At 44.1% G+C, this 144179-nt stretch overlaps 1 protein-coding gene and 1 long non-coding RNA gene across 2 annotated transcripts; both read left to right on the plus strand.

Moving 5' to 3' along the window:
* Positions 1-411: 411 nt before the first annotated feature.
* Positions 412-32356, plus strand: kcnk5a (potassium channel, subfamily K, member 5a). Its single transcript, XM_052024177.1, has 5 exons — positions 412-1205; positions 27184-27295; positions 27431-27597; positions 29127-29295; positions 30481-32356. The coding sequence occupies exons 1-5, from the start codon at positions 1020-1022 to the stop codon at positions 31314-31316; spliced, it is 1470 nt and encodes a 489-aa protein (XP_051880137.1). The 5' UTR covers positions 412-1019; the 3' UTR covers positions 31317-32356.
* Positions 32357-40672: 8316 nt separating this feature from the next.
* On the plus strand, positions 40673-75522 carry LOC127575347 (uncharacterized). Its single transcript, XR_007957036.1, has 3 exons — positions 40673-40762; positions 73692-73844; positions 75406-75522. It is a non-coding gene; the product is annotated as an uncharacterized LOC127575347 (long non-coding RNA).
* Positions 75523-144179: the final 68657 nt, after the last annotated feature.

Genomic DNA, 144179 nt, shown 5'->3' on the forward strand with positions numbered 1-144179 from the left:
CGCTCACACCCGCCCACACCCCCCTCCACACCCCCCTTCACCCCAACACGCCCCTCCCCACACTCCCCTCCCATCACACCCCACACACGCCCCTCCCCTTACACCCCCCCCCCCAACCCTCCCCCGGGCGCTGTGTTGGGACCTGTGGTGTTGAAGGTGACTCTCCCCTCCCTGCCTGCCGCACAGAGAAAGTTTAAATCTAAGCCCAACTTGACCCGGTCACCCTCTGACACCGACCCTCCCCACTGCCCAGGGCAAAGCTCCCACGCCGCATCCCACCTACTCATCCCGACTCTAAACGCAGAGAAATATAGTGGTAGAAAAAATGAACTTCAGTCTTGTGTATGTGTGTGTGCTAACCCTGTTGGTCCTCTGCCATTCAAGTAGGCAATGTTAACACCTAAAGTTTGAAAAAAAATCCCCCGGGGTGATCTTACTGAGCCAGTTGATGTACATATCTGCAAACTACTGTGGCTCCGCCCTCAGAAATTCCTCACAGCCACTTCAAATATGAACTTTCCTACCGGCTCGCCACACTTGAGCCGCTCTTTTAGTTCGACACGTGTCGCAGGGGAGAGAGGGAGGAAAAATCCGTTCCAAGAACAATTCAACTTTCTTTTTTTCGCATAAAGAAAGTACATAAGTGACTTGAAATCCTTTAAAAGGTTAAATTTTTTTGAAAAAGAACCCAGTTGAATTGTTAATTTTTATTCCTTACAAGTGTCGACTTTTGTTTGATCAGAGTACGGGGTGAATCTTTAAGATTTGTTTAAATTTGTACCTTTTTTGTAAACAAAATAAACTTTTTGCCTTCTTTTAGAAAGTTTGGTGGTTAGGACGCAGGCGCAAGGCAGTAGCGCCCTAAATTCGAGCACCAATTTCGCAGAAAGTTTTTTTTCTTGTACGTGTGAGGTTTTTGTTTTGGTCGGGATAAAGGTGTTTTTCTTTGGGTGTTATTTTGCCCCCTTTCCCTCCCCGTTTGGCGGCGGTGTATATGTGTGTGAGCTCCAGCAAGAAGGATGGTAGACAGGGGCCCTTTATTGACCTCGGTTATCATCTTCTATCTGTCAATCGGCGCTGCTATCTTCCAAGTGTTGGAAGAGCCGAATTGGACCGCAGCCGTTGACCAGTACAAGATGAAGAAGTCTCAGATCCTTGAGGAACATCCTTGTCTCACCCAGGCAGCTCTGGAGAAGATCTTAGCGGTAAGAACCTCCCTACTCGAGTAAACCCGCTCTCCCTCTTTGCTGTACCCTCGTTCATTCTCTCTCGCCCTCTCTCAGAATCCTCATTTTAATCTATTTTTCTCCTTTGAACATTTGTCCACTCATTCCTTCATGCGCTTGCCCCATCCAAGCCATGGTTCCAATCCCTCAAATCTTAAGAAATATTTTTGATGTTAAAACCTGCAAATTAAGACTTTTAAACCCCCCTTTAACATTATAAATCCTATATGTCTTTAATACATCCAATACGACTAAAATTATTCATAGTTACGATATGTATATGACTTTTAAATATCATAATATAATTGAAATTACTCAAGTTATACTTTTCGTCTTTAATATACCCAGTATGACTAAAATTACTCATAGTTACGACGTGCATAGCAATGTGATTTGGAATTACAAAGTTACAATTTGTATATGACTTTAACATATCACAGTTATGATTAATAGCTTTGAAGTGTTTCCTGCTATTTGTTCATAAGGATTAAAATCCTCCTGTTACAACTTAAGTATTTCCTAGTTGCGAATGCATACGGTTTGAAAGCGCGCCTGGGTTTGTATTCATATTACAGTCTTGCTCTTTTCCCCACGCCCAACAAAAAAAAGTTTATCTGGCGTCTTGCTTTCAGAGGAGCTCTTGGTGAAGGGCGTTAAGTCGTCATGGAAATGAAAATATAACTTTTTTTTCCTTAAGGAATCAGATGCCGTTTTGTTGAGTCTGGACTGCCAGAAATTTGTTCTCTAGAACTCGTGACTTGTTTCATTTGGAGTGTTTCCCAAGTCCTGCCTCAACAGAAGTTGTGTCTGTGAGGTTTTCATTTTTTTTTGAGGAGTGAGGGGGTGGGTGGGGGGCGTGGGTGGAGAATGTGCTGGCGATGAGTTTACTCGAAACGCCAAGGAAACAACAAAAATGCTGGTGAAACCCGATTCTGAGTAGGGGGTGGTGCTCTGTGGAGTGGGGTCATCGCTTCGCCGACCTTTTAGTTGGGGGCATTGATCCCGGGTGCGCGCTCTCAGCACACAAAGGGTTTGTGTGTGTGTGGTGATCCTGAATTTTACAAGTGATTAAAAGAATCCGAAAGTGCGCCAACCTTGCATTAATGCCTTAAAAGTGAAACTTCAGGATCTATGGGCTTTCAAATCGTCTTGAGGATCACGTTCAGTGTCTTCATAACCACCTCCCTGGCACATACTGACGACTTTCTGTACGTGACTGTATAGATATTTGGTGTGTACACGTTTCCATGGGTGGACAGCGTTATTCAAACGGCGAACTGCCATTAGAATAGAGCAACAGGCAGTTCCTTCACATGCGGATCCAGCGTTTGCAAGCGTTTGTCTCCTCCGCATATAGGGGGAGGGGGGGGGGGTGGATTTGTAAACCACCGGGTTAAATTGCAAGCGACTGACCCCCCCCCCCCCACCACCGCAGCCACCCTTTGAAAGAAAGTTGTTCCGCACCTCTTCCACACACCCCTCCCCCGAGCATTTCTCTCCCTACCCTCAAGGCCTGAAGAAAGATCCAAAGTACCAAACAAACAAGGGAATTAGTATGTGTTGTTTGTTTATTGATAATTCATTGACTCTCTCTTTCTGCGCAGCGGACAGAATTGCACTTGTGCACACAGACCAACCAAGCAGAGGAGACAAAAGAATATAAAACAGACAGCAGAAGCAAAGCCCGAGAGGGTATGGGGTCACAATGTGTGTGCCGCTGGGCGGGCGGGCTGTGGGTTGCTTGTGTCAGTAATGTACAGCTCTTTAAAAAGGCAGGGTGGCTGAGAGATTGAATGCTAAGGGATGTCGGTTTGGGACTGAACTTAATCTTTTCATGACAACACCACAACTTTTTGGACGTTTGACTAGACACACTGAGGGGTTCTGCAATGCAAGTATCTGTCAATAGTTTTATCAGTAGCAGTAAAAAGGGCGGGTGGCGGAGAGAGATTCAGTGCTGGTGTCTGTAATACTGAAATAAATTGCCGGCACAGTAGTTCCTTACTTATCCATTTGAAGTGTCTGACCCAAGTCCAGCTTAATGGAACAGTTGGACTTCTGATTTCCCTCCTGTGTCACCTTGCATTCATTTGGTTTAATGTGAACCTGTTTGCTTTGCAACTTGTCCAGAATGGTTGAGAGGTGGTGGTGGCGGGGGGGGGGGGGGGGGGGGGGGAAGCGGGGTATGTGGAAAACGGCGGGTGGGTGTTTGCACAGTCAAGTTGCACATGTTTTGTTTTTTCAGAGACGCCACTGGCAGTTCTCGGCAGCAGTGAGACTTGGTGAGTGAGAAATAGACTGTGGTTCTTGGTGTCCGTGGGTGGGGACTTTTGCATTGTGGTTACAGACAGCAGCACTTGATAAGTGGAAGGAAGCTGTGTTGAAATACGGTGAGGCTGCTGAAATGGCTGATGGTCTCCAGGACTGGCCAATGTTTGAGGGGAGGGTGATTGGGTAAAAATCAAATGGCTTCTGCTACAGAGGTGGGTTCATTTCTTGTCATTAAAGAATAACTCGTATAGGTCCTCTCAGTATGGGAACTAATTAATCCAATTTAAGAGAAATTTCATTATCCAGACAGCAGCCAAAGTTTGGAAGTTGGAAAAGGAGTATTTAAGATCCAAGTAACCAGATAAACATGAGGGGAGAAAGCTGAAGGTTCTGCTGAAACTGTGGGAGGTTTGTGGGGAAGGTTGCTTCTCTTCTGTAAAATTCTGTGGACGTGGAAAGATTACGCAGAATCGCTACACTCAATACAACATTTACAGGAATCACTGTCACAGAAGGCACAGAAGTGGGTGGGGGGTTTTAAAAACAAAATTAAACCAAAGATTTAAAAACTTATTTTAATGAGGTTTACAAATCAAAAAGTTTTTTGGAGACCCAAGAGATTCTGAAGACGCTGGAGCAACACAAACAAAATGCTAGAGAAGCTCAGCAAGTCAGGCAGCAACTATGAAGGGAAATGAACAATCGATGTTATGGGTCGAGACCCTTCATCAGGACTTTTTTTTGGGCAACTTATTCACACTGGATTGTCTGGCCCAAGAGTGTGCAAGGTGGAGACAGGATTACCTCGGGATAAAAGGCTATTTTTTGCTTCATCATTTTATTTTGCTTGAACTGGTTTTTGAATTGTATTGTGGCGTGCATGTGCTGGGGTCACATGGCATGTCTACTCGATTTGCAGATTGGCCCATGTATCTAGGTTTTACAACAGGTCATCACTGGCGATTAAGAGAAGAGCTTCCTTCGTCTTTTTAATGGACCGGCATTGCAGATGACTTTCTCTTGACTTCTTGAGGATGGTGATAAATTGACTCTCTTTAATCGGACACATTTTTGTGTCTTTCACCGAAGGCCTATCAGCCGTGAGTTTCCAAAATGTTTAGCGTCGTTGCAGAAACGAGATGTGGCACTAACATATGAATTTTAAGAGAATGAGTACTGCCAGGTTTTTGAGTCGGCCATCTTGGTTTCGGCATCGAGGTATTTTAGCTGTGATTAGACTGGAGTTGTTCTCCTTGGAGCAAAGTAAGTTGAGGGGAGATTTGATTGAAGCAAGCAAGGTTGCAATAAGGTAGACAACAAAAAACTGTTCCTATTGGCTGATGAGACGAGGATTAGGGGGGCAGAGATTTGGATTTCAAACAGGAGACATAGTAGGTGTGTGATGAACTCTTTTGAACCCTGAGTGGTAATGATCTGGAACTTGCTGTGCACGGGCTGGTGGAAGTCGAGATAATCAGATTCAGATTAGTTTGTCATATACACCAGTGTGCAATGAAATTTCTTGCTCACGTGAAGCTCACAGAGTAAATAGTATACATGTAACAATAAACACAGTGAATGCAAAACAACAGAAGGATGCAAAGTATAGTAGTACAAACTGAGGCAATGCAATAAGAAATGCTGAAGTGACAATAATGGAAGTGGTAGGATTAAGGGTTTGAGAATGTGAAGTGTGGCAGCATTGACTTCAAAAGGGATTGGATAGGCAATGGAGGGAAATTATCTTGCAGGGCCTTGAGGAAGAAAGGAGAAGTGGGACTAACTAGCACCAGCGTAGACTCAATGGGCAGGATGGCTTTCTTTGCCATAATGAGTCTGCACTTTTCCTATTGTGGGCTACAAGACCAAGCTCAGTGGTGATTTTGATTAGTTCATGCAAGGTTGGTTTGGGAGCCTGCATGCCTCTAAGTCAAAAGTTCATGTGTTGAAGTTGCAGTCCAGGTGCTTGAGCACATGATGTGGTAGGTGCGACATCCTGCATGGCTGGAGCTGTTGTCATTCAGATAAGATGTTCAACCTGGTCTTTTTAGATTGTGGGAGTTGGGGAGGAGATTCCAAAGTGCAGGGGCTTTATCCTGGTTTCCCGAACAATATTTATTCCTTGATCAGGGTCACTGAAACAGATCATTTGGTTGATTATATCAACGTCCTTTATGGGAGCTTGCTAAGTGTAAATTAGCAGTTATAACAGTGAGCGCTATGGTTTTGGAACACTGGGTATATATTGCACAGGGATGTTCTTGGGTCACAGTGTGAAAACAAATGTTATGGAGGATGTCAAAGCATGTTAGAATTAGGATCTCACAACCAACACTGGTCAAAACTGCATTATCCGATCTTCTTCATGGAATCCAGCAATTTAGTGTTGTTGAGGCAGGGGCCCCATCAATCTGGTTTCTGATCCTGGTGGAAGTGTGTGCAGAGACCCTCTGAGATGTTTGATCAGTTTTGACCGTGATACATCCCACAGTCACGCAGCCAGTCAACACTCGCAGACGAAGGGTGGCTGCCTGTCCGAGGGAGCAGATGTTTCCTGATGCCTGTGGATTTCTTCTGAAGTAAACTCCGGTGCCTTCAGGAAAGGAGGTCATTTGAGAGAACTTCTGTTAGGGTAGGAGGAGAGGAGATGAGGTGATCTTGGACTGTCAGTATTTCTGCTTGTTCTGAAGAACATTTCAAACGTATACATAGCTCCAGGAATTTTCCTGATTTTTTTTTGTTGTTGTGTGGGGCAAGTAGTGCTGAAACCCTGCCTACCCTCCCCCACAGAGGGCATAGTGAAGCAAGTCAGCCATTCGTGCTGGTGTCAGCTAAGTTCATTCGGGTTTTGCCTCACACTCCCTGCTTGTGGAACTGTTCTGGAAGAAATTCTTGTGAAGCCAAGGTGTTATTTCTGCCGATGCAATGGGCTGGGGAGAAGGGAGGGAAGGAGTTCAAGGTGTATCCACCTTGTGACATCTGCCAGACGGACAGTTGCCTCGTGGGATCTGATTGGGCATTTTAAAGTCTTTATTTTTAGTGCACTCTAAACTGTATTTTCTCATGCAGCTGTGGTCGGCGACATAACTGCACCGTGACTGAACTGAGTAACGTCGCCCCGTGTGTGTGAGCTCTGTGGAAAAGTCCGCCCGGCAGTTCGCAGTGTTGGCGACCCCACCCCCCCTTTCAGTAAGCTGAAATGACTGAACTCTTACTTTTCCTCTCTCTTGACTGTTGTGAAGGGGTTTTAACTCCCTCTGTGCAACAAGCTGGTTGAATGGCCACCTTAAAGGTTCAGCACTGGGCACGATCTTAACACACCCATTGACCAGCACCTTTTGCCCACAAAGGTTTAGAAAGAAACCCTTTTGTTTTGACTCTGAGCCTGCTTGAGTTCAGTTGTAGCTATGGTGATGACCCCTCACCCATTTTAATGCCAGCTTCCTGTGGTAATAATTGTCTAAGAGACCACTGTTCTGTTGATTACTGTGTTCCAACATGCATTTAATGGGCTGCCCTTTGACTTTCACAATGGATTTGCTGGTTCAATTAATAGCTCGGTCACCTGATTGTGAACTGCAAGCTTGCGTAGAGCTTCTCATGGTCTCTATCCAAATTGCTCTTAAATGCTTGCCACCTGATGTGTACCTTTGGTAATTTTGAAAACAAAGCTCTCCCCTATCTTCTTTTGTTGACGCCTTGATGGTGTGCAGTTCCCTGAGGCACTGAGAGCCCTCTGGACCTTTGTCTAAATTGTTCTTCTCGTGTACAAGTTTTGACAGTCAGCATTGGCTGGTTGTTGGACTGCTGAGAGAGTCATAGCCTGGGCTAATCCTGTTCTACCCTGGCAAGTCCAGTAGGAGCCACTGAAAGTGGACAAGAATCTAATTACCTTCTCCAAGCTGGGCAAAGATTTTGTTTCATTCTTGAGGTTTTCTCCCGTAACCCCACCTTTCCCCATTAATCTTGTCTATTTACTTTCTCGAACAACGATGCCCCTTCCTGTGATGAACAGAGCCCTTGGAAAAACCTTATTTCTTTTAGGTGGGTTAGACTTTGACAGTCATTTCTCAGGTTAGGGTTTGAACACAACCCACACTCATGGAGGGTACCTCCTCCATCTTCGAACGGGTTCCTCAAGCCCATGCCACAAAGCTGCCCCATGCTACCTGCTGACTAACATGGTGAGCAGTCTGTCTTGAAGACCTTTGCAGGACCACTGTCTGTAGCAGGGAAGGGGGACGGGATGAATCAAAAGTTGCACTGACCTGAAAGTGTGGCTGACACTCATTGTTGGGCCAGAGTAGAGGGAGCTTTTACTCTTCAGCTGACACCGCTTCACCTGATCTGGGACCACTCAATGCTGTTGACCATGTGGTTATGGGGGAGGGGAGGCTTGAAATTCAGCTTTGACAGGATTGCAAAATAATTGTGGTGAGTTGACCACCCAGTGTGCAATCTGCCCATTTATCGCTTCCGTTGAGTTGTACATTGGACCAGAGGTGAACTTCAGTCCCTGGATGGACAGCTACACTATTCCTAGAGTCAACAGCCCCTCAAAAGTTTCACCCCGAGATGGGGTTAGTGGAGGAAAGTCTTTTTCTCCCTACACTTTTTTCTCTCTCTCTCCCCATCTATTCTAACCATTAGGCTACACTGGAATATGTTTTGCCTCTTGTAGCCTATAAAAACCAGTCGCACCCACAGCTGGGGGCTGCTGGTCACTGTTTTCACCCCTAACTCTATTCTTTTCTCTTTTTGTTTTGTGCGTTAAGTGGTGTAACAGGGTGCTGCTGGAGGCAATGCAACGAGCGCCGATGTCTTTCGATTTTTGACCCTGGTGCCTGCTGGGAGCACAGAAGGACTCGGGCGAAATTGTACCGGAATATCAACGGGCAAGTCACAGATTTTCCCCCAGATTTAGTTAGCAGTGCAAAGCTGTGCTTAAAATGCATCACATCAGTGTCTGAGGAAAAGTAGCAGGCAGCAAGTCGGTGTTTGCAAACATTCATTCACCTTAAGGTGTGCTCTTAAGTTTGAGTGACCCTATTTGCCTTTCCTTGAGCCAATCTTTCTCTTTAAAAGTTGAGCAATTTAATTGGATGGCTCTCGTCCCTCTTTATTTATACATGTGTGGGGGATATTTGTCATACTTGGAGGCATTGTACACGTAAATTATTGTTGTCACTTAAATATATTTTACAAAAATAGAGAAATCAAAAACCAATAAGTTCTTTTTTAATTTCTACTGATGTTAAATACGAGTCTGGCTGTCACTTTGTGCAGCAACAAATCATTTGTCAACTTGTGCACACACACAGAGGATTTAATGGTTAACTTGAAGGCACATGCCTAACTGCATGGAGCTCCAGACTCTCATCTGGACAAATTATTGTGCTTTGTATGGTTACAATACTTGTTGCCTTCTCAACGGATCTCCTTTGGCTTAACCCACATTGCAGAAATTCTACTGCAGCAGCTGTTGGATGTTACGTGTATTGGGTTAAACTTCTGAGGGCAGCGGTGAACTTTGCAGGCAGGTACTGTAGCCACCACCGGGGGCTCTCTTAGAGTGAAGTTATGTGCCCAATCTTGGAACGTTGTGGCAGGCCTGACTGCTATGGAGGCTTCTTTTGTAGGTGGCCACCTTTGAAGTGTTCTGGCCATCAGAACTGGTTCATTGCCATCGCTGCAGAAGAAGACAAAATAGAATTGGCAGACACAAGTTTTGAAGACATTCTGGGGGAGAACTTAGTAATATTCTACACATTTTTCCGATATAAAACTCACTTGTGTTCTTAAGGAAAATTGAGGCATCTGCCATATTCCAGCTATCTTTTTCCGGTTCGAGCCACTTAACCTTGAAGATTAAACAAAAAGTGCTGATGCTGGCATAATATAGGCTGTGGAACTGTAGATTTGGCCTTGTGTTGATGTGGAGAGAGCAGGAAAGCAACTTGGCACTTTCTTTCACTACAAAACTATGGTCTTGATGCTTTGAGACTGGAGAACAATTTTGTGTGACCTCCACCTTATTCCCAATGGACGTTTGCCTTCGGAGGACCACCTGAGCCAATTTCTTAGCCTTTTTTATTCATGGTGTTTCAAGTTGATCGCCAAGGGCAGCTCTCAGTAGCAGAAGTGCAAAGGGATGGACTGAAGAGGAAGAATTTATCTCCATTATACCTTGTCAAAACCCAACCCTGCTCTCAATGCCTCCGTTGCAGAAACACTTCAAGAAAATATACTGCAGATTGTAGAGCCACCAGCCGTGGGTTGTGTTTAGCAACGCTGCTTATGAGTGAAATTTCCCAAGACTGTGGCAGGGTTTTGTGGAACTGATTATAAGGTAAACAGAGGGAGGGGGGAATCATCTTGAGTTTGTGCTGGTTTCCTTCCAGTGTGAAGGTGGAATGGTGTGGGATTTGGAAGGAGAGGGGAGGTGGCTTACTGGTCTGTGTCAGTTGGTGCAGGGCTGGAAATGATTTTGGAAATGATTTTGGAAATGCTCAGCAGGTCAGCACTGTGGTATTTTGACTTTTGGAGGATATAATTCAGTCCTCTGTGTGCTATTTATTCAGGCCCTGCCGTTCTCCCTCCTTGTGTTTATTGGAGCACCTGGAGCCCAATCCCACCCTGAATTTTCTTTTTTGCAGGTCTGGCAGCATCTGCGGAGTGAGGAGCAGAGTTTGTCTTGGGCTGATCACTGTTAACTGGAACTGAGACAAAAGCTTTTGTCTTCGCACTTGTGAACCTGAGACAAACTCTGCTCCTCTCTCCACAGATGCTGCCAGCCTTGCTGAGTATTTCCAGCATTTTTCATTTTTATTTCTGCACAATTCTTATTCACTACTTGTTTTTTTTTGTTTCAGACCTATTGTACAAGCATACTTTTTTTTAAGAAAAGTTAAGGTTTGTAGGGAAAATATTGCTCATATTTTTGGGCAATGTAGTTATGGATTCCAAGCTCTCCCACCTGATGACTACCCATTGCTGCTTAGAAACAAAATTCATTTCAATAACTTATCACAAATGTTTCTATTTCCTGTGCTGTTTCTTGGTCAAGGTTATTGATTTAGCACTGAGTTTTATCTACCAAGAATACTTTGTTCTTCTCCCGTGCTCGGAAAGTTCTGGAAGCTTTCATTCTCTTTAGGGTGTCAGTGACCTTCTCCCCTCTCTGCCACTTCGTCTATTGAAGTAACGCTTGAGATGGATTGGTAGAATATTTAACGGCAGTTCTCTCCACTTAGGAATAATGATGGAAGAAAAATGCTTTTGTTTTAATTAGCCCCCCCCCCCCCCCCCCCATCTTGTAGGCTTCCAAGCAACAACAAAACATGTAGAAGAAGTTAGAACCTAGTTTGGCTTGGCCTGACTCTTCCGTTCTGCAGACTATGCTGTTTTATACGTGTTTTTTTTTGCAGCAATAGCAAACAGTGTTGCAGACTTCTCACGCAGTTCTGCACAAGCGTGCGTACACACACACACACACACACACACACACACACACACACACACACACACACACACACACACACACACACACACACACACACACACACACACACACACCCCTACCTTTGCATCTGAACCCAGGCTGTAGGCCTGTTAGAAGGCTCTCAGACATCCTTGCATCTCCCTTGCTGTGCCACCCATCTCCGAAAGGAGTGAATCAGATTCTTTCTCAAACTATCCCACTAGAGCATGAACAGCATTCAGCCCTTGCACAGTGGGGGTATTCATTGCCTAAGGTTTTTCTCATTCTGTCTTGAGTTTGTTGGCAGAAAACAACATTCTCCCAGATATAAAATGCCAGACCATTTGTAAATGCAGGAAAAATTTCATTACGCTGGTTATTTTCTTCGCATGCTGTTGGATCTCTTGCTGAGAAAATATTATTCAGTGTGGTTTTTAAAAGTTTGACTGAATGCAGGCTAATGTTTGATCTTTGTCAGTGCCACTAATGTCAATGCAACAGAAACTCATAGGACCTGTGGTTTCCTCTCCCCTTGCTTGTCGTGTAAAAGGGAAGTTTAATTGAATTGAGCAAGACGTGTATGAAGCAGTAAAACCACATTTTGTTTATGGTTTCGCCACTTTGCAGAACCTTGCACCCATTTTAGAATGTGTTTGTGGAAATTGCCAGCAAACTCTGAGGAAACTGTTGGGGAGCTTTGTGGGATGGGAGCAAAACTTTGAGTTAATTGCAACAAACAGACCTGCTGGGTTATTCAAAAGAATGATGAAATTTCAATTATTGTGCTGTTCTCATTTATCTTTTAATATCGATCATAATGCATAGCTGCCAATGGACGGATGATTGATGGTTTTTATTTAAAGTCGACATGCAGCTGTTTCTTAGTGTAATATTGCGATTGGTTTCATGAAGTTAACATTTGTTGGGGCTTTGGTGAAAAACATGAAATGCAATTATACCTGTTGTAAAAATGCGCAAGCACAGTTATCTATTAATAACTGACTTATTTGGGAACATAACAATCGGGGGCAGGAGTGGAGCATAAAATCCCTTTAGCCTGCTCTGCCATTGACCAAATCACAGGTGATCCTTGCCAATCCCCTTCACTCATGATTCCTTTTCAAAAAGTCAAGATTTCAGCCTCAAGTGTGCTCCGCAAATGGGCAACTACAGCCTTGTTGATAAGAGAATTCCAAATGATGGCCCTTATGACACTTAAGCCACCAAGCTCTGGACTCCAGCCTGACTGTGTCAAGGTCTCTCACAATCTTGTACACTTCAACGAATTATTCTTCCAAACATTTATAGCCTAATATTCTTCTCTCTGTATCCCAGGAATTAATGTAGTCGTATCCTTCACGGGCACAGGGACTAAACTCCACACAGTCACCAGAGCCCATGTGCAGTTTAATTGATTGCTTCCAGCCACAGTGTTCTGACTTACATTTTCAGTTTTTGATTTTATGGTGTTTTGCACCTAGTGGTATTAAATATTTGATGTTCCTTTTACATGAATTACCAAGCAAACACCACTGCAAAATAGCAATAATCTGTAGGGTAGAATCTGGAATGGAGTACCAGCCACAGCTTATAATACCAAGAAGTGTAGTCGTGTAATGCTTAAATTCCTGGATTGACAATCCAATATTTAGTCCATTGACGTGAAGACATAGGTGTGATTCCCACCATACCGGCTGGAGATTTTATATCAAAATAATTAAATTAAATAGGGAGTTTGAAAAGAGAGTCTCAATAAGAGGAACAGTGGAAACAGCTAGATTGTTGTAAAAACCCATCTGGTTCACGAGTGCTCTGATGGGGAGGAAATCTACTGTCCTTGCACAATCTGACCTATAGACTTGCCAATGTTGCTGACTCTTAATGCCATCTTGGTTTGGGGCAATTAGGGAAAGGCAATAAATGCTGTCCTTGCCTGTGATAGCATCCCAGTAGCAAATAGACTTTTTACCGCCACCCCCCCAAAAAAAAGGTGGCATCGGCAGCAAATTGTATTCCTGTAGCCCCATTAATGTAGCAAAGTATCCCAAGATATTTAATGGTCTGTTTACAGCTCAGGATGAATAACATGCTCAGTTCAAATTGGAAACTGTTTGCTCTTCAATTTTGAGCCTTAATGTTGTGGATAGAGATTATCCCTTGCACTTCAGCCCAGTGGTCCGAAAGCCAACTTGGTAATAAACTTGCACACGTATCGTTTTATGGAGATGACTTGAGCAGTTTTGCTTTGCGTTGCAAGACTACTTTTAATGAGCTTTTGTTTTAACTGTTGTGATTATCCACAAAAATCACAGTGTGATGCAAGTACCCTTGGTTTATCAAGCAGAAAACTAAAGTTCAATGCCTGGAAATAATTGTTGGAACATTGAATGCTTTATTGCAGGGAGTAGTTTATAGTTCAACCCATGCCTCTGTAACCTGCTAAATGAAGGAAATTGTATAGAGCTTTGAGAGATGGCTTGGGGGTGGTGGGGGGAATACAAAGTGATTAATTTTGGGTAACCCAAGTTGGGAGGCAGCACAGATGCAAGGAACTTTTCCGATATATGTAGTTCTTCTTGCTGAATATTGTGTCATGGATGTTGTGAATAACCTTTAGTGCTGTTAGTGCAAACATTTTGGCTTGGAGACCACAGCTTTGTGACAGTGGTGAGAAGTTATGATGGAATAAACTTGGAACTGAGTTTGAAATCTTAATCTGTTTGATTTGCCCTGAACAAATCATAGTGTTAATCAATTTGATAAGTTTTGTTTTGATGAGGTTGGTAGGTTAATTGGCCACTGTAAAATTTCCCCTAGTGTGATGGTGAGTGGTAGGTTCTGGGGGTGGGGGGGGGGGGGGTTTGGTGGGGAGCAGTTGATAGCAGTATGGGGAAGATATAATAGAATTGGTATAGCATTAGTATAAATGGATGCCTAATGGCCAGAGTGGGCTGAAGGGCCTGTTTCCTTGTTTGACCCTATACCTCTACGACTTCTCCGTTATTTTGTGCGAGAGAATTGTAAATCCCCAAGAAGTTTACAATCTAAGTGGGAATCCCGACTGAGAGGACTGTCACCGCAAGGAAATCTTCCTGTTTTGTTTTTAAACCTAACTTGTGTCTCTCTTCTGACATTCTTTGACTTGGGATCTTGTCTGCTCTTCATCCAGGGGAATGCAGGGGTTATTCTGCAATGGGCGAGTACATTGGCTGCACCCGGACAAGTGCTCAGACTATTAATCTTGTCTGTGTGTCTCAGCAGTGCAATGTCTTCATCCACCCAGTTGGCAGAAGGATGGAGCTGAAGGGCCTTATTTCTATTTTGATCTTAAGTGAATTCTGCGGCTATCATTAGGGTTACGGAAATGCGAGAATTACCTGGGACCTGAGAATTTAAGAACCCCTGTGTTGCTCCTTAATCACCTTATCTGCTGCAGAAACCCTCATTCATGACCATTTCAAGCCAGCCTCTCCCCACGCCATGCTCGGTAACCTTGCGATCATTTTAAAAAAAAGCTGCCCTTTAACCCCCGTGTTTGCCGAATTGCATTGGCAGCCCATTGATTTTTAAATTCTCATTGTCGTATTCTGATTCTTTGATGGTCCATGCTCGCTCTTGCCTCTGTAATCCACCTCCAGCCCTCTATCGTCCTCCTGAGATGCATGGACTCCCCAATTCTGCCATCTTGCTCTTCTAAATTTAGTTGCTGTTCAGTTGCCAAGGTCCTAAGCTGTGGACTTTATTGACCAAACCATGCTTTTCCTCGATGCACTTATTAAAGCCTTTTCCTTTGACTAGTCTTAGAGTAAATATTTTTATTTGATATCTCCTCTGTGTCCTACCTTGGGAATTTTTTTAAACTGTGCCTAAGATGCTTTAGAAGTGGAAAGTTCTTTCCTTGTGACTGTTGAGTAATCAGCCTTCTGTTGATTTTATCAGCATTGACTTGTCTAAAGAAAACAGTGCTGATCCCATAGCACCATGATAGTGGGGTTGTGTCTAAACAAATGTTCTTGGCGGGGCCAGAGTCAACACTGAATATGAAACCATCTATGTTGTTTATAATGGCAGAAGGGCAAGGCTTGGTTCCTAGCTTTCAGCTGATCCATCCTCAATTGTTTTAACTTTTTTTTGTATTTGTTCAGTCAAGTCTGCTTCATTTATCATCCTGTGGTGACGGTTAGGTGCGCCTACTCCTGCTTCAGTTATTGGTTCTTTGGTGCAATTCTCTTTTTTTTAAAAGAACACAGTTAAGGTAGATTAGAGTCAACGGAACACCAAGGGCTGCAAGGTGTTCCATCTACAAGAAGCGCTATAGCAACTTTTTCTGATGGCACTTCAATCTCTACTCTTGAAGCACAGGGATAGCACATAACCATCTTTGTTCCCCTCTATGCCACATAGCAAATTGTTCTAGAAGGATATCACCCTTCCTCGAATAGAAGTCACAACAGTGGTCCTAGAACATTACTGAGTGAACACCTTCTTACTGATTGCAGAAGATGTCTCACTGCCAACTACGCTAAAGACAATTAGGCATGGCTAGTTCATGCTGGCCCTTGCAGTACCTGTGAATACACAAGATCCCCATCAATCTAATCCCTAAATAAGTAGTTTGCATGTGAAACGATTATTCAAACCATCCATGTGTTGTTACTGGCAAGAGGTGAGCCCAAGAGTCCCAGGATTAGTTGAAACTGGATCTACCGTGACACACGTGATGTGTGAGTGTTTTTAAACAACCGGCGCCAATGAGATCTGAAGAGACCAGGGACTTTCACATAACTGGCAGTGTGGAAGAGGAGGAGGAGGAATGTACAGTTGGTTATCCCTGAACCACATTTGGATGACTTAGAGGAACTGGTGCAGAAAGAATTTGGCAGAGGCCTGACTCCGATTGAGCTCCGAATTGAAATGATTAGTTTTTGGACCTTCGGCCAGTATGTGACCTGGATGAGAGTGATGCAACAGGTAGACGTTCTGCCTCGAGCTTTCAGTGACCTGGGTTCAGTCCTGCCCTCCAGTATTGTCTGTGTGGAGTCTGCACATCCTTCTTGTGCCCTGTTGGTTTCCTCTGAGTCCTCCAGTTTCTGCCCATGTCCCCATGATGTTAATTGGCCACTAAATTGTCCCTAGTGCGTAGGTGAGTGGTAGTATCTGGGGGCAGTTAATGGGAATGTGAGGGGAATAAAATGGGAATAGTGTAGGATTGGTGTAAATGGATACTTGATGGTCATGTGGACTCCATGGACCATGGGTCTGTTTCTGTGCTGTATGACTTGATGGCTATAGAAGCGTAAAGAGGGGGTGAAATTGGGTAGAATGACCAAGCCAAAGCCTCTATGGGAAGTAGAAGTCTTGATTCATGTTGACTGGCATTTTAAAGGATATAATTTAACGCACTGTTTTGGCTTTTCAAAAACAAGTCGCTCTCAGTCTTATCAACGTTCTAAAGTCGCCCTGTCATTAATGGCTGATGTAATCATTGCTTATTCAACTGTTTGGCTGAGTTGTTGAACTGCAGTGGTATGTAACAAATATTAACTTGATCCTTGGAGGAGAGCCAGCCTTCTCTCAAAGGTGCTTTTGCATCTCTATGATTCTCTGGTAGCCAGCTTTGTTTTCTTAGCGACAAACATTGGTTGTGATGAAGCTTTCCAAGGCATATCAGGCCCATTGCTGCTATTCCTTACAGCAGATCTCCTTTGGCAATGACTGTGATAGCCTAAAAGATCTGACACTGAACTTGTTGCTTCACCAAGATGGCATCAGGTGCAGGGTTTTCCTTTAGGTTTATGCCAGATCACTTGTGGTGTTGCTCACTGTTAGGTGGAGGTGAAGCTGTTCCATAAAAGGCACCATCAACAACATTTTGCAAGAAGTGAGTTTGATACCTGACAGAATAAGTGTGCTTGTATATGCAAAAGTTTAAGAGATGCATATGATTTTTACCACTTGAGTCTGCCACCATCAGGTTACAATGTAGGACCCAGAACCAGAAATAGCTGATACAACTTCTCAAGTGTTGTTGATACCTCATTCGCTTTACTCCATTGCATTTCTTGCTTCTCTTGTTCAAAAATCGATATACAGAATGACCCAGGGAAAAGAATTCTAAACATGTCCAGTAAAGAAATTTCAACACCCAAGTCCTAAATGCTCAGCTTTATTCCCTGCGCCCAGTTTGAACCAGAGGACCACCTTGTTTGATCTTCCAAAGCCATATTTTTGAAAGAGGGAATTTTGTTTTATAATTTAGCAGGCATTGTGGCCAACCTAAGCAACTGAGCTGTGGAAACTGGTCTTTAACTCATTTCCACCATAAGCTGGAGATTTCACCTGGTAGAGGACGATAGGGGAGATGAAATGGGGAGAATTTTTGATGTTCTTCATAATACCAAAGGTGCTGCTAATTGGTAGGCACCTGCTTTTCCTGCAGTATCACCTGGATCTTTTTCAGAAGTTATGTGGAGGTGCTTGTGAGTCTTTGCAATGTGACTTTATGTTGGTGAGATCTGAGATGGATCATCAAAATGGGAATGGAAAAAGCCCAAAAGTTATCTTGATTCCTTTGGAAGAATGACTCTATTGTGTTTGCTTAATTTTTCGAACCAAGGAAAAGATGTCAAACTCTCTTCCCTAGCTAGGCAATTAAATGGGTGGAGGAATCCATTCTCGACAGGCAGATGAGGTGGGCTATAAAGGTAACTTTCATTCAATTCGCTCAGAGTAATTAGAACAACTGCTCAGGCTTTTTCAGCCTCTTTGGGCTAGGGAATGAAGATGCCCTTGCATCTTAGTCCATTGCACTGCGGAAGGGAGAATGGATTGAATTGGGGCAGGGGAAACAGCTACCCAATTATTGCCCAATGGTTTAAGTTTGCCTGGAAGTGGCTCCAATGGCTCCAGTCAACTAATGAGCTTCATGAGTAATGGTGACTTTATTGTGGGTATTTCCACAAGTTTCTAAGCCTCCTTGTTAGTGTTGAGTATATACTATAGACCTCTGCATATGCCTGTGGGGATTGGTCATATGAAGAGCAATGCTTGAGAGTGTTTAGATTTGACTGTGATAAGTTGAACAGCTTTATTCACACATTACTAACTTGTAAAATTTTTTTAGTGATCAAGATGACTAATCAGATTTGTTTTTGATGCTCATGTTGTTTGATACAGTTTTTAAAGAAAATGCCCTAGTCATAAGAGGAATGACATTAATGAGAATATTGATCGATGGAAGTGTTGTTCAGTCTTGTTTGAATTATTCTTCTGTTTTAAGCTTTGAATGCTTGTGGATATCAAGGCTGGCTGCTATTCCTTGGTAGAAATAAAATCTAGAATCCTGGGGTAGATGACTCATTTCAGCAGTATCACTTCTGCTATTGGACTCCTAACCAAACCACTACCTCTTGTGTTGTTTGCAACTCGTGTGGTGGATTTGTTGGGAATTATTTAAAATATTGGCTAAAATACGCAGGAACAAAAATAAACATCAGTCATATGTAAAAATGAGAGACGTAGGTAAACACAGTCTCAGTAAAGATAATGTAGACCTTTGAACAGAACTTTTAGAAAAATACAAATAAGGACTGATGAATTGTTGCCTCTAGATTTGGCAGGTTCACTAATTACCTGGCAGTCTCATTCTCCTTCCTTGCGTCTTCTGCAAATTCATTTGTAGAACTTAACTCACTTCTAAATTTCACCCTATTTGCAATCCTCTATTTAACCTAAAGAAACATTGCCTTGCTTTTAAAATTATCTTTCAATTTTTAAAATTGCCTTTCTTCTACCCATCTCTGTAATCTATCAACATCTGCCATTTTTTTTTTGTTTGGCACCTTGCTCATCACTGATTTTTGTCACTCCATTGTTGATGAGTATATAATCAGATATTTAGGAGCAATCTCTATAATTCCCTTTCTAAAGTATTTTGCTTTTCTACTGTTTATCTCTTTTAACTTGCTGTTTTGGATCTACATCCTTGTTTTGCTCTACTTCTTGTACAGTCTCTTGGATTGAGGGTGACTTGCTTCCACACTTGATGTTAAGTTGTGGCTCATTGGATGGGTGGTAGTTTATGAGGTGGTCCACTGTGGTACAAGGCCTATGTGTGCTCCTAATGCATGACCTTGATGTTCTCAGTACCCTCCTGAATGGTCCTTCTCCACATGGTGGTTATGGGGCAGAGGTTATCAGGAGTCAGGGAGGATGTTGCATTTTGTCAAGAAGGCTTTGCAGCATACCCTTGCACCTTTTCCTCTGCTCACCTTGTGGTTTCTTCCCATGACAGAGCTCAGAGTAGAGTGTCTGATTTGGGAGTCTGGTGGACCATCGATGACCAAGTTTATGGCTGCTTGCACTAGCATCTTGTTGCATACAATTTTTAAAATATTTTCAAATAGTTATTTCCCTTCAAGGTCAATAGAAAAGAGGAAAAGAATTGATCTCTATTGCACTGTTCACAACCTTGATGTCCCAAAGTATCCCAGAGCCATTGAAATACTTTTGAAGTGTGATCAGTTTGTAATGTAGGAATGTAACTCCTTTAAAAAAAACAGATAATATGTGAAGGGATACATATGGTCTCAAATATCATGGGGGGGTGGGGGGGGGGAAGCCACCTGCTCTTCAACAAGCACCATAGATCTTTTGCATACTGTTGAAATAGTCTTTTTTTTGTCTTATTTGCAAGATACTATGGCTCTCATGAAGTACTACACTAGTTGCTTTTCAGATTGGAGACCTGTAACCAGTGTTGTTCTGCAAGGATCAGTGCTAGGTCCTGTTGTTCATCATGAGTATTAATGATTGGAAAGAGAACGTTGGTGGCACAATTAGTAAGTCTGCAGATGATGCCAAAATAGGTGGTGTAGTGGATAGTAAAGAATGTTTTTCAAAGGTTACAACAGGATTTGGATCAACTAGGAAAGTGGGCAAGGGAATGGCTGATGGAATTTAACTTGGACAAGTCCAAAGTGATACATTTTGGGAAGTTAAAGCAGGGCAGGACATACACTGTGAATGGCAGGGCCCTAGAGAATTTTGTTGAACAGTGAGACCTTGGGGGAACAAGTACATAGTTCCCTGGAAGTGGCAACACAGTGAAGAAGGCACGTGGCATACTTGCCTTCGGCCAAGGCACTGAGTGCAGGAATTGGGATGTCATGTTACAGTTGTACTAATTGTTGGTTAGGCCGCGTCCTGATTAACTTGTGCAGTTCTGGCCCTCGCACTGTAGGAAGGATGTGATTAAGCTAAAGAGGGTGCAGAAAAGATTCACAGGAATATTTACTGGACTGAAGGAGTTTAAGTTATAAGGAGAGATCGGATACGCTGGGACTGTTTCTCCTGGAGCAGAGGAGGCTGAGAGGTGATGTTATTAGAGGTTTGTATAAAAAAAAAATCATGAGGAGCACAAATAGGGTAGGTTGTCAGTTTTGTTTTCCCGATTTTTGAATCAGATGCCCTTCATTTTAGCTGGAAAACCAAGAGACTGTCAGTTGAGTATGAAGGGCAGGCCATTGGCGGAAATGCTGTGGTAGAGGGATAACTGGCAAAGAGAAAGAAATGCATCAAAATAAAGAGCAACCCACTAATTGGAGCAAGCAGACTGGGTGTGTCCTTCTAGAAGTAGCCAGGGGATCTGCTCACCATTTAGAGTTTTGAGCTGTTTCTGATTTTAATGCTTTGCTTGCTCATTGAGTTAACGTGAGGGCATTGGATCGTACTGCAGCTCCAGTCAGCACTAGTCACCAACAGAGACTTGCACTGGAGGAGCAGAGGCAAGGATGAACCTTTTGGTGTTTCAAAGCCTTTCTGTTGACAGCTGGCACAGAAAGATCTCAGGGTCGCGAGGAGAATATGAGCTGGCCTCTCATTGCTTTAAATTTAGAAGAGTAATCTGAATGAAAACTCACAAAATGACTTAATATGGAAGCAGAGATTATTTCTTGCCTGGGGAATTTTGAAATATAATGCCAAGCCATTAAGGTATTAATGGGAAAATAGCAGAAAGCAAAGATCCACCTTGCCCAATTGGCAGGCCTTCATTTTGGATATGAAACCACAAGTGAGCCTCCAATTCCCTCCCCGACAGTTTTTGGATGCTAAAGAGTCAAGTTACATTGTTAAAACTCTTTTTTTCTTGTTGGTTAAGAGCTCGGAGCCAAGGCAGGTAAAAAAGGTTGATAAAAGCACTGATCTAATTGAATGATAGGTCTGGCTCATAGACAGGAATAACCTACTCCCGCTCCTGTGTCTGAGATGTTACCATTGGTTTAGAAATAGCAACAGGGCAAAAGGGATGGGGTACACGTTTAGATTCCATTTACTGTACATCATTTGCTTAATGTGGTTGGATTTTGGGAGTGTTTTTTCTGGTGGAACATTGAAGTTAAGCAGTTGGATACTGTATTGAACTGAGGAGGAGTCTGAATGTCCTGGAAAAACAAAATAAAATGGCAATTTTCACCCTTTTATTATCTGCAGTCTTCTGTAGGGGAATCCTTAGCCCTGGTTGGTTTTTCCCATCACTCACGTTCTCTTAATTTATTATCTGCATGTCCAGGCGCTCCCAGAGCAGATGGGGGAGTGAGGAGGGGAGAAGCAATTAAGTTATTTTTATGGGAACAAAAACAGTAACATTTTCTTCCCTCAATAATCTAAAGAAATCTAAAGTTAGATTACAGCCAAGGCCATGGATTTGTGTGTTTCTCACCCTCCCCCTCTTCCCACCGGCAAAACAAACTTGAACGGCTGACTGCAGTCTCCCGGCAGATTCTCTGAATCCTAGAGTTAAAAATGGGGCTCCACTTATTAGTAAATAAATGGTACCGTTTTTACCTCTGAGCCAGGGTGGAACACAGAAAGAAGCTTTCAAAATGCTTCTTGACCTGCGGGACTGGATGCCAAGGTTGGCTAGATATTTCTGGATATTGTAATGAATAAAATTAGCTGCTAAAGTGCCTAAAATCTATCTGCACCACATAATAATAGCATGCATTTAGTAAGGCACTGTTAAAGCCATGGCTTCTGCCCTCCCTCTTCCCCAATTTCCCCACCCCACCCCACCCCAACCTTCCTGTGGTAAGAAGTTAGTTGACATCAGTATTTCTTCCAGGTTGTGCAGTTAGAAGCTTGTAACCATGTTGTTGTTGTTGTTAATAACCAATGGTAGTGGAAGAAATGGATGAGTTAATTATATAGAAATGTTTTTATTTGACACGCGTGCTCTTGCACATATTTTCACCTTTGCAAGCAAGAAAATAGAATCTGTTGAAAAAGCAGGAACTTCACTGGAAGTATCCATGCAGAGAGGCTGGCTGGCATTTCAGCAGAACTTTGCTTGTTTGGGTGTATATTTTGTACCTTAAGCAGTAACCTACAAGAATCTACAGGACAGGAGGATCCATTCAGTCCCACTTGAACAGTCTCCAATAACACTTCTTGTTTTATTTTTAAGTAGGAGTCCACATTACTTCAGCTACTCTCCACATTATCTGTGTGTTCACTGTCAACACTTCCACATGCAATTATTTTTCCCCTCTCTGTGAGACACGAGTCCAGGTGCTTTATTTCTTGTATGTGACTTGGATCTCTCTTCATGCATCAGGTTTGGCCTGGGGCACAGGAGGCCAGGTCAAGTCTTCCAAGGCATTGGCCGTGCAGCGTTCTGGGGTGGAGGTAGTTGGTGCAGGGAGGGAAGGGGGGAAGGGAAAATAGTTGGGGTAGCTGCTCAGAAGAGCTTGAAATCTGATGGTGGGAGTGATTGAGGGCCCTTCTTTATTCCTGGCCAGTTGAACCAATGTGACCATTGCAGTTCGGTGCTGTGACTCGTTGCAGCTGCAAGAAAGCAGAAGAATGGTGTCATTGTGTGATCATTTGAAACTGCTTCCCCAGTGCTGTGCTCCAGAACCTGACTGGAGCAACTGCGTCACTACATCTGTATTGCTCTGTGTTGATTGTCATGAGATCAGAATGACACGGTGACTATAATTCAACCAGAAAACCCCACAAACCTCCGTCTCTTCCTCTGTTCTCCTCTCGCTTGCTTCCACACCGTGGTAGTTTTACACCTCTACTTTGGGACCTCTCTATCACTGGTCAGTGGTTCCAGAAAGCATTAATGGGTGTACGAGATTTGCCCACTTGCTTTCCTTGCAAATAACAGCTTCGTCTGAGCTCCTCTCTCAAGAGACCTGCTCTCAATTTCAGGCAATTCCTGCTAAAAGTTTTCACCAAACAGGATGGTTTATGCTTTTTGTCATCCATCACTGACCATTGCAGTGTGGATAAGTAGATTAGCAGGCAAAGAGGAACAAAGGAGCCTTTTGAAATGCTTTTGTCACTGTCAATTACTCTAACTTACAAACAGTGTAATTGGTTTATTTTTGTCTCATGTACTGAGATACAGTGGACACACTTCATCTTGCCTGCCATCCAGACAGATCATTCCAAACATAAGTACATTGAGGTAGTACAAAGGAAAAAACAATAAGAGAATGCAGAATATAGTGTTACATTTACAGGGAAGCTGCACTGCAGGTAGATGATGAAGTGCATGGGCCATGAGGTAGATTGAGAGATCAAGAGGTCTGTTCGAGGGTCTCGTAACAGTGGGATAGAAGCTGTCTTTGAGCCTGATGGATCATGTTCTCAAAGTTTTATCTTCTCTCTTATGGAAGGGGGAAGAAGAAAGAATGACAGGGGTGAGAGGGATCTTTGATTATGTTGGCTGCTTTCCCAATTGTTACAATTGTCAGACACAAAAACCTTGCAATTCCCTGTGGATGTTTAAACTCCACTAACTCCATATTTTATCATATTTCTCTCATGAGATAGGAGGAAGACATTTGACCTATTGAGTCTCTGCTGACTCTCTGAGCATTCCCATTGATTCCAATCTCGCATTCATTTCCCTGTAACCTATTCTCTCCCTTCAGCCCCCTGAGTCCGTACTGACCACCTGACACCCATGTTTACACTAATCCTACCCTTATCTATTTTATTTTCCCCCACTTTCCCCCAGAACCTGAACCCCAGTTTCTACCACTCACCTACCCACTTGGGGCAATTTACAGTGACGAATTAACTGACCAACCCTCACATTTTTGGGACATGGGAGGAAACTGGAGCACCCAGGAGAAACACGCACAGTCACAGAGAGAATGTACGAATTCCACGCAGACAACACCCGAGGTCAGGATTGAACCCGGGTTTCTAGAGCTGTGAGGCAGCAGCTCAACCAAGTGCACCACTGTGCTGTCCCAACTGGTGAGATAGCCTTTCCTGTAGAAACTATAAAGATGCCTTTCCTTTAATGTTTTTGGTGAGGGGGCAGGCTTTATTACAAAACTGTATAACCCCCTAGTTCTAACACCCACCTACCACGGGCATTTTACACTCACCAGTTAACCTACCAGCACATTGGATGGGAACTTGGATAAAGAAGCTCTAGGGCTAAATTCCTTCCTGTACTTTGTCTTATTCTGATTTGGTCAACGTTGCCATATCTTACCTGCTGCTTCTGATTTGATTGTATTAGGAAGGATCCTGTGTGCTTGTATTCTGCTGGAGGTTTATTTTGGAAAGTTGACCTAGAACACATTCTGTTTTTCCGTAGAGAAAACAAAACCTGATAGTTGTACCAGAGTTCTTGCACTGATTGGGGAAATAAACCTGCAGCTGATGTTAGCCTTGGTCTGCAAACACTTTCGGGTTATTTAAAAGACATTTGGACGGGCACATGGATAGAAGAGGTTTAAGGGGTATATGGGCCAAATGCAGGCAAATGGGACTAGCTTGGATAGACGTCTTGGTTGGCATGGATGAGTTGGGTTGAAGGGCTGCTTCTGTGCTGTGTAACTCTATGACTCTATGAAGTAATAGCTAGTTTCTAAAACAAAACACACCAAAGTAAATAGTTCTTCACAAAGTTCTTTAACCCAAAGCAACTTTCGATTGCACCACCAGCTAGCTATGTCTGCAAGTCATGCAGGCGCTGGTTAATGCACTGGCCATTATAGCATGGAGCCAGTCGAAAAGCAGCCTGAAGAGAATACACTGGGGAATGTGGACAGATTCACTGGATGAGATCTCCTGCTGCTCTTATCAGTTTGCCCACATCTGGATTATCAGTGAAACGCAGTAGCAATCTAACAAACCATTGACTTGAACAAGATTATACCACCTTGTTTCAACATTGTTTCCTGGCTGGGTTATTTTATGAGGTTGCCGTGTTGGTGACTATCTTTTGGTGGGTGAGGGAAGGGGATGCTACGGCAGAGGAGGGAAAGACCAGTACAATTCCCAATCACAGAATTGGGATCATTCCTGCAACACAGAAGCCCTTGTGCGTAAGAGGCAGACAGAACTGTTAATAAAGTCAGGCCATGCTTTGTGCTCCAACAATAGAATTAAAGAGTGAGTTTTCTCAGTCCAGGATCTGTGGTTGGCAAAGGCTGTGGGTGGAGGACACAGCCTTTGGATTTGACGTTATCCTTATTTTATATATACGGAAAATAAATTGTTTGTTTCTGTTCTTGTTTTGCAATAACAAAGAGGCCAATCAGATCAATGGCGCCACCAGGGTACTGGTTCACTAAATATTTCCAACAAGTCCGCATATTGTTTTGCTGAGTTTGTAATGATCACCTGCTGAATTAGCACCAGGAGCCAATCCCAAATTAGTGTTTCAAAGTTGCCCATTTTCTTCAGGGCACAACACTGCCAATGGCAGATCCAGCTTTCTGTTTCCTGAGCTTTGCTCTTAACCCTCTCTGTAATTAAATCTCACCAGGTCTGCGGTCCTGCTCTTTAAAATGCTGTACCATCTTTACTCTCTAATTCCATGGTAGTGACTTGTTATTAACCCTTTGCAACCATATTAAAAGAAAGCCAACATTGAATACTGTTTGTCTCTCTGTGTCTTTCTTGCACCTTCCCCTCCCTTTGTGTGTGTGTGTGTGTGTGTGTGTGTGTGTTAGTTATTCTGTTCCTACCCCAGTCATGCTCTCAGTCTAACTACGTGAAGCATAACTTTCTGTCCATGTTACTGCAGCGTACTTTTAACATAATTAACTGTGAAATCCCCGGGGGCATCTAGCAAACGTGAATGGTGCAACCTCAATGCTCGATTTTTTTAAATGGTTGCAGGTGGTACACTGTCTAAGGGTGGTGTATTGGGTGCACTATTGTTCACTCACTGGGGCACGGTACGTTAATCATCCAGATCCACTCAGCAACTGCCCTGTCCACAGCCCTTGCGACTTTGGACATGGAATTGTGTGGGAAATCATTCTGCATGGATTGAATGTACATTCCACCAGTTTCCCATCACCCACACTGTTCCTAACCCTGTCTATTGATGGCTCTGGTATGTTTTTATTTCCCTTATCTTCTTACCACATTGGAAGGAGGAAATTCAGCCCATAGAGTGTATGCTGGCTCTCAGCAATCCTATCAATCCCATTCTCCCACAAATTTCCCTGTAACCTATTCTCCCACACACCCATTAACTCCCTCCCACATCCTCAATTTTCCTGCCACCTACCTTCAATGGAGCCAGTTAACCTCCCAACCCGCCTTGACCCCCTTTGCGTTTACCTCTTTGACCGTTCAGCTTCCCCTTTTAGAACCTTTCTTGTTGGGTCCTGCCTGCTTAACAGTGAAAGTCCACCTCATGATCTGCAATAGTTCCAGGATGGTTGCCACTTGCCTGTCTTCAGCTCATTCTCTGACCCTCTGCACATCTTCCCCCACACTAACTCCCCCAGTTAGGTCCTTGCATTCCCCTCTCCCCTCAATGTAGAAATCACGGGCCCAAACTTGACCTCATCCTCATTATCCAGGAGCATGGCCATGCTCACCTTCTTGTGGGCCTTCTGGTTTTTTTTTGTTACTGTACACTTTTGAGATGAGATATTGGTTGAGGAAACTGGATTGGTTCCTTCGTTTATCCATTTGAGGATGCCGTTGGTGACTTATCTTTAAGAATTTGTACGACACCAGGGCAAAAGCATGTAAAATGGAACCTGGGGAGAGTGTAGAGTGGGCCCTAATTTTTACCATAAACCACTACGTTCTTACAGTGGAGGAGAGGATTAATTTTTTTTTCAGGAAGAGGGTTTGGTTTGTGTTGACATTAGTCCTTCTGCATCTCTGTGGGTAACATAATTGTTAAATATTGCCCAATTGTGCTTACAGACTGTTGAAGAAGCGGCTGGTCAAGGGGTCACCATCACTGGCAACAAGACCTTCAACAACTGGAATTGGCCCAACGCGGTTATTTTTGCTGCCACAGTCATCACCACCATCGGTAAGCAAATCTCTCTGATGGTTGATTTCCACATCTTGAAGTGACCTAGTTGCCTAGTCGGAGCACTGGATAATTTAATCACGATTTTTTTTTTCTCTTTATCTTCTTCTTCTTCCTCCTTTACCTGTCGCACAGGGTATGGAAACATTTCACCCAAGACTTCACCAGGCCGCCTCTTCTGCATCTTCTATGGGCTGTTTGGTGCACCGCTCTGCCTCTCCTGGATCAGTGCCCTGGGCAAGTTCTTTGGGGGACGGGCGAAGAAGCTGGGTGAAGCCTTAACCAGGAGAGGTGTGAGTCCGGTAAGAGTCACTCTCTTTCCTTTTCCTATTGGTTGTTTGAAATTCCTATTAATTACTACATGAAATATAGTTAGAGCATAGAACAGTGCAGCACTATACAGGCCCTTCAGCCCACAATGTTGTGCCTACCTTTAAACCTCACCTAAGACTATCTAACCCCTTCCTCCCACATATCCCTCTATTTTTAAATTCCTCCATATGCTTATCTAGTAATCTCTTGAATTTGACCAATGTACCTGCCTCCACCACCACCCCAGGCAGTGCATTCCATGCCCCAACCACTCTCTGGGTAACAAAAAACCTTCCTCTGATATGTCCCTTGAACTTCCCACCCATTACTTTAAAGCCATGCCCTCTTGTATTGAGCATTGGTGCCCTGGGAAAGAGGTGCTGGCTGTCCACTCTATCTATTCCTCTTAATATTTTGTACGCCTCTATCATGTCTCCTCTCATCCTCCTTCTCTCCAAAGAGTAAAGCCCTAGCTCCCTTAGTCTCTCCTAGTTTTCTATATATAACTTGGGAAATGCAGCTGCCAAATTGTTTGATTGCAAGTTCCGACTATGAAGGCAGTCACCACCCAAGGGACGTGCCTGACTGTGCTTGCATCAGAGTGCTGGGCTGCATCATGTGTGAACAGCTCCGCAGTGGGATTTGAACTCTTGATGCCCTGGCTTGAGAATGCTATCAACAAATCCATATCTGAAGAGGCTAGACTGTCCATTACTGAATAGTCTGTGGAAACAGAAAAGATAGTTTTAGGATTTTGGCTCCCCTCTGTAAGGTTGGCGGGTATCAGTTTAAACCATTTAAGAGTTGCAACATGTATAGTAGTATGTCTTGGAGTCACAAAGCAATACAGCACGGAAACAGGCCCTTTGGCCCAACTCATCCATACCAACCAAAGTGTCTACCTAAGTTAGTTCCCATTTGCCTACATTTGGTCCATATCCCACTAAACCTTTTCCTGCCCGTGTACTTATCCAAATGTCTCTTAACTGTTGTTATCGTGCCTGCTTCAACCACTTCCTCTGGCAGCTCGTTCCATATATCCACCACCCTCTGTGGGAAGAAGTTGCTCCTCAGCTCCCTTTTAAATCTTTCTTTCCCCTCTCACCTTAAACCTATGCCCTTTAGTTTATGGTTCCCCTTCCCTGGGGAAAAAGACTGTGTGCATTCACCCTATCTATGCCCCTCATGATTTCATACACCTCTATAAGGTCATCCCTCCGTCTCTTATGCTCAAATGAATAAATTACTAGCATGCCCAACTGCTCCCTATAACTCAGGCCCTCGAGTCCTGGCAACATTCTCGTAGATCTTCTTTGCACTCTTTCCAGCTTAATGTTGTGAAATATTTGGAGACTAAAAGTTGGGAAGGTCAATATTTTTGGAATGGGAGTAAAAATTTGTTACTCCAGACAATGAAGCGATAGTAATGTAATCATGAGAGAAGCTTTTACTGTTGCAGAGATTTGTCTGTGCTGAACACTGTTCTTCTAATATTTTGTTTCATCCTTTGATTTAATAGCGGAAGGCCCAGATAACCTGCACAGCCATTTTCATTGTGTGGGGTGTCCTGGTACATCTGGTGATGCCACCCTTCGTCTTCAAGGTGACTGAGGGCTGGTCGTACATTGAAGGCTTGTACTATTCCTTCATCACGATCTCCACCATTGGATTTGGAGACTTTGTGGCAGGTAAGGAACGTGCTGTAATTAAATTAAAAACGTTAAGTTTGCTTCTTACTTCATTGTGCTTCGGGACAAATAAATTGAAATGGAAGGGGAGTGGGCAATGAGAAGTTTTTGTTTTAAAAAATGTTGGCTTTACGTTGCTTCTTGGTTTATTATTGTCACATGTGTGGAGGTACAGTGAAAAAACTTTGTTTTGCATGTTGTCCATACAGATCATTTTATCACAACAGTACATTGAGGTAGTACAAGGGAAAAGCAATAACAGAATGCAGAATAGAGTGTTACAGTTACAGAGAAAGTGCAGTGCAGGCAGATAATAAGGTGCAAGGCCATGACAAGGTTGTGAGGTCAAGAGTCAATCTGATCGTACTAGGGGACTGTTCAATAGTCTTATAACAGTGGGACAGAAGCTGTGCTTGTTTTTGCCCCCCAACCCCTTACCTGTCACATGAAGTTCTGTGAAAGGCAGGCTTTTTTTTTCTGACTTACACTCTTGCCTTTCTAATTCCACCGTCCTCCACTCCCTCTTCTCATGACTTCTGAGCTACCTCCCTGTGGAGTAAAAGGGGAGAAGATGGAGGGCTGCTATTGGAATTCCCCTGTCTGTCTCAGTGGCTCATTATTCTGTAGTACTGGTATGACCCTCTTAACAAGTTGTTGTGGGGGTAACTCAACAAAACTGGAATCGGTTTGTCATTGTTACATGTACCGAGGTCTTGCATACAGTTCATACAGATCAATTCATTACAACAGTGCATTGAGGTAGTACAAGGGAAAACAATAACAGAATGCAGAATAAAGTGTAACAGCTACAGAGAAAGTGCAGTGCAGGCAGACAATAAGGTGCAAGGCCATAACGAGGTAGATTGTGAGGTCAAGAGTCCATCTTATCGTACTAGGGGACCGTTCAATAGTCTTATAACAGTGGGATAGAAGTTGTCCTTGAGCCTGGTGGTACGTGCTTTCAGGCTTTTGTATCTTCTGCCTGATGGGAGAGGGGGAGAAGAGAATGTCTGTGGTGGGAATGGCAAAATAAAGGGAAAATTGAAGGATCTGGTGCTTGTGTAAATGAAATAAATTCAAAGAAACTAGCACCGTGGAATCCAGCTTATTTTGAAATGATTTTTTTTTCACATTTTCGCCCCATTCGCTGCATGCTAATCTGTAACTTTGTACTTTTTCCTGTAGGTGTTGACCCAAATGCAGACTATCATGTCCTCTACAGGTACTTTGTGGAGCTGTGGATATACCTGGGCCTGGCATGGCTTTCCCTGTTCTTCAACTGGAAAGTGAGCATGTTTGTCCAGGCACACAAAGCCATCAAGAAGAGGCGGAAGCGAATGAGAGGATCCTCGGAAAATATGCGCCCTGGGCCTCTCAACTCAAAGCTCACAGACTCCAAGATAACAGACTCGACGGAGGTGAATATCTTTCGCTTCCTTTCCAAGAAGCAAGAAAGCTACAACGATCTCATCAAGCAGATTGGCTCAAAGACTTTGAAGAATAACAACAATAAACTACTGAGAGTTGAGGTTCCAGTGAAAACGGTGACCAAGGATGAAGGTAACAGTAAACTGAGTGCAACTGAGTTCAGAAAAATAGGCCTGAAGAGGTTTCGGTACGAGCCATCTAACCTGCCTGTCATCGAAGACACTGAGATCACAGTTCCCCTAAATGAAGAGAAAGATCTCAACACTCAGCCGGATCGTATGCCACAAGAGAATCAGCTGGATAAAACTGTCCGAGAAGATTGCTCAGCATGGGACACACGCACCCATCCGCCATTATTCTTTGAGAATGCCAATATCCGATTCATAGACGAACAAAACCTTCTCAGCAACGACGAGAAGGTGGACCTGTCGGTGGACGAGAACCTGATGGAGGAGGGGGAGTCAGACATACTTGTGGAATCGCCAGATTCTAACCACTTAGACTTCCATATCTACAAGCTGGGGGGTCCACTTGACTATGAGCTGCTGATGAATGGTTACAACAAGGTGCACAATATTGAAGTGGTGATATAACCAAACGCATCTGGGCTTTGTTCTCCAAACCCCCTCCTCTGTGATCCTCTTGTCTATTCAACAAGATGACCTGGGCAAAAGAGGGTAGATAACACCACATTGGTTTAGAAGAGCTGTTAATGACATTTGGCTGTACACCAAGAATACCTCCTGAGGTAGAAGCACAATCTTTTTATCAGCCTAAGGGGAGGGGAATTTAAAAACCCTCTTCCAGTTGGGAGGATTGGAGAGCAGAATTTCCAGAACAAACATAGACTGAGGTAGAAAATGTTTCCAAGTGTAAAGATACTCAAAGAACTTTTCTTGAAAAATACTGTGAGTTTTTTTTCTTCCAAATGACCAGTTTTGTCTTAAAGTAAATATTTGAAGTTTTTTTTGAGCCAGGAACTGTAGATCCTAACCAAGGCCGTTGCTTTTAGTTCGAAGTGTTTTTGAGGCTTTATTGAAATAGAGGCTTTTCTGTGACTTAGATTTGACAACAACCAAAAATTAATGCAGAAGTCCCACACGCATGTTTTCGACATGAGAAATTTGGGGTGGGGGCAGATATTGGGTGGGTCTCAACAACTGGATTTATTTTGCTAACAAATTGCTATTTTCACTGCCTGCAGAACTACTCCAATGCAAAATCTGTGTAGTGCAGTTAACACAGAACCTCCTGACCTAAGACATTGCCTGGGTCACTGGCACACCCCACACCATGACCCCCATATGTTTAAACGTTTGGATCTCCTACTCGGTGAATCTTGCATAGATTCTGTGTTTTTTTTTGCCTCTATTTCTGACTTTTCAGCAATAATTTGGAGGTAGTTTTTTTTCTCTCATCTGGCCCCAGGCTATTTGTAAAGAGTGGAAAAAGCAACCTGAAAAATTGAAGGGCTCCAAAACAAGCCAAGTGGCTTCCTCCTTGCACATGTCGATTGATGTGAAGAAGCTCTGACCCAAACCTGGTTATAAGCAGGGCAAATATCTGGTGATGGAGGCTGAAGGATAGGTCTCCTTCCATTGCTTATCCTTCCCACCCCCAATTCCCCACCCACTTCACATTTTAGTCCGTAACTAATAGTGTGACTGAGCCAGTGTACATTATTTTCTTTATGTCGTTGCACTCCGACTATGGGACGAAGATATCCAGTGCAAACCAAATAATTTTTTTAAAATTTTTTTAAAATGTTTACATTTAACACCAGACTGGTACTCATTCCAGAGATGGGCAGGCAGCTATCTGATTTTTGCAGGTAAGGTGATGATAAATGGATCCAGCCTGCTGCATCTTGTTGGGCCTGAGCGTGCCAAAAGAAACAAATGCCACAAGCACGTTTTCACTGATCTAATTTGTTAGTTAACGTGGTTGTATCTTTTAAAGATATATACACATATATCGGTTACAGAAAGGAGCTGCTGCAGGAATTCATTTCCATCGTACTTTTCTGCTTTTAATGTGAACTTCCAAGATAGCTTTGAGAACAAAGGTCCTATTAATTGGAGGATCTCCCACTATCCTGGGTTAGTGGGAACATTTCCCAAAGTGGTACGGTGTCCATAAGGTACTAAAAGCATAAAACAGGCAAGGTTGCTAATGAAAATGAAGCCCATCTTCAACTAGCTTGGTGAACCTGGTGCAGGAATTCTGTGCTTCAACTTATTTCATTCCTGATCCTGTGGGTCATTTTCAACCTCATCTACTGGAACCTTGCCTGTCCAGATTTTCCTTATTTACGTCCGAGCAGTTGACTTTTTAAAACTTTCCATCTTTAATTAATTGACATTCTTGAGTTGAAGACCAAAATGGTGAAGGCATTGATGGATCTTTAAACCTTCATTGTGAGATGAAGGAGTGTGATTATGTATTATAAATATTTTTAAACAAGTTTTAATTAACTTTCATTGTTTTTTGGCTCTCAACAAATGGAAATTGAGCAAATATTCCATAGAACACACTCCTTACTTGGTTTTAAGTTGCAGAGATCATTTTTGCAAGTCTCCTGTGTAGCAACATTTTATAAACCATTTCCACATGAAGTGTACCCAACTCTTGTGTCAAGGACTATCTTTAGAACGTTGTGGTGAGAGAAAAGGCTGCACAGCAAGCCTGCCATGACCAAACCTCTGCTTCACTTTGTGGATCTATCCAATCTCTAGAAACACATGGTTGGTGGAGTGTTTGTCTGCATCACTATTAAACATACAACTGAAACCTGACTTCACTTTGGATGTTGGGAACCAAACAGCAAAGAGTCAGTTACAAAGCAAGGACTGAATGACCTCCTTTTAAAGGAAAAGCTAAGATGTCCTTGCAAACTATTGAGAAGATAAGCAGAATGTAAAATGTTTATTACTGCCTTGACATTTGTTGCCAAGCATTGTTATGTGCTCAGTTGCTTAGACTTGCCAGTCACTTTAGTTAAAGCAGCACATGGGAATAAAGGGACAGTGGTGGCGAGATGAACTGATAGCAGTGGATGTCAAAACTGTAGAAGTGTATGACTGAAGAGTAATACCAGTTTATTCTCTTGCCCCGCATACCCAAGAAATTCTGCCTTATACACTACATTTTCTGAAGGGCTCGTTACCATTTGTCTTTTCAAGAGTGGCCCTAGTGGCATGGTTTTAAGAAAACCCTTACAGGAAAAGAGTCTGTGAAAGTCTTCTCTATCACTGCATCACTCCATTATTCTGTGAATCAAGTAACTGTTGTTCTTCCAACACCCATTGTTGTATTTATTCCTGGAATGTCTGGTACTAAGTGCTGTCATTTATGGTCTTTGGAAATTATGGACCTAATTTATTTCTATGTTCATTTGAGAATGTAAATAAAACTTTTTATATGTGTATATATGTATAAATGTACACCAAGTGACTCATTTGTGTTTTTTTTAATATGTCTTTAAGATTCACTGAACCTTGAGATGATGCTACTTAAGCAATTTTGAATAATCTGCAAATCTAGACTTTGTGTTTCGCACCGTATAATTTCCTTCTCTTTTCTATGTAAACCTGCATGTCGTTTATGCAATGCTACCCAGCTCCATCATCCTTTTTGTCGATTACTCTCTCTTGCCTTTCACCCTATCACAGACTTTGTCTTGTTCTCTTTCCTTCCCCACCATAACATGTCCATTCTGATGAAGACCGGCAGCCTGATTTGTGAACTCTTTCCCTCTTCACAAATGCTGCCTGAACTGGCGAGTGCTTCCAGCATTGTTTGTTTTCCAGCATCTGCAATATTTTGCTTTTGATTATACTTTTACTTGCTTCAGACCCTCCTATGTTCCATAATCACTGCCATTCACCTGGTAGTTTTTAAACACAACAGTTGGCTTGTTCAGTTAGCCATAAACTTATTGGATGGAGAGGTCAAATGCCTACAGCTCCTATAATGGTGAAAACGTAATGGAAAACAAATAAAACTGCAGATGCTGGATTTCTGAGAGAAAAAAAAACATACTGGAAGAACTCAGCCAGTCAAGCAGCATCTATGGAAAGAAACCAGTCAATGTTTCATCACAACTGTGACAGAGTAGGTACACCATTTACCTACACATTCATGGTATTTATGGTGGCCAATTAATCTATCAACTCGCGTGGCTTTGCGATGTGGGAGGAAACCCACACAGTCATAGAGAGACCATACAAACTCCACGTAAAGTTATATATATACAGCACAGAAGCAGGAGCTATGTCCCAACTCGTTCATGCCAGCTAAGGTTGTCTACCTGAGCTAGTTGTGTTTGCCCCATATCCTGTTAAACCATGACAGTCCTCTGACAGCTCGTTCCACATACCCACCACCCACTTTATGGGAAAAAGTTGCCCATCACACCCCCTTTAAATTTTTCCCCTCTCATCTTAAATCTATGCCCTCTAGTTTTATACTCCCCTACCCTGGGGAAAAAAGACTGTGATCATCCACTTTATCTATGCCCCTCATGATTTTATGATCCTTTTTAAGGTCACCCTTCAGCCTCCTTCACTCCAGGGAAAACAGTCCCAGCCTATCCAGTATCTCCTTGTAACTCAAGCCCTCCAGTCCTGGTAACATCCTTGTGAATCTTTTCCGTGCCCTCTCTACATTAATCACATCCTTCTTAAAGGATGGCATTCACAACTGCACACAATACTCCAAGTTTGATCCCACCAACATCTTGTTCAGTTGTAACATGACGTCCCCATTCTCATGCTCAAGTCAAGTTACACTTTATTGTCAGTCACCCATATGCTATAAAAGCACATGGAGGAACGAAATGTCGTTTCCCCCAGACTCACACAACAGAGGACATACAATAAACGCAGACAAAAAAAAAATTTGCAAGTACAAATAGTGCAAACAATGGTATATACAGAATACAAAATTAGTTCAGAGTTAGTGAAAAACCGAGTTGGACGAAGAAAATACAGAACTCAGTGTATTGTACTAAATGTATAAACATGTTCAGCAGCAGCCTAGATTCTTATATGCCATTGTGCAAACCAAGGCTTTTGACGTGGTATTTGTCTGAAACTGCCTCCAGGATATTCAGGAGCCTGACAGCCTGGGGGAGAAAACTGTTGTACAGTTTAGTAGTAGTAGTACTCAATACCCCTGCCAATGAAGGTGAGTGTGTCGAATGCTTCCTTCACCCACTCTACCTGTGTCATCACTTTCAGGGAACTATGTACTTGTACCCCTAGGTCTCTCTGTTCTAAATTGGTTAATTGATTTATTATTGTTTCATGTACTGAGGTACAGTGAAAAACATTGTTTTGCATGCCATTCCAACAGATCATTTTATTACAACAGTGCATTGAGGGAAAACAATTACAGAATGCAGAATAAAGTGTTATAGCTACAGAGAAAGTGCAGTGGAGGCAGACAATAAGGTGCAAGGTCATAACAAGGTTGATTGCGAGGTCAAGAGTCCATCTTATCGTACTAGGAGACCATTCAATAGTCTTATAACAGCGGGATAGAAGCTGTCCTTGAGCCTGGTGGTACGTGCTTTCAGGCTTTGGAATCTTCTGCCCTATGGGATAGGGGAGAAGAAAGAACGTTCGGGGTGGGTAGGGTCATTGATTATGTTGGCTGCTTTACCGAGGAAGTGAGAAATGTCTACAATACTCTCCAGAGCCCTACCATAAACGGCACCAGGAGTCAGGATTGAACCTGTGTCACCAGCACTGTGAGGCAAATGCTCTACCAGCTTCACCACTGTGCTGTCTGCATATCTCTCCCCTCCCAGTAAGTAACTTGGCTGATTTGAGTCGAGTGAGTCCGGGCTGACTGGTTTTGGTATTTACAGCCAACATCCAGTAGGCCTGTCCAAACACTTCTCATACTTTGGGACTTGGATTCTACTGACTGTAATGGTTAGCAGTCATGAGCAGTCATGTCCTGACATGAGACTTGTACGTCTGCCAATTTCCATTTTGGGCCTACAGAAACGTATACCATCACTTAACTGAATGAGTGATATTTGAATAGGTTCTAATTTCACCAAGACCACCCAGTATACGTCTTGAGTTAATAGGTACTGTGTACAAAATTATATATGTTTATATATTATTGCAGAGTTGCATAATATTCCACATTGATTCGTCTTTGTTTATCCACTCATGGGATTTTGTTAACAGTCGCAATGCCAGCATTTACAGTCCTTCCTTAATGGCTCCTGAGAGGACAGTTGGCAGCAGAATGACACAGTTTGTGGAGCTGCTGCCACAAGACTCCAGCGACCCGAGTTTGAGCCTGACTTTGGCTGGTGTCCAAGTGGAGTTTGCACATTTCCCACGGGCGTTTCCTCTGGGTGGTCCATCTTTCACCAACATCCTCAAGGTGTGCACGTCAGCTGGTTAATTGGGCACAGTAAATTGACCCCACTGTAAGAGAATCAAGGGTGAATTGATGGGTGTGTGGGAGGGAATACATTACAAAGGAGAATAGGATTGATGGATTTGCTCTGAGGACCAGCATAGACTTGATGGAATAAATGGCCTCTTTCTATGTGGTATGGAAATATGGAACTAAATTGGATCAGAGTGGGTCAGAGCTGGCAAATTTCCTTCGTTAATCTGGCTGCTCTACTTTGTAATTTTTAATCAAGATCTATGCCACGTATCCACCATCAGATTTCTGAATGGTCCATGAACCCATGAACACTACCTCATCATTCCTTTATTTTGCACAATTTATTTATTTTATAATTTATAGTAATTTTTATGTCTTTGCACTGTACTGCTGCTGCAAAATGACGTTGTGCAAGTCAGTGATAATAAACCTGATTCTGATTCCGATACTTTGGTAGTATCTCCATAATCTGTTATTTTTGCACAGTTTATTTTTGTAATTTGTACTCATTTTTATATCTGCCACAAAACAACAGATTTCACATCATCTAAGTCGGTGATAATAAATCTGTTTCTGGAGGTCATGACCCTGGATCAGTAGTCCAGTCCATAACTTAACCTTGACTGTATCCTTCAGAATTCAATGGAAGGAGTGTACGCCGCCCATTTCCTCCGATGTGCTCAGATGTACGTTCAGTCAAGGACAAATTGGACCCTACTATTGAATCAGTTCCCCTATATTTGTGCTTTTGAAATCCATCATCATATTACAGAACACTATGATATCAGCCCTCAGACAGAAGAGATAAAGGAGCTTGACCTTCAGTCTTTCCTAATTGCTTTCTGCCCTTCTTCATTGCCATTTCCTCATAATGTAGGAGGCCTTAACCCTTCTAGTCTATGCCAGCTCACAGAACAATCCCATTCCCTCAGTAAATTTCCTTGTAAACTATTCTCTCCCACTTTCCCAGTTCCTACCACTTATCTAAACATGGGGACAACTTACAGTGGCCAACTAACTAATCTCCATTTTAATCCAATCACACAGTGGCACAGTTTGTTGAGCTGCTACATCACAGCAACCCTGACCTCTGCTGCTAGGTGGAGTCTGCATGTTCTCTCTTTGACTGCATGGGCTTCCCCCGGGTGCTCCGGATTCCTCCCTCATCCCAAAGACGGCTGGTAGGTTAATTGGCCGCTGTAAATTGAAGCTCGCACAACCACCAATAGCAAACGTTATAATCAACAGGACTGAACCTCTCCAGACACAACAAGTTAGGTGGGTGTAAGTCTGTAATTGTGCTGCTGAATGAGTATTGCAGCGGTTCATTAATGTTGTGTTAAAAAGCAGTTCTCGGCATCAAATGTGACACAAGAGACCACAGACGCTGGAACCTGGAGCAACAAACAATCTGCAGGAGGAACTCAGTAGGTCGAGCAGCACCTGTGGGGGGAAAGGAATTGTTGATGTTTCGGGTTGAAACCCTGCATCAGGACACAGTCGTCAACCAAGTCCTAGGCATGAGGCTTATATCCTCCCTCTGGTTCAAAAGCCTTTGAGAGCATGAGTTGAGAGGTCTGGGGTTGTTGCCTTACAATCCACCACCTGGGCCTTAGACATCACTTATGGTCTGCTCTGCTTCACAGGACGGTCGGATAGAACATTGAACAGTACAGCACAGGAATAGGTTCTTTTGCCCATGATGTCTGTGATGAACTAATTAAAATAGTAAACTAATCTCTTCTGCCTACACTCTGTTCATATCCCTCCATTCTCTGCACATTCAGGTGCCTATCTAAGAGCCTCTTAAATGTTTCTATTGTATCTGCCTCCACCACCACCCCTGGCACCGCATTCCAGGCACCCTGTGTAAAATGTCCCCCACACATTCCCTTTGAACTTACCCTCTCTCACCTTTAATGCATGTCCTCTAGACATTTTGACCCTGGGAAAAAGATACCAGCTGTATACTCTATCTATGCCCCTCATAATCTTATAGACTTCTATCAGGTCTCCCCTCAGCCTCCACCACTCCTGAGGAAACAACCCAAGTTTGTCCAACCTCTCCTTATAGCACATGCCCTCTAATCCAGGCAGCATCCTGGTGAACCTCTTAAAGTGCCGGAGCTTTATTTGACCCACAGGGCCACAAAGGATTGAGAGAGAGTGAGAACAGGCAATTACAAGGAGCAAATGGGATCAAACGCGATCTGGAATAACCCAGCTCCTTCCGTTTCCATGTTCATATGCCATCTGTGGCAATGTATTAGAAAATACCTTTATAGCCATGGCAAGATGGCCTTGGATACTTGAGCAATGACGTGTAAAAGAAACAGTTAAGAAAACAGCCCACAGATAAAACAACAATAAATGAATAAGCAAACAATTATAGGTGCTTGGAATCTGATATAAAAACATAAAATGTTGGAAACACTCAGCAGGTCAGGCAGCATCTGTGGAAAGAGAAACAGTTAACAATTTAGGTCTGGGATCCTTCATCAGAACTGGGAAAGGGAACAAAACGGGTTACTTATCAGTAGCAGGGATGGCAGGGATGAGGTAGGCAGAACAGAGGTGAGACCACATGGGTTATTGGGGGCTCTATGCTTTTATATCCGTGTAATACATTGAGATTAGTAAGGCTGTGAGACATGCCCAGTGGACCAGACTATACGACTAGAACGGGAATAAGATAACTGAGCCAAAATAATGAAAGGCAGAAGTGGCAGATTCTGAAGGAGAGAAAGAAAGTTGGACAATTCAATATTTAATCCTGCAAGATGCATCACCCCAAAGGATGAGGTGTTGTTCCTCAAGCTTGTATCGTGCCTTGTCGATAGGTTGAGTGAGCTCGAGGTTTTCTCTTTGGAGAGAAGGAGGATGAGAGGTGACTTGATAGAGGTGTACAAGATGATAAGAGGCATAGATCGAACGGACAGTCAGAGACTTTTTCCCAGGGCGACAATGGCTAACACGAGGGGACATAATTTTAAGGTGATTGGAGGAAGATATAAGGGGGATGTGAGGGGGTAAGTTTTTTACACAGAGAGTGGTGGGTACGTGGAACGCACTGCCTGCAGAGGTTGTGGGGTCAGATACATTAGGAGACTCTTAGATAGACACATGAATGATATTCTATGTTATAACAGCGCAGGAGGCCCCAGAAAGACGTGAGTGGGATGGGAGTGACAGACGATCAGGAAACTCAGGGTCATTCCTGCGGACAAAGTACAAGTGCTCTGCAAAGCAATGACACAATCTGTGTTTTGTTTCTCCAACATGGAGGAGACCACGTTGTGAATACCGAATGCAGTACACCAGGTTGGAAGAAGTGCAAGGGAATTGCGGATTCACTTGGAAGGATTGCTTGGATCCCTGGAGAGTGGGAAGAGAAGAGGTGAAAGGACACATGTTGCATGGGAAAGTCCTATAGATGGGGAGCGGTTAGTGGGGATAAAAGGACTGTCTAACAGTCAGGAAGTTATGTTGCAACAGTACAAAAGTTTGGTCAGGCCTCACTTGGAGTACAGTGTGCAGTTCTGGTCGCCCCGTTACAGGAAGGATGTGAAGGCTTTGGAGAGGGCGGAGAAGAGGTTCACCGGGTTGCTGCCTGGATTAAAGGGTATGAGCTATAAGGAGAGGTTGGACAAACATGGGTTGTTTTCTCAGGGGTGTCGGACGCTGAGGGGAGACGATAAAAATTTATAACATGTTTGAGAGCATAGATAGTGTAGACAGTCAGTATCTTTTTCCCAGGGTAGAATTGTCAAATACCAGAGGACATGCATTAAAGGTGAGAGAGGGAAAGTTTAAAGGAGATGTGCTGAGCAAGTTTTTTACACAGGGAGTGGTGGGTGCCTGGAATGCGACTGCCAAAGGAAGTGGTGGAGGCAGATACGATGGTGGTGTTTAAGAGGCACATGAATGGAGGGATATGTGTGCAGGCAGAAGGCATTTAGTTTAATTCGGCATCGTGTTCGGCACAGACATAGTGGGCCGAAGGCACTGTTCCTGTGCTGCACTCTTCTATGTTTAACAGACTAGGGAGTGAAATGTGTGTCTGGTGGTGGAATCTTAATGGAGCTGGCAGAAACGGCAAAGGATAATCAATTGAATGCAGACGGTGGTGGAGTGGAAGATAAGGACTAGGGCTGTTCAGGAAGAGTTGGGGGAGGGGAGGTGAGAGCAGAGGTGCAAGAACTGATAACTTTTAATGCTGCTTTTAATCGTACAAGCCACCACATTGATAAGCCGGATCGAAAACATACATCACATTATTCTTCTGTCCTTATCACCAGGAGACATAAAAACTGAGTGATAGGCAGAGAGCAAGTTCGGAAAGGACCATGACCTGCAAGTGATCTTTTCAAACCAGTGATGAAGGAGACTTGCAGAGACACAAGGCCAAAGCCACTCTGAGTAAAGAGACAAAGTATAATGAAGGCAAGATGCATAATTGCAGCTGCGTCTCAAACCACAGTGAATTATTTGTGACAACTGACTCTCCTGTAACAAAATGAGCAGCCATTTCGCTCTATTGGTTAAGTGGCCAATCAATTTACCGTTTTTCTGAGTGGATTTTTCTCGGTACTGAAAATATGCAAATGTGACAACAAAATGTAGGATTTACAGGATAGTAAACCTAGGGCAGATCTAATTCCAGAACCAAAGGTGAATGTTCTTGGAAGTGTTACCCAGAAAAGAACATTGAACTCAAAGATAAGATAAAGCTCAAAACTGCAAAGCTTTACATCTATCTTAGCTTTATCTGCGAGCTGATTACATGCAGTGTGATGTCAGGCAGATAGGCTTATCGATTATCTCCACAGCATTGCGATGACGCCTAGGTGAGTGTTTTCTGTGATACCTGATGCGGACCTTTGCTCATGGGTAATGTGACAGGATGCATGACAGGTTGGATTGAGGTTCATCATTCTCCACAGGAATGCAAGATGTGTATTCTGGTTACGTAATTTCTTTGTGCATATTTAGAGGGTGAGACTTCCTCTCCCTGATGCAGCGATCCCTTTCGACGTTGCCTGTGTCTGTCCGTGCCTGGTGACAGTCACTGCTTGGATTCCACGTCAGTTTCAAGGTCTGTCAGAAGATTAAAAGCGGGGATGTTTGGTGATAATTGCACAATGTTCGATTCCATTGACAGCTCTTCAGCTAATGCACTTGTGCTGCCAACTTCCCTTCACATTCAGTGGCATTGCCACTGTTGCATCCCCCACCATCAACTCCTTGGGGTCACCACTGAGTAGAAACTTAATTAGACCATTTACACTGGCGGAGGGAGTCAGCAACATTAAATTCCCAGGCTTTATCATATCGGTTGGCCTCTCCTGGGCCCAGCACATCGATGCAATCACAAGGAAGGCGCACCAGCATCTTTACCTTCTTACGAGGTTTAGGAGGTTCGGATTGTCACCGAACACTCTAACAAACTTCTGCAGATGAACTGTTGAAAGTATCCTGACTGGTTGCATCATGGCCTGGTACGGCAATTCCAATGGACAGGAATGTGAGAGGCTGCAGAGAGTAGTGAACACAGCCCGGTCCATCGTGGGCAAAGCCCTCCCCACCACTGACAGCATCTACAGGAGGCGCTGCCTCAAGAAGGCGGCACCTACCATCAAGGATCCCCACCAGCTGGGTCATGCCCTCTTCTCGCAGCTACCATCGGGCAGGAGGTACAGAAGCCTGAAGTCCCACACCACCAGGTTCAAGAACAGCTACTTTCCTTCAGTCATTGATTTCTTGAACCAACCTGCACAACCTTAATCATTCCAGTTTAGCAACACCATGACCATTTTGATTACTTTAATCACTGTGGAACATAGTACAGCACAGTATGGGCCTTTCAGCCCACAATGTTCTGCCAATCTATATAACCCTTCCCTCCTACACAGCCCACAACCCTCCATTTTTCTTACATCCATGTGCTGATCTAAGAATCTTTTAAATGTCCCTATTGTATCAGCCTCTACCACCACCCCCGGCAGTGTGTTCCAGGCACCCACCACTCTCTGTGTAAAAAGCCTAACTCTGATATCTCCCCTAAACTTTCCTCCTCTGACCCTAAACTGATGTCCTCTGGTATTGGCCATTGATGCCCTGGGGAATGGGCGCCGGCTGTTCACTTGATCTCATACACCTCTATCAAGTCGCCTCTCATCCTGTGTCACTCGAGAGAAAAGCCCTAGCTCGCTCAACCATTCCTCATAAGACATGTCCTCTAATCCAGGCAGCATCCTGGTAAATCTCCTCTGCACCCTCCCTAAAGCTTCCACATCCTTCCTATTATGAGGTGACCAGAACTGAACACAACACTCCAAGTGTGGTCTAACCAGGGTTCTATAGAGCTGCAACATTAGCTCATGGCTTATCAATGGGAGGAGCACAGGCTGGCAAGCGATAGGTGAATCCAGGTGAGGGGGGAAGGTAGGTGGTTGGGGAGGGGGTATGAAAGGATTCGAGAGATGATAGACAGAAGAGGTAAAGTGCTAAAGAAGAAGGAATCCATCAGGAGAGGAGAGCAGTATAATTTACATTCATGTTTTTCTTGTGAATGCTGCTTATCTGATGCTATGTGCCCGTGATGCTGCTGCAAGTAAGTTTTTCATTGCACCTGTGTGTACATGTACTTGTGCCTATGGCAATAAACTCGACTTTGGCTTTGACTCTGTTATGAAAAGAGTAAGTCAGAGGCTGGGAATTCTGTGGTGGGTGTGATTCACCTCCTGACAGCCCATCTACAAGTCAGGAGAATGATGGAATACTTTCTACTTGCCTGGATGAGTGCAGGTGCAATAACACTCAGGAAATTTGACACCATCCCGGAACAGGACCCTATTGACTGACACCTCAACCACCAACCTCAATCATCACCCTCTCTCCAATTTCCGGAGTGGAACATACAGTATACCATCACCAAATACAGTGCAGCAACTTCTCAAGGCTTCTTCACTTACACTTCCTCAAGTATCTAGAAGGATAAAGTCAGTAGGTACATGGGAACACAACCTCCAAGTACTGGTTCAAGTCTTACATTATTTTGACTTGAAAATACATCAGCACAGTGTGAACACTCTCAGCTAATAGCACAGTGTAGCTTTGCCTTAGACTGCGTTGGTCAAGTAGGGTCTTCTCCAGGACAGCTGAAAAATAAATGTAGCCCTGCCACTGACACTTATATCCTATAAATGAATAAAAGAATAAAGGTAGAATAGAACAGTACAGCACAGGAACAGGACCTTTGGCCCACAATTTTGTGCTGAACTAGTAATTAAATGCCTAAATAAACTAATCCCTTCTGCCTGCACAATGTCCGTATCCCCCCATTCTCTGCACATTCATGTGCCTATCTAAGATCTCCTTAAACACCTCTGTCGTATCTACCTCCACCACCAGCCCTGGCAGTGCATTCCAGGCACCAACTGCTCTCTGTGTAAAAAAACACACATCTCCTTCGAACTTATCCCTTTTCAGCTTAAATGCAAGCACTCTAGTATTAGACATTTCGACCATGGGGAAAAGATACTGGCTGTCTGCTCTATCTATGCCTCTCATAATCTTATAAACATCTATCAGGTCTCCGCTCAGCCTCTGCCGCTCCAGAGAAAACAACCTAAGTTTGTCCAACTTATATATTCAAATGTGAGACATTGGGAGACATTAAAATGGCTCCCATTATAACATGATCCCTCATGCTCCTCTGTGAATTCTGGCTTTGAATTCCTCCTAAGTCTTCCAGTACTAACCTCCTGTTTACCTAGCTGCTGCTCTGACTCCTATACTGAAACCTCTGTGGAAAACACATTGCATCCTATGTTTACTAATTCAGAAAACCAAATTCCAATGACACAGTGCCCACCCTTCACAGCTAGCTCTTCAGAAGTAGGAAACCAAGAAACTCTTATAAAATCCAAAGGTATGACCAACAACATTCCACTAATCATGACGACAAATCATGAAGTTGCCTTGTAGGAACATGTGGGTCTTGAAACAGCAATTAAATTAGTGGGCAAGGAATCCAGTGGCCTGGACTAAATCTATAGAGTCATAAAGTTATACAGCATGGAAACAGGCCCTTCGGCCCAACTGGTCCATGCTGACCGAGGTTCCCATCTAGGCTAGTCCCATTTGCCTGTGTTTGGCCCATATCCCTCTAAACCTTTCCTATCCATGTACCTGCGTAAGTACCTTTTAAATGTTGTTAATGTAGGAAACCAAGAAACCCTTATAAAAGCCAAAGCCTCTGGCAGACCATTCCACATACTGACCACTCTCTGGGTGAAAAAGTTGCCCTCAGGTTCCTATTAAATCTCTCCCCTCTCACCTTAAACCTATGCCCTCTAGTTCTTGATTCCATAACACTGGGAAAAAGACTGTGCGCATTCACCCTATCTATGCCCCTCATAATTTTATACACTATCTGGAATAAAAAAAGTGACCATAAAACTATTAACTATTGTAAAAGATCTCTTGGTTCACTTTAAGGGAAGTAAGTCCAGGCCATCTGTGAGTCCAAAACCACAGCAATGTGCTTGGCTCTTAACTAGCCATAAATGGACATTCAATTCAAGGTCACTTAAGGATGAGTAGTAAATGCTGGCTTCACCAACAATGCCTAAATCCAGGGAATGACCAGACATGGTCACAGCTGAACCTGTGATCACAGTGGAGGATGTAAGATCAGTCTTCCGGAGAGTGAACACGAGGAAAGCAGCTGGCCCAGATGGTGTCCCGGGCTGCGTGCTCTGATCTTGTGCTGATCAGCTGGCAGAAGTACTTGCGGACATATTCAACCTCTCCCTGCTTCAATCTCAGGTTCCCTCCTGTTTTAAAAAGACCACTATCATCCCAGTACCAAAGAAAATCAAGGTAACATGCCTCAATGACTACTGACCAGTGGATCTGACATCCACCATCATGAAGTGCTTTGTGAGGTTGGTCATGGCACGCATCAACTCCAGCCTACCAGACAACCTGGACCCATTGCAATTCGCCTATCGGCAAAACAGGTCTACAGTGGATGCCATCTGCCTGGCCCTACACTCAGCTCTGGAGTATCTGGACAGTAAAGACATATACGTTAGACTATTGTTTATTGACTACAGCTCTGCCTTCAATACAATAATTCCAAGCAAGCTTGTCACCAGACTCCGAGACCTAGGACTCAACACCTCCCTCTCTAACTGGACCCTTGACTTTCTAACAAACAGACTGCAATCAGTGAGGATAGGCAGCAATACCTCCGGCACGATTATTCTCAACACTGGTGCCCCACAAGGCTGCATCCTCAGCCCTCTACTCTACTCCCTATACACTCACGATTGTGTGGCCAGATTCTCCTCTAACTCCATCTACAAGTTTGCAGATGACACCACCGTTGTAGGCCGTATCTCAAACAGCAATGAGTCGGAGCACAGGAAGGAGAATAGAGAGCTTAGTGGCATGGTGTCATGACAACAACCTTTCTCTCAATGTCAACAAGATCACAAGATCACAAGACAAGGGAGCAAAAGCAGGCCATTCGGCCCATCGAGTCTGCTCCAAAGAAAGGGGAAAAAAGAAATGAGAAATGGGGAATGGGGGGGGGGGGAAACAAAAAAAAATATTCTAACCCCAATTTCCGGCCTTATCCCCATATCCCTTGATACCCTGACTATTTAGATATCTATCTATCTCCTCCTTGAACGCCCCCAACAAAACTAAAGAGCTGGTCATTGACTTCAGGAAAGGGGGCGGTGTACATGCACCTGTCTACATCAATGGTGCTGAGGTCGAGAGGGTTGAGAGCTTCAAGTTCCTGGGAGTGAACATCACCAACAGCCTGTCCTGGTCAAATCACGTAGATGCCACGGCCAAGAAAGCTCACCAGCGCCTCTACTTCCTCAGGAGGCTAAAGAAATTTGGTTTGTCCCCTTTGACTCCCATCAACTTTTACCGATGCACCATAGAAAGCATCCTATCTGGATGTATCACGGCTTGGTATGACAACTGCTCTGCCCAGGACCGCAAGAAGCTGCAGAGAGTTGTGGACACCGCCCAGTGCATCACAGACACCAGCCTCCCCTCCTTGGACTCTGTCTTTACCTCTCGTTGTCTGGTGTAGCAGCCAGCATAATCAAAGACCCCACCCACCCAGGTCATTCTCTCTTCTCTTTTCTTCCATCAGGTAGGAGATACAGGAGCCTCAGGGCACGTACCACCAGACTTAAGGACATCTTCTACCCCACTGTGATAGGACTATTGAACGGTTCCCTTATACAATGAGGTGGACTATGACCTCACGATTTACCTTGTTGTGACCTTGCACATTATTGCACTGCACTTTCTCTGTAGCTGTGACAATTTTACTGTACTGTTATTATTTTTACCTGTACTGCATCAATGCACTCTGTACTAACTCAATGTAACTGCACTGTGTAATGAATTGACCTGTATGATCGATTTGTAAGATAAGCTTTTCACTGCACCTCAGTACAAGTGACAATAATAAACCAAAACCAATACAATACCGTAAAGGCCTCGGGAAACCTGCTGGATGAAACAAAGTAGATGAGCTTATAGAGCAGTTAGAAATTGGCAGGTATGACGTTGTGGGCATCACAGAGTCATGGTTGAAAGAAGATCACAACTGGAAGTTAAACGTCCAAGGATACACGTTCTATCAAAAACACAGGCAGGTGGGCAGAGAGAGGGTGGGGTTGCTCTGTTGGTAAAAAATGAAATCAAATCCTTAGCAAGAAGTGACATAGGATCAGAGGATGTAGGATCCTTGTGGGTAAAGAAACTGCAAGGGTAAAAAGACTCTGATGGGAGTTATATACAGGCCTCAGAATAGTAGCCAGGACTTGGGGTAAAAATTCCAACAGGAGATAGAAAAGGCATGTAAGAAAGGCAATGTTACAGTCGTCATGGGGGACTTCAATATGCAGGTAGATTGGGAAAATCAGGTTGGCAATGGACCCCAAGGGAAGGAATTTGTAGAATGCCTACGAGATGGCTTTTTAGAGCAGCTTGTGGTCAAGCCCACTAGGGAAAAGGCAATTCTGGATTTGGTGTTGTGCAATGAACCAGATTTGATTAGGGAGCTTAAGGTAAAGGAACCCGAAGGAGGCAGTGATCATAATATGATAGAATTCACCCTGCAGTTTGAGACGGAGAAACTAAAATCAGATGTATCAGTATTACAGTTGAGTAAAGGTAACTACAGAGGCATGAGAGAGGAGCTGGCCAAAATTGATTGGAAGGGGACCTGAGCAGGGATGACTATAGAGCAGCAATGACAGGGGTTTCTGGGAGTAATTCAAAAGATGGAGGATCATTTTATCCCAAAGAGAAGCAGCATTCTGAAGGGAGGATGAGGCAACCATGGCTGACAAGGGAAGTATGGCTTCCCTGCATGGCTGACATGGCTGACAAAGACAGCATAAAAGCAAAAGAGAGGGCATAAATATTGGAAACATTAGCAGAAAACCAGAGGATTGGGAAGCTTTTAAAAACCAACAGAAGGTAATAAAAAAGCAGTAAGGGGAGAAAAGATGAAATATGAATGTAAACCAGCCAATAATATAAAAGAGGATACTAAAAGTTTTTTCAGATATATGAAAAGAGAGGCAAGAGTGGACATCGGACCGTCGGAATATGATGTTGGAGAAGTAGGCACGGTAGCGTAGCAGTTAGCATAATGCTTTACAGCGCCAGCGACCTGGGTTCAAATCCAGCCACTGTCTGTAAGGAGTTTGTACGTTCTACCCGTGTCTGTGTGGGTTTCCTCCGGGTGCTTCGGTTTCCTCCCACATTCCAAAAGACATACGGGTTAGGAAGTTATGGGTATGCTATGTTGGCGCCGGAAGCGTGGCGACACTTGCGGGCTGCCCCCCCAAAAAAAATCACTACGCAAAAGATGTATTTCACTGTGTGTTTTGATGTACATGTGACTAATAAAGATCTTGTCTTATCTTAGTGATGGGGAGCAAAGAAATGGCGGATGAACTGAATAAGTATTTTGCGTTAGTCTTCACTGTGGAAGACACCGGCAACATGCCAGAAATTCAAGAGAGTCAGGGGGCAGAAGTGAGTGTAGTCGCTATTGCTGAGGAGAAGGTGCTTGGGAAGCTGAAAGGTCTGAAGTTGGATATGTAACCTGGACCTGATGGACTACACCCCAGGGTTCTGAAAGAGGCAGCTGAAGAGATTGTGAAGACATTAATAGTGATCTCTCAAGAATCATTAGAGATGGGAGTGGTTCCAGAGGACTGGAAAATAGCAAATGTCACTTCACTCTTTAAGAAGGGAGGGAGGCAAAAGATAGGAAATTATAGGCCATTTAGCCTGACTTCAGTGGTTGGTAAGATTTTAGAGTCCACTATTAAGGATGAGGTTTTGGGGTACTTGGAAGCACATGATAAAATAGGCTGAAGTCAGCATGGTTTCCTTAAGAGGAGATCTTGCCTGACAAATCTGTTGTAATTCTTTGAGGAAGTAACAGGCAGGATAGACAAAGGAGAGTCAGTGGATGTTGTTTACTTGGATTTTCAGAATGTCTTTGACAAGGTGCCACACATGAGGCTGCTAAACAAGATAAGAGCCCATGATATTAGAAGAAAGGTACTAGCATGGGTAGAAGATTGGCTGACTAGCAGAAGGCAAAGAGTGGGAATAAAAGGGGCCTTTTCTGGTTGGCTGCCGGTATTCCACAGGGGTCGGTGTCGGGTCAGCTACTTTTCACGTCATATGTTAATGATCTTGATGACAGAATTGATGGCTTTGTGGCCAAGTTTGCAGATGACACAAAGATAGATGGAGGGACAGGTCATGTTGAGGATGCAGGGAGTCTGCAGAAGGACTTGGACAGGTTGGGAGAATGGGCAAAGAAGTGGCAGATGGAATACAGCGTAGGGAAGTGTACGGTCATGCACTTTGGTACAAGAAATAAAGGTCTAGACTACTTTCTAAATGGGGAGTGAATTCAGAAATTGGAGGTGCTAAGGGACTTGGGGGTCTTAGTGCAGGATTCTTTAAAGGTTAACTTGCAGGTTGAGTCAGTAGTAAGGAAGGCCAATGCAAATGATAGCATTCTCTTCAAGAGGATTAGAATATAAAAGCAAGGGTATAATGCTGAGGCTTTATAAGGTGTTGGTCAGACCACATTTGGAGTATTGCGAGCAATTTTGGGACCTATATCTAAGGAAGGATGTGCTGGCATTGGAGAGGGTCCAGAGGAGGTTTACAAAAAAGAACCCGGGGTGAACGAGTTAATGTATGAAGAGCATTTGATGCCTCTGGGCCTGTACTCACTGGAGTTTGAAAGGATGAGGGGGGATCTCATTGAAACCTACCAAATATTGAAAGGCCTGGATAGAGTGGACATGGAGAGGACGATTCCCGTAGTGGGAGAGTCTCGGACCAGAGGGCACAACATCAGAATAGAAGGACGTTCCTTTAGAACAGAGATGAGGAGGAATTTCTTTAGCCAGGGGGCAGTGAATCTGTGGAATACATTGCCACAGACGGCTGTGGAGGCCAAGTCATTGGGTATATTTAAAGTGGAGGTTTATAGGTTCTTGATTAGTAAGGGCGTCAATGGTTACGGGGAGAATGCAGGAGAATGGGGTTGAGAGGGAAAACTAAATTAGCCATGATCGAGTGGCAGAGCAAAATTGATGGGCCAAATGGCCTAATTCTGCTCCTATGTCCTGTGGTATGGTCTTATGATTGTACCCGTCATGGGTTCCTGAGCAGGTTAAGGAAGTGAGACACTTGTAGGCATTGTTTACTGCAAGGAACTTCTTGTCAACTGGATGCCAGCTGCCTGACCCAACCATGGGACAACCTGACATAACCATGGCAACTAACCATATAGAACATAGAACAGTGCAGCACAGGAACAGACCCTTCGGCCCACCTGTCTGTACCAAGCACGATGTCAATTTAATCTAATCCTTTCCAAATGCACGTGGTCTATATCTCTTTAATTCCTGCCTGTTCATGTGCCTGTCTAAATGCCTCTTAAACATTGCTATCGTACCTGCTTCCACCATCTCCCCTGGCAGCACGTTCCAGGCACCCACTGCTCTCTGTGTAAAAAACTTGCCTCGCAAATTTCCTTTAAACTTACCCCCACTCAACAAAAATCTATGCCCTTTAGTATTTGACATTTCAACCCTGGGAGAAAAGTTCTGACAATCTACCCTTTCTTTGCCTCACATAATTTTATATCCTTCTATCAGGCCACCCCTCAGCCTCCAATCCTCCAGAGAAAAACGTACAAGTTTGTCTAGCTTTTCCTTATAGTTAATGCATCTAATCCAAGTAACATTCTGGTGAACCTCTTCTATATCCTCCACATCCTTCTTGTAATGCAGTGACCAGAACTGCATACATGTGGCCTAAGCAAAGTTTGGTACAGTTGCAACATGACTTCAATGCCTGAACTGATAAAGAGAAGTATACTGTACGCCTTCTTTACCACCCTATCTACTTGTGTTACCACTTTCAGAGAGCTATGGACTTGCATCCCAAGATCCCTCTGTACACAAATGCTCTTAAGGGTCCTGCCATTTACTGTATACTTTCCTCTTACATTTGACCTCCCAAAGTGCAACACCTCGCACTTGTCTGAACTAATCTCCACCTGCCATTTCTCTGCCCATATTTCCAGCTGATCTATAACCTACTGTATCCTCAGACAACCTTCCTTACCATACACAACTCTGCCAATTTTTGTGTTGTCTGCAAACTTACCAATCAACCCATCTACATTTCTGTCCAAATCATTTATATAGATCACAATCAACAGAGGTCCCAGCACTGATCTCTGTAGAACACCAGTGGTCACAGGCCTCTTGGCAGAATAACACCCCTCCACCTCTAATCTCCATCTTCTATGGACAAGCCAATTTTGATTCCAATTTACCAAGTTACCATGGATCCCATGTGTTTTAACCTTATGGATCACCTTACCATGAGGGACCTTGTTGAATGGTTGATGAAAGTCCATGTAGACAACATCCACTCCCTTCTTCCCATTAACTATCTTCATTATCTCCTCAAAGAACTCAATCAAGTTTGTAAGGCATGACCTATCCCACACACAAAACCATGCTGACTATCCCCAATAAGTCTATGCTTTTCCAAATGTGAGTAAATCTCCAATAGCTTCCCTACCACTGATGTGAGGATCACTGGCCTATCATTTCCTGGATTATCCCTGTTGCCTTCTTAGGACATCTTCAGGAGGTGGTGCCTCAAGAAGGCAGCATCCATCATTAAGGACCCTCACCATCCAGGACATGCCCTCATCTCATTACTACCATCGGGGAGGAGGTACAGGAGCCTGAAGACCCACATTCAATGATTCGGGAAAAACTTCTTCCCCTACACCATCAGATTTCTGAACCATCCATGAACCCATGAACACTACCTCATTATTCCTTTTTTTTTTGCACTATTTATTTATTTTTGTAACTTTTAGATTTTTATGTCTTTGCACTGTACTGCTGCTGCAGAACTACAAATTTCATGTCATATGCCAATGATAATAAATCTGATTTTGATTCTGATTCTGATTCTGATTAAACAAAGGAATAATGTTGACTATTCTCCAGTCTTCTGGGACCTTGCCTGCAGCTGAAGAGGATACGAAGATCTCTGTCAAGGCCCTGGCAATCTCCTGTCTTGCCTCTCTCAACAACATGGTATAGATCCCATTCCTTTGTTGTTGTGTGGTCCTACCCTCTCTCCAGTTACCCTCTTGTTTTTAATGTATGTGTAAAATGCTTTGGGATTCTCCTTAATCTTACTCACCAAGGACATTTCATGGCCCCTTTTAACCCTCCTAATTCCCTGTTTAAGTTCTTTCCCGCCTCCTTTATATTTCTCAAGGGCCCTGCCTAATTTCAGCTTCCTAAACCTCACATCTGCTTCCTTTATCTTTTTGACTAAATTTTACAGCATCTGTTCTCATCCAAGGTTTCCGAACCTTGCCATCGTTCCAAACTCAGAGGAACATGTTGATCCTAAATTCTGACCAGTTGACTTTGAACAACTCCTATATGTCAGATGTGGACTTACCCAATAACAGTTGCTCCCAATCTACTCTCCACAACTCCTGCAAAATACTGTTGTAATTAGCCTTCCTCCAATTTAGCACTTATCTTGCAGGAGCATGTGGACCTTGTAAGGAAGAACAGTGGTTAAATCAGTGAATGAGCAATCTGCTGGCCTGGACTAATCCAATCTCAGAAATCAATAAATCCGTCTTGAATTAAAAAGGTGACCATCGGGTGACACTGTGGGGTATCTAGTAGAGCTATTGCCTCATAGCTTCAGTGACCCAAGTTCAATGCTGACCTCAGGTACTGTCTGTGTAGAGTTTGCATGTTCTCCCTGTGACTGCGTGGGTTTTTCATATGTTCCACGTTCCTCCTACATCCCAAAGGTGTGCGGGTTGGAAGATTAATTGGCCACTTTAAGTTGCATGTAACGTAGGCAAGTGATAGGAGTGTAGGGAGAAAAGTCAAGTTGAGTCTATTGTCAGATGCACAAGTACATGTGTGCACAGGTGCAATGAAAAACTTACTTGCAGCAGCATCACAGATAGATTATAGAATCACAGATATTAAATTGGTTTCTTATTGTCACATGTACCGAGGTTTAAACAAACAAAACTTTGTTTTGCATGCCATCCATATAGATCATTTCATTACATCAGTACATTGAGGTAGTACAAAGGAAAACAATAACAGAATGCAAAATAAAGTGTTATAGTTACAGAGAAAGTGCAGTGCAGGCAGACAATAAGGTGCAAGGCCATAACAAGGTATATTGTGATGTCAAGAGTCCATCTTATCGCAAGAGGGAACCATTCAATAGTCTTATAACAGCGGGATAGAAGCTGTCTTTGAGCCTGGTGGTACGTGCTTTCAGGTTTTTGTATCTTTTCCCCAATGGGAGGGGGGAGAAGAAAAAATGTCCGGGGTGGGTGGGGTCTTTGATTATGTTGGCTGCTTTACCGAGGCAGGAAGAAGTGTAGACAGAGTCCATGGAGGGGAGGCTGGTTTCCATGACGTGCTGAGCTATGTCCACAACTCAGTGTTTCTTGCGGTCTGGGGCAGAGCAGTTGCCATACTTAACAGTGATGCATCCGGATAGGATGCTTTCTATGGTGCATCAATAAAAATTGGTGAGGGTCAATAGGGACATGCCAAATTTCTTTAGCCTCTTGAAGAAGTAGAGGCGCTGGTGAGCTTTCTTGGTCGTGGCGTCTATGTGGTTGGACCAAGGCAGGCTATTGGTGATGTTCACTCCCAGGAACTGAAGCTCTCAACCCTCTCGACCTCAGCACCGTTGATGTAAACAGGAGCGTGGGCACCGACTTCCCCCTTCCTGAAGTCAATGACCAGCTCTTTTGTTACACATGATGTACATCATAGATTACAGAGAAAGTAGTGAGGGAAAGGAATTGTTCCGTGAGCCAGCAAAGACTCGATGAGCTGAACAGTTTCCTTCCAGTCACAATAAAATATGGAAATATGTGGAAACTAATGATTATTGTCTTCTCTCATAATTCTGCTTGTCTTTCATCACAGAACCTAACTTGGCTGTGACTCTTTTAAACTCCAGAAATGTGCCAGATGCTGCTCAGTTCCCATCCCATAATATTTTTTTAACAGTGAGGGTCACTATTTTGCTTTACACACCTGCTGGTGTGGGGATATGTTGACCATGTTGGAAGTATTGCAAGGAGTGTGTTTTCAAAACATTATGGAAAGTAAAAGAAGCAAATTCTGCTCTTAGTTCTGCCCTTGGTAATAGGTCCAAGCTGTCCCGCTGGTGTTTATGAAGGTCCTAACTCAGCTTTATATTAAGGGCGGTAATTCCTGCTGTGAAAATTCACTACGGTAACATGAAAGTGATTGTGAACATGTGTCAATTATGCCATTTTGGAGGATTCCATCCTGGCTCCCTAATTCAAACAATTTGGTTAGCATTGAATTGCCAGTGATCTAATTAAACCCAGAGGCTCTGACAAGATTTATAATTGAAGTTAAAACAAGATGCAGTGGACAGTGGACATGAGGAGGCTTCTGTTATCTGCATTGCAGTGGTAGAGGTTCCATGGTTTGGTTGCTTCAATTTTCATTTAATGATTTTCCACTTCACCTCTGGTGAATGATAGTGTGGAGTTTGTTCAAGGTAATGGGAATCCTGGTTGAGTGGGATTGATGGGAATTCTGGTTCAGTGGGGATGATGAGGAATCCTGGTTCAGTGGGATTGATGAGGAACCCTTGTTCAGTGGGAATGATGTGGAATCCTGGTTCAATAGGCAGAAACCTATAGTGTGACCACGTTCAGTTGGCAGACCACAACCTGCTCACATTCTATGCAGTCATTCTGATCAATGCAGTCTCTGAATAAATCAATCTCACACTCTGATCAATGCAGCCTCTGAATAAGGAAATGAATTTGCAGACACAGATAACTGGGTAGACCTTCTACAAAAATTCTCTAAGTGCACACTCTGTTGTGCCAGATGCTTTCTTATGTACCCTGTGAAGCATATCCACCTCAGGGAAGTAAATGTCTAACAATCAACAGCTCAGAAACTTTACATAGGATTGAGAATTTGAATTCTGTTTAAACAAGTCTGAAACTAAAAAGCTGGTAGGAATAAAACTGACCATCAAAAACTATAAAGCCATTGGATTGTTGGGAGAAAGTCAACTGGCTCACTATTGTCCTTCAGAGGAGGAGACCTGCTGTCTTGAGTTGGTCCGAAGGATACTTGTTTCCAGCCTCATACCCACATGCAAACAAATAGAAGAATTAGGATGAGAAGTAGGCCATTCAGCCCCTCAAGGCCTGCTCCATCATTCAATATCATGGTTATGGCTGACAACTGTACCAAAGTGCTAAAAGGTTCAGTGTTACAAAGCATCTAGAATCACAGAATTGTGCAGCAAAGAAACAGGCCCTCAGTGCCCACCTTGCCCATGCCAACCATGATGCCTGTCTATGCTAATCCCATTTGCCTGTGTTAGATCTGTATCCCTCAACACCTTTCCTATCTTGTCCAAATGCCTTTTAAATGCTGTAATTGTATCTGCCTCTACCATCTCTTCTGGCAGCTCATTCCAGATATTCACCATCCCTCTGTGTGAAAAACTCCTCAGATCTCCTTTAAATTTCTCCCCTCTCACCTGAAGCCTGTGCCCTCTAGTTCCAGACTGCCCCATCCTGGGATAAAGACTCTGCCTATCTATTTTATCCATGCCCCTCATAATTTTATAAACCCCTTTAAGGTCATCCCTCACCCTCCTACTTTCCAGCAAGAATAGGCCCAGCCTATCCAATCTCTCCTTATAACTACAGACCTCCATTCCAGGCAAGATCCTAGGGATGGTTTATGGACACCAATCTTTGCCAGCAGCACCCACAGTCTGTAGCCTGAGGACATTTTGAAAGGAAGATTTGTTCCAGTTTTGTTCTTTCAATATGTCTTTGTGGGTGTTAGCAGTATAATGTGAGCTGGGAATCTAGGTCACCTGACTGCAGCCCCAACAGGGAAGTGGGGAAGGGCATGAGGAATGATTGGTTAATGAGATATGGGAGAAAGATTAACTGAAAATCCATTCACACTGATCGTAGCTCAGGGACTCTCCAGGAAACTTGCTGGTATTTAGAAGGATAAAAGAAGGAAAAATTTATATGCTTTCTGCGTAACCTGTTTCACAGGATCTCCCAAAGTTTTTTACAGCTTAACATAGGCTCAATGGGCCAAATGGCCTCCCTCTGACCTTAAGGAAGTGTAATCGATGTCATATAACAAATACTGTATAGCAGCTAATTTATTTACAACAAGCTCAGAGAACACTAATGAAATAAGTGATTGGAAAGCATTAGTTGAAAGTTGAAGCAATGAACAATCTGCTGGAGGAACTCAGTGGGTCGAGCAGCATCTGTGGGGGGAACAGAATTGTTGACGTTTTGGGTCGAAACCCTGCATCAGGATTCATGCAGGGTTTTGACCAGAAACGTCGACAATTTCTTTCTCCACATAATATGCTGAATTCCTTCAGCAGATTGTTTGTTGCTCGAAATTCCAGCATCTGTAGTCTCTCGTGTTTCCAGCTGAAAGTTAAATCTTAGCCAAAACACATCTCTGCCCTTCTTAGAGTAAAAGACCTCAGACATTGCAAAGTGAACTCAGTTTAATATCTCATCTTATAGCCAGTGTGGTAAGAATGCATAGAAAGACCAGACTGAAATATGTGCTCAAGACTTTGGAGTGGGGCTCGAACTCACAACTTTCTGTCTCAGATTCCCCTTTCAACTGTTTGAAGCAAAGTTCCTGCCACAGTGCAGACAGGGGCAGGCACGGTAGTGTAGCGGTTAGTGTAACACTATTACAGCGCCAGTGACCTGGGTTCAATTCCCGCCGCTGTCTGTAAGGAGTTTGTACATTCTCCCCGTGTCTGCATGGGTTTCCTCCGGGTGCTCCGGTTTCCTCCCACATTCCAAAGATGTGTGGGTTAGGAAGCAGTGAGCATGCTATGTTGGCATCAGAAGCGTGGCGACACTTGCGGGCCTCCCCGCAGAACACTCTACGCAAAAGGTGCATTTCATTGTGTGTTTCGATGTATATGTGACTAATAAAGATATCTTATATTAGCTTCACGTAGTTTTATGAAAGAACGAACCCTTCAGACAAAATAGGCTAAGACAAAGATTCTCCTTTTATAAGCTAAATCCTAGTGAGCCAAGGGCACTCTCATGCTAGTCAAAGCAATTGTTTTCTCTCAGTCAGCTGGAGACTTTTGAAGTTTTAATGAGTAGATTGTGTTTGGATACAAGCAGGGAGCATCAGGATTGATGGATGTGTTAGGAGGTGCTGTAAAATCATGTGGTTGGGCAAAATGTCCTCCCTATAATTCTACAAGTTTATGATTATGCACGTGTAAGCTATGTATAATTTATGTTAATTTAAATTTATGTTAACTTATGTTTGTCCTTGTCTTGTGTGTGCTGCTGCTGCCAAAAGCTAATTTTTACGGTATTTATACCCCGTGTATGTATCCCTATGAGAACAATAAACAATAAGCTTGAACACCAAGCTTGAAGTTGATAAATTTCCCATCCTTGCTTTCAAATCTCTCCATAGCTTTTCCTTCTTTCTCCACCACTGCCCTGACAACCCTTGGAGATCAAGCATCTTGAGCATTTTCAATTTTAATCACCTCACCATCAGAGGCCGTGAGTTTAGTTGCCTGTGTCCTGAGCTCTACCAAATGTATGAAATAGGAGCAGGAGTAGGCCACTTGTCCCCTCAAGATAAGATTATGGCTGGTGTGATTGTAACTTCAGATCCGAATTCCTGACTATCTTTCACCCCCTTACTTATTCAATATCTATTTACCTCTATCTTAAAAATATTCAAAGACTCTTCTTCCAACGTTCTTTGAGGAGGAGAGTTCCAAAGCCTCGAGGCCCTCTGAGAGGAAATAAATTGCCTTATCCCTGTCTTAAATGGGCTTCTCCTTACTTTTAAACAGTCACCTCTATTTTTAAACGGTAATCTTTCTACTCTTCAGAATCAGAATCAGGTTTTTTATCACTGACTTGTATGACATGAAATTTGTTGTTTTTGTGGCAGCAGTACAATGCAAAGACATAAAAATTACTGTAAATTTCAAAAATAAATAAATAGTGCAAAGAAAAGGAATAACGAGGTAGTGTTCACGTGTTTGTGGACTGTTCAGAAATCTGATGGCGGAGGAGAGAAACTGTTCCTGAATTGTTGAGTGTGGGTCTTCAGGCTCCTGGTAGTATTGAGAAGAGGGCATGTCTCGGATGGTGAGGGTCCTTAGTGATGGATGCTGCCTTCTTGAGGCAGCATCCATCACTTTTAACGATATTCCGTTTTTAGATACTCCCTATGGTCTACCTCTGTGACCTCCATCACCCTATACAGCTCAGTGTTAAATTATAGACCCATGGAGTTATACAGCACAAAAATAGACCCTTCAGCCCACTGAATTGGCACTGACTGTGAAGCACCCATTTACACTATTCCTGCACTAATCCCATTTTATTCTCGCATTGTCATCAACTACCCCCAGAGTTTGCCACTCACCTACACACCAGGGGCAAGTTGCAGCGGCCAATTAACTTACCAATCCACACATCTTTGGGATGTGGGAGGAAATTGGATCACTGGGGGGGGGGGGGGGTGGTGGTGGGGAGGTAACCCACTTAGTTACAGGGAGAATGTACAAACTCCAGAGGTCAGAACCGAACCCGTGTCGCTGGAGCTGTAAGGCAGCAGCTTTACTGGCTGTGCCACCGTGCCATTAGCTCTACGGGTCATTATGCTATGTCGAAGGCGAGCTGGTGAAGTCGATGCTTAGTCCAAGAGCCATCCCATCAGTCCCATTCCCCCTTTAGTCCCTGCATTTTATTCCTCTCCGCATGACTATTAGTTCTGTTTGCCGCTTGCCTGCACTAATCTAAGACGTCAAGTCATTGAGTTTATTGTCACGTGCATAAATACGGTAAGGTTGAAGTACAATGAAAAATTTGCTTGCAACAACATCACAGGCATGTAGGTAGGGACAACACACGGAATATAAATTATACATACATTGTATAGACAGTGAAGAGAAGGAGAAAAAATGATTGCAAAAAAAAAGAGACACAATCAGAGACAAGTCCACGGTAGTGCAAGAGGTGTTCCGTAGTGTTCCGTTACTGAGGTAGGGCTAGGGTTGTGCAGGTCAGTTCAAGGACCTGATGGTTGTAGGAAAGTAGCTGTTCCTGAACCTGGTGGTGTGGGATTTCAGGCTTCTGTACCTCCTGCCTGACAGTAGCAGTGAGAAGAGGGCATGACCCGGATGGTGGGGATCCTTGATGGTAGGTGCTGCCTTCTTGAGGCAGCGCTTCCTGTAGGTGCTGTCAGTGGTGGGGAGGGCTGTGCCCGCGACCGACCGGGCTGTGTCCACTACTCCCTGCAGCCTCTCATGTTCCTGTGTGTTGGAATTTCCGTACCAGCCCGTGATGCAACCAGTCAGGATACTTTCAACAGTATATCTGTAGAAGTTTGTTAGAGGATTTGGTGACGTGCCAAATCTCCTTTAAGCTTCTAAGAAAGTCGAGGAATTTGTGCGTCTTTTTCACAGTAACCAATTAGCCTATCCCATGACATCTTTGGAAGGAAACCGGAACATCTGGCAGAGATCCATATAGTTAGAAGAGTATACGCAAACTCCACACAGACAGTGCCTGAGGTCAAGATCAAACCCAGGTCCCTGAGGCACTGACCGCTGCAACACCATGCCACAGTTTATCGAGCACAGCTGCTGAATAATGTTGACCCCTTTGGCATGACGGATGTGTGATCTTTTGTTTAACAGTTGAGGGTTTCATGCATTTTAGCCTTGGGTTAAATTTTAGAAACTGTGTCTCAATTTGTTGGCCAAAATAAAAGCTGTGAATTCCTGAGAAGGGTGCAAAACCCTCCAGATCAGTAACACTTCAACAGAGAAAGATCTTCATTTATATAGCATCACTTCAGCTCTTAGTTCTTCTCAAAGAGTTTTACAGCTAACGAAACACTTCCTGAAGAGCCGTCACTGGTGTAGTACAGGAGATGTGGCAGCCAATTTATGTATGGCAAGCTCTGCCTAATCACAATGCAACATTGACCTTAAGTACAGTAGGCCATTTGGCCCTTGTTCCTGCTCAACCAGTCTAACCTTTTACCTCAGCTCCATTTCCTGTCCTAACACCATATCTGTTCACTCCCTTTTTACCTGAAAATCTATCGATCTCTGAAATGAATATTCTCAGCGACTTACATGTCCCCTTTGGGCAGTTGAATTCCAAACATTCACCATGCTTTGGGTGAAGAATTTTCTCCTCATCTCCGTCCTGAGTGGCTGACCCCTTATTTGGAGTCTGTGACTCCCTGGTTCTGGACACGCCAGGCAAGATAGCCGGTTTTAGTGACGTTGAGTGAATTAGGGGTAAGTATTGGGCAGCACTAAGGGCATAATTCCCCTACTCTTTTTCAAAAGAGTGCAGTATGATTTTGTTTGTGAAGAGTAGAGAGGATCCTGGTGAAACGTCACACCCAAAATTTGTCCAGATTCTCTGCAGAAGTAGCCTAGACCTCTGGTGTGGGACTTCATATTCTCTTCAATGGAGCTGAATCAGAATCAGGTTTATTATCACTGACATATGCCGTGAAATTTGTTGTTTTGCAGCAGCAGTACAGTGCAAGACATAAAGACGTAAAATTACTATAAGCTACAAAAATAAGTAAAGAATGCAAAGGAGGACTCACAAGGTAGTGTTCATGGGTTCATGAACCGTTCAAAAATCTGATGGCAGAGGAGAAGAAGCCGTTTCTGAAACATTGAGTGTGGGTCTTCAGGCTCCTGTACCTCCTCCCTGATGGTAGTAACGAGAAGAGGGCATGTCTCAGATGGTGAGAGTCATTAATGATGGATGCCACCTTCTTGAGGCACCACCTCTTGAAGATATCCTCGATGGTGGGGAGGGTTGTGCCCGTGATGGAGCTGGCTGAGTCTACAACCCTCTGCAGCCCCTTTCGATCCTGCACATTGGAGCCTCCATACCAGACGGAGATGCAACCAGTCAGAATGCTCCGTAGAAATTTGCAAGAGTCCTTGGTGGCATACCAAGCTCCTAATGAAGTAGAATCAGTTCCCACTGCACCTTCACTCAGTTTTAACCTCTGTCTTTCTTAAGGCTCCCTGCATAAAGGAAGAAGTAATAGAAGCAGTAGTAGACATTTGACCCTGCTCCACCATTCAATAACCCCACATCTGATGATTCACTTAATGTTAAAAATCTGCTGATTCCTTTCTTGAACATATTCAGCCAAAGAGCCTCTACTGAGAAAACACACAAGATGCTGAGGGGAACAGAGTGGATCAGGAACCACCCATGGAGGAAAATGGACAGTTGATGACTTGGGACGAGATCCTTCATCTGGAGCAGTCTAGATGAAAGGCTTCGACCCAAATCGTCGACTGTCCATTCCCTTCCACAGATGCTGCCTGATCCCCTGAGTTCCTCCAGCATCTTGCGTATTGCTCCAGGTTCCACTATCTGCGGTCTCTTGTGTCAGCTTCTGCTGAGGTGCTGGTACAGAATTCCAAAGATTCGCTACCCTCTGAGTGAAGACATTTTTTGTTATCTTTATGAAAAACACTATGACGCTGGAGGAACTCAGCATCCGTGGAGAAAAGCATGCGGTCAACGTTCCAGGTCAGGACCTTTCTTCAGGACCATGAGATAAGATTTCTTCTTATCCTTATCTTGAAAGGTGGACACCTTCTTTTGAGACCATGACCCCTAGCTCTAGACACCAGGCCAAGGGGGAGCAAGATAGGGAGGACGTTTCCTCTCCTGGGAGTGTCCTGGACTAGAGGCCATGGTCTAAGAATAAAGGGGCGCCCACTTAAAACTGAGATGAGGAAGAATTTCTTCTCTCAGAGGATTGTGAGTCTTTGGAACTCTTTGCTGCAGAGAGCTGTGGGAACAGAGGTCCTTAAGGCTGAGATACAAAGATTTCCAATAAGGGCAGGCACGGTAGTGTAGCGGTTAGCGTAACGCTATTACAGCGCCAACGACCCCGGTTCAATTCCAGCCACTGTCTGTAAGGAGTTTGTACGTTCTCCCCGTGTCTGTGTGGGTTTCCTCCGGGTGCTCCGGTTTCCTCCCACATTCCAAAGATGTACGGGTTAGGAAGTTGTGGATATGCTATGTTGGCGCCGGAAGCGTGGCGACACTTGCCGGCTGCCCCCAGAACACTCTACGCAAAGATACATTTCACCGTGTGTTTCGATGTACATGTGACTAATAATGATCTTAATCTTAATCTTAATCAAAAGTTGTAGGGAAAGTGCAGGAAAGTGGACTGAGGAATGTCGTACCACCATGATCCTACTGCATGATGGTGCAGGGTAAAGGGGCTGAATGGCCTACTTCTGTTCCTACATCTTATGGACAGGTGACCCAGTTTTATGAAATGCCACCTCCAATAACCAGAATCATTGTTTTCCTCTACAGAAAAAGAGAAAAAAAGAAACTTGCCTTTATATAGTGCCAGTCACAACCTCAGGTTGCCTGATTCGTAGCTAATGAAGTACTTCTGAGGTGCAGCCAGTGTTGTGGTGTAGGATATGGGTTGGCTGGTTTACACACAGCAAGCTCCTATCAATGAGAACATAAGACATGGGAGCAGAATTAGACCATTCGGCCCATCGAGTCTGCTCTGCCATTCGATCATGGCTGATTTATTTTTCCCTCTAAACCCCATTCTCCTGCCTTCTCCCTGTAACCTTTGACGCCCTTACTAATCAAGAACCTATCAACCTCCACTTTAAATACACCCAACTACTTGGCCTCCACAGCCATCTGTGGCAACGAATTCCACAGATTCACCACACTCTGGCTAAAAAAATTCCTCCTCATCTCTGTTCTAAAGGGCCATCCTTCTATTCTGATGCTGTGCCCTCTGGTCCTAGACTCTCCCGCTACTGGAAACATCCTCTCCACGTCCACTCTATCCAGACCTTTCAATATTTGGTAGGTTTCAATGAGATCCACCCTCATCCTTCTAAACTCCAGTGAGTACAGGCCCAGAGTTATCAAACACTCCTCATATGTTAATCCTTTAATTCCCAGGATCATTCTTGTAAACCTCCTCTGGAAGCTCTCCAATACCAGCACATCATTCCTTGGATATGGGGCGCAAAACTACTCACAATGCTCCAAATGTGGTCTGACCAACGCCTTATAAAGCCTCAGCATTATATCCTTGCTTTGTATTCTCTAACGTTGTATTTGCCTTCCTTATTGCCAACTCAACCTGCAAGTTAACCTTTAGAGAATTCTGCACTAGGACTCCCAGGTCCCTTTGCACTTTAGTCCCTGTTTAAAAAATAGTCTACGCCTTTATTCCTTCTACCAAAGTGCATGACCGTACACTTCCCTACGTTGTATTCCATCTGCCACTTCTTTGCCCATTCTCCCATCCTGAACAAGTCCTTCTGCAGACTCCCTGCTTCCTCAACACCACCTGCCCCTCCACCTGCCTTTGTATCATCTGCAAACTTGGCCACAAAGCCATCAATTCCATCATCCAGATGGTTAGACATCCTCTCAGTAGTGAACTTCATTGATTGATCAATATTGGCCTGGATGCCTCTAGCTGTGCAGCTGATGTCATTTTGGCAGCGAAGTATGGGAGCCGATGTGTGCACAGCAAGCTCCCACACACAACAATGTTTTATTTGTTCTAGTGAGGTTGATTGAGGATTACGTGTTTGTCAAGATATTGTGAATAACTTACTTACCTTTCTTCAAAACAATGCATGGGATCCATTTGAGAAAGAAACTGGGGCAGTGGGTTCAATGTCTAAATCAAAAAAGAACCCCTACTGGTAAAGCATACCTTCTACACTGTACTGTACTTGTTGTCTAGGATGGGACTTGGAACTCATCACCTTGACTCAGAGGCAAGGGTGTTACGGAGCTTCATATTCACAGAACACAGAAACAGGTCCTTTCAGCCCATCTTGTCAATGCTGACTGTCGAGTACCCATCTACCTTCATACATTGGTGATTCAAGTGCTCATCAAAATAATTTGTAAATGCTGTGAGAGTTTCTGTCTCCACCACCCCCTCAGGCAGTGTGTTCCAGATTCCAAGCACTGTCTAGGTGAAACAAACTCTTCCTCAGATCTCCTCTGAACCCTTTATCCCTTACCCTAAACCTTTGCCCTCTGGTTCTAGATAACTCCTCTGTGGAGAAACGTTTCCTACTCTCCACCCTGTCTATGTCCCTCATCATTTTGCATATCTCAATCAGGCCCCTCCTCAGCCTCCTCCACTTCAAGAAAAACAAACGCAGCCTATCCGTTCTCTCCTCGTAACTGAAGTGAGCCATCTGCAAGTGCATAGAGGGCCAGTGAATAGCTGAATCACTTGGTTGCTGTCTCTCCTGGAGCCTTTCTAAGCTCAAGGCAAAAGAAATTATCTGGAGCAAATTCTTCTAACCTGGCAGCTAAAGTAAATAACAACCTTAAGTGCACCTCAAAGTACTTCACTTGCTGCACGCCATTATCAGGCAACCTGAGGTAGTGATAGACACTATATAAAGGCAAGTATCTTTTTTTTCTCTTTCTGTCGAGGAAAGCTCACCTTAAATGCATGCCCTCTGGTATGGCGTGCATTCAAGGTGAGAGGGGGTAAGTTCAAAGGAGATGTGCAGGGCAAGTTTTTTTACACAGAGAGTGATGGGTGCTGGAATGTGCTGCCGGGGTGGGTGGTGGAGGCAGATACCACAGAGGCATTTAAAAGACTTTTAGATAGGCACATGAATGTGCAGAGAATGGAGCGATATGGACAATGAGGAGACAGAAGGGATTAGTTTAGTTTGGTGTTTAACTACCAGTTTAATTAGTTTTGCTCAACATCGTGGGCTGAAGGCCCTGTTCCTGTCGTGTACTGTTCTATGTTCTTAATCTTTGAACAGAAGAACATAGAACATTACAGCACAGTACAGGCCCTTCGGCCCACAATGTTGTGCCGACATTTTATCCTGCTCGAATATCTATCTAACCCTTCCCTCCACATAGCCCTCCATTTTTATGTCATTCATGTGCCAGGAGGTCTTGTTTCTTGACCTGTGAAAGGCATTTCATTCGTTCAAAGATTTCCTTACACGATCAACGGAGAGTTGAAACACTCGCTCCTTCTCATTCCCCCAGAACCTTCAGCAAACTCCACCTGGAACTCTGTACCCTGGAGGGTTGTGAAAACTAGATCTTTGGAGGTACTTAAAGAGGAAGGAGAAAATTTTTTTGAAAGGTCGGTGAATTGAGGGCTGTGGGGAACTGGGAAGAGATGAGGCCTGGGGCAGATCAGCCATAGCCATATTGAACGGTAGGGTAGGTTTGAAGGGCTCAGCAGTCTACTGAAGCTCTTGTATTCTTTTGTGTTCTTGTGTAGTTTTGTGCCTTTCTCCTTACAGTCAAGATTGAGCAGAAGTCAGGCAGAAGATGCTACAAAGCCTGAAAGCACGTACCACCAGGCTCAAGGACAGCTTCTATCCCGCTGTTATAAGACTCTTGTACTGACTTTTTGTATATTAAAGTTGAACTCCAATGCCAGAGGGCATGCATTTAAGGTGAGAGGGGGTAGGTTCAGAACAGACATGAGGGGTAAGTTTTTTACTGAGAGAGAGGTGGATGCCTGGAATGCGTTGCCTGATAGGGTGGTGGAGGCAAACTCATCGGGGGCTTTCAAGAAGGGATTGGATGGGCACATGAATGAGAGGAAAATAGAGGGATATGGGCATTCTGTAGGCAGGAGGGAATAGCTATGTCGGCACAACACTGTGGGCCGAAGGGCCTGTTCTGTGCTGTACTGTTCTATGTTCTATGTTCTTGATCTCACAATCTACCTTCTTGTGGCCCTTGCATCTTATTGTTTGCCTGCACTGCACTTTCTCTGTAACAGCAACACTATATTCTGCATTCTGTTATTGGTTTGCCTTGTGTGACCTCAATGCACCGTTGTAATGAAGTGAACTGTCTGGATGGCATGCAGAACAAGGTTTTTCACTGTACCTCAGTAAATGTGACAACAATAAACCAATTTACCGATATACCAAGAAGCTGATAATGGCTCCTTTTCGAGATTAGGAGCGAGTCCACTTGTGGTGTCAAAGTTAACAGTCACCCCGAGATCTAATGGTTCTCGCCTCATGACTCTGTGGTAAAAGGCTTGAGTTCCAGCAGTGGTCAACACTCAAAGTTTTGTGAGAGGCTATTGCCGGCACTTACTGACAAGAAATGAAAGGAAATAACCAAATATCTTATTATGTTTCAAACAACCCTCTCAGACCCTTTCTAAAACCAAGTAAAGAATGGAGCAAATCTTCTAGCCCAGTAGCTAAAAGAAACGATGATCTTTTGAACAAAAGGCTGTAGAAACTATGGACCTTCTTATTTGAGAATTCCTGACAGAATCCTCAACAGGAATGGTGATAATTAGTTAAAAGAATCCTTTATTTGCACTAACTGAAAATCAATACACTACAGATCCTGGAACTCTGAAGTAAAAACATAAAATACTGCTCGACCTGCTGAATTCCCCCAGAAGTTTGTTTTTTTGCTTAAAGCAGAAAATACTGGCAAGATTCAGCAGGTCGGGCAGCATCTGTAGTGAGAGGAAAGAAAATTGATGGAGTTTATGGAGTTTAATCCAAACAAGCATGAGGTGTTGCACTTTGGGAGATCAGATGTAAGAGGAAAGTATGGAGTTAATTGCAGGACCCTTAACAGCATTGACGTATAGAGGGGTCTTGGGCTCCAGGTCCACAACTCCCTGAAATCGGCCACACAAGTAGATAGGGTGGTAAAGGAGGCATATGGCATTCTTGCCTTCATTGGTCGAGACATTGAAGATAAAGATCAGGGAGCCATGTTGCAGCTGTATAAAACAGTTATACAGCTGTTAAAGTGCAGTAAGGCCACACTTAGAATGTTGTGTGCAGATCTGGTTGCCCCCATTACGGGAAGGATATGAAGGTTTTGGAAAAGACTACAGAAGAGGTTTACTGGGATGCTGCTTTGATTAGAGGGTATGAGCTATAAGGAGAGGTTAGATAACTTGGGTTGTTTTCTCTGGAGCATCAGAGGCTGAGGGGAGACCAGGTAGAAGTTTATAAAATTATGAGAGGCATAGATAGGGTAAACAGTCAGTATCTTTTTCCCTGGGTAGAAATGTCAAATACTAGAGGACATACATTTAGGGTGAGAGGGGGAAAGTTGAAAGGAGATGTGCGGGACAAGTTTTTTTTGCACAGAGAGTGGTGGGTGCCTGGAAAGGGCTGCCAGGGGTGGTGGAAGCAGACATGATAGAGGCGTTTAAGAGGCTGTTAGACAGACACACGAATATGCAGGGAATGGAGGGAGATGGATCATGTGCAGTCAGAAGAGATTTAGTTTAATTTGGCGTGGTGTTTGGCACAGATATCATGGGCTGAAGAGCCTGTTCCTGTGCTCTACTGTTCTGTGGTCTATGTTCTAATGTTTCAGGTCAACGGCTGTTCATCAGAACCAACCACTAACTCTGTTTCTCTGTCCTGATCTGTTCAATCTTGCCAGCATTTCCTCTTTTTATCCAGTGTTTACACATTCTGATACACTTGCCACAGATGTCAGAAACATTCACCCCTTTAATTTTTCCCACGTTCTTCACCAAATTCTACCCTTGTTCCTGTCTCCTTTTCAGTTAGCAGTAAAAGAACAAAGAAGTGCAACGCAGTACGATCTGCCGTTGGATCAGTGGGTGAGTGACTGACAGTTCACCGCACCACGATCACATTGGACAGGTGTCAGAGAGAATAGTGGAGGGACATGCCAGTAATGTTGATTTGTTTTTATGTTTGCACATGACTATTGAATGTAATTAAGCCCCATAATTGAGGCATTATAACGTGTTGGTCAGACCTCATTTAGAACATTGCGAGCAACTTTGAGCCCTGTATCTAAGGAAGGATATGCTGGCCCTGGAGATGGTCCAGAGGAGGTTCACAAGAATGATCCCGGGAATGAAAGGGTTAAATCATGAGGAGCGTTTGATGTCTCTGGGCCTGTACTCAATGGAGTTCAGAAGGATGAGGGGGGATCTCATTGAAACCTACCGGATACTGAAAGGCCTGGATAGAGTGGACGTGGAGAGGATGTTTCCATTAGTAGGAGAGTCTAAGATCCGAGGGCACAGCCTCAGAATAAAGGATCGTCCCTTTAAAACTGAGATGAGGAGAAATACCGTCAGCCAGAGGTAAGGTGGTTAAGGGTTACGGGGAGAAGGCAGGAGAATGGGGTTGAAAAGAAAATCAGCCATGATTGAATGGCGAGCAGACTCAATGGGCCAAATGGCCTAATTCGGCTCCTATATCTTATGACCTTATGGTCTATTTATACAATGGCTTGTTAAATGGTATGAAGAGGCTCCTAGATGAGATCAGAAGCAAGTCCTTTGCTAGTGTCAAAAGATTATAGTTGCTCCTATGATCTGATGCTGTTTGCATTGTGACCTTGTGGGTTGAGACCAAGTAGTGGTTTATACGTGGAGTTATATGACAGGCTGCTGGAACTTAATGAGGAGTTGTGAAAAAAGCAGCTTTAAAGATCCACAGGGATTATGCCAATTACTGAAGTATTAATGTCTCTGGGGCATTGTGTGAGCAGCGCAGGAAACAGGATTATTGCACTGCAGACATTTTATGTTTATTTATTTATTCACTGGATGTGGATATCACCACCAGGCCAGCACTTATCACCCATCTCTAACTCAGTTGGGAACGAGTTGTTTTCTTGACTATCAAATAATCTATTAGTGGTCAGTATATGGAACGAACTGCCAGAGAAGAGGTTGAGGCAGGTACAATGGCAATATTTAAAAGGTACAGCAAAGAGGTGGAGGCGATAACCCTGGCACATGTGCAATCACATTATATAACCTAGGAAATCAAAATATACTGCAGATGCTGGAAATCTGAAATGAAAACAGAGAATGCTGGAAACACTCAGCAGGTCAGGCAGCATCTGTAGAAAGAGAAACAGTTAATGTTTCAGGTCCGGGACTCGTCATCAGAACTGAGAAAGAGAGAAAACAAGTTAGTGTCATGGAGTCATACAGCATGGAAACAGGCCCTTCAGCCCACTGGTCCCTGCTGACCAAGCTAAAGCTGGTCCCATTTGTCCATATCTGGCCCATATGCCTCTAAATCTTTCCTATCCATGTACCTGTCCAAGTACCTTTTAAATATCGTCATTGTACCCACCTCAACCACTTCCTCTGGCAGCTCATTCCATATACTGACCAACCCCTGGGAGAAAAAGTTGCCCCTCAGGTCCCTATTAAATTCCCTCACTCTCACCTTAAACCTATGCCTTCTAGTTCTTGATTCCCCAACCCTGGGAAACAGACCGTGTGCATTCATGCTATCCACGTCCCTCATGGCTTTACGCACCTCTGCAAGATCACCCCTTGTTCTCCTACGCTTCAATGAAAAGAAGTCCCAACCTGCTCAACCTCTCTCCATAACTCAGTCCCTCGAGTCCCAGCAACATCCTTGTAAATCTCGTAAAAAAAGTTAGTTTAAGGAGCAGAGAATGTGGGGCAGGGCAATGGGTAAATTATGCATATATTATCCAAACTGACTAAGGTCTGCAGATTTCTGTCCTTAATGAAGCAGACTATGTTTTTTTCAAAAGTGTCATAATCACCATTGCTGTCATTGCTAGACAAGGTTTACTAAATTTAAATCAATTTAAATTCCTCAGCTACCCTGCTGAGATTTGAACTCGTTCTGGATATTAGCCTTGACCTCTCGATTATAGTCCAGTTATTTAACCATTAAATTACCACCATCTATTGAGTGAGTCTCTGAACAGAGCAAAGTTATGGATAAACAAACAAGATGCTGGAGAAACCCAATGGGTCAGGCAGCATCTGCAGAGGGAAACGGACAGTCGGTGTTTCGGGTCGAGACCCTTCATCTGGACGGAAAGAGTAGAGGGGAGACGGTCAGTATAAAGAGGTAAAGGGGAAGGGGCGGAGCAAGAGCTGGCAGGTGATAGGTGGATCCAGGTGAGGAGGGCTATAGATGGAGGAGGGAAGGGCAGAGGTAGTGCCAGAGGCTGGGAGGGGATGGGTGGAGGCCACAACGGGCTGCAGATGCTGAAATCTGACAGGAAAGGAAAGCGGAGCATGGAGCCAAATAGGGAGGTGGGGTGTGCAGATGGGAACACTGGGGGGAGGGGACCCAGTGGGAGGATCGTGTGGGTGATGGGCAGATGGAGTGGGGGGGGGGAAAGGGGGAAAGAAACTGAGTGATAGGGGGCTGTGGTGGGTGTAGTAGGAACCAGGTAGATCAGGAGGAGAGAGAAAAGGGGACAGAGGGGGAGCAGTTGGAGAATTCAAAGTTGATGACGTTAGGTTGTAGACTGTACCCAGGCTGAATGTGAGGTGCTGTTCCTCGAGTTTGCATTTAGCCTCACCCTGGCTGTGGAGGAGGCTATGGGTAATGCAGGCAGCAATAGGACTCGGGGAGGAAGCTTCTTTACCGCTCAACCATTGCAGGAGACAAGACTGGTTGTAACTGAGGACTGTGGTCAGTGGCCAAGCTGATGCCGGGATGACCTCTGACTTTATGTTCCACTCATTTACCACTTTCCCTTATCCCACAAGTTTTCCCATGCACGAGTTGTAAGTGCTGGAAGGATTCACCCTTTTACTTTCTACTACTCCCTTCAACAAGCTCTATCTTCTGCCAAAGCTCAGCACCAGAGAAAAATGTGCTGGGTTGTGTTAGGTGCCCATCAATAATTGTGGTTTTATATCTATTAGTTAAGAACATCTTAAAGCAGATAAGATCTGATTATAAATTCATCAGCTAATGACCGTATTGTGTTGCTGAAAGCCACTCACTGTTCAAACTGAGCAAGGTGACTCAGAGAGTCTTGCGCAAGTGTTCCCCACCCCAGTGGAGCCAGGCATATGAATTCCAGCTGTGTACACAGGGAAGATGCACATGATGACACTGCCTAGACTATTTCTAGGTTGTACCATAGAGTCATATCGTTATACAGCATGGAAACAGGTCCTTGGGCCCAACTCGTCAATGCTGATCAAGTTGCCTAACTGAGCCAGCCCCATTGATCTGCATTTGACCCATATACCACTACATCTTTCCTATCCATGTACCTGTCCAAATGTCTTTTTAACATTGTAATTGTATGTGGTTCTACCACTTTCTTTGGCAGCTTGTTCCGCATACCCACCACCCTCGGTGTGAAAGTGTTGCCCCTTGCGTCCCCTTTAAATCTTTCCCCTCTCACCTTAAACCTACGCTCTCTAGTTTTGGACTCCCCTATCCTGGGGAAAAGACTGTGACCTATCACTTTATCTATGCTTGGTGATCAGGCGAATGGTTATGAACCCTCACCAAGAATGGTTTAATCAAATACAAGCAACTTCAACTGCAAGGCCGTCTGAATTGATTGTGGAGGCATAAGAGGCTGCAGGTGCTGGAATCTAGAGCAACTCTGCCGGAGGAACTCAGCGGGTCGAGCAGCATCTGTGAGAGGAAAGGATTATGTTTTCTCTGGTAAAATAGACCTGACTTCTATGTATTTTGGGTTGGGATAACGAAATGCCCCATTCTCTTGTCCATGCAGTCTGTGACAAAAGTAAGGGTGCAGGAAAGATTTACAAGGACGTGGCCGGGACTGGAGGAGAGACTGGATAGGCTGAGGGGTGACCTTTATGGGTTCATGGACCACAGTCTTTTTTTCAGGGTAGAGCAGTCTAAAACTAGAGGGCATAGGTTTAAGGTGAAAAGGGAAAGATTTTAAGGGGACCTTAAAGGGCAAGTTTTTCACACAGATGGTAATGGGTAAATGGAACGAGCTGCCAGAGGAAGCTACAAAGGTGGATACAATCGCAATGTTTAAAAGACATTTGGACAGGTAAGGTTTAGAGGGATATGGACCAAATGCAGGCAAATGGGATTAGTGTAGATAGACATCTTGGTCGGCATGGATGAGTTGGGCCCAAGGGCCTGTTTCTGTGCTGTATAATTATGAATCTATGAATCTAAGTGCTGGCTCCATCTTATACTTTAAGGGTGACTGGATGGTTTAAAAGTGGGGGCTGGGGTACTTGCAAAGGATTGTATCCCAGCACTGGAACATAAGGAAGTTTGGAGCTTACCATGTGGGTGAACTTAAATGGAAAGGTGGAAATCTTGGTGGGTATTTCACATTTCCAGATGGTGCAGATAAGGTGGGGAGGTAAGACTCCAAACTTTTATTGATTTGCTCACAGGATGCAATCATCACTGGCAGTGCCAAGATTTATTGTCAAGGAGGAAGTTAAAAGGCGACCACGTTGATGGGGCTGGAGTCACGTAAGGCTGGCACATTTCCTCCTCTGGTGGCCATTAGTGAATCAGATGGGTTTTTACAACACAGGAGTTTTGTGGTTACATTCACTGAGATCCAGTTTTTTTGACGCAGAGAGAGATTGACATCTGGAACTCGCTGCCAGAAGAGGTGGTGGAATCAGATACAATCTCTACATTTAAGAGACACTTAAGACAGACATGTAGAAAGGCAAAGCATGGAAGGATATGGTCCAATTGCAGGCAAATGGGATTAGTGTAGATGGGCAAAAAGGTCAGCATGGACGTGATGGGCTGAAGGGCCTGTTTCTGTGCTGTACGACTCTATGACTCTACAATTACATTTTCCCATCTGCCATGGAGGGATTTGAACTCACTTCTCTAGATCAAAGGTCCGCATCTCTGGCAACTGGCCTATAACTTGAACACTGCGCTATCAGATCTCTATGGCAAAGGGTTTTAGCTATCCGAATAAAGGCAAAATCTTACTTGTGGCGAAAACTAAGAACAATTTTTTCGAATAGTTCCAGGCTCAATAACCGAGATCGCTGCCCTAGTCTTGCCTGGAGGCAGTCCCTTGGGCTTGAGGATGACTTGCTTCCAGTCCAGTGCTGTGGGTTCTGGAATGGCTGGTGAGGCCCACCTAAAGGAGAAGCTGGTTGATGGAGCAGATGGTGGTAAGGGCGGTGATGTGCTTCTTCAGCCTCTTTTATTGGGCTTCCATGTTGGGCTCCTGACCATGGGATACAGCCTTCTAAGTCTCCTTTTCCATTTTAGGACATCAGTTCAGTTTTACTGTACATTGCAACATCCCTGGTTGTAACTCTTCCTCAACTACCAACCCCACTTAGTGACCCCCTCAACTGTACTCCAAAGAACTTTCAGGGCACCAAGACTTGATTTAGTATTGGACATGTTCCATTATAATTATTTAGCAGGAAAGGGCCTGGAAATCATTCTTCGGCCTGCAACAAAGAATTAATTTAACGCGAGTTTCCCAGCTCCGAGGAGTTTCTAAGTCAGTATATTAGAAGAGCCAGGTGTTAGAATCCGCAAAGTATGAGGCAATAGCACAACCAACTCCCTGACTTTGGTAGATACATCAAGGTGTGCACTGGTCCAACACACACACACACACACACACACACACACACATATATGCAGACAGACACACAGACACACACACCAACACACACACAGGCACACATGTATACAGGCACACACACACACACACACACACACACACACACACACACACACACACACACAGAGTTCGTTTCTCACACACAGACACACACACACAGTTCATCTCACACACACAGACACACAGATTTCCTCTCTCACACACACACACTTACACTCACACACACAGTTCATCTCACACACACAGACACACAGATTTCCTCTCTCACACACACACACTTACACTCACACACGCACTCACACACAAACACACACACACACATATATGCAGACAGACACACAGACACACACACCAACACACACACAGGCACACATGTACACAGGCATACACACACACACACAGTTCGTTTCTCACACACAGACACACACAGTTCATCTCACACACAGACACACAGATTTCCTCTCTCACACACACACACTTACACTCACACACACTCACACACACACACATTTACACACTCACACATACCCACTCACACACACTCACATACTCACTCACATACACGCATGTGCACATACGCTCACACATACCCACTCACATACCCACTCACACATACCCACTCACACACACTCACACACACACATACACACTCACACACATGCACGCACACACACTCACACACACACTCACACACACACATACACAGATACACACACAGACACACGCACACACACACTCACACACACATTCACACACACATACACACACGTGCACACACAAGCCTCCAAAGGGCGATAATGAAAAAAGAAATACTCATTTCCTTCACCTCTTGCATTCGGGCAAAGATAGTGAGGAGTAGTGCGGAGGCCACTTCATGAGTCCAGTGTTGACCCCCAATACAGAAGACATGCCCCCAAGACCCAAACCACATCAAGAGCCATTGTGATCTACAAACTGCCATGGAGACTGATAAGCCAGGTTCCACTATGAACACTAACTTTCTTTGATTTTGTTGACAGTAGACCCCTCATTACCACCTGCCCTGTTGCATCACTATTATAGGTCACTAAAGCAACTATCTTCTGCTTTGTCAGTACAGGATCTCAGGAGAGACTCCCGGTTTCTCCTCCCTGGGGTACAGAGCAGGAGGAATGGGAGAAGACAGTCGACAGTGGAGGGAGAAGAGGGGATGGGGAATCAGTGTTACGATGAGGAGCACAGGGCTGCATTGTGGCAGAACACCCAGAACCACCTCAGAGATTGACACCGCGAAGGACAAGCAGGTGATGTGAGAGGGGCTCATGTGGCTGGGAGGTACAGCTAGCATCAGTGGACTGAAGTCGAGGGGAATCTGAGGCAGGGGCTTACTGGAGGGGAAGTTCACACATTCATCCTGCCCCAGAGACGAGGAGCTTGACTGGGATACTTTCAAGACCAGGTTGGTGTGAACGTTGTAGAAGATGGTTCACAACATTTGGCTTCCCTAGACAAGTGCAGGAGGAGACAAGGGACACGGTGGAGCCCAAGCCCAAGTTCTTACCAATCATCTTCATTGTGGAGCAGGGCTGGGAATGAATGCAAATCAAACACTGCAGATGCTGGAAATCTGAGATAAAAACAGAAAATGCAGGAAACACTCAGCAGGTCAGGCAGCATCTGTGAAGAGAAGGACAGTGAATGTCTGAGGTCTGGAACGCTAGAACTAAGAGAGAAGTTTGTTCTCATTGGTCGAGCGGGTGTCACAGTGGCACAGCTGGTAGATCCGCTACCTCACAGTGCTTGAGACCCGGGTTCAATCCTGAAACATTAACAGCTTCTGTCTCTGCAGATGCTGCCTGACCTGCTGAGTGTTTCTGGCATGTTCTGTTTTAATTTCTCGCAGGTGCTTGCTTGGAGCTGAGAGACGACCTACTCAGGTCTACTCTGCTGAGGACAGATGACAATCCCATCACTCGTCACCAATTGGTTCAGTTGACAGCCACTGAAATCTGACTTGAAGTGTCCACTCTGTGATGCAGTGTGGTTAGCAGATCCTTGTTTGCACGTAGACACTGGGGGCTTTAAGTTCAAAACCAAATATTAGGATTTTAAATTTTGTGTTATTTGTTTTTTGTTGTTGTTAGAAACTATTCTGGACTCACTAGTTCTATCTAAGCGTGTCCTCATTTAGAACAAATTGAATCTTTTATTGTGCAGAGATAAGTGGTACTGGGGTGGCAGCTGCTGGCATTGCCCAAAGAAGTCAATAATGGAACGCTGCCACCCATAGAATGAATATGTCAGCAGCTAAATATGAATTGAAGATTCCAGATTTGCTTGTGTACAATCTATTGAAAGGTGTATGAACAGCTCCCATTGTGTTTTGAAGATCCCCATTTCAGTGTGTCCTTTTAAATAGAGATAAACCATGGGTTATGTGGAGAGGATGGGAAAGTTGGATCAGCCATGCACTTATTGAATGGCGTAGCAGGATCGAGGGGTCGAATGGCATCCTATTTCTTAAGCCTTGCAGTTCCATGTTGCACTGATAAGCTTCAACATTTTTTCCCACCTTTTTGAGCTACAGTTTCTGCTGGTAAGAGAGGAAATGGGTGTTGAGTGAACAGTGATATCATTAGGTGTGCCCCTGATGTTGGAAAATATCAGATGTGTCAATATGAATTGTACATGGAAATTTCCATTCCAACTTCACTCTGTTATGAGAAATAATTATTGCAATGCATGCCGGATTAAACTGATTTTGTCCAGTTTCTGCATAAAAAAACAACAGATACTAATCAACTTAATCTTTAGTTTCCTCTGTCAAAATTCTTATCCTTAGTCACCAAAACAAAAGACTATATTATTATCTCTTCATCACACTACCGTGTGTTGCAAGAGTGCACATTGGCTGCACATTTCAGTGACTCTGTTCTGAGAGTAAAATGCCTTGGGGCATCTTGAGGAGAATGCTATATAAATGCAAGCTCTTTCTCAACTTATTTGGCCTGCTTACATTCCAAAAGGAAAAGCCATGACTTCCTGTAGGTTTTTGGATTGACATCAGCTCTCATGAGGTTGGGCAGAATTTTATAACCAGCCCATCCCAGTGAAAATCAAACCCTAATTACCTAATTAAGTCATGTTGAGTTTATTGATTCTGGCAGGTGGTCTGTGAGCAGATTTACAATCAGAGATTGCATTGTTCTCTGCAAAATGACAAGGAGAGGAAATGGTTATGTACAGGCCTGGAGCGGAGATCGTAGCTCAGATCATTGTTCTGGGTCATGTTAACTGGGTGTTGACAGTGATGCATTCATGCATATCTTTTGTTTCAATTATTCTCCTTTTCAATTATTTCAATCAATATGTTCCTGAAAATTGAAAAACAGCACTGCAGACGCTGGAAATCCGAAATAAAAACAGAAAATGCTGGAAAAGAAATCAACAGGACAGGCAGCATCTGTGGAAAGAAAAATAGTTAATGTTTTATTGGTATTGGCAATTGGCCTGACGACCACACACAATGATTCAGGAACAGCATAGATGACATCTCCAAGAGGCGGTGCCTCAAGAAGGCGGCATCCATCTCTAAGGACCCTCACCATCCAGGACTTACCCTCTTCTTGTTACTGCCATTGAGGAAGAGGTACAGGAGGACCCACACTCAGCGATCCAGAAACAGCTTCTTCCCCTCCGCCATCAGATTTCTGAACGGTCCATGAACCCATGAACACCGCCTTGTTATTCCTTTTTTTTGCACTATTTATTTATTTTGTAATTTATAGTAATTTTATGTCTTTGCACTGTACTGCTGCCACAAAACAACAAATTTCAAGTCATAAGACAGTGATAATAAATCTGATTCTGATTTTGATTCTTATTCTGAACCCATGAACACCCCCTCATTATTTTTTTTCAACTTTTTATTTGTTTTTGTAATTTATAGTCATTTTTATGTCTTTGCACTGTACTGCTGCTTCAAAACAATGAATTTCACGTCATATAAGTCAGTGATAATAAACCTGATTTCGATGTTGTCACATGTACTGAGATGAAGTGAAAAGGTTTTGTTTGCATGTTATCCAGACAGATCATGCCAGACGTAAGTCCACCAATACTCTTCCTGGTCAGAATCCCTCACTGAACTTCAGCTTCAATGTCTGTCACCTAACACAAACTGTTTCATCAGTTGTCCCTGTGCCAGCCGTTTCAAAACCCAAATGTGAAATGCCTCAGTCTTTAAAAAAATGGATCTTGATGATCAATCTTTGTGTTTCCAGGTCCATTGATCTCCTTGAGACCTCAATCATTCTCAGTAATCACCCAAGGCTTATAATTTTCACCACTTCATCAACTTCAGCTCTGCCTTCAGCTGCCAAGCCCCTGAAAACTGAAACTACTTAAGAGTTATAGCGCAGGCCCTTCAGCCCATCGAATCTGTTCCGATCACTGTGGCCATTTGCACTAATCTGACACTGCTTGTGCCTGTGTGTCCCTGGAGAAGGAGCACGCAGTATCCATGGGTACAATGGGGGAAATTCCTCTGGCCGGTGGGCGCCACAGGGGCTCGAGTGTGGTCTGTATAACAATGACCATGTTATAATTTGAAACTGTAAACAGTGTGTATTGTGAAGTACAGTAATGTATTAATGTGATCCTGTAATCACTGACTAAACCACCTTTGGAAAAGGAAACAAATATCCTACACTACTTCTGTAAGCTTCTTCGTCACCTTACCTCTGAATCTACCTTCAAGATTTTTCTTCAAATCTGCCTCTTTGGGCCACATTTCCCAATGAGGGCGGATGAAGGGTCTCGACCCTAAACATTGACTGTCCATTTCCCTCCACAGATGCTGCCTGACCCACTGAGTTCCTTCAGCAGCTCATTTTTTTTTACTCCAGATTACAGCGTCTGCAGAATCTTGTGTCTCTGTTTCCTAATATTCTCTCAGTTGGTTGATTGCCAATTTTCCACTGATAATGGTCCAGCGCGTGAAGCTTTATGGAGGTCACATCTTCCTCAGCCCCCGGGTTCTCAGTGGTCCACCCTTGGACCACGTGGTCCTGAGTTCAGTCCTCTGCTGGGAGGAAGGACCCTCACACATCACTGAGGTGTGGTGCAGCACACAGGCTCCCTCACAGCAAGTACCGAACTGCATGCACAGAAAGACTTCAGCAGCTTGTCTGTAACATCAATGTGCATTCAGAATCACCTAGGGACCATGGAGTGTCCGCTGGCACAGCTGCCATCCCAAGTAAGCTCTGGACAGGGACCTCTGTGAGCATGAACTTACACAGAAGGAGGCGACTTGTCTCATAGAATCTACTCCAGCACCTATCCGAGTGATCCCATCAGTCGTAGAGTCATGCAGCATGGAAACAGGCCCTTCGGCCCAACTGGTGCATGCTGATCAAGATTCCCATCTGAGTTAGACCCATTTGTCCGCATTTGGCCCATATCCCTCAAAACCTTTCCTATCCATGTACCTGTCTAAGTACCTTTTAAATATTGTCAATGTACCTGCCTCAACCACTTCCACTGGCAGCTTGTTCCATATACTGACTACCCTCTGAGTGAAAAAGTTGCCCCTCAGGTTCCTATTAAATCTCTCCCCTCTCACATTAAACCTATGCCCCCCAGTTCTTGATTCCCCAACCCTGGGAAAAAGACTGTGTGCATTCACCCTATCTATGCCCCTTATGATTTTATACACCTCTGTAAGATCGTCCCTCATTTTCCTAAGCTCCAATGAATAAAGTCCCAACCTGCTCAACTTCTCTCCATAACTCAGTCCCTCAAGTTCTGGCAACATCCTTGTAAATCTCCTCTGCACTCTTTCCAGCTTAATGGCATCTTTCCTATAGCAGGGTGACCAAAACTGAAGACAATATTCCAAATGCGTCCTCACCAACGTCCTGTACAACTGCAACATAACATCCCAACTTTATACTCAATACCCCGATTCCCCCCGCTCCTTATTTCCTTGTATACCTGTTACTTTTCTCTCACATGCCCTTCAACTCCCTTTGATTCTTTTGCCATCTCAGTACACCAAGAGGTAATTTATAGCGGACATTTAATGCCACTGGGATGTGGGAGGAAACCAGAGCACCAGGTGGAGCCCACGCGGTCATGGAGAATGTGCAAACTCCACACAGAGTGTGTCCGAGCTCGGGATCAAACCTGGTCCCTGGAGCTGTGAGGCAGCAGTACTAACTGCTGCACCACTGTGCTGCTGACCAAGTCTGACTGAAGTGCTGGCAGCTGGGTGGAAAATGTGCCCCCTTATGTTGTGTACATTATATTCAGGGTGCTGCATCACAGAGTCATACAGCACTGAACCAGGCCCTTCAGCCCAACTGGTCCATGCTGACCAAGATTCCCATCTAAGCTAGTCCCACTTGGCCACGTTTGGCCCATATCCCTCTAAACATTTCCTATCCATGTACCTGTCCAAGCATAGGGATGTCCTGACTCAACCAGTGATGTTATTTGCCACAAGGATGGCCTGGATTCTGGACACAGCTAGCAAATCGTGCTCCCTTCAATATTCGCTGGATGATCGAAGTGGAAAAACAACACATCAGCCCTTGGGTGGTGAGGGCTATAATTGCAGAGGCAGAGTTAAGTTTCTCCACTATCTCCCATCACCAGCCAACCCCCAACAAGGTCTTTCCTTTATTTGTTTAATCATTTATTTTGGGATCACTGGCAAGGCCCCCATTGAATATCCATCCCCAATCACCTTTGAGACAGTTAAGAGCTAACCATGTTGATGGAGTTGCATAAATAATGTCCGAACTGACCCTCCATGTTCAACCATCAAATACCATCTATATTAGTCACATTTGCAAGCACTTGGTCCAGAGCCTTCTATGCTTTGGCCAACTCTTCTTGAGGGTCTTTGCCTCATCACCCGCTCAGGCAGTGTGTCCCAAATTGCAACCATCCTCTGGGTGAAAAACGAATTCCTTAGAGCCCCTCTGGACCTCTTACCTTAAACCTATGCTTCACCTAATTTTGCACAGCATCAGGTCCCCCTCCCTCAGCCCCCTGAGGGAGGGCAGGCATGGTAGCGTAGTGGTTAGCGTAACGTTTTTACAGCGCCAGTGACCCGGGTTCAATTCCTGCCGCTGTCTGTAAGGAATTTGTACATTCTCCCCGTGTCTGCTTGGGTTTCCTCCGGGTACTCCCGGTTCCCTCCCACATTCCAAAGACGTATGGGTTAGGAAGTTGTGGGCATGCTATGTTGGCGCCGGGAGTGTGGCAACACTTGTGGGCTGCCCCCAGAACACTCTACGCAAAAAAGATGCATTTCACTGTGTGTTTCGAAGTACATGTGATTAATAAAGAAATCTTATCTTATTTTATCTTATCTTATCTTATCCCTCTGCTCCAAGGGAAACAATCTTATCCAATCTCTCCAATCCGCATTCCACTGAAACATTCCACATTCTAGGCAACAGCCTTGCAAGTCCTTTGATCAGAGGCAGAGAAAATGTGTGTAGATGGAAAGTTTAGCTCAGACGTGGAAATGAATTGCAGTTCTGGGCTATGTTAGCTCAGGGTGCTGATAGTGATGTGTTGATCTCTGGCCTTCTTTTCACCAGACTCAACCATTCCAAAAGCCTTCACACCCTCCTTAATTTTGAGCTAAGATGTGACTGCTGCCTAAGTCTCCTTCACCAATCACCGACCACCCCTGTGTTCGGTTATTTACACTGCCTCCCAGCTAAGAGACATAGATAACAAGAGCGGGAGTAGGTCACTTGACCCTTCAAACCTGCTCTGCCATTCAAACTGAACCTGGCTAAACATCCAAACTCTCTGCCCTATTCCTGTTTTCTCCTCATATCCCTTGATCCCTCCAGCCCTAAAGATAACATCTTCTTAAATGTGTTCAATGACTGGGCTTCAGTTGCTTTCAGTGGTTGAGAATTCCACAGGTTCATCCCTCTCTGGGTGAAGAAATTTCTCCTCATCTCAGTCCCACGTGGCTTTACACAGTGACCTCTGGTCCTCGACCCCTGCTATTGGGGACCTCCTTCCTGTGTTTAGTCTGCCCACTCTTGTAAGAGTTTTGTCTGTTTTTTTAATCATCCCCTCTCATTCTTCTAAACTGGCGAATATAAGCCAAATTGACTCAATTTCTCTTCACACGACAGTCCTGCCATTCAGAAATTGGTCTGGTGAAACTTCACTGCACTTCCTGCATTCTTCCTTAGATGAAGAGATCCAAGTTGCACACAATACCAGAGTGTACCCAAGGCCCTGTACAATTGCAGCAAGACATCCCTGCTCCTGTACTCACATGCTCTCACCATAATTACCAGCATATCACTTGCCTTCCCAATCGCTTGCTGCACCTGCATAGAAGATAGAACACAGAACATAGAACATAGAACAGTACAGCACAGGGACAGGCCCTTCGGCCCACGATGTTGTGCCGAATTAATTAAGACAATAATACCTAATTACACTCATCCCTTTTGCCTGCACATGGTCCATATCCCTCCATTCTCTACACATTCATGTGCCTATCTTAGTCTCTATCATATGATAAACGTCTCTATCATATCTGCCGCCACCCCTCGCAGTGCATTCCAGGCACCCACCACTCAGTGTAAAAAACTTGCCCCACACATCTCCTTCGAACTTACCCCCTCTCACCTTAAATTCCTCTTGTATTAGGCATTTCGACCCTGGGAGAAAGATGCTGGCTGTATACCCTATCTATGCCTCTCATAATTTTATAACCTTCTATCAGGTCTCCCCTCAGCCCCCGCCGCTCCAGAGAAAACAACCCAAGTTTGTCCACCCTCTCCTTATAGCATGTGCCCTCTCATCCAGGCAGCATCTTAGTGAACCTCTTCTGCACCTTCTCCAAACTTTCACATCCTTGCTGTAATGGGGCGGCCAGAACTGAATGCAATACTCCAGATGCGGCCTAATTAGAGTTTTATAAAGCTGCAACATAACTTCTTGATTCTTGAACTCAGTGTCTTGACTAATAAAGGCAAGCATGCCCTATGCCTTCTTTACCACCATATTAACTTGTGCTGTCACTTTCAGGGAGCTATGGACTTGGACCCTAAGATCTCTTTGTACATCAACACTGTTAAGGGCCCTGCCATTAACTGTGTACGTTCCATTTGATCTCCCAAAGTGCAACACCTCACACTTGGCCAGATTAAACTCCACCTACTGTTTCTCTGCTATATACCTGGAACTGATCTATACCCTGTTGTACCCTTTGGCAACCTTCTACATTATCAAAAAAGCTGCCGATCTTTGTGTCATCTGCAAATCTACCAACCCATCCATCCAATTCTTTTAGAAATATCACAAACAGCAGAAGTCCCAGTATAGATCCCTGTGGAACACCACCAGTCATGGACCCCCTGAGACCCATCAACCACTATCCTCTGTCTTTTATGGGTAAGCCAATTCTGGATCCAAACGGCCAAGTCACCATGGATCCCATGCATCTTAATCTTCTGGATGAGCCTCCCATTAGGGACCTTATCAAACGCCTAACTAAAATTAATGTATACAACATTCACAACTCTACCTTCATCGACTGTCTTTGTCACCTGCTCGAAAAACTCAATCAAGTTAGTAAGATATGACCAGCTCCGCACAAAGCCATACTGACTACCCCTAATCAGGCCATGGTTTTCCAAATGGTCATAAATCCTATCCCTATGAATCCTCTCCAATAGCTTCCCTACCACTGACGTGAGACTCGCTGCTCTATAGTTTCCAGGATTATCCTTATTTCCCTTATTGAACAACGAACAGCATTAGCTACTCGCCAGTCCTCTGGGACCTCGCCTGTGGCTAGAGAGTATACAAGGATCTTGGTCAAGGTCCCAGCAATCTCATCCCTTGCATCTCTTAATAACCTGGGGTGTATCCCATAAATTGGATAGATCTGCTTCTGATTTACATTTCTCTGTCCTACTCTTTACTGAGCACCTTTAAGGAGCTCTGAAGGGCCATCAGGTCTGGACTGATTACAACCTCCATTCCTATAAAACTCTGACTGCAAAGCCCAAAATTTACTTTGTTTTCAACCTTCCCTCATAAAAGACATTATCACTCCACCAGCTTAAAATAATCTTCAGTGGTGTGGGGTTTGTCTTGTGCTGATGTAACAGGGTATTACTGGAAAGATGTTCTCAAAATACAGTATTGACTAGAAAATCCCGCTCAGGCGCAAACCCTGCCCTGAAAGCAGTTTCATTTATATTCAGAGAAGTTGTTTTCAGAGTTTTGTTTTCTCCACAACGAGCTGAGATTGTCACAATCTCACTTCCTCATTTGTGGCAAGCCATCTGGTGCAGATCATCAAGAAGTGCCCTAGAAAGTGGCTCCCCTCACTCCAATGTGCTATCGATCTTTGCCACAGTGTTACGGGGAGGTGCAGAGCAGAATTTGGGTTCTTCCCCTTCGAGGAGTTGGGGAGCAGAAGAACAGAGTTCACACAGAGGATCCAAAGAAAATCCATATGTCAAAGTCAAAGTCAAGTTTGTTGTCATATGCTCAAGTGTGCACAGGTGCAGTGAAATACTTACTTGCAGCGGCATCACAGGCACATAGCAATAAAGACACAACATTCACAACATTCGGCATCCACAGCCAGCACCAGCATTGTGGGCCGAAGGGCCTCTGCCTGTGCTGCACTGTTCTATGTTTGATGTAAGTCCATACCATTTCTATGTGAAACCCACCTGGTCCCAGTCCCTAACCCTTTCCCTTCACCCTGCCAATTCTTTTCAGATAATTATCCAGTTTTCTGTTGAACATTACAATTGACTCAGCTTCCACAACTACCCCTGGCAGTTCATAAGTCGAACCACTTCGCTGTGTGAAAAAATACTCATGCTACCATTATCATTCATTCTATTCCCCTGGCTTTTCTCTATCCACTCTGTCCACGCCCTTCATGATTTTAAATACCTCCATCGAGTCCCCTTGCATCCTCTGTGGTTCCATGGACAACAAACCTGGCTTCTCAAGTCTGTCCGATAACTGATTGGCAAAAGATTTCAGGGATACAAGCACGGTAGTGTGGTGGTTAGCGTAATGTTATTACAGTGCCAGCGACCTGGGTTCAATTCCGGCCGCTGTCTGTAAGGAGTTTGTACGTTCTCTCCCTGTCTGCGTGGGTTTCCTCCGGGTGCTCCGGTTTCCTCCAACATTCCAAAGGTGTACGGGTTAGGAAATTGTGGGCATGCTATGTTGGTGCCGGAAGCGTGGCGACACTTGCGGGCTGCCTCCAGAACACTCTACGCAAAAGGTGTATTTCACTGTGTGTTTCAATGTACATGTGACTAATAGAGATACCTTATCCCTAAAATCTTTTGCCAATCAGCATTCAGCAAGCTCCCATAAATGTTAGAGTCAGAGAGTCATACAGTATGAAATCAGGCCATTTGACCCATCGCATCCACGTCGAACAGTGGGCACCCATCCATATTAATCTCATCTTCCAGCGCTTGGCCCATATCCTTCCCTGCATGAGCAATTCAAATTCTCATCCAGGCACTTCTTCCGCAGGGTCTCAACCCAAATCATCCACTATGCCTTTTCCTCCACAGATGCTGCTTGACCCACTGAGTTTCTCCAGCAGTTTGTTTTTGGTTCCAGATTACAGCATCTGCAGTCTCTTGTGTCTCTCTTAACTGCTTCCACCCCTCTCTCTGGCAGTGTGTTCCAGATACTCACCACTCTCTGGGTGAAAATGCTCCCCCTCACATCTCTTACTCGTTACCCTAAATCTACGTCCTCTAGTTTTACACACACATCCCTCCCCACCACTGGTATCATCGATATGAAGCGCTGCCTCAAGAAGGCAACATCCATCATCAAAGATCCCCACCATCCAGGCGAAACCATCTTCTCGCAGCCACCATTGGGCAGGAGATACAGAAGCCTGAAGTCCCACACCACCAGGTTCAACAACAGCTACTTCCCTTCAACCATTCGGTTCTTGAACCAACCTGGACAACCCTCATCACTACCTCGGTATAGCAACACCATGACCATTTTGATCACTTTGCCCTGCAATGGACTTTATTTTTTTGTTCCATTTGTGTTCTTGTAAAAATTGTGTATAATTTATGCTTAATTTATGTTTTTCTTATGAATATTGTGTACCTGATGCTATGTGCCTGTGATGCTGCTGCAAGTAAGTTTTTCATTGTACCTGTGCATACTGTACATGTACTTGTGCATATGACAGCAAACTCGACTTTGACTATCTACCTCAATCTATATCTTCACATTTTATCGACCTCAATCCATGTCCTTTAATTTTATCTATCTGTAAAAGAATGGCCAGATATTCCGTCATAGTTATGTTGGTTGAGGGACACATATTGGCCATGATTAAACAAACCCCCACCAACACCAATTATGCCACAAAATTATTTATATTCTATTGAGAAAGCAAGTGGGGCCTCTGTTTAACACCTCATCTGACACATGATGTCTCCAGCAAAGAAGAGCGTGTCTAGTTTTTTGAGCTCAATTTTCTGGACAGGGACTAACTAACCCTGTGAGTAAGAGGTGACAGTGTCATATCCACTGATTCATACTGACACATTCTTTGTGAACACCAGCCAACATCTACAACATTTAAATCTGTTTTTCTGGTCCTGCTGTTGGATCCTATAACCCTCTTGAACTTGTATGCAAAGTTTCCTCTGTTTCTCAATACTCCTTATTGCCCTAGCATTTATTGTATGTGTCCTTGTCTTAATAATGCTCCCCGAATGCTTTTATCAGTAATTAAATTCCATCTGTCATTGTTCTCTCTCTATATATCTTCCTCTATCCTAAGATTACTCTCCACACTAAAGAAATTTGGCAAATTTTATAGATGCACCATAGAAAGCGTCCTATCCAGATGCATCACGGCTTGGTACGGCAACTGCTCTGCCCAGAACCACAAGAAACTGCAGAGAGTTGTGGACACAGCTCAGCACATCACAGAAACCAGCCTCCCCTCCAAGGACTCTGTCTACACTTCTTGCTGCCTCAGTAAAGCAGCCAACATAATCAAAACACCCCACTCACCCCGAACATTCTCTCTTTATCCCCCCTCCTAATGGGGAGAAGATACAAAAGCCTGAAAGCACGTATCACCAGGCTCAAGGACCGCTTCTATCCCACTGCTATAAGACTATTGAATGTTCCCCTAGTATAATAAGATAGACTCTTGATCTCACAATCTACTTTGTAATGGCTTTACATCTTATTGTCTGCCTGCACTGCACTTTCTCTGTAACTAACCCTTTATTCTGCATTCTGTTATTGCTCTCTCTTGTACTACCTCGATGTACTGATGTGATGAAATGATCTGTATGGATGGCATGCAAAACAAAATTTTTCCATGTAGCTCAGTACATGTGACAATAATAAACCAATTTACCAATTTATGTGGCATTTGGAAACATTAGCCACACCTCCTATACAGTATTTACATCTAAATCATTAATATGGATACTACCAATAAGCTGGGAATCACAGCAGGCATTTGCATGCAACAAGGTCCCATACCCAACAATGCAATAACAAAAATGCAAGAAATTTGTTGTTAAATGATTCTTTTTTCTTATTTTGCACAGAATCACACAGTCTTAAGGGGAGCTGCTTGAGTCGGGAACAGTTCCCTCCCAAGTGGGAAGAACAATGGAATAGTTTCTCTGCAGTTGCCTTTCCAGCAATAACCTTCTGCTTTGTAGGTCAACATTGGCTCAGACACATGAGCGAATCTTCAGGTTAATAATGGGAGATCAGATAGGGGCTTGGTTGAACACATCAGTGCTTCTGCTGGAGGGTCTACTGCAGTCCGAGTCTCGAATTTGGATGTTTGTTATTGAATTATTAAGAATTGAATCTGTGCCCTTCTGACTCAGAAACAGGAGAGCCATCACTGACGCCTTGGTAAGCATGGTACTGGATTTATTCCTTCAAGGGCAATGCATGCAAAATAGTTCCAGTCTCATACTGGAGTTTTAGTTAACAACACTCGACAGGAAACCGTGCAGTTTCTCTCTGTAGACCTCATCACCTACCCACAGTCCTTTGAGCAAGGGCTGTGATACCCCTGTCAGTAACAATCTAGATTATACAAAAGCTGCAACTGGCCTTCCCTAGAGGGAGGATTTCCTATTTGAACATGCCGTCCTTTCAGCAGGTGAACAGCGAATACTAGCGTCAGTCGGGGGAACTGTCTTCCAGGAGCCACACTAGAAATGGGGTAGTGGTGAGAGTTTGAATGCAATAGATGGAAGTAACAGACTAATCGATGGAGTCAGAAGTCCAAGGATATCAACAATTTCAACTGAGTATCTAAACTTGTTTTTCTAGCAACCTCTGAATCATCAACCACAAGTTATTTCCCCCTCGGTGATGTCACTCGTGCTCACTGTTGGAACAACAAAATCATCAAGACAAGTGGTGAAAGTGGAAAAAACCCAAAAGGAAGTGAAATTTTATCATAGCCTGCATCGTTGTTGAGATAAATTCAGGGTATGCAATGTATTTTCTTTATCTCAATGCATCTTACAACACTTTAAAAAAAAGCAGGCCATTTGTCGAAATTTATGCTTCACCTGAGCCTCCACCTGCCTCCGCTCACCCTAACCTTCTCTCCAGCTTCTCCTAGTTACACGTTACTGTTGGCCTCGCAACTGATACCCAAGCAGTGAGTTCCACAGCCGACCAGATTTTTCCCAACTCCCTGGGGAATTTCTTGCAAACCGCTTGTAATTTTGTGGCTGGTCTCACCTGAAACAGGAGGCACATATCAACTCTTCCAAATACTTCCATGTTCTTTAAAATGTTCCATCAAGTTGGACTTCAAATATTTTTCTTCAGGAAAGAAATACAGCCAATTTGATCCTTCCTGGGAGGTATAACCACTTGGAAGTGTTAAGGCACAGTAGGAGGTCACTCAGTTCATTGTGTCCATAATCAGCTGCTGTGGAGCCAGCCATTCTAATTTCACTTTCTGGTTCTCAGTCTGTAGGATATGTCTCTTCAAGTGATCATCCAGATAATTTGTAAATGTCTCAGAACCCCACCTCTCACTGGGTGAATTTTCTCCCCTCAACAAATTAACTTAAATCCATGCCTCCTAGTTACTCAGCTCCCTGCTGTGGGAAATAATTATTTCCGCTTACCTTGTCCAGGCCTGTCACCCTCTTATACACTTCAGTTACTTCTCAGTCTTTTCTGTTCTAAGGCAAACAACCATCTCTTTTGAAATAATCAGAGATTCATGCAGCACATTGGTGTTTCTACCTCACAGCTCCAGAAACTTGGGTTCAATCCTGACCTCGGGTGCTGTTTTTGTGGAGCTTGCATGTTCTCCCTGTGACTGCATTGATTTCCTCTGGGCGCTCCGGTTTCCTCCCACATCCCAGAGACTTGTGGGTTGGTACATTAATTGGCCGCTGTAAATTGCCCCTCCAGGGTGTAGGTGAGGGATAGAATCTGGGGGTAGTTGATGGGAACGTGGGGAGAATAAAATGGGTTTAGTGTAGGACTTATGTGGATGGGTGTTTGATAATTGGCGCGGACGGTGGTTTGTGGGGCCTGTTTCCGTGTTGTGGAACAAGAGCAGGCCCTTTGTTCCATTGAATCTCTGCTGACCAAAAGCACCCATTTACACTAATTCCATTCTATTCTCCTCATATTTCTATTAACTCCCCCACGTTCTTCCACCCACCTGCACACCAGGGGAAATTTACAGTGGTCAGTTTATTTACCAACCTGCACATTTTTGGGATGTGGGGAGCATCCTGAAGAAATCCACGCGGTCACAGGGAGAACCTGCAAAATGCACACAGGCAGCACCCGAGGTCAAAATTAAACCCTGGTTATGGAATTGTGGGATTGGAGCTCTATTTGCTGCACCCCTGTGCCACCTCAAAGTGCCCATTCCTGATAATATGCTCCTAGGTTTCCTTGGCACCCTTCCTAGGGCTACCACAATCCATTTGTAGTCTAGTGACCGAAACTGTACACAGTACTCTAGCTGTGGACCAACTAGAATTTTGTATACAATTCTAACATTAACTCCCTCCTTTTGTAATTAATACAAAGACCTAAAAAGCTGTATCTATTATGGCTTCTTAAGCACATCTAGCTTTCCTGCTACCTTCATGGATCTGCGGACATTCCTTCCAATCTCCCTTTGTTCCTTTGCACTGTTCAATATCCTATCTTTGACTGAGTCAGCTCTTCCAGTGAATGGCCAGTTGCCAGTCACATGCCAATGGGGTTATATTGTTTCTTCTAGCTTTATAGTCTATATACCAGAATACATTTTTAAAATTCTAATAACCTATCCCCGCTTTTTGCTTGCCTTTGGAAGTCAAAAATCATGGAAAATGTTCATTGGTCAATCCTAAATAATCACTTGCCTTTTTTTTTCAAGAGAAATTGTTTCAACGATCATAAGCCTTGGCTTGCTTCAATGTCTGAGGCTATACATTGGCCTTTCAGGGCCTTTTTTGTTCTGGTGTTAAAATAATGTTAGCGTCATTGTAAAACTGCTTGCAAAAGTCCCTTAAAGAGTGAGACCTTTGATTGTGAAGTTTCAGCACTGCCCTCTCAACTGATGTATTGTAAGTTCTCACAGAGAGTTTTGCAACCAGTTCTTTCTTTCTTTTTCAATCCTTTTATTAGTTTTCAAATTAATACAGATTAATATATAACATCAATGTTTCTACATGTAACACAAAGAGATCAGGAGAACAATCATGGCATGGATAATCATAAAGAACAATAAAATATAAAAAAATCTGTAGATCCAACAATCTCTTAGTGAATGAATACAATATAGAAGAAAGGAAAGAAAAAGATTTATTATATAAATATAAAAGAAAGAAAAAAAATCTCTAAAACAATAAGAAAAATTATAAACAATATATTCCACCCAGTTCTTAAAGAGACAGACCATTATGAAGCAACACTCTTCCAGCCACTGGGAAGTGTTGTCAATGGATGCTGTAATGATGGGAGGAGCTTGGTGGGAGAGTGCTAATGGGGGGGGGCGGTCAGAGAGAGCAGAGCAAACTGGAGAAGAACAGTTCCTGAAGGAAGCATGTTGTTTGCGCATATTACAGGAGATTCTGCAGTACCAAAACCAGCAAATCCTGCCACAAAAGTCTCTGTGAGGACATGATTGCCGACGCTGTACACTTATTTGAGACAACTAATTCCTGAGTCCAAACTATTAGAGGATATGGTGAGCAGCAATTGTCCCAGTGTGGATCCTGGTAAAATACCTCTTCACCCTATTTGAAGGGACTTTCCTCTCCAAACTCCCTTTAGCCAGCTTGCTATCTGTTACACTACTCGTCCTTTGAACCCATTTGTTTTCACCTGAATCATATCTACAATGCAGTATCTTTTCGAAGGTCTTTTGGAAATGAAAATATAATTTGTCTATTGCATTATCATTATTTACCTTTCCTGCTACTTCCTCAAAGAATTCAAATTGGAGAAGAATGACCTTCCCTTCATTGGTATTGGTATTGGCTTATTATTGTCACTTGTACCGAGGTACAGTGAAAAGCTTGTCTTACAAACCGATCGAACAGGTAAGTTCATTACACAGTGCAGTTACATTGATTTAGTACAGAGTGCATTGAAGTAGTACAGGTAAAAACAATAACAGTACAGACTAAAGTGTCACAGCTACAGAGAAAGTGCAGTGCAATAAGGTGCAAGGTCACAGCAAGGTAGATTGTGAGGTCATAGTCCATCTCATTGTATAAGGGAACCGTTCAATAGTCTTATCACAGTGGGGTAGAAGCTGTCCTTAAGTCTGGTGGTACGTGCCCTCAGGCTCTTGTATCTTCTACCTGATAGAAGAGGAGAGAAGAGAGAATGTCCCGGGAGGGTGGGGTCTTTGATTATCCTAGCTGGTTCACCAAGACAACGAGAGGTAAAGACAGAGGAATCTTTTAGGAATCTATGGTAATTATTCTTTAATACATTTTCAATTTCAGGATAACTTTCTGCATGTTAGTTTGGCATTCATTCAATGGGCTGGTGTTTTCACAGGATACTGTCGCTTGGGATGTCCCATCCTGAAGGCCAATGCCAGCATATCTGACATCCTGCTCAGTTACTGGCCTCAGCATTACACCCAGTGGTAAAGTACTGCTGTACTGAGGAGAGGCTCTGGATGCAATTCACTTCTAGAGAGGGTTGGCACAGGAATCATTTGACTCCACTCGGTGCTTGATTTATTTCATTGTCATGCTTTTTAATAGCTTCTTGGCACTTTAATGTGTTTTTGGTTGAAGTTACCTGTGAGCAAATGAATAAGGAGGAGGAGTAGACCATTCGGCCCTTTGAGCCTGTTCCACCATTTAATGTGTTTATGGATGATTTGACCGTAACCTTTGCATTCCCACCTCCTTGGTAACTTTTCACCCCTTTGTATATTAATTATCCATCTATCCCTGCCTCAAAATGTTCCAAGACTCTGCTTCCACTCTCCTCTGAGGAAGAGAATTCCAAAGACTCATGTGTTTCTGAAAGAAAAATATTTCACCTCAGCTGTCCTAAGTGGGTGACCTGGTTCTAGATTCTCTTGCAAGAACAAACACTCTCTCCACGTCCACCCTGTTAAGATCCCTTAGGATCTTACATGTTCCAATCAAGTCCCATCTCACTTCTAAACTCCAGTAGCTACAAGCCCAGCCTGTCCAAACCTTCCTCAGAAGGCAACCCACCAATTCCAGGTATCAGTCTAGTAAAGCTTCTCTGAACTGCTTCTAAAGCATTAACGTGCACATATTATTGAGATATGGTCTTAAAATTGCCCCACGTAACTGAAGTATAACCTCCTCACTGCTCCTTTCAAATTCATCTAACAATAATTGGTAAAGCAACAACTTAATTTTTAAAATAATTTTTATTTATTCATATTGTTTAGATCTTTTTCAATAATGTGTGCATGTTTCTTTGGAAACATTAAACAAAGCAATTTAACATCCTTTGACAGTAGACAATTTTTCCAATATTGGAAAACATCCAATGTGACTCCCTTGAAGAGAGAAAGGCAGAAGGCAGGGAACTGCAGGCAAGTTAGTTTAACAGCTATTATTGGCAAGATACTAGAGCCCATAATCAAACAGGAAATAGCTAATCATTTAGAAAAGCTGAATATAATTAAACCCAGGTCAACATGGTTTTACCAAAGATTTGTGACAAATTTGTTTCGATTCTTCGAGGATGTAACATGGAGAGTTGATAAAGGAGAACTTGCAGATGTCATGTATTTTGATTTCCGAAGGGCATTTGACAAGGTGCCACATGGGAGGCTGCTGCATAAATCGAAAGCCCGTGTTATCGGAAGAAATGTGTTAGAATGGATAGAAAACTGTCTCATAGAAAACAGAGATTTGAATTAAATGAGTTCTTTTCAGAATGGAAGGAGGTAACTAGTGGAATAATGCAAGGATCAGTTCTTGGCCCACAATTGTTCACTATTTACATTAATGACCGGGAGGAAGGAACAGGTTTCCAAATTTGCCGATGATACAAGAGTAGGTGGAAGGGAATGTTGTGATAATAATACTGTGATTCTGTAATGGGATATAGATAGATCGAAGTGAGTAGGCGAAAGACTGGCAAGTGGAGTTTAACATGGGGAAGTGTGAGGTCAAGCACTTTTGGGAGAGGAATCAAAAAGCAATTATCTTAAATGGAGAGAGACCGCAAGAGGGTGAAGTTCAGAGCGATCTATGTGTTCTAGACCATGAATCACAAAAAGCTAGCAGGCAGGTCCAACAAGTACTTAAGAAGGCATACAACGTTTTGGCCTTCATTGAAAAGGGGTTGGAGCTTAAAAACAGGGAGATTTTGTTGCAATTGTACAGGGTGTTGGTGAGGCCTCACCTGGAATACTGTGTACATTTTGGCCGTCTTGCCTAATAAAAAAGATGTAGTAATATTGCAGGCAGTACAAAGGAGATTCACCAGGACTCGAGGGACTGGGTTATGGAGAGAGGTTGAGCAGGTTGGGACTGTCTTAATTGGAGCGTAGGAGAATGAGGGGCGATCTTATTGAGGAGTATAAAATCATGAGGGGCATAGATAGATGCTCCTGACCTGTTGAGTATTTAAAGCATTTTCTGTTTCTACTTTCTAAATGTAATGAGGACTTCTCTCCACCTCTCTTCGGTGAGTGAATTCGAGACGCCCACCACTCCTGCTACACTGTATGACATCAATCAGGTCCAAAGTGTTCCTCAGAAATAGAGTTGGACATTTAAGTTGGGGAGGGAGAAGGGGTCCAAAGACCTTTTTCATTTTCTCCCTAGATGGCTCATGATTTGCCTCTCTTGGTAGCTAATGTGGTGTCCGGGTGGAGTAGCTAATTTGTTCTCATATGGAGTTTAGCACATGCTGGATGGGACACAGTTGGTTTTCAATGTAAGGTTTCTTATTCTAACTGAAAGCAGGGCCAGGGAATTAGTGAATCACAAGGCGACATGAAGAACTGCAAAATTGTGTTGCTTGTTCCATTCTTCTCTGACTACTTGGTTCATGTGTGTGTACACCATATCTGCACAAGAATGCCAGAAAATACATCCATGGTTGATCTGCCCCAGGCACCACTCCTCTGCCAGTTCTCCACATCCGTCAGTTCCCCAATCTTTCAAAAATGTATCAACCTCCTCTTTAAGTACCTCTTGTGATCCAGGCCGCACAACTATCCAGGAAAGGGAATTCCAGAGATTCACTGCTCTCTGCGAGAAGTAGTTCCCATGCTCCTCAGCTCTGAATGAATGTTCCTTACCTTGTAACCATCTCCTCTCACTTGTGGCTCTCCTACAAGTGGAAACATTGAGAGTTATGGAGTTATACTGCCTAAGACCGCAAGAAGTTGCAGAGAGTTGTGAATGTAGCCCAGTCCATTGTGCAAACCAGCCTCCCCTCCGTTGACTCTGTCTGCACTTCCCGCTGCCTCAGGAAAGCAGAAAACATAATCAAGGGCCCCAACACTCCCTGTCATTCTCTCTTCTCCTCCCTCCCATCGGGCAGAAGATACAAAAGCTTGAGAACACGCACCACCAGGCTCAAGGACAGCTTCTACCCCACTGTTATCAGACGCTTGAATGGACCTCTTATACTCTAAAAGATGACCTCTTGATCTCCCAATCTACCTCATCATGGCCCTTGCACCTTATTGTAGGCCTGCACTGTACTTCCTCTATAACTGTAACACCATATTCTGCATTCTGTTTTTCTTTTTATTACCTCGATGTACTTATGTGAGGCATGATCTGACTGGATGGCATGCAAACAAAAGCTTTTCACTGTATCTCAGTACATGTGACAATAATAATAAACTAATTACAAATGAAACCTTTGGAACAATTCGTCCATGTCGACCAACATCTTAACATCTATTGTTTCATGGCCCCTTATGTTTCAATAAGATCATTCTTAATCCTTTCAAATTCCAAAGAAAAGAGATTCAACTTGTTTAGCCGCTGGTGATAGGACAATCCCCACTGCATATGAATTAGCCTATTGAATCTCTTCTGGACTGCCTCCAATGCTGGTATATGCTTAAATAAGAAATCAAATCTGTGCACAGTACTCTGGATGAAGCCTCACCAGCACCCTGAGCAATTGAAACAATGCTTCCCTATTTATAAACTCTAACCCTTTACAATAAAGGCCACCTGTCTACTAACCTTTTGAGATCCATGTACAAGAACACTGAGATCCTTCTGTACTCTGGTCATTTGTAATCTCTCCCCATTTAGATACTGATCTGCCTTTTTAGCAAAGAGGAAAACATCACACATTCAAAGTCACTTGCAAAGTTTTCTCTCACTCACTCAACTTATCTATATCATGTAGTGACGTCCAAATATCCTTATCGCAACCTGTTTTCCTGTTAATGGCAAACAGATACCTTACACTCTCCCCCTTCCTCGAAGTCATTAATACAGGTAGTAAATAATTAAGAGCCAAGAACGGATCCTTTGGACACTCCATTACAGCATCTCAGTCTGAAAGAGATTTACTTATTCTGACTGTTTTCTTCTTTGTGATAACATGGGGCATAGATAGGGCGAATACAAACAGTCTTTTTCCCAGGGTTGGGGAATCAAGAACTAGAGGGCATAGACTTAAGGTGAGAAGGGAGAGATTTAATAGGAACCTGAGAGGCAACATTTACACCCAGAGGATGGTCAGTATATGGAACGAGCTGCCAGAGGAAGCAGCTGAGGCAGGTACATTAACAACATTTAAAAGGTACTTGGACAGGTTCATGGATAGGAAAGGTTTCAAGGGATTTGGGTTAAATGTGGGCATTTGGGACTAGCTTAGTTGGGAATCTTGGTCGACGTGGACCAGTTAGGCTAAAGGGCCTGTTTCTGTGCTGTATGACTCTATGATCAATTCATGTTAACACCCACTCCCCCACTCCCCAAACTGTGAGCCATAAGCTTCACGTATTTGCATACACGACACTGCTTTTGCCCATTTTGAAAGGAACGAATTAGTCACATTTTCATGTTGTTTGCAGATTTAAGTTCTCTGTAGGCTTACTGAGTCTCATTGATCTCCTCAAAAAATTGTGTTGTTGATGGTGTAACCATTTTGTGACTGGAGAATGGTGTCACTAATTGATTCAGTTCAGTAGAATCTTATGCTTTGGAAAGTTGCTGTTTCTGTCGGATCACCTTCTGGCTTATACACAGGATCACAACTCTTTGATATCCTCTATCCTTTGATGGAATTATTCATGTATACATTTTTAATTCTTTCTCCTACTTTCACAAGAGACACTTGTCTCAACTATCACTCCCAAGTGTCAGACTTGCTCAATGGTTAACAGGCAAGCTCGATCATGTTATGTAAAATTTTCTGCATAGCTTTAGATAGAAGTTTATTTCCATCTCAACCATTTCCTTTCAACTCTTCACTCAAGATTTGTTTGAACTGTTCAGTTGTCTTCTGAACATCCTGTGCATTAATAGTTCAGCTGGAGTATAACCTGTTGTGGTATGTAATATCATTCTGCTGCTCAACAGAAAGTTTGTTAGTATCTCACTGCAAAGCTTGAGCATCCTTGAAGTAAGTACTTTTTCAACAATTTGCAGAGATAAGGTGAAATAGGCACAACGTTACTACACTGGCGACTTTACTACCACGACACAGAAAGAGACCATTTGGCCCATTGTGTCCATGTTGGCTGCCAGCTGAACAATCCCCTCAATCCAGTTCCCCTTTGTCTTATTCCTACCTAGCCATACAGCACAGAAATGAGCCCTTCAGCCCACCACGCCCATCACAATCTTTTTGCCCACTTACACCGGTGGGCAGTGGATAGTCGTGGATGGCTTATTCTGAATGGAGTTCTGTGACTAGTGGTGTTCCGCAGGGATCTGTATTGGGACCTCTGCTGTTTGTCATTTATGTAAATGATTTGGATGACAATGTGGTGGGGTGGGTGAGTAAGTTTGCAGATGAGACAAAGATTGTTGGTGTTGTGGATAATGTAGAAGATTGCCAAAGCATACAGTGGGATGTAGATCAGTTGCAGATATGGACGGAGAAGTGGCAGATGGAGTTTAATCCGGGCAAGTGTGAGGTGCTACACTTTTGGAGTTCCGACAGAAAGAGTGAGTACACAGTTAATGGCAGGATCCTTAACAGCACTGATGAACAGAGGGACTTTGAGGTCCAGGTACATGGCTCCCTAAAAGTGGCCGCACAGGCTGATAAGGTAGTAAAGAAGGCATTTGGCAAGCTTGCCTTCATTAGTCGAGGCATTGAGTTCAAGAGCCAGGAAATTATATTGCAGCTTTATAAAACTCTGGTTAGGCCACATTTAGAGTATTGCGTTCAATTCTGGTCACCTCTTTATAGGAAGGATGTCGGGCTTTGGAAGAGGGTGCAGAGGAGGTTTACCAGGATGTTGCCTGGTTTGGAGGACATGTGTTATGAGGAGGTTGGACGTGCTGGAGCTGTTTTCTCCAGAGCGGTGGAGGTTGAGGGGAAACTTGATAGAAGTTTATAAAATTATGCAGTGCATAGGTGGAGTAGACAGCCGGTATCTTTTTCCCAGTATTGAAACGTCTAGTGTTTAAGATGAGACGGGGAAATTACAAAGGAGATGTGTGGGGCAAGTTTTTTGCACAGAGAGCAGTGTGTGCCTGGAATGCACTGCCTGGAGTGGTGGTGGAGGCAGGTAGCATACGAGCGTTTAAGAGACTCTTAGACAGGCACATGAACATGCAGAGAAGGGAGGGGTATGGTCAATGTGCAGGGAAGAGGGATTAGATTAATTACGGGTCATTGGTTTAATTAGTTCAGCACAACATCACAGGCCGAAGGACCTGTCCTGTGTTGTACTGTTCTATGTTCTATTTACATTAATCCCATTTGCCTGCATTAGGACTGAATCCTTCTATGCCTTGCCTATTGAAGTGTCTGTCTAAATGCCTCTCAAACATAATGATTTATCTGATTCCACCACATCCTCTGGCAGCACAATCCAGACATCAATAGTAGCGTCTGTAAAACAAAACACATTGCAAAGACATCCTAGTTAGTAGGTTAATTAGCTACTGTAAATTACCCCTAAGAAAGTGAGTGGAAGGAGAACTAAGCGGAGTTGACGGGCACGGGAGGGAGAATAAGTTACAGAGAAATAAGTGGAGGAACAAGATTGCTCCAAGGGTCGGTATAGACTCAATGGGCTGAGTAGCCACCTACTACATTGTAAGAAGAGGTATCAGAATTACTAAGGGACATTAGGAATTGTAAAAGCATAAGTAGTTTGTTTATCCCACACTCTCCAAGTACTCTGTACATTTGCATGTACGGCATACATACACATTCCACATTTACATCTATCTTATTTGTATTGCACACGCATACATGTGTGTCAGTTTGTGTAGGTGTACATGCATTTGCATGCATACTATACATGTGCGCGCACGAGTGTACATGAGCTATGGATGTGTGGGTGTGTATGTGTGTTCTTTAGTTTGCTCCTTCTTGTTACCTCAGTCACCTCGTGCGTCATCTTCTCCTGTCATTTCTGCTCCCTCTCTCTGTGCTTCCCGTTCTGCTACCAGTTTGTTCCTTCGTGTAGAGCGGGGCAGAAATCCGCAGCTCCCAAATGACAATTAGACCTGGGTCGATTTTCAACGAGAACGCAGACACTGATTGGATTTTGTTAACAAAGGCATGAAGGGGTTTGGAGAAAAGGTGACCGTGAAGAGCTTGAGTGTGGGTCAGCCATGATCTCACAGAAGAGCAAAACAAGCTCTAGGGACCGTATGACTCACCCCTGTTTTTGTTAATACAATTACATGTTGCAGATAACGCTGGCAAGGCCCAGTAGTGCAGCCAGTAGAGCGGTTGCCTTGCAGCGCCAGAGATCCAGGTTCGATCCTGACCTCCAGTGCTGCCTGTGTGGAATTTGCATGTTCTCCTTGTGCCTACAGGATGTAGAATGAATGTAAATAGGTGATTGGCACAGACTCGGTGGACTGAAGAACCTGTTTCCCTACTGTGTCTCTCTGTGCCAGCATTTATTACACAGGCCGAGTTGCTTTGGAGGAGGCTCTGGTGGACCACCTTCCTGAATTGCTGCAATCCTTCCACTGGTATTGGTATTGGTTTATTATTGTCACTTGTACTGAGGTACAATGAAAAACTTGTCTTGCATACCAATCATACAGATCAATTCATTACACAGTGCAGTTACATTGAGTTAGTACAGAGTTCATTGAGGTAGTACAGGTAAAAACAATAACAGAGTAAAGTGTCACAGCTACAGAGAAAGTGCAGTGCAGGTAGACAATAAGGTGCAAGGTCACAACAAGGTCGATCGTGAAGTCAGAGTCCATCTCATCGTAAGAGGGAATTGTTCAATAGTCTTATCACAGTAGGGTAGAAGCTGTCCTTAAGCCTGGTGGTATGTGCCCTCAGGCTCCTGTATCTTCTACCTAATGGAAGAGGAGAGAAGAGAGAATGACCTGGGTGGGTGGGGTCTTTGATTATGCTGGCTGCTTCACCAAGGCAGTGAGAGGCTGGTTTCTGTGACATGCTGGCCTGTGTCCACAACTCTCTACAGTTTCTTGTGGTCCTGGGCAGTGCAGTTGCTGTACCAAGCCGTGATACATCCAGATAAGATGCTTTCTATGGTGCATCGATAAAAGTTGGTGAGTGTCAAAGGGAACATATCGAATTTCTTTAGCCTTCTGAGGAATTAGAGGCATCGGTGAGCTTCCTTGGCTGTGGCATCTACGTGATTTAACCAGCACAGGCTATTGGTGATGTTCACTCCCAGGAACTTGAAGCTCTCAACCTTCTCGACATCAGCACCATTGATGTAGACAGGTGCATGTACACCGCCCCCTTTCCTGAAGTCAATGACCATCTCTTTTGTTTTGTTGACATTGAGGGAAAGGTTGTTGTCATGACACCATGTCACTAAGCTCTCTATCTCCTTCCTGTACTCCGACTCATCGTTATTTGAGATACGGCCTACAACATCTGCAAATGGATCATCTGCAGACTTGTAGATGGTAGCACTGAAGATGCTCCTACAATGCTATAAAGAATTCCTGATATATCTTGACATACTTATTGATATATCTTATCTCAGAAGAACAAGGAATAAGGCCATTCTGCCCAATAGGCCAATGCCAGCTCACAGCAGAGCAAACCTATTAGAACCACTCCAACTCTCTGTACCCTTGAAGCTTGTTTTTTTTCTCACCCATACTCTTTAACTCCCCTTTCATTCTGTTTGCCTACATGCACAGTAGCCAGTCAACCTGCCAACCCGCACTTCTTTGGGATGTGGGGGGAAACCGGAGCACCCATGCGGTCCCAGAAAGAGCATGTAAGCTCCGCACAGACAGCACTGGAAGTCGGGATCAAACCCAAAGCACTGCCATACTGCCCATTGATGGTGAAGGAATGGCGACATGTTTCTAAGTCAGGACGGTGTGTGACTCGAGCATGAACCTGGGTCGATTGTCAACGAGAATGCTGACACCAATCGGATTTTGTTAACAAAGGCATGAAGGCATTTGGAAAAATCCCTTCTGCTGTGTTCTGCTGTGGTCTTCCCTCGTGCTTGCTGCCTTTGTCCTTAGAGGTCACAGGACTGGGTGGGTGGGGGGAAGGGGGGCACGGGTGCTATCAGAACTGTCTTGACAAGTAATTATATTCTAATGTGCTCTGATTAGCTAACGTGGATTTTGGGACCATTAGGAGTGAGAGAGTGTTAACCCCTAATAATGTCCACTCATGTTAGATAGGACGTAGCACATTAAATTAAGTTTCAAAGCTGAATCTGCTCTGATCCCGGGAACCAGGTTCAACAGAGGTGGCATGAGATGAGAAGTTGGGTGAACAAAGCAAACAAATTGGACTCAGGGAGATGGGTTCTTCACTGAATGTGTGTATCACGTTTTAGCTCCATTTATCACTTGTGTCCTGCTTACCCAGTCCTCAGGAAACCCAGCAGCTAAACTGAGGCATGGACTTCTGCAGAAAAGAGGTATATATTTTGTCAGCGCTGTGTGTGGGCTGAGAGCAGCATAATTACTTTCTTCCAAGTTAAATTTGTTTCTTTCTTATGGTTACACCACCCCTAGCACTGGGAGCCACCTTTCGATATCACCGACTACCATTATTCCAATTGCTAAGCCCTCCTAGCCCTCCATATTTCATACCTCAGATTTTCTTCAGACACAGAAGGAAGCCATTCAGCCCATTGAGTCCATGCCGGCTCTCAGAGCAGTTCGATTCCCCAGCAGATTTCCTGTATGCTATTTCTTTCCTCTTTTCCCATCAACTCTCCTAATCTTTCTCCGACCCACTTCAATGAAATGCAAAGATGCATTTCACTGTGTGTTTCGATGTACATGTGACTAATAAAGATATATTATCTTATCTTATCTTATCTTCCAACTCTTGCCATAGGCACCTCACCCACCACCTCCTAATCTCCGACTTAAGGCCGACAGCCCCTGCATTGACTTCAATGGAAACAAATTCCAGAAGCAACTGATGCAGTGCAACCTCCACTATATCTCTCATTTAACGCAAATGACCGTCAACAAATTTTTATGAAAGAGAAACAGAGTTAGCGCCTCAAGTCAAGACTGAGGTGGGATCTTGTGCTGAAACATTAATTCTGTTTCTCTTTCCACAGGCGCTGGCTGGCCTGCTGAGTGTTTCCTGCATTTTATTTCAGATTTCCAGCATTTGGTATCGGTATTGGTTTATCATCGTCACTTGTACCGAGGTACAGTGAAAAACTTGTCTTGCATACCGATCGTACAGGTCAATTCATTACCCAGTGCAGTTATATTGGGTTAGGACAGAATGCATTGACGCAGTACAGGTAAAAACGATAAGAGTACAGGGTAAAGTGTCACAGCTACAGAGAAAGTGCAGTGCAATAAGGTGCAAGGTCACAAAGTAGATCGTGAGGTTATAGTCCATCTCATTGTATAAGGGAACCATTCAATAATCTTATCACAGTGGGGTAGAAGCTGTCCTTAAGTCTGGTGGTACGTGCCTTCAGGTTTCTGTATCTTCTGATTTCAACGAATTTTTACACCCGAGACATGGAGCAGAAGTCCCCTCCACCATTCCCCAGGGCTTGGAACTGCTGGGCCAGAAACTCCATTACCCTTTATGGCCCCAAGGAGAAGTGAAACTCTTCCAGATGAACATCCACTGTTCCTGCAGTGACTGCAATATCTCTCATGTGCATCTGGGATCACCCTCATTTCCTATTTCCTGCTGCAACCCACAGCTGGAACTCCTATTGAAGTGTGCTATCATACATTCCAGGACCAAACCACATCAAGACCTTAACCGCATTATCTGGACCACAGGCAGATCTTAAGTTCTTTCCCTAATAAAGGATTATGTGCTGTCCATTTAAGACTCTGCACCCGGTGCACCCATGGTCGAGTTCAACTTTGCTTCATCGTCTAGGGTAATCCGATGGATTGTGTGAATCTCAGCACAGTAAAGTACAATCCTGGTCATGCTCCATTCAATCCTAGGATATTTGAAGTTTATCATGGACAACTTTTCCCTTTTAAGTGATGAGGGATGGCAGCACAGAGTCATAGAGTTATACAGAAATAAGCCCTTTGACCCACCACACCCATGACCATAGGCACTATGCTTGTCGGTTAGAATGCCGATCACATTTAGAGGCTTTGATCCATAGGGACAACTTCACATACCACCACATTGTCTCGGGAGAATTTAAATTCAAATGATTAAATATCTCGGAAGCCAATGGTCTGAAGATTCATCTGCACAAAACTGGAAATGTCAGCACTGTGCAGATTAAAAAAATCAGTTTAAATTATTTTCCTTATTTAAGGAAAAGTTTTAACGCATTGGAAACAGTTTAAAGATGCAGCTATATAGGACCCTGGTCAGACCCCACTTGGAGTACTGTGCTCAGTTCTGGTCGCCTCACTGCAGGAAGGATGTGGAGGCCATAGAGAGGCTGCAGAGGAGATTTACAAGGATGCTGCCTGGATTGCAGTGCACGCCTTATGAAAGCAGATTGAGGGAACTCTGTCTTTTCTCCTTAGAGCGACGGAGGATAAGGGGGGACCTGATAGAGGTGTATAAGATGATGAGAGGCATTGATCGGGTAGATAGTCAGAGGCTTTTCCCCAGGGCTGAAATGGTGGCCACAAGAGGACACAGGTTTAAGGTGCTGGGGAGTAGGTACAGAGGAGATGTCAGGGGTAAGTATTTTACTCAGAGAGTGGTGAGTGCATGGAATGGGCTGCCGGCAACGGTGGTGGAGGTGGATACGATAGGGTCTTTTAAGAAACTTTTGGATAGGTACATGGAGCTAAGAAAAATACAGTGCTATAGGTAAGCCTAGTAATTTCTGAGGTAGGGACAAGCTCGGCACAGCTTTGTGGGCCGAAGGGCCTGAATTGTGCTGTGGGTTTTCTATGTTCTATGTTCTATGTTTACTTGACTGACATCTGGAATGGTTTATGAGGAAAGGTTGGATAGGCTTGGCTTGTATCTGCTAGAGTTTACAAGAGTGAGAGAAACTTTGATTGAAAGACATAAAAGATGTAGCTAGGGTGGACGGTCAAAATCTTTTTCCCATGCCAGGGGTATCAAAAACAAGAGGGCATAGGTTTAAGGTGAGAGGAAGGAGATTTGTGTTTTACATAGGGAGTGGTTGATATCTGGAATGTGTTGACAAAGGATGTGATGGAACCAGATGCAATGAATACTTTTAAGAGGCATTTAGATAGACACATAATTAGGCAAGGCATAGAAGGATACGGTCCTAGTGCAGGCAAATGGGATGAGTGTAGATGGGCAGAAAGGGGCCAAAAGGCCTGTTTCTGTGTTGTATGAATGTATGACCATGATTCCTGGCGGAATTTGACAGGATAGATATGGAGAGGATCTTTCCTTCTGAGAAAGAATCTAGAACTGGGGATCACTTTTTTAAGATAAGGGGTCAGATATTTAAGGCAGAAATGGGGCAAATAATTTTCACTTTGAGGGCCATGAGTATTTGGAATATTTGAAAGTTTTCAAGGCAGAGATGGATGGGTAAGGGGTTACGGGATGGAGACAGTGGGGAGGAGAGACGGTAGTCAGTTCAGTAACAATCTTGTTAAATGACAGGCCAGTCCACTCTGACCTACTCCTGATCCTAGTTCAGCTGTCCATATTAACAATTCTGGGATGGTTAACATCAGTTATTATTATTGTACAGATCTTAAAGCTATGCCCTCTTGCTTTTGATACCCCTGGCATGGGAAAAAGATGTTGACTTTTGGTGTGAGGTTTTTTCTTGTACCCCAGCACAAGGACCAAAAGGAATATCTCTGATACAAGGAGACCAAATAATAATATAGCAGTGGACCTAGTATTTAGAAGCACATTATACTTGTTTGTCTGTGTAATGTGGTTGAGGCAGGGACATTAACAACATTTAAAAGGTACTTGGACAGGTACATGGATAGGAAGGGTTTTGGAGGGATATGGGCCAAACATGGGCAAATGGGACTAGCTTAGATTGGAACCTTGGTTGGCATGGACCAGTTGGGCCAAAGACCCTGTTTCTGTGCTATGTTAATCGCAAGATTGTGGGACATAGTTAAAAGGCCAGACTATACTAATGGAGAGAGAAAAACTGAACCAAAATCTCAGATGAACAATAGGCAGAAATGGCCCATTCTGATGCAGACAGAAAGCATCTTTGATGAACTAATAGAAAGCTAGACAGAGGTAGCAGTTTTGATAAATACCAGGAGTATCAAAAGGCATTTGCTTATTGTACAATGTAGTTGACTGGTTCACAGAGTTGAAATATTCTGGGATTAAAGGGGCAGTGGCGAATTTATAATGTGAAATTGGCCAAGAGGCAGAAAACAAAGGGTTATGCTGAACTTCTGTGTTTCATAGATTCATAGAGTTATACAGCACAGAAACAGGCCCCTTGGCCCAACTCAACCATGCTGTCCAAGATGCCTATCTCAGCTAGTCCCATTTGCTTGCATTTGGTGCACATCCCTCCAAACCTTTCCTATCTGTTTACCTGCTCTGCAACTTACTTTAATAACTCATTCCGTATAACTGCCACCCTTTGTGTAAACATTTACCCCTCAGGTCCTCTTTGAAGAAGATAAAATAAGATATCCTTATTAGTCACATGTACATCGAAACACACAGTGAAATGCACCTTTTGCGTAGACTGTTCTGGGGGCATCCTGCAAGTGTCGCCACGCTTCCGGCACCAACATAGCATACCCACAACTTCCTAACCCATACGTCATACGTCTTTGGAATGTGGAAGGAAACCGGAGCACCTGGAGGAAACCTACGCAGACATGGGGAGAACATACAAACTCCTTACACACTGTGGCCGGAATTGAACCTGGGTCGCTGGTGCTGTAATAGTGTTATGCTAACTGATACACTACCGTGCTGGCAATTTAATATTTAGGTGACATGGGACCAGTGGGCATTAGGGCGCAGAAGGGTGATGTAAGAATTGGACTTGCCGTGGGGACCTGGGGTTTGTGTATCAAATTTTTAATCAACTCCCCTAGATTTCTGAGGGAGAGTGTTTCCTGCACCGCCTTTCCTTATGCAGAAGGGTTTGTTCGATAGCGTTGGTGAATAATCTTGCTCTAGCATCAGGAGCGAGTTCTCACATTTCGGACTCTCTCATCAGAGGAAACTTTTTCACCCAATCTGAACTGCAAAAATCCATTAATCAGCTTGAAGTGTGAGTCTTACATTCTTCAGAATCAGGATCAGAATCAGGTTTATTTTCATTGACATACGTAGTGAAATTTGTTGTTTTACAGCAGCAGTACAGTGCAAGACATCAAAATTACTATATGTTACAAAAATAAATAAATAATGCAGAAAAGGAATAACGAGGTAGTGTTCATGGGTTCATGGACCATTCAGAAATCTGTTGGCAGAGGGGAAGAAGCTGTTTCTGAAACGTTGAGTGTGGGTCTTCAGGCTCCTGTACCTCCTCCCTGATGGTAGTAAAGAGAAGAGGGCATGTCCCAAATGGTGAGGGGCCTTAGTGTTGGATGCCGCCTTCTTGAGGCACCGCCTCTTGAAGATGTCTTGGATGGTGAGGAGCGTTGTGCCCGTGATGGAGCTGGCTGAGTCTGCAACCCTCTGCAGCCTCTTGCGATCTTGCGCGTTGGAGCCTCTGTACCAGGTGGTCATACAACCAAGTGAGAATGCTCTCCACCATACATCTGTAGAAATTTGCAAGAGCCTTTAGTGACACACCAAACCTCCTCGAACTCCTAATGAAGTACAGCCACTGATCCTTTAATCAGCCCTTGTAAGGGGGATAAGATAAGATTTCTTTATTAGTCACATGCACATCGAAACACACAGTGAAATGCATCTTTGCGTAGAATGTTCTGTAGGCAGCCCGCAAGTGTCGCCACGCTTCCGGCACCAACATAGCATGCCCACGACTTCCTAACCCGTACGTCTTTGGAATGTGGGAGGAAACCGGAGCACCCGGAGGAAACCCACGCAGACACAAGGAGAACGTACAAACTCCTTACAGACAGCGGCTGGAATTGAACCCAGGTTGCTGGCGCTGTAATAGCGTTACGCTAACCGCTACACTACCGTGCCTGCCCATTTAGCATTCCTAGTGGGAGGACATTGGCACTCTTTGAGGACGGAATTCTTTATCCTGGGGAAGCTTGGTCAGAGTCCAGTCAAAGCAGAGAGTGATACATTTCTGGATATGAAAGGAATGAAGGGATATGAGGACACAGCAGGAAAATGGTGGGAAGCTGGAAGTGACCACACTAGAGGAAGATGTGATAGCACTGGAGAAAGCGCAGAGGAGATTCACCAGGATGTTGCCTGGGATGGAGTGTTTACATTACGAGGAGAGACTGGAGGGGCTTGGTCTGTTTTCCTTGGAGCAGAGGAGGTTAAGGAGAGACATGATTGAGGGATATAACATTATGAGGCTATGGACTGCAGGAAACTTTCCCCCAGATCAGATGTAGATAAAAACTCCAGGACATAGATTTCAGGTAAGGGGTAAGAGATGTAGAGGGGATCTGAGGAGGACGTTTTTCACCCAGATAGTGGTGAGTACATGGAATATGCTGCCTGATAGAGTGGTGGCAGCAGAGTCATTGTTTAAGAAGTGTCTGGACAAGCACTCAAATTGCCCGGGCGTAGAAGGTTGTGGGCCAAGTGATGGAAAATGGGATTAATAAAATGGGTTCCCATTGGTCAACATGGAGGTGGTGAGCTGAAAGGCCTGTTTCCATGCCGTAAGAGTCTATGACCCTATCAGCCAGGACCTTGATGAATGGCGAAGCAGGCTCAGAGGTAGGTGTGGTTATCATTGCTTTGCGACATTGAAATATATGCCAACTCTCAGATTAATTAATTTCCCATTAATCTTCCACATTAATCCCATTCCCCCACATTTTCCCCCTGTAACCTCTTCTCTCTCACAGCCCCATCTACTCCGCCAAGATTCTAGCACTCACCTGGACACCAGGGGCAAATTACAATTAAAATTTTAATTTACAATTAAAATTAACTGCCGACCCGCACATCTTTGGGATGTGGGAGGAAACCGGAGCACCCGATGGTAACTCAAGCAGTCACAGGGAGAACATGCAAACTCCACACAGACAGCACCCAAGATCAGGATCGGACCCGGGTCGCTGGAGCTGTGAGGCAGCAGCTCTACCGGTTATGCCGCTGTGTTACCAAGATGGCAGACTTCCTTTTCTGAGGATATTACCAGGATCAGAATTGGAATCAGATTTGTTATCACTGAATTATGTGATGTGAAATTTGTTGTTCTGTGGTGACAGTACAGTGCAAAGATATTAATTACTATAAATTACAATAATGAATGAATAGTGCAAAAAAAATGAATAATGAGGCAATGTTCATGGGTTCATGGACCATTCAGAAATCTGATGGCGGAGGGGAAGAAGCTGTTCCTGAATCCTTGAGTTTGGTTCTTCAGGCTCCTGTACCTCCTCCCCGATGGTAGTAACGAGAAGAGGGTGTGTCCCGAAGTTTGTGAACCAGATGGGTTTTCACAAAAATCTGGTAGCTTTTTTGTGGTCACCATTGCTATTAGCTAATATTTTTTGAAAATTCAAAATAATTAAAAAAAACTTAAAGTCCACAATTGCTCTGGTGGAATTTGAAGTTGGTTCTCTAGATTGTTAATCCAGGATACTGGATTACAAACTCTAAATCTCTCGTTGAAGAAGGGTAATGAGTTTTCCTGGTACTCTGGGCAATATTTATCCCTAATAAAGTAACACAGATAATCTCACTATTAGATCATTGTTTATGGGAGGATCCTGATTGAATTTCCCAACATTACAGTAGCATACGTCAAACAATATTGAGAACAGTTTTGTGATCCTCTGTGGGTGGGTGTTTAACTGATGTACTAACAAGTTGTAAAACTTTATTAGCTTACAAAGGACTTGCACCTACACCAGGACAGCAGGATGTTGACAACTTTGCAGCCGGTGAGATACATAGAGAACATAAGAAACAGGAGAAGGCCATTCTGCCTCTCGATCCTACTTTGCCATTCATTAAGAGAACGGCTAACCTTATGCATTTTCCTGACGGATCCCCATATTCCCCTGATACCTTAATGTCCAAGCACCTATCTTTCTCAGCCTTGAGGAAGAAAATTCCAAAATTTCCTCAGTGCAAGGAAATTTCTTCCTTCTCTCAGTTCAAAATGACTGATTCCTTATCATAGGATCATAGAAATATACAGCACAGAAATGAGTCCTTTCAGGCATCCTTCTCCTCCCTGCACACAGACAGAAACTGAAACTGGAGGATCCAATACAGGGAGTTGTGCAGTGCTGGTCTGAGGAAATAGATGAGCTTCTATGTGATTGCTTTGGGTCAGTGGACTGGTCCATGTTCAAAGACTCAGCTGCCAGCCTTGATGAGTATGTCACCATCATCACGGACTTTATCAGCAAGTGTGTCGAGGACGATATGGGTGTTCCCAAACCAGAAATCATGGATGAACCGGGAGATCCACTCCTTACTGAAGACGAGGACTGCTGCATACAAATTTGGTGACCTTGATCTGTACAAGAAATTGCATTATGACCTCGTGAAAGCTCTCAGGAATGCCAAGAGACAATACCTGTTCAAAATAGAGTCCCAGTTGTGACAGGGCTTACCCGCTATAAAGGGCTACAAAATGAAGTCGGGCAGCATAGTTAACAACAGCATTAACTCCAGTCTCCCAGGCAACCTTGACCCACTACAATTTGCCTACCATCATAACAAGTCTACAGCGGATGCCATCTCCCTGGCCCTACACTCATCTCTGGAGCATCTGGCAGTAAAGACACCTATGTAAGACTATTGTTTATCGACTGCAGTTCTGCCTTCAATACTATAATTCCAAGCAAACTCATCACCAAACTCTGAGACCTGGGACTCAACACCTCCCTCTGTAACTGGATCTTTGACTTTCTGACCAACAGACGGCAATCAGTGAGGATAGGCAGCAACACCTCCGGCACGATTATTCTCAACACAGGTGCCCCACAAGGCTGCGTCCTCAGCCCTCTACTCTGCTCCCTATACACTCATGACTGCGTAGCCAGATTCTGCTCTAACTCCATCTACAAGTTTGCAGATGATACCACCGTAGAGGGCCATATCTCAAATAACAATGAGTCAGAGTACAGGAAGGAGATAGAGAGCTTAGTGACATGGTGTCATGACAACAACCTTTCCCTCAATGTCAGCAAAACGAGCTGGTCATTGACTTCAGGAAAGGAGGTGGTGTACATGCACCTGTCTACATCAATGGTGCTGAGGTCAAGAGGGTTGAGAGCTTCAAATTCCTGGGAGTGGACATCACCAATAGCTTGTCCTGATCCAACCACGTAGACACCACAGCCAAGAAAGCTCACCAGTGGCTCTACTTCCTCAGGAGGCTAAAGAAATTTGGCATGTCCCCTTTGACACTCACCAATGTTTATTGATACACTATAGAAAGCATCCTATCCGGATGCATCACGGCTTGGTATGGCAACTGCTCTGCCCAGGACCACAATAAAATGCAGAGAATTGTGGACACAGCCCAGCACGTCACGGAAACCAATCTCCCCTCCATGGACACAGTCTATACCTCTCGCTGCCTTGGTGAAGCAGCCAGCATAATCAAAGACCCCACCCACCTGGGTCATTCTCTCTTCTCTCCTCTTCCATCAGGCAGAAGATATAGGAGCCTAAGGGCACATACCACCAAGCTCAAGGACAGCTTCTATCCCACTGTGATAAGACTATTGAACGATTCCCTCATATGATGAGATGGACTCTGAGCTCACAATCTACCTTGTTTGACCTTGCACCTTATTGTCTACCTACAATGCACTTCCCTGTAGCTGTGACACTTTACTCTGTATTCTGTTATTGTTTTTACCCTGTACTACCTCAATGCACTGTGTAATGAATTGATCTGCACGAACGGTATGCAAGACAAGTTTTTCACTGTACCTCGGTACATGTGACAATAATAAACCAAACCAATACCAATACTGTGATGTCTATCGATGCTAATCCAACTTATCTGCTTTAGGCCTGTATCCCTCGACTCCCTTCCTATCTGAGTACTGTTTAGGCAACGTAATTGTATCTGCTTCCACTGCTTCTTCTGACATCTCAACTCAGATATTCACCACCCTCTGTGTGAAAAACTTAACCTTTACATCTCATTTAAATTTCTCCCCCCTCACCTTAAACCAGTGCCTTCTCGTTCTAGACAGCCCTGCCAGGCAAAAAGGCTCTAAGTATCTACCCTGTCTGTGCCCCTCATAATTTTATAAACCTCGATAAGGTCACTGCTCAACTGCTACGGTCTAGTGCCAAGAAACCGAGCCTTTCCGAACTCTCCTTATAACTACAGCCCTCTATTCGGGACAACATCCTGGTGAATCTCTTCTGTATTTTCCCCATTGCTTCCACATTCTTCCTATAATGTGGTGACTAGAAGTGTACTATCCTGATCTATGCTGCCGAATTCTGGAATCCCCAGCAAGAAGAAATAACATCTTGGCATCATCTCTATTAACCCCTAACGGAATCTTGTGTGTCACAAGGAGGTCACCTCTCGTTCTTTGTAATCCAGTGAGTCCAGGCTGGGCTTTCTCAAATGTTCTTCTAGGACAAGGTGTCATCTCATTAATTAACTGTGCCTTTCGCTTACTTTAAGTCTGGTGTATCTTTAGTATGATCTGATTTAGTATGATCTTTAGTATGACCTAAATTGCACACAGTACTTCAAACTTGGCCCTCACAAAAGGCACAAAAATCTCAGCAAGAGTTTCAGACTCTTGTATTCTTCTGCCTTTACAATAATGACTTAACTAAAGATTGGATAGGCTGGGCTTGTTTTCTCTGGAGCAAAGGAGGCTGAGGGCTGACCTGACAGAAGTATATAAGATTACCTGAGGCGTAGATAAGGTAAAGAGTCAAAATCTTGTTTTCCATGGGAGGGGCATCAAAAATAAGGCATAGCTTTATGGTGAGAAGAAGGAGTTTTAAAGGGGATCTGTCTTTTGCCACAGAGAGTGGTTGATGTTGGGAACATGCTGGTGGAATCAGATACAACCACTATGTTTAAGAGGAATTTAGGCAACCACTTAAATAGGCAAAGCAGAGAAGGATGCAGTCCAAATGTGGGCAAATGGGATTAGTATATATGGGCAAAGAGTTGGCATGGACATGGTAGGCCGAAGGGCCTGTTTCTGTGCTGTACAACTCAGTGGTAATGACTATACGGGTCTGGTCTGCAACTTGGTAAATTGGTTTATTATTATTGTCTCATGTACCGAGTGTTACGTATGCACGGAGCAAGAACGACAACCGCACAGTATAATAAACGTCTTTACTGATCCATGTTAACTAAAATAAAGAAACTGAGCAACTTACAGTTGGACATCAATGAGAGGCCGACGGAGACCTAAGAGTGTGCGAGTCGCCGAAGTCCAGCACCAAAGGTAACATTCTGTGCACAGGAGGGTGTAATCGCTCTGCCGAGCGATCGACTGGCAGGCACACGCACGGTGTGGGTGCACGGATGCGCACTTGCCACGTTCTCACCATCGGTCTGTGGAGCGATCACCCGACAGGCATGTGCATGTGCATTCGCCGTGTTCTCTGTACAGTTCATCTGTACGGTTCACCGAGGTACAGCGAAAAACTTTGTTTTGCATGTCACCCAGACAGATCATTTCATCACATCAGTACATTGAGGTAGTACAAGGGAAAAACAGTAACAGAATGCAGGATAAAGTGTTACAGTTGCAGAGAAAGTGCAGTGCAGGCAGACAATAAGGTGCAAGGCCATAACGAGGCAGATTGCGAGGTCAAGAGTCCACCTTATCGTACTAGGGAACTGTTCAATAGTTTTATAACAGTGGGACAGAAACTGTCCTTGAGCCTGGTGGTACGTGCTTTCAGGCTTTTGTATCTTCCGCCTGATGGGAGAGGGGGAGAAGAGAGAATGTCCAGGGAGGGTGGGGTTTTTGATTATGCTGGCTGTTTTACCGAGGCAGCGAGAAGAGTAGACAGAGTCCATGGAGGGGAAGCTGGTTTCTGTGATGCATTGAGCTGTGGCCACAACTCTCTGCAGTTTCTTGTGGTCTTGGGCAGAGCAGTTGCCATACCAAGCCGTGATGCATCCGATAAAAATTGGTGAGGGTCAACGGGGACATGGCAAATTTCTTTAGCCTCTTGAGGAAGTAGAGGCGCTGGTGAGCTTTCTTGGCCGTAGCATCTATGTGGTTGGACTAGGACAGGCTATTGGTGATGTTCACTCCTTGGAACTTGAAGCTAGTCAAAACCGTAGGCAGATTTTTCCCACCCTTGCACCTTGAAGCTCTGGCCGAGTTCTCCTGATCTCCTGTAGATTGGTAGAAGTTTTGGAGAAATAGTGCTCAATAAGTTATGGCTAGAATATCAATGTTCTCTGTGGGAAAATAACCCAGAGAGGGCCTTTAAAGCAACCAGGTACGAAAACTGATGATTCATTGCGAGCAAACATTGTCCCTTTTTAAAGCCAGCCACAATTACACATGACCTTGCTACGGTTGTCAACTTTCATTTAATAAAATAAATTGGGTTTCTGTTTTGCAGAAAATTTTGTATGTTATCTATTGTATACATATTTTGCTTATTGCGTAGTCCTTATCTATATAACAATGTTACACCATAAAGTCTTAAGTCCACTGTTGTAGGATTTATCAACATCTCCCACGCAGGACGTGATCACAGAATACAGATCTGCCTTCAGCATCAATGTCAAGTAAAGGCAAATTTTTCCCACCCTTCTGTTTTGTCTTGGGTAACTGGAAGGTGGACATAATCTAGGGCACAGAAAGAGGCCATATAGGCCCAGCATTTCATTGAGGCTAATCGCACTTCCCAGCTCCCTAGCCACCAGGGTTAGGTTGTCTTAGGTACTCCTCCGTGTTCTCAGTGCCATCCCAGAGGCATTTGGGGATGGTTTTTGGGATCACCAGGCTATAAGCAGACACGGAAGGGGCAGACAACCTTGTCCATCACCCTGGCAGTCACCACATGCCCCACCTGGAAAGGCTGTGTCTCCCACACAGGCCACCTCAGAAAACTGGACTGGAGGGAAATCCCCCTCCATCCTGAGGGACTGAGGTGAGAGACCGAGGGACGTTAAGGTGAGAGGGGAAAGAGCTAAAAAGGGACCCGAAGGGCAACTTCTTCACACAGAGGGTGGTACATATATGGAACGAGCTTCCAGAAGAAGTGGTTGAGGCAGGTACAATAACAACATTCAAAGGACAATTGGACAGGTACATGGATAGGAAAGGTTTAGAGGGATATGGGCCAAACGCAGGCAAATGGGACTAGTTTTGATGGGCACCTTGGTCGGCATGGATTAGTTGGGCTGAAGGGCCTGTTTCTGTGCTGTGTGACTCTGACAGCCCAAGAAGAAGAACTCATCCAGATGCTTTCTACACACATTGAGGGTTTTGGCCTCGGCCATCTTTTAAGGCTGTGATTTCTAAGCTCCTGTTACTCTCTGGATGAAAATAGTTCCCTCACATCTCCTCCAATCTCTGTGGCAAGGGAGAAAACCATCCATAACCAGATTAGAAATGGTCATGCACGTTGTTACTACAATATTATGCCACCTTGTGTTGGTCATTATCATGGCTCCGTAGCACATGACCTGTCTCTGAGACCGATGATGGATTCAAGTCCCACTGCAGACATTAAACCCATAATGTGAGCTGGCACTTAGGAAATGTGTTGTCTGGGGTGCTGACCTCTGTGTGAAACATTCCATCTGTCCACTCAGTTGGAAATAACAAAATACCGTGGTGTTAGTTTGAAGAAAAGAGGAGTTGTCTCCAGTGTCCTGCCCGATATTTGTCACTTAAAAGAATTAATCGGCTATCACTACAATTTTGTGGCATTCCCTGCAGAACAAGATTTTCAAAGTGCTGTTTTGGATGTTCTGAGGTCGCAAGGCTTTAGTTGCAACGATTCAAAAGGATACCAGAGAGTATGGCAGTGTAATGGTTAAATTAATGGACTAGCATTCAGAGTTCCAGACCATTAATTTAAGGACATAAATTCAAAACCCACAAAGGAAACTGAGTTACTTTTTAACGTCAGGATTTGGTTACCTGGCCCTTTGAACGTGCCCTGCTATTCATCAGGTTTGTGGCTGACTTTCTCCCATTTTCATGCACTATCCCCATTTTCCTTGATCTTGCGATACCCTCCTCGCTCCTCTGGGGTCAAGAATTTCAAAGGTTTGCCATCCTCTGTGTGAAGAAACTTCTCATCACAGTCCGAAATCGTTTACAAAATACGTCAACCATTGGAACTCTGGGTACTTGTTAAGAACCCATTTTTAAATTTAAAAAAATAAACTTTATAGGCCATCCACGGGTTACAAACACTTGACTTACAGACACCTGCACATACAAGTGAACTCCCGTAATTTTATTAAATTCAAAAGTGTGACATATGTATACTGTATACATTCGTTCCTTGGAACTTGTTTCCTCACTCTCCCTCCACTCTTAGTAAATATTCTTATCAGTATTATTGGCTTTTGATGCCATTTATTGTGGAAGAATGGCTACCATATCAAGTGATTTTTCTGTATTTTCTGACTTATGGAGAAAATTGACTTACGGGCATCTGTGAAGACAGAATCAGTTCATTACCAAGGATGGCTTGTATTCATAAAAATGTATACAAGCCTTAAAGTGCATGGCTTTCTTTACATTCATAATCTTATCAATTCTATACGTTCATAGTGTTAGCTCATTCTGTGCACAGAGCACCATTGCCATGAATGTGGATTACTGAGACAATACCGACTTCAAGTGTTTGAGAGGTTTTTACACAAGGCTTAGCCCCTCAATGTGTACTGGCAGAAGGACAGACTGCAGTCCTTCCCCACAGATCCTTTGTGAAAAGCTTCAGCACATCCCTCCGCACATAATCCTGCAGCCTGGAATGTGCCAGTCAGCAGCATTCCCTTACAGACATCTCGTTGTACTGGAAGACCCACAGGTTTCAGGCAGACCAAAGTGTGTCTCTCACTGTGTTGATGGCCTTCCAGCAGCACTTGACATCTGTCTCGGTGTGTCTCCTGGGAACAGCCTGTACATCACAGTGTGTTAGGCAGCTGGCCGGGATCAACCCCGACGAGGACCCTTGCATCCTTTCCCAGACCTTCTTTACACAGTCCACAAAGAGGTGGGCGATCGTCTCATCCCCTACAGAGCTGTCCCAAGGGCAGCTTGCGCTATGGGTGAGATGCGACCATGCAGGAAGGATCTGACTGGGAGGGCCCTTCTCAAGCGAGGTCCTGGTGCTTATTGGTGAGTTCTGGCGAGGCATTCTGCCGGACAGTTTTGACGGTCTGCTGCCGCAGGATCCACTGCGGCCTTCTCCCACCATGCTTGCAGGACATTCCGCACTGACCACTGCCTAATGGATTGTAGTCAAAGGAATTTTCCTGGACGAACTTTTCCACAAAGGACAGGTAGTGCAGCAACATCCAACTGACTGGGACATTGCGAGGCAATGAGGCCAGACTCATCCTTTCACGACATCAGAGACATGCAGAACCTCAGCATGTAGTGACACTTGGTGCTTACATACCTTGGTTCAGAGCTAAACAGATAATTTAGCATGCAGAAGACTGCAGTCAGGAACGTGCAAACTACCAGCCTTAGAAAGGGGTCCTATAGAATGATACTGCCCCTTTAAGAGAGCGCGTTTGCCGTGTGTGAGTTTGTTCTCATTGTTTCTATGGCAATTTATGTTCTGATAACAATAAATGGACTAGCTTGCAAACAAGGCTCTCTTTCAGCTCCAATGATCCAAGGTGAGGTGACATTGTACTTTTAGTACAACAGTCTGGAGTATTAGTCACCCATTAATTGATCTACTACCAGGGAACAAAGGCTATTTAATGTACAAACATCCTATTTGTGAATGTTGATGACTTGCAACCGCATTCCTGATTACACTGCCAACTCTGTATCAGAATGGTCTTGGAATGCACACAAATCTAGGCCCTTATCTTGTCACAGTCAATTCAATCTTCTTGACACTGAATCTAGGAGTCATACTATTTCAGTGTTTAACAATGAACCTGATGTAATCATTGAGGTGTAAAAGTATGGCAACATTTAGATCAGAATGAGTGAAAAATGAACTGATTTGCTTTTGGTTTAAGTGGGAGAAGGGAAGGGCATAACCTGAAGTTTTATATTTAGATTTGAATAGACAAGGGCAAATCTTCCCAATGGAATGAGTCTATAAACTGGTAAAACTGTGCAAAAAATGGGAAGTGTTTTAAGATGTATAAGACGTGCACATACCTTGAAGGGACAAGAGCTCTGTGCGATTAACCAACAAACCTTAGTCAACAAAAGGGCTCTCATGAAGGTAAAGAATATCGGAGATTCCACACAGAGAGAAAAGCAACTGCAAAGAGGCTACAAAAAGTATTAAGGGAGACAAGGAGAGAGGAAGATAGTGAGGGCAACAAGGATTTTTACAAACATATGAAGAAAGAGAAGATGAACATGCATATTGTGTACCCCTTAATGACAGGCACAGAAGACACAAAGCAGCTCCCAAACTTATGACCTCTGTAATTAGTAGGCACATAGAGTCAACTCTGCCTGTAGTATTCCCTCCAAGTTGCACGCCATCCTGATTTAAAATGAATCCCGTTCCTTCAATGTCATGCTCAAAGAGAAATATAAGGTATTATAAGGTATTTAATTATTAGTCACATGTACATTGAAACACACAGTGAAATGTGTCGCCACGCTTCCAGCACCAACATAGCATACCCACAGCTCCTAACCTGTACATCTTTGGAATGTGGGAGGAAACCAGAGCACCAGGAGGAAACCCACGCAGACACGAGGAGAACGTACAAGCTCCTTACAGAAAACGGCGGGAATTGAACCTGGGTCGCTGGCGCTGTAATAGTATTATGCTAACAGCTACACTACTGTGCCACTTACGATAGAGCGTGGAAACAGGTCCTTCAGTCCACCGTCCATGTCAATCAGCAAATACCCATTTATATTGACTCTATCCTAATACCACTTTTATTCTCTTCACATTCCCATTAACTCCCCTCAGATTTTACCACCTATCTACATATAAGGGACAATTGACAGTGGGAAACTAACCATAGGTGTAGCAGTTAGCATAATGTTATTACAGCGCCAGCGACCCGGGTTCAATTCTCGCCACTGTCTAAAAGGTGTTTGTACATTCTCCCCGTGTCTGCGTGGGTTTCCTCCGGGTGCTCCGGTTTCCTCCCACTTTACCGACATGGACGAATTGGGCTGAAGGGTCTGTTTCTGTGCTGTATAACTCTATGTGACTCCATGCTTTCCATCCCAGGATACTGAATAAAGTAGATGAAAAATTTGGAAAGACTCTATCCATCATCTTCCCAAACTCTCTTCACTCAGGAATTATTCCCTTAGATCAGAAAATTGTCATCGTTATTTATTATTAAAGAAAAGTTCATTTGGACTGGAAGTTACTACGGATGTTATATAGACTCTCATAAAGAATTCAAATTCTGCAGAAGAGACTGATAACACATCGATTTGGAGGTAACTATTGTTGTTGGTGGGGAATTGCTTAGGAACTTGGAGATAAGATGTGTACAAGTGTAGCCTTCAATGATCTGTACCAGAGTCATAGAGTCATGGAGTCATTCATCACAGGAACAGGCCCTTCGGCCCAACTGGTCCATGCTGACCAAGATTCCCATCTAAGCTGGTTCCACTTGCCTGTGTTTGGCCCATATCCCTCTCAACCTTTCCTATCCATGTACCTGTCCAAGTACCTTTTAAATGTTGTTGATGCTTCCTCTGGCAGCTCATTCCAGATACTGACCACTCTCTGGGTGAAAAAGTTGCTGCTAGAATCATAGTTTTGCACCTTACTGAGAATTAAGTGAAGGGATGGAGACTTTTCTACCCAAATATTCTGATGTCACCAAGTTGGGTCATATCATGACAGAGAAAACATATATATCATATATATATATATTCACAGAGATTGAGAGATTAGGATCAGATAGAGCACATGACGACTATAAAGAAGCTAGAAATGAACTCAAGAAAGGAATTAGGAAAGTCAGGAGTGGCCATGAAAAGTCCTCAGCAAGTAGGATTAAGGAGAATCCAAAGGCATTCTATACTTAGGTAAGGAATAAGAGGATGATGAGGGAAAGGGTAGGATCACTTGAGGATAAAGAGAGGAATCTATGTTTGGATGCAGAGGACGTAGGTGAGGTTCTGAATGAGTATTTCTCTTCAGTATTTACCCAGGAAAGGGACATGCAGGATGCAGAAATTGGAACTGAGGGCATAAACATGTTAGGGCATTTAGAAGCCAAAGAGGAGGTAGTGTTAGGTCTCCTAAACAGTATTAAGGTGGATAAGTCCTCGGGGCCTGATGGGATATACCCCAGGTTACTGAGGGAGGTGAGAGAGGAAATTGCTGGGGCCTTGACCAGTATCTTTGTGTCCTCTTTGACCAGGGGTGAGGTCCTGGATGACTGGCGAGTGGCTAATGTTGTTCCTCTGTTTAAGAAAGGAAAAAGGGAAAATCTGGGGAACTATTGACCAGTGAACCTCACGTCTGTTGTAGGGAAATTGCTGGAGAAAATTCTTAGAGACAGGATATATGAGCATCTGGAATCCAATGACTTGATTAGGGAAAGGCAGCATGGCTTTGTGCTGGGCAAGTTGTGTCTTACAAACCTGGTAGCATTTTTTGACAAGGTGACGAGAGAGGCTGATGAAGGTAGAGCTGTGGATGTCATCTATATGGACTTCAGTAAGGCATTTGATGAGGTCCCACATAATAGGTTAATCAAGAAAGTTCAGGTGCATGGGGTCAGTGGAGAATTGGCTGTGTGGATCCAGAACTAGCTTGCCCGTAGAAGACAAAGAGGGTAGTGGTTGAAGGGACTTATTCGGGCTAGAGGCCTGTGAGTAGTGGTGTTCTGCAGGGATCTGTACTGGGACCTCTGCTGCTTGTGATATACATAAATGACCTGGATGAGTATGTTGATGGGTGGGTTAGTAAGTTTGCAGACGATACGAAGATTGGTGGAATTGTGAATAGTGTAGAAGACTGGCGATAGATACAGCGTGATAAAGATCAGTTGCAGATGTGCGTAGAGAAATGGCAGGTGAAGTTTAACCCGGATAAATGTGAGGTGTTTCACCTTGGTAGGACTAATGTCAAGAGGCAGTACACTCTTAAGGGCAAGACCCTTAACAGTGTTGAAGAGCAGAGAGACCTTGGGGTGCAAGTCCAATGTTCAATGAAAGTGGCTACACAGGTAGATAGGGTGGTTAAGATAGGGCACTTGCTTTCATTAATCGAGGTATTGAGTATAGGAGTCAAGAAGTTATGATGCATCTCTATAGAACTCTGGTGAGGCCACATTTAGAGTATTGAGTGCAATTCTGGTCACCTCACTATAGGAAAGATGTTGAGGCTTTAGAAAGGATTCAGAGGAGGTTTACTAGGATGCTGCCTGGATTAGAGGGCATGTGCTATCAGGAGAGGCTGGACAAATTTAGGCTCTTTTCTCTGGAGCGGCGGAGGTTAAGGGGCGATCTGTTGGAAGTGTATAAAATTATGAGAGACATAGACGGTGGACAAGCAATACCTTTTTCCCTTTATTGACTGATCCAATACCAGAGAGCATGCATTTAAAGTGAGAGGGGGTAGGTTCAGAACAGACGTGAAGGGAACGTTTTTTACTCAGAGAGTGGTGGATGCCTGGAATGCGTTGCCTGATAGGGTGGTGGAGGCAAATTCATTAGGGGCTTTTAAGAGGGGCTTGGATGGGCACATGAATGAGAGGAAATGGAGGGATATGGGCATTCTGTAGGTAGGAGGGAATAACTGTGTCGGCATAACATTGTGGGCCGAAGGGCCTGTTCTGTGCTGTACTGTTCTATGCTCTATGTTCAATATCTATAAAGTGAGGGAGTGCATAAGCTGAGAGCAGCTGATGAGCTGTTGGAATGTTGGAACATTCATGAGTGTTTTGATCAAGATCAGTTTGCAAGATGTGGGTCAGATTATTCTGAGGTCTTCCACCCTCCAATCAGCCCTTGCTTCAGGGAATGACTTTGCAAACCTCCACGTCAGATCTTTTAAAGGTCCATCTATAAAAAAATAAGAGACACAAGAGGCTGCAGATGCTGGAATCTGAAGCAAAAGACAAACAGCTGGAGGAATTCAGTGGGCCAGACAGCATCTGTAGAGGGAATGGACAGTCAGCATTTCAGGTCGAGACCCTTCATCTGGTTTTTGCATACAAATAAGAGATTGGAATACATCATACTATGGATAGAATGTTTATGAATGTCCAGCCTCCTTGATGAAATGTAGTCTTATCAATTCACAGGATCTATATCTAGAGTCAGAGTCATAGAGTTGTACAGCACAGAAAAGCGACCTTCAGCTCACCACACCCATATCAATTTATTCCCCATCTACACTAATCCTATTTGCTGACATTAGGATTGTATCCTTCTACGCCTTGCCTATTTAAATGTCTATCTAAATGCCTCTTAAATGCATTAATTATATCCGATTCTGCCACATCCTCTGGCATTGTGTTCCAGATGTTCCTGAGTATACAAAAACTTACCTTACCTACCCATCTGAAGTGGCTGATAGAATCCAGGGCAGAGCTGAATTTCTTTTTTGAGAGAGTTAAACAGAGATCTGAGTAAGAAGAGGTTTAAAAAAAGAAGCAGGGCCAACATGGACTGAGTCAATCAATGAGATCACAACGGCTACTGTTCTACTGGGATGGAAAAAAAATGTCATTGCAGAATGTGACTCCACCGGTCTGAATGATGGAGATTCAAACAAGTCCCAAGTAAATACAGATGTGATAGCTTTATTTGCAGTTTGAAAGAAAAGGAATTTCCTTGTTTGTCCTATAGCTGGATTGCTTCTTTCAGTTGTAAGTTTGATTGTTGCAATTTAATCAGCTTCACCCAATCATAAAAACATCTATAGCACTTTTCATTTCCCTTTCAGGGCAATTCAATGTGCTTTGCAACCAGTGAAGTGCTTTTGAAGGGCAGTCAATGTGGTAACAAAGGACAATCGTCAGCCAATTTGTGGATAAGTCCAGCCCAATGTTTATGTACCTGCCAAGCCTTCTCTCGTCCTCCTGCCCCCTCCGCCCATGGGCACTGCACGTTCTGTTTTTAGTAGGCCACTGGCTTCAGTACCCACTGCAAAAAGAGGACCCCTGGACCCAATGTGCTTTGGACTCCATAAATTGCATTAGTGGCCCCAGTGGGAGAAAAGCAAGAGATAAATAACTTGTGAACCAGAGGCACTTCCCCAGAGAGTGCCGTTAACTTGTCCAAGTCTGCTTCCTATGGGCTAGTTGTTTCGTTGTATACTTTATTCTTGGGGGATCGGCAATGCAAGCATTTATTAACCATCCCTTGCGGTCATTGAGCAGCTGATAAAAGAAAATCCATCCTTCATTGTAGCTCCACTTTATCTGATCTTGGTGGGATCAGGGCTAATAATTGCACTAAATGGACTAAGGTTCCTCAGCCTCCTCAAGTACCATTAGAGGGACCTACTCTCACCACAGCTGGTGTAATGCAAACAGTTCAATAAATGTAAGACGTGATAATGCTGGAGAGGGTGCAGAGGAGCTTAATGAGGATATTGATAATTGGTTTATTATTGTCATATATACTGAGATACAGTGAACAACTTTGTTTTGCGTACCATCCATACAGATCATTTCAAAACAGAAGTACATCAAGGTAGTACAAAGGGAAAAGCAAAAACAGAATGCACAATACAGTGTTACAGTTACAGAGAAGGTGCAGCGTAGGTAGACAATAAGGTGCAAGGGCCACGGTGAAGTAGGTTGAGAGATCAAGAGTTCATCTTTAGCGTACAAGAGGTCCGTTCAAGAGTCTTGTAACAACAGGAGAGAAGCTGTCCTTGAGCCTGGTGGTGTGTGTTTTCAAGCTTTTGTATCTTCTACCTGATGGAAGGGGGGAGAAAAGAGAATGACTGGGGTGGGAGGGGTCCTTGATTATGCTACCTTCCCCGAGGCAGCGGGAGGTGTAGCTGGAGTCAGTGGAGGGGAAGCTGGTTTTCATCATAGACTGGGCTGCGTTCACAACTCTCTGCAATTTCTTGAGGTGTTGGGCAGAGCAGTTGCCATAACAAACTGTGATGCATCCAGATAGGATGCTTTCTATGCTGCATCTATAAAAATCGGCGAGTGAAAAACAGGGACATGCTGAATTTCCTTAGCCTTCTGAGGCAGTAGAAGTGCTGGTGTGTTTTCTTGGTCATAGTGTCTACGCGGTGGGACTAGTACAAGCTATTTACACCTAGGAACTTGAAGCTTTCAACTGTCACCACCTCAGCATCATTGATACATGCAGGGGCATGTACTCCGCGCCCCTTCCTGACGTCTAAGGCCTTAGACTTATTATTAGTAATAGGTTCTGTATAAGCTGGGGTTGTTTTTTTTGGGGGGAAAGTTTAAAGGGATGTGCCGAGCAAGTTTTTACACAGAGAGTGGTGGGTGCCTGGATGGTAGTGGAAATAGACACTATAGTGGCATTCAAGAGGCTTTTCGATAGGTACATGAATAGTCAGGGAATGGAGGGATATAAGATAAGATAAGATATCTTTATTAGTCACATGTACATTGAAACACACAGTGAAATACATCTTTTTGCGTAGAGTGTTCTGGGGGCAGCCCGCAAGCGTCGCCACACTTCCTGCGCCAACGTAGCGTGCCCACAACTTCCTAACCCGTATGTCTTTTGGAATGTGGGAGGAAACCGGAGCACCCGGAGGAAACAAGCGCAGACGCAGGGAGAATGTACAAACTCCATTATGAAGCAAACATAAGATAGTGAAGAGCAGCTGAATTTGAGTAAGGTGTTCCACAGTCCTAGAAGATGTTCCATAGTCCTAGAAGGTTAATAATGTCAAGGAAGGTCATGTGTACCCACTGGTGCTGCTCCCTTTAGTTTTGTTGAAGACCATGGTGAAGACTGTGTCCACTGTGCCTTTACTTGGACAGAATAAACACTGCAATCTAGGGAGCAGCTCTTTGGTCACAGGGAGATCGTGGTGAGGAGGAGGCTGGAGATGACTTATCCTGTGGCATTCAGCAGCGAGACCCTTCTACAGCTGCTATTGTCCGACAACTTTCTTCTTAAAGACGGTTGTGATCACTGCATCTCTGAGGTACTCTCTTCTTGTTCCCTGATGGCGACAATGAGATTAACTGAAGCGCTTCACTGCTGAGTTTTCAGAACGATACAGTCTGCTGCTGAGGCCTGGCTACTTTTTAGTTGAGGTAGGGCCTTTTTGACCTTGTTGGTCACTGGTGGTATCAAATGTTGGACCAAATAGGCTGTGGGATGGAGTCAAGGGTGCTCGGCGGCACGGTGGTGTAGCGGTTAGCGTAACGCTATGACAGCGTCAGCGACCCGGGTTCAATTCCTGCTGCTGTCTGTAAGGAGTTTGTACGTTCTCCCCATGTGTCTGGGTGGGTTTCCTCCGGGTGCTCCAGTTTCCTCCCACATTCCAAAGATGTACGGGTCAAGAGCTTTGGGCATGCTGTGTTGGCGCCGAAAGAGTGGCGACACTTGCGGGCTGCCCCCAGCACATTCTCAGTAATGTAAAAAGATGCATTTCACTGTGTGTTTTGATGTACATGTGACTAATAAATAAATATCTTATCATGTTAAGGACAGAATCACGGTTGAGGAGGTCTTCACAGTGGCCCTTCCACTGGTCTTGGTATTGGTTTATTATTGTCACATGTACTGAGATACAGTGAAAAGCTTCTGTTTTGCGTGACAGCCGTGCATGATTACATTGAGGGATAGCAAAAAGAAAACAGAACGCAGAATATAGTGTTAAGTTACAGAGAAAGTGCAGTGCAGGTAAACAAATAAACGAGATAGATTAGGAGGTCAAGAATTCCTCTTTAGCGTACTGGAAGTCCATTCAAGAGTCTGATAACAGTGGGACTGAAGCTGTCCTTGATTCTGTTGGTTTGTGCTCTGAGGCTTTTGTATCTTCTCCCGACTTCCCCTTCCTGATTCAACCTGTGGCTATGTGTCCCGCTGTAGGCGAACTGGGGCCTGTGGTATTTACAGGGCAAAGTCAAACCTCACACAAGACTGGATGTCATCCAACCCTCTGGACGGCAAGAAGACAGCAGGTGCGTCAAGAGTGCTGTGAGAATTATCTAAGGCACATAAGACTGGGTACTTGAAGACTTGCTTTTCTTGTGCATTCTGCATCCTTCAGATTTGTTGTGTTATATCTGGGTTTGTGGATTCGTTCCATCTCATGACAGGTTCCTGTGTGAAAAGATTTGATAAAATGTAACCATATGACAACAAGCATGTTGTTGTTGGAAATATCAGCTCCAGGGCTTCATTCAGAGACAGTGCAACAGATGGAGAGTTTAATAAAGGCTTCCATTCACCAACGAATCTGTGCAAAAAGAAAGATTTCCAGAAATTTCTTTGGAGCTTGGACACATTCCTGCGTGTATTTTATTTTAGTTTGTCTTTTTTTTCTGCTTCTATTTCAGTGATGAATCATGCTGTTGACTTCCTTACTTTTTTCAGACTGATTTCTCTGCCCAGTGTTCATTATATGGCTGGGTTATGTCAGGTTTTTAACTCAATCGAGAAATGGTTTGTTGTTTTAGTGTTTTTAATGCCCATGGAGCTTGATTCAGGTTGAAAAACTGCAAAAACAGGCTTTTAATAGAGCAAGAAATTCCATAAAAATGTGTTTGATGTGAATGGCACAGATGTGTGGCTATATAAACAGACGAATGGTAATTCGGCTTACTTTCAGCAGCAGTTCATTGATTGCTTCTGTATAGACTTTCTAATGTTCGAGTTAGGGTGCTGAACAAAGATTATTTTTTTCCCTTTTGTTTCCTCATTGTAGAACCATAGGAGATACAGCACAGAAACAGGCCCTTCGGCCCACCGAATCCATGCCAACCATCAAGCACCCATTTACACGAATCCTAACCTAACCCCTTTTATTCGTCCCACTTTCCTATGGATTGCCCCCCAGATTCTTCCACTCATCTCCACCCTTGGGGCAATTTACAGTGGGCTATTAACCTGCCAACCTGCACATCTCTGAGGCACCTGGAGGAAGCCCAGGTGATCACAAGGAGAGCTTGCAGACTCCACACAGACAGCACTGGAGGTCAGGACTGAACCTGGGTCTCTGGAGCTGTGAGGCAGAGGTTCTATTAGCTTGCCCAAGGTACCGCTCTAATACAGTTTCCACATGGGACAAATCAAAGAAGAATAACACAGTCAATGTGAATATATGCTTCACATTGGAGTTAGAATGTAAGAACCTGCATTTATAAGAAAAAAGACACATGAATGATAGAAAAATAGGGGACTATGTGGGAGGGAAGGGTTAGATAGACCTTAGAGCAGGATAAAATGTCGGAACAACATCGTGGGCCGAAGGTCCTGTGCTGTGCTGTAGTGTTCTATGTTCTATGTTATATTGGAGCAGATAACATCACACAAAAAGTGGTGATGACGACAGGGGTCTGGAGGTGAGGCCTTCAGCACCACGAAGACTCATCACCTAGAGTCATAGAGTCGTCAAGTGATACACCACGGAAACAGGCCCTTCGGCCCAATTGTCCATGCTGACCAAGTTGCCTACCTGAGCGAGTCCCATTTGCTGCATTTGCCTCCAAATCTTTCCTATCCATGTATCCGTCTAAATGCCCAAATGTCTAAATACCTCTTAAACATTCAAAACCATGTGCCAAGAACTGGGCAATGGGCTTAATTTAGCCATGGATCTAACTAATCCAGCTTAATTTTTATAGGCGGCACTGAGACAACAGCAACATAAGCTTCTCGGACCCTGTCGGACCACCAGGGCATAGAAAGCTGAAGACCAAGTCCTGGTAAACAAGACTAGTGTACGTGGTCAGCAGGAACACTGTGGGCTGAAGTGCCTGTTTCTGGACTGTGTGACTCTATAACACCTTACTCAATCCTAGAATAACCTCCCTCTACAGAAAAAGAATAGTTTCTATTTTCATTTAATGAAGTTTGGTCATGTGGGAAACACAGTGATTTTGGTTGCACACATTAAGCTCTCACAAATGGCGATGAGATCATTGGCTTTGCTGGTGTAGGATAGGATAATACAGGCTTGTACAGTGAAGGATGGAATGTTCTGCTTCCAACTGAGCAGACGATTGTTAAATACCTCTTCAGAAAGACAGCTCCTGCAGCTCTCCCACAACACTGCACCACGACAGGTCTAGATTTTTGCCTTAATAGTCGATAATTTTTACCTCAAGGGGCAAGAGTGCTATCAACCAAGCCACAGCGGTGCTGGCAGTGCAGCGGTAAGTCGTTGGACCTTGTAAACATAGAACATAGAACAGCACTGGACAGGCCATCCAGCCCACGATGTTGTGCTGATCTTGATGCCAATTTATATTAAACGTCCTCCTCCTGTGTATCATCCATATCCCTCCATTCCCTTCATATTCATGTGTCTACCCAAAAGCCTTTCAAACTCCACCAAACTGCCTGCTTCCACTACTACCCCTGATAACCCATTCCAGGCAGCTACCACTCTCCATGTAAAAAACTTGCCCCTCACATCACCTTTAAACTTCCCCCCTCTAACCTTAAAAGCATGTCCTTTGGTGTTTGACGCTTCTGCCCTGGGGAAAAGATTCTGTCTACCCTATCTATGCCTATCATAATTTTAACAACCTTAATCAGGTCTCTGCTCAGCCTCCGACGCTCTAGGGACAACAACCCAAGTTTGTCCAACCTTTCCTTATAGCTCACACCCTCTAATCCAGGCAGTACCCTGGTAAACCTCTTCTGCACCCTCTCCACAGTCTCCACATGCTTCCTGTAATGGGGCGACCAGAACTGCACACAATACTCCAAGTGCAGTCTGACTAAAGTTTTATATAGCTACAGCATGACTTCCTTACTCTTGTACTCAACACCTCTACCAGTGAAGGCCTACCAATAAATTGGTAAACCTGAGTTTAAAAATCCACCATGTCAATTTTAATTCAGTAAATAATCTGGAAATTTGAAAACAAAGTTTCCAGTCATGAATAATGATGACCGAAAGAAACTACCACATTTTTGTTAAAAAAAATTGGGCTTTTGAATGCCTTAAGAGGAGGAAATCTGCCAATCTCTTCTTGTCTTGGTTCTTGATCCACTCATGTGGTTAACACTGAAATGCATCAGAAAGCCACTCAATTCAAGGACAATTAGCCAGTGTTGCTCCTGAAAAAAAAATGAATACATGTTAATAAAAAAGAGAATGGAATCACTTTCCCAAACATTTCAGCTTGCTTGGTGAACAATTATCCTTGAGTCAACAAGGAGATCACCAATTACTTGCACTACAGTTGAAGTGACTTCTGGGATTCGTAGCAGCTGATAACAAAGTGACTCAGGACTATTTCCCAGTTAAGCAGCAGGTTTGTTTGAGCTTAAACACCTTCTTGATAACACAGAGTGAGTTGAAGTTAGTGAAGCCAGGTGAAACAAAAAAAATAACTGCAGATGCTGAAAATCAAAAATAATAGTAGAAATAACCAACAGGTCAGGGAACAAGTGTGGAAAGAGAGAAGGAGTTAATGCTACACGTATAAGACTCTTTGTCAGAACTGGGGGGACTGTATTGTATAAAATGTTAAGTCAGTCAACAAAGAGATACGTTGCCCTGTACTTCTTTATTACTGGATATGGTTTCCTGCTTGCCTTGTGCCACTTAAATTTCTTTATTAGTCACATGTACATCGAAACACACAGTGAAATACATCTTTTGCGTAGAGTGTTCCGGGGGCAGCCCGCAAGTGTCGCCACGCTTCCGGCGCCAACATAGCATGCCCACAACTTCCTAACCCGTATGTCTTTGGAATGTGGGAGGAAACCGGAGCACCTGGAGGAAACCCACGCAGACACACGGGGAGAACATACAAACTCCTTACAGACAGCGGCCAGAGTTGAACCCAGGTTGCTGGCGCTGTAAAGCGTTACACTGACTGCTACACTACGGTGCCTGCCCTTGCAACACTCCCAGTAATAAACTCTAACTATTGCCTTGATTCGATTGAACATGAACAACAATTTTTGTCTAAGTTACACATCCTGTGGTAATTTGTTATATCGTGGGTACAAGGACCTTGGAATCCTAAGCGCTGGGGGATACTTGAGATCAACATTTAACATCAGTCCCTTCTGTCCAACGCCACTCACAAATGTGCAGAAACCTTCACCCACATACGTACCCTCCCTGGCCTCTCGGACAGCCACCTGTGTGTGGCACAGCGGCACAGGTCGTAGAGCCGCTACCTCGCATCCGGGTTCAATCTCGACCTCCGGTGCTGTCTGTGTGGAGTTTGAACATTCTCCCTGTCAGTGCACGGGTTTCCCCCGGGTTCTCCGGATTCCTCCCACATCCCAAAAGACGTGCAGGTTGATGGGTTGGTAAATTATTCATCATGCATTGGCGAGGGGTAGAATTGCTGATGGTGGGGAGAAGGAGTTAATGGAGGTTTTGGGGAGTAAAGTCTACAGGGAAAAAAATGAAGGAATTGCTCTGTGAGCTGGCATAGATTTACACAACATCTTGAAATGCTCTCTATTACCATAAAGAAATATGGTATTGGTATATTTTCACGCATACCGGGATACAGTGAAAAACTCTGTTTGCATGCCATCCAGACAGATCATGCCATACATAAGTACATTGAGTTAAGATAAGATAAGATATCTTTATTAGTCACACGTACATCGAAACACACAGTGAAATGCATCTTTTGCATAGAGTGTTCTGGGGGCAGCCCGCAAGTGTTACAACGCTTCCGGCACCAACATAGCACACCCGCAACTCCTAATCAGTACGTCTTTGGAATGTGGGAGGAAACCGGAGCACCCGGAGGAAACCCACACAGACACAGGGAGAACGTACAAACTCCTTACAGAGAGCAGTGGGAATTGAACCTGGGTCGCTGGCGCTGTAATAGCGTTATGCTAACTGCTGCACTACTGTGGATATGTTGGTAAAAGGAAAACAGAATGCAGAATATAGTGTTACAGTTGTAGAGAAAGTGTAGTGCAGGTAGACAAGTAAAGTGCAAGGGCTGCAACGAGGCAGATTGGGAGATGAAGAGTTCATCTTTAGTGCATGAGAGGTCTGATAACAGCAGAATAGAAGCTGTCCTCAAGTCTGGTGATACATGCTTTCAAGCTTTTGTAACTTCTGCCCGTTGAGAAAGGGGAGAAGAGATGATTACTAGGGTGGAGGGGTCCTTGATTATGTTGACAGCTTTTCTGAGACAGCGGAAAGTATAGACGGAGTCAGTGGAGGGGAGGCAGGTTTATGTGATAGACTGGAACTGATGAAAAAATGACTGTTCAGATCATTGCCAGAAATAGCTCCCTCAGCCACCAATCACCACTTACGGTCAAGAGGTATCCTGGCTTACTGGTTACGGTATTGGATTAGCGTCCTAAGGTGTAAGCTTGACATAAGCTTGAATTTCGTGGTCCCAGATGAAGAAATTAATCATTCCATTAAGATAGACTGGAGTTAAAATTATGTGCTGTTCTCAGTCAGGGTAACCAAACTGTTCTTAAAGTTATACTATAATCTCCTTGATTTTATATCGTATGCCCTGACTAATGAAGGCAAGTACCCTGCATAGAGTCATAGAGTCATACAGCACGGAAACAGCCCCTTTGGCCCAACTGGTCCCTGCCAACCAAGATCCCCATCTGAGCTTGTCCCATTTGCCCACATTTGGCACATATTCCTTTAAACCTTTCCTATCCATGTACCTGTCCAAGTACCTTTTAAATGTTGTTAATGTACCTGCCTCAACCACTTCCTCTGGGAGCTCATTCCATATACAGACCACCCTCTGGTTGAAAAAGTTGCCCCTCAGGCTCCTATTAAATCTCCCCCCCTCTCACCTTAAACCCACACCCTCTTGATCTTGATTCCCCAACCCTAGGAGAAAGACTGTGCGCCTTCACCCTATCGGTGGCCCTCATGATTTTATACGCTGCATGCCTTCACTAAGTTATCCACCTGCACTGCCACCTTCAGAGATCCTTGGACATGTACACCAAGGTTCCTCTGTTCTTCAGTATTCCCTAGGGATTCTCATTCACCGTGTATGTGCTACGCTTATTAGTCTTTGCAAAATGCATCACCTTGCACTTATCAGGATTAATTTCCATCTGCCATTGCTCTGCCCAGGTTAACTGCTGCTGCAGTTTTGGTATTGGTATTGGTTTATTATTGTCACTTGTACCGAGGTACAGTGAAAAACTTGTCTTACATACTGATCGTAGATGTCAATTCATTACACAGTGCAGTTACATTGGGTTAGTACAGAGTGCATTGAGGTAGTACAGGTAAAAATAATAACAATACAGAGTAAAGTGTCACAGCTACAGAGAAAGTGCAGTGCAATAAGGTGCAAGGTCACAACAAGGTAGATCGTGAGGTCCATTTCATCGTATAGGGGAACTGTTCAATTATCTTATCACAGTGGGGTAGAAGCTGTCCTTAAGCCTGGTGGTACGTGGCCTCAGGCTCCTGTATCTTCTACCTGATGGAAGAGGAGAGAAGAGAGAATGACCCGGGTGGGTGGGGTTTTGATTATACTGGCTGCTTCACCAAGGCAGCAAGACAGAGTCCAAGGAGGGGACGCTGATGTCCGTGATGCGCTGAGCTGTGTCCTCAACTCTCTACAGTTTCTTACGGTCCTGGGCAGAGCAGTTGCCGTACCAAGCCGTGATGATGCATCCAGGTAGGATGCTTTCTATGGTGCATCGATAAACGTTGGTGATTGTCAAAGGGGACAAACTGAATTTCTTTAGCCTCCTGAGGAAATAGAGGCGTTGATGAGCTTTCTTGGCCATGACATCTACGTGATTTGACCAGGACAGGCTATTGGTGATGTTCACTCCCAGGAACTTGAAGCTGTCAACCCTCTTGACCTCAGCACCATTGATGTAGGCAGGTGCATGTACACTGCCCCCTTTCCTGAAGTCAATGACCCGCTCTTTTGTTGACATTGAGGGAATGGTTGTTTACTTACGTATTATGCCACAGAACAAGACCATTCAGTCTACTGGGTTCACTCCCAGGACTTGAAGGTCTCAACCCTCTCGACCTCAGCACCGTTGATGTACACAGGTGCATGTACACCGCCCCCTTTCCTGAAGTCAATGACCAGCTCTTTTGTTGACATTGAGGGAATGGTTGTTTACTTACGTATTATGCCACAGAACAAGACCATTCAGTCTACTGGGTCCATGCCAGCTCCCAACAGGGTAATCTCAGCAGCCCCATTTCCCCTGCCCTTCACTGCAACACACGCCCACCAGCTCCCCTTGGCCAGTTAACACATTAGCCTTGGGATGAAGGAGGAAACCCACGCAGTCACATGGAAAGCATACAGGCTTCAGGCAGGCAGCACTTGAGGCCAGGATCGAATCCAGGTCTCTGGAGCTGTGAGGCAGCAGCTCTACTCACTGCACCACCATGCCGCTGGCTTCAGCATTGCCAGCCTGCAAAGAAGTTGAACTTGCACGGGCTTTCCTTTTCCGATGACACTTCCTCCCCCAGGTTACGGCCGGATTCCGTTCCCGTGAGCTGTTCAGAGCCCGGACGGGTCACGAGCTTGAAACGCAGCCGCGAACCGAGTTCCCACGCACCAAAAGATGCCCGCAGCCTTGCGGCAGCCGGGGGATCCACCCCGCTGGTCACCCAAGTGCTCACTCATATGTGCGGGCTTTGCACAAGCTGGCTGTTCGTAACCCAGGGAGGACCTGTACTCTTAAAGTTAAAATAAGTTTATTTTAAAATAAAATAAAACATGGGTTGCATGCAGTCATGGAGGAAAGTCATGGATCAGACTGCACAGAAACAGGCCCTTCAGCCCAACTCTTCCATGGTGGCCATTCAGACATCCATCCATACTAATCCCACAGAAGGTTGGCCAAAAGACCAGGGTATCAGTACCAGTGCTGCTTTGTTATTCACAAGTACTGAGATACAGTGAAAAGCTTTTGTTTGTGCACCATCCAGACAGATCATTCCGTACATAAGTACATTGGGGTGGTAAAAAGGAAAACAGAACGCAGAATATAGTGTTACAGTTACAGAGGAAGTGCAGTGCAGGTGGACAAATAAAGTGCAAGGGCCACAACGAGGTAGATCGGGAGATCAAGAGTTCATCTTTTATCGTATGATGGGTCCATTCAAGAGTCTAACAGTAGGATAGAAGTTGTCCTTGATCCTGGTGGTACATGCGAAATTCTTCAAGGATAGACTGCTGACCTAACTAAGGGCACAGGTCTAATGTGTTTGTCAGAAAAGAGCCAAAATTCCAGTGCATCTCCAGCGTTTCCAGAAACTGATGTGCATTCGGTCATGTGACTGGCACAAACACCCCCCCCCCCCCTTACTCCTTACTAGGGGTACAAAGTCTCACACTTGTCGTTTCCTCGGTGCCGGTGACCCTGAAGTAGCATTCCAGAGAACAATGAAAGAAAACAGCAAACTACTGTTGTGTGCTGGACCTGCAGTGATCCATGGGCTAATAGTTACTGTTACCACCAGATGGAATATTAATAAACATCCCATTAGCACTCAAATACAATGGCTTCTTGTTTGCTTTGGCTACATCATGTTCTAGTTAGTTTTCCCCTCCACAAAAAAATATATTTTAGTCTTACCAAAGCAAGGACTGTTAGTACTAGGAGTGCAACACTCCTGGCAGCTTTGTCAGGTAGAGTACATTGTGTCTAAACTGCACCACACCTGTTTGTTAATCTATGCTGCTGAAGGAACCTCTGAGCCCTTTGACAGGATTTTATTGCTTTGTTATGATGAGGGAACTAATTTAGGGCCAAGTCCACTGGGTCAATCATTCCTTGAGCTTCTCACCTTTAATGGTTATCATCACATACCAGTTTACAGAAAGAATGTCTCAATAATCAGAAGAGGAGACGGGAGAAGGGATTGAATCACAGACTCTTAGAGAGATGAAATGAGATTTCTTTATTAGTCACATGTACATCGACACACACAGTGAAACGCATCTTTTGCGTAGTGTTCTGGGGACAGCCCTCAAGTGTCACGCTTCTGGCGCCAGCATAGCATGCCCACAACTTCCTAACCTGTATGTCTTTGGAATGTGGGAGGAAACTGGAGCACCCAGAGGAAACCCACGCAGACACACGGGGAAGAACATACAAACCCCTTACAGACAGTGGCGGGAATTGAACCTGGGTCGCTGGCGCTGTAACAGCGTTCTGCTGACCGCTACACCACCGTGCCTGCCCAGGTACAGTGCAGGAGCAGACCATTCAAGTCCACACCAGCCATCAACCACCCACTTACATTAATTCATTGTTTTATTCTCCCCACATTCTCATCAACTCTAATTCTGCCTTCTTTTTGCGACCTCGATGTCCAACATCGATCTCGATCCCTCGATCATGACAGATCTGGATGGCACGCAAAGTAAAAGCCTTTTACTGTATCTCGGTAAATGTGACAATAGTAAACCAGATTCCATCATTCACCAGCAATTTACAGGGGCAATTTATGGTGGCCAATTAACCTACCAACCTGCTGTCAATGTTTAGCTAAACTCGTCTTCCAGGAACAAAATCATAGAGCAGGGAAGCAGGCCCTTCGGCCCACTGCGTCCATGGCAACCATCAACCAATCATTTTTACACTAATCCTACATTAATTCCATTTTATTCTCCCCACATTCTCATCAACCATCCCCACCCCCAGATTCTACCATTTTCATACACACCAGGGGCAATTTATGGCAGCCAATTAACCTGCCAACCTTTACGTCTTTGGGATGTGGGAGGAAATTGGATCACCTGGAGGAAATTCATACAGTCAACACGGAGAATGTACAAACTCCCGAGGTCAGGACTGAACCTGAGTCTCTGGCGCTGTGAAGCAGTGCCTCTAGTAGCTGCAGAGAGTGGTGGGAAGGGGGAAGCAGTTAGGTCTATCAAACTTGCGGCCTTTCAACCGGCTGAATTTCCCAGGCAATGGACAAGAGTTTCTGCTGCTCTCTTATCCCGGGAATATGGATCCAATTGCATCTCATCTATGTGGCTGAGCATAGGTGTGGAAGCAAACTGGGATCTTGCTGCCTTTAATGCCTTACAGCAAGCTTTACTCCCCCTATGAGACAACAGCTATGGAAAGTGCTTATCTGTCTGACAAAAGACCTTCAGCCTGAAACGTTGTCTGTGTTTTTCTCTCTTCACAGCTGCAGCCTGACCTGCTGAGTATTTCCAACATCTTCTGTTTCTGCTTATAAGTCAGTCTTCATGCAGTAAGTACCATCAGTGTGTTTTACACTGAGTAAGGCAAACCCTGAGAGGGAAAGCTGAGAGAAGTGACCTGGATGGTGACCAATGTTACAGCTTCCTTTTATTTGACCTTTGGAAGTGACCACTGGCAGCAAGGCCAGCCTTTATTGCCCAACCCTAACTGTCCTTATGGAGGCAGCAAGAATCCAGAGCACTCCTGGTCACCACAGAGTAGGAAGGATGTGGCTGCACTGGAGAGGGTGCAGAGGAGATTCACCAGGACGTGGGCCGGGGTGAAGTGTTTATGAGGAAGAGACTGGACAGGCTGGGCTTGTTTCTCTTGGAGCAGAGGAGGCTGAAGGGTGGACCTTCATAGAAGTGTTCAATATTAGGACAAGTACAGATAGTGTTGATGGTAGGAAAACTTGAGGGCATAGGTTTGAGGCGTGGGATAAGAGATTTAGAAGGGATTTGAGAAGGACAGTTTTTCACCCAGAGAGTGGGTGTAATCTGGAATGTACTGCCTGAGGTGGTGGTGGAGACAGAGAGCCTCACAGCATTTATGAGGTATTTAGACAGGCACTGAAATCTCCAAGGCATAGAAGGCTCCAGACCATATGCTGGTAAATAGGTTTAGTGTAGGTGGATACTCGATGATCAGAGTACCCTAGTGGTGGTGAGGAGAGAGACGCAGTGTTCTGATAGTTGCAGTAATGTCCACCCAATTAGTGTTTCCAATAAGATTCTGCCACTGCAAACCTCTGTAGCCCTCGAACCCCACTGACAGTGCATTGGACTTCCACTCACAATTACTGAGACCAGTGTTTTATTCCAAATTTATTTAGTTACTTGAACATGCATCCCCCAGATGCAATGGTCGGATTCAAACTCATGCTCCCTGATCAGTCACCCAGACCTCTGGATACGGGATCAGACTGCAAATTGGTAGAAATCCAAAATAAAACACCCATCGAGTCAGACAGCACCCGTGGAGGTAGAAGTAGTGGATCAATGGTTTATTCTAACAATGATGGTTACTTCAAGCCAATAAGCTAAATGAGGAGGTCTCAATACATATTTATTGCAAAAGAATTCTTGACAGTGCATCATGGCTCTGATATCTCAAGCTGGGCGCTTATTACTTATGTTATCAACTCTCAGTTATATGTGGTAATCTCTCTGGGTAATGGTCAGCTTTGCTGACGTACCTGTCAGAGTAATCCATCTCCCCGAGAAACGGCATTCAGCCAGATAGGTGCTGGATAGCACTTTTAATACTGTAATGAAGAATATTGAGTGGTCAATAGCCATGAAATTCCACTGCAAATCTACATGATAAAATGTTCTTATCAACATAACTGCTGATTATCGACAGAATATTTTTAATTAAAGGTGAAAGGTCGTTAATAAAACACTTTCCCAGGACTGATAATGAGTTCCACAGGACGCCAAGCACAATCTGCTTTTAGACAAAGCTTAGTTTGTCTATTTACAGAGCACTGCAAGTATTTTGGATTTAATTTGGATAAAAAGATTTAATAACCTTGTATATATTTGTTGCAAGCATTGTTTCTTACCACGGTTGTCAGTGTGCACAGAGGAATTGAAATCAGGCTCTAGGTGGAGAGATAGAGTGAATGTAATTAACCTTGTTTTTCCAAAAAGGCCTTTGATAAAGCGAAGTGTCATTGACTCATTGTAAAACTCCGATAATCCACTACCCAATTGTTCAGAAATACCGATGGTTGGCCATCTGGCTCCCCGGATCCCCTTTCCTGAACTCTCTTTAAACTGACTGTCCCTGTTCCTCCTGCTGTCTTTACCTGGGCCCTGTTCCCCAAGCGTCAATGAAACTAACTGGGCCTCTGTTTCCCACTCAGACTTGCAGTGACCCTGAAACCCACAGTCTCTGTAATCCTACTGGGTTCACTGGAAAATTTAATTGTGCCGCTGCGCAACATTGAGAAAATGTGAATTAAAAATCTGTTGGGGTAGCGACAGGTGTAATGTCCAATAGATCAGAAAATCTGTCAGTCCTGCTGTAGATGTTTCAGTGACAGACTGAATGAGTAGCTGGCTGCAATATTGGAAGAATATATATGGGTAGGTACAAAGGATGGCAGATTTGGAAGATGGTGCACTACAAAGATCGTCACTGGGAATGTTGCAGTTTGGAATTTATACTTTGGAATCAGAAACACATCCACCAAATTTGAACATCAGGGAAGTTAGTCAACCTTCTCTTCTTAAGCAGTCCCTGGTAATGAGGGATGACTTCCTTCCAACGTGGTTTTTGAGGTGGTTGGTGTGGCCAATATGAAATCCAGACTCCACAAGTGGAGCAGGAGGTCCTCAATGGGGTAAGTGACCATAAGACAGTAAAATATAGGAGCAGAATTAGGTCATTCGGCCCATCGAGTCTGCTCCGCCATTCCATCATGGCTAATTTTTTTCGACCCCATTCTCCTACCTTCTCGCTGTAACCCTTAACCCCTTGCCAATCAAGAACTTATCAATCTCTGCCTCAAATGACTTGGCCTCCACAGCCCTCTGGGGCAATAAATTCCACAGATTCACCACCCTCTGGCCGGAGAAATTCCTCCTCATCTAATTTCTAAAGGGATGTCCCTTTATTTTGAGGCTGTGCCCTCGGATTCTAGACTCTCCTACTGACGGAAACATTCTCTCCACGTCCACACTATCCAGGCCTTTCAGTATCAGGTAGGTTTTAATGAGATCCCCCCTCATCCTTCTGAACTCCATCGGGTACAGGCCCAGAGACATCAAACGCTCCTCATATGTTAAGCTTTTCATTCCTGGGATTACTCTTGTGAACCTCCTCTGGACCCTGCCAAGAGCTAGCCCATCTTTCCTCAGATTCAGGGCCCAAAATTGCCCACAACATTCCAAATGCGGTCTGACCAATGCCTTATAAATCCTCAGCAGTACGTCCTTGCTTTTATGTTCTAGTCCTCTTGAAGCGGGTAGGTAATTTGTGAACTAATGTGCTCACCCACTTTTTATAAGGGGCTTCTGTGCTTTCCCACCAAAGAGATTCAAAGTGTTCTGTGCCAGGATATTGCTTCTCCATGTAAGGAGGCTTTGAGAACATTTCCCCTCTCCTACTGGTAATCAATTACTGTAGTGGGACTTGGTGTAAAGTGCCTGTTTTGGGAGTTTAGCTTTGGAGCCTGCAGGTTGTAGTTAGGGCCTCAGTGTTGGATATCCTGGGAGAAAATTATGACATCGGCTTTAGTCAATTCTAAGGCATGCAAAGCAGTAATTACAGGATGCTACTAATTTTGCACAAGGGGGATAAAATTGGCAGATTAATTTTAATACAGATTTGTAGGATGTTCCACTTTATAAGGAAACATTTCAAATGGGGTGGCAGATAAGGCATCTGTAAGAACAAACAAGCAAATTGCAAATTACCAGGTGGGGTAGTTATCATCTGGGACCCACTTTGTGTCGGGTCGCAGAAACTAAGTCAATCAAGGCTTTCAGAAGGGAATTGGATAGACACTTGAGAGAATAATTTGGGGGCAATGGGGAAAGTGGGGAAATGACACTGCTGAGGTTGGACTATTAAGAACCAGCATGGACTCAATGGGCCAAATGCCCTCCTTTACTGTAACAATCTTATAAAAATCTCCCTGATTTCCTACAACAAAAGCTTTTTCATTGTTCAATTTTTCCTAAGTGTTGCATTAAATGGGCAGGCACGGTAGTGCATGGGCAGGCACGGTGGTGTAGCGGTTAGCGTAACGCTTTACAGCGCCAGTGACCCGGGTTCAAATCCAGACACTGTCTGTAAGGAATTTGTACCTTCTCCCCATGTCTGCATGGGTTCCCTCCGGGTGCTCCGGTTTCCTCCCACATTCCAAAGACGTACAGGTTAGGAAGTTGCAGGCATGCTATGTTGGCGCCAGGAGTGTGGCGACACTTGTGGGCTGTCCCAGAACACTCTACGCAAAAACATGCATTTCACTGTGTGTTTCAATGTACATGTGACTAATAAAGAAATCTTAAAAATGATAGAATTTCTGATCTGCTGTTCTTTGTCATTGGGCACTGTTTAAATGTTTAAGTCAAAAATTTTGAATTTTACGACTTCCAACTTGTAAGGCGAAGCAAGGAAATAACCTTTGTCCTCTAATTTATACAAATCAGGTTCATTATTTGGTACAGATTTCATTCAATAATTATACACATCTCATCACACCTATCTCAAATTCAATGTACAATTTGATTTCATATTTCCTAGAATTGTTAATCGAGCAGTGAAAAATTAATTTCAATTTTAAACCCAGTAAAACTTATGAATAAAGCTACAACAAAGTGCCTCTGAAAAAAAGATTAACCAAACTGGTGTATGTGAAGGACTAATTGTCAAGGGAGAGACTAAGATAAAGGCTCAGAGGGGAATCAAAGCAACAAATGTTCAGTCCAAGGACAAAGTCACTGAGTTGTGGGGTTAGATAGCATGGAAACAGGCCTTTTGGCCCATCAGATTCATACTAATCATTAGGCACCCAATTTACAGCAATCCTACACTGACCCTACTTTATGATCTCATCAATTCCCCGCAGATTTTACTACCCATCTACACTCCAGGGGCAGCTTACAGTGGCCAATTGAAGTACCAACCTGCAAATCTTTGGGACGTTGGGCTAATGCCAGGGGACATGGGTCTGAGACAAACACTGTAGCAGCCCCCTGAGATAAAGGACAGGAGCAATAGGTTAGGACAATGCACAACCAGCAACTCCCAAATTAAGTAAAAAACAAACTGGTGGAGGAACTCAGTGGGTCAGGCAGCGTCTGTGGAGGCAAAGGGATGGTCGACATTTTGGGTTGAGACCCTGCATCAGGACTCAGAGTGGAGAGGGAAGGTAGCCAGTGTAAAGAGGTAAGACTCAAATTAGTTCCCTGCAACTATTGTTAGACTAAGAGGATTATATCTCCCTGGTCTATCCATCCAACGTTCCCTTAATAATAAATGACAATGACAATCTTCTGATCGAAGGGAATAATTCCTGAGTCAAGAGGGTTCTGGGAGATGATGGATATAGCTTTTACGAAGTTTCCACCTACCTTGTTCAGTATCCTGGGACAGAAACCATGGAGTCATAGAGTTGTACAGTGTGGAAATAGACCCTTCAGCCCAACTCATCCATGCTGACCAAGGTACCGACCTGAGATTGTCCCATTTGCCTGTATTTGGCCCATATCCCTCTCAACTTTTCCTATCCATGTGATTGCCCAAACATCTTTTAAATGTTGTAATAGTACCCACCCCAACCACTTCCTCTGGCAGCTCATTTCATGTACCCACCACCCACTGTGTGAAGAAGTTGCCCCTCAGGTGTCCTTTAAACACTTCCCCTCTCACCTTAAACCTGACTCCTCTACCTGTGGAAGAAGACGTGACTATCCATCTTATCTATGCGCCTCATGATTTTATAAACTGCTGTAAGGCCGGCCTCCTTCGCTCCAGGGAGAACAGGCTCAGTCCCAGTCTCTCCTTCTAACTCAAACCCTCCAGTCCCAGCAACATCCTTGTAAATCTGTTCTGTACCTTCTCTGGCTTAACGATGTCGTTCCTGTAGCGTGGTGACCAGAACTGCACACAATACTCCAAGTACAATTGAATCAACATCTTTTACAGCTATAACATGACATTCCAGCTCTTGTACTCACTGCCCCAGCCAATGAAGACGAGCGTGTCACGTGCCTTCCACACCACCCTGTCCACCTGTGGCTATTTTTAGGGAACTATGTACTAGTACTCCTTGGTCTCTCTGTTCTACAACGCTCCCCAGGGCTCTGCCATTCACTGTGTAAGTCCTGCGCTGATTTAACTTTCCAAAATGCATTAAACTTGTTTGAGTTAAATTCCATCTGTCTTTTGCTTTGCCCACTTTCCCAGCTGATCAAGATCCTGTTATAACCTCAGGCTATACCACTCCTAGATGGAGTCCTAGACCTTCAGGTAACCCCCTCTCAGGTTCTCTCTCCCTTTGTTCGCCTTTTCCATGAACCCGTTCCCTCCGTCCCCACCTGGCTCCATCTGCCCGTCATCCCCCACCTCACCTGGTTGCGTCTGGATCCACTTATCACCTGTAAATCCCTCTCACCCTAATTCTCGTTTCTTTATACCGACTACCTTCCCTTTACACACTCAGTCCTGATGCAGGGTCTTGACCTGAAACGTCGACCGTCCCTCTGCCTCCACAGATGCTGCCTGACCCATTGAGTTCTTCCAGCCATTTGTTTTCACGCTCCAATCCCCAGCACCTACAGTTTCTTGTGTCTGCAGGTACAAAGGGAAGCCATTTACCCAACAGTGCGCAGCCATAATCAGTTCGGATTCCTTCACTCGTGACGTGAGAAGCTTGCTTACGGTTATTTCTTCCAGAAAGTTTTCTATCGGTCCAGTTTGGAGATGTGCCTGGTTCTGGTCTCTGGCGCATGGGAATGAATTGAAGGGCAACCAAGCTGAGCTGGGATTCAATTAGCTACGCCCAACAGAGATCACGGAATTCCATGACTCTGCTACAGCACAGATGGAAGAGGTGTGAATGGGAAGAACAGAATCCATCCTCTCATCTTGCACGATGATCTCCTTTCATCATGTTATCTCTCCTGCTTTTCACCTCATCATTTTGTTCTCTCTTTGCTCTTTCCCCCTTTTTCTGCATCTTATAGAGGTGTATAAAACCATAAAGGCAGAGGTAGTGTGAATACATGCAGTCTACTTCCCAGGGTTGTGGAATCAAGAACTAGAGGACATGGGTTTAGGGTGAGATGGGAGAGATTTCATAGGAACCTGAGGGGCAACTTTTTCACCCAGAGGGTGGTCAGTATATAGAATGAGCTGCCAGAGGAAGTGGTTGAGGCAGGGACACTAACAACATTTAAAATGTACATGGACAGGTACATGAATGGGAAAGGTTTAGAGGGATGTGGGCCAAACATGGGCAAATGAAATGTTGAGATGGGCATCTTGGTCGGCATGGACCAGTTGGGCCAAAGGGCCTGTTTTCATGCTGTATGACTCTATGACTCTGTCTTAAAACTCTTCCCAGTTCTGATGAAAATTCAGAATCAGAATCAGGTTTATTATCACTGACATATGTCGTGAAATTTGTTGTTTTGCGGCAGCATTACAGTGCAAAAATAAAAATTACTTTAAACAAATAGTGCAAAAGAGGAATAATAAAGTAGTGTTCATGATTTCATGGACCATTCAGAAATTTGATGGTGGAGGGGAAGAAGCTGTTCCTGAATCGTTGAGTGTGGGGCTCCTGTACCTCCTCCCTGATGGTAGTAACGTGAAGAGGGCATGTCCCGGGTGGTGAGGGTCCTTAATGATGGATGCCGCTTTCTTGAGGCATCGCCTCTTGAAGATGTCCTCGATGGTGGGGAGGGTTGTGCCCGTGATGGAGCTGGCTGAGTCTACAACCCTCTGCAGCCTCTTTCGATCCTGTGCATTGGAGCCTCCATACCAGGCGGTGATGCAACCAGTCAGAATGGTCTCCACCGTACATCTGGAGAAATTTGCAAGAGTCTTTAGTGACATACCAAACCTCCTCAAACTCCTAATGAAGTAGAACTGCTAGCATGCCTTCTTCGTGATTGCATCAATGTTTTGGACCCAAAATAGATCCTCTGAGATGTTGATGCTAAACCTTAACTCTGTTTCTCTCTCCTTTGATGTCGTCTGATCTCCTCTGTTTTGTTTCGATAAGCTCCACTGTTTCATTAGCTTTATTTGTTTTCTTTTGATTTAGAAGTCGGACAAGACCCTTGAGGAACATAAAGGAAGCAGGAAGGAATTTAAATAAGGAATTAGGATGGCTGAAATGTCCTTGGCAACTTGGATTAAGGAAAATTCCAAGGCATTTTAGGATAGATTAGGAGCTAGAGGGTAGCTATAGAAAGGATAGGTCACTCAAGGACAAAGGACGGGATTTATGCAGAAAGCTGAAGGAATTGGGTGAGGTTCTTAACATAGAACATAGAACATTACAGCACAGTGCAGGCCCTTCGGCCCACAATGTTGTGCCGACATTTTATCCTGCTCTAAAGTCTATCTAATCCTTCCCTCCCACATAGCCCTCCATTTTTCTATCATTCATGTGACTATCTAAGAGTCTCTTAAATGTCCCTAATGTATTGCCCCCACCACCTCTGCCAGCAGTGCGTTCCATGCACCCACCACTCTCTGTGTAAAAAACTTACCCCTGA

The sequence above is a fragment of the Pristis pectinata genome, chromosome 10 (assembly GCF_009764475.1).
Source record: "Pristis pectinata isolate sPriPec2 chromosome 10, sPriPec2.1.pri, whole genome shotgun sequence".
In the NCBI taxonomy this organism is placed as follows: Eukaryota; Metazoa; Chordata; class Chondrichthyes; order Rhinopristiformes; family Pristidae; genus Pristis; species Pristis pectinata.

Excerpts from the sequence above, each read along its gene's own strand:
- kcnk5a (XM_052024177.1), top strand. The coding sequence starts at position 1,020 with ATGGTAGACAGGGGCCCTTTATTGACCTCGGTTATCATCTTCTATCTG. Across the intron at positions 27,598-29,126 it reads CCAGGAGAGGTGTGAGTCCG|CGGAAGGCCCAGATAACCTG; the intron begins GTAAGAGTCACT and ends TTGATTTAATAG. Across the intron at positions 29,296-30,480 it reads ATTTGGAGACTTTGTGGCAG|GTGTTGACCCAAATGCAGAC; the intron begins GTAAGGAACGTG and ends TTTTTCCTGTAG.